The sequence below is a fragment of the Phocoena phocoena genome, chromosome 7, assembly GCF_963924675.1.
Source record: "Phocoena phocoena chromosome 7, mPhoPho1.1, whole genome shotgun sequence".
Lineage (NCBI taxonomy): Eukaryota > Metazoa > Chordata > Mammalia > Artiodactyla > Phocoenidae > Phocoena > Phocoena phocoena.
Genome location: NC_089225.1, coordinates 6244445 through 6388623, shown reverse-complemented (window position 1 = coordinate 6388623; position 144179 = coordinate 6244445). Strand labels below are relative to the sequence as shown.

Below are 144179 nucleotides of genomic sequence, written 5' to 3'. Positions count from 1 at the left end.
ATCACCATAACTTTACTATTCCAGGAAACTCTTTCCCAGGAAGACAAAAGTTGCAAATAACTTTATTGTTCACTCCAGGAACTTCCTGAAAGACCATCAACTCTTCAAAAAAAATCAGCAGTAACAAATTACACCCTAACACTCTGTGAAGCCTTTGCCCAAAACTCCTCTCCTTGCAATGCCCACCAATTCTAAATTATTGTATCATGACCCTGACCCAAACCTAACCAAGTCCCTGATTGAGACACTCCTTAAACCAGACTTCAAATCACAATAAGTATCCCAACTTCACCCTTTCTCTTCTGAGACACTGAGACTCAACTGTCAAAGTAGGATTTTCCCTTAACACAATAAGTAATAAGCTCATTTGTCTTACAAACAAGTTGTTTTGGGGACATTTCAGGGAGCCCTTATTCAATATTTGAATGGGAAAAATGCTGTCCATCTCACAGGACCATTGGAAGGATTAAATTTTTTTAAAAAGAGAGAATGTTAAATGCTCCATTTATGCTATAGTCTCAATAAACACAGTACTTGCCACACAGTAGGTACTATCAATATAATTAATTGATAAAACTGATTAATAATAAGCAAGGTATTAAGACTTTTCCTTCCCCGAGCATCAGATCTGAGAAGGAAAAGGAGGAAGTTGGAGGGGTAGATGCAAGGGAAGAGAGATGAAGAGAGAAAGTGAGAAACAGAGTTTTCACACCTTTCAGCAATGTGTCAGTGTGTAAATACATCACCAGAAGACATGGGTATCTGAGGAAGCAAAAGGCAGCTGCCCATCAAAAGTTCATGTTTGGGCTTCCCTGGTGGCGCAGTGGTTGAGAGTCTGCCTGCCAAGGCAGGGGACACAGGTTCAAGCCCTGGTCTGGGAAGATCCCACGTGCCACGGAGCAGCTGGGCCCGTGAGCTATAAATACTGAGCTCTGCGCGTCTGGAGCCTGTGCTCCGCAGCAAGAGAGGCCGCGACAGTGAGAGGCCCGCGCACCGCGATGAAGAGTGGCCCCCGCTTGCCACAACTAGAGAAAGCCCTCACACAGAAACGAAGACCCAACACAGCCAAAAATAAATAAATGAATAAATAAATTTATTTAAAAAAAAAAAAAAAAAAAAGTACATGTTCCCCCTTCCATAGATTCTGAGACATGACTAGAGAAAATCACCCAGCCAGGACCACATAACTCAGACTCATGCATCTAGGTGGGACATTTGTCTCCTTCCAGTTGTAAGGGTGGAAGCATAATTTCCCTCTCCCCTTCTAAGTTCTCAGCTGTATATGCCACAGCCACTGGCATCTTTGCTGCATGGTCCGCAGGCACACCCAAGCCTGAGTCACCACCTTTCCTTCTGTTGCAAACCCAGCTCCAGGGAAAGGCATCGTCATCCACATGGGCCCAGAAGCCAGCCATGCTGGGGGGACTCCTCTCCCTCAACACCGGAACTGGGTTCTGTCACCCATCATGTTGACTATCCCCCCCCCCCCCAGGTCTGGATCGTTCCTGCCACACTTCTTACCCTCATGACTCCTCCTCTGACCAGGTGCCCACTTCCTCCCTCCAAAGCTCCATTGTATGCAATTCTGTTACTGCACATCCCCTTTCACCGCGACTACCTGCTCATAGGCAGCATAAGCAGTCCACCATCAATGTCCAGTCCAAAGATTCAACACACAGAAACACCACTGGGGCTGTGTCAGGGATGCTCACACAAACTGGCCTAAGAAAGAAAAAGAGAAATAAAGACTAAGCACAGTCCAGCGGTTCCACTTGACCAGGAACTTCTTATCAGAGGGAGGAAGAATTCAAAGTCCCAAAAGCCAGACACAGCCTGTCGTATAAAATCATACCTACGTCCATACATAACTGTATGAATTTTTTCTCATTCTGAGTGAATCCATTTACTGTGTGTTTAAAGTCCTGAACTAACCAAAATCCTCAGTAAACAGTGCAGGTAAATCCACCTACCTACCAGGGTGGGATTCTGAGGTCCAACTAAACTACCCAGGATGTGGGAAACTGACTGAACAAGAAGGGTTTGTTTTCTTTCTCCTCTTAGCTTTATCGTTTTTTTTTTTTTTAACAACTGTATTTGTATAAATAGCATATGCTTACTCTAAAAAAAAAAAAAAAGAGCCAAACAGGACAGAAAAGCATAAGGGGAAGAAGTAAGAATTGCCTGAAATCCATCCACCCTTTCATACATTTTCTATGCAAGTTTCGTGCTTAAACATAGTCCTCAGATGTTCATGTTTAAGTTTACAGTAAATGGAGATTTTTGCTGAGTTGAGCCAGTGAAGTGAAGAGGTTAAGAGTATGGTCTCTGGGCCAGACGGCCTGGGTTCCAGCCCTCACTCAGCCACTTACTAGATTTGCCACCGTAAGCAGGTTGTTTGAGTTATCTGTGCCTGTTTCCTCATCTGTAAGGTAGAATTAATAGTGTGTACCTACCTCATAGTGTTGTTGAGAGGATTAAATGAGTGCCCATGGAGACAGATACCATCATCCCATTTTACATTTACATTTTCCTTTTAAATACAATATCTGCTACCTGGGCGAGCTCACCTGCACATGCAGGCCAGTGCTTGTGTGCTGATCCTGTTGTGTGTTGTTTTCTGTAACAGCAGGGAAACTGAGCAGAACCTTTGGTGCTCCTGGGTACGGAAGCCTTTCTGTCTCCCATTTCTTGTTTGTAGGGAACAGACTCCAGCCTCCAAGACCTTCCCTATTGGCTATTGACCTAGCTATTGGCTAGGAAAGCCTGGGGCCATTCACTGGGGTCTGCACTACTCTGAAAGCCCCCGCAGACACTTCCCTGACTGGAGCCAAATGCAGGCTGGACCAGCCCTTGTGGTTCTTATGACTGCAGGATGCACCTCAGCAACAACCAGCAAGAAACTGAAGAAACAAGGTTTGTTACTCTCAGGTCCTGGAAGTGTACAGGGCCCACATATCTGGGTTCTGCCCTTACTGGTGTCGAGGGTGGGATGCCTAGGCTTATGCAGGTTCACTCTTTATTGGTGAATTTAAAACATAAGAGTAGCAATTAGGGCATGGGAAAAGAAAAGCTGGGTCCCTCAAGAAGTCAGTTATCTAGGTCACCAGGGGCTTTCTATCAATAAAAGGAGAAGACAACCGGCAGTCAAGTGAGTGGGCCGCATCGGGAGCACAGGGCCGTGGGGACGTGATGACAGACCCGATCCTCCTGGTGTGCATTTCTCCACTCAGGGATGGTCGTGGACAGGGCACAGGGGACCCAGGGGACCTGTGGGACCTGGGACCTGGGACCCGGCAGCATTTTTCTCCAACATCCCTGGATGAGGTACAACTGCTGGGGAGGGGACGGATTCCTCACTCCCCATGCCAGGCCGGTTCTGGGCACCGGAATGCAATTCCACCAAAGGTTGACAACTGGCCGTTGTCAGCTGGCGTGAGTACGTTGAGAAATAAAGTTTCCTTCTGCTGTTGTTGTTGTTTTCCCCTCCTCTTTCCCCTCGCTGTTGCCACAACGAAGGGACATCCGTCAATGAGACGAATAAAAATACGGTAATATTTTACATTTTAAAATAATTAATCAATTTAATTAATTAAATAAAAGGAGAAGTCTATGGGTGGGGCAGCCTGGCTCTTTACCAAGTTGTGTAGCTAACAATATGCTTAATCCAGATGGATGCTTTTGAAATGGATGCTTCAGCAATGAAAAGCTTAATGTCAGGCACTTATCTTACAATTTAAAAAGCTAACTGTCAGGCACTTACACTACAACAGGTGTTAGCCCCCTCTTTATGATTAGTCTATAAGCAAAGACCTAGGTGTCTGGACATCCACCTACTAGCTGATCACAGCACCCTTTAAACCTCCACATCCTGTCCTGTTACGTGGGGATAGAAGCTCCCACCCCCTTCTCAGACTCATTAAACAATTTTTTTCCAGCTTTATTCAGATATAATTGACATATATCATTGTGTAAGTTTTCAGGTGTACACTGTAATGATTTGATACATGTACATGTTGCAAAATGATTACCATAAAAGATTAGTAACACACCTATCACCTAACATAGTTACAGTTTTCTTTGTGCTGTGAGAACTTTTAAGATTTACTTTCTTAGCAACTTTCAAATATATAATCCAGTGTGTTAACTATAGTCACCGGGCTGTACATTACATCCCAAAAACTATGCAGCTTAAAATGGAAGTTTGTACCCTTTGGTCACCTTTGCCCACCCCAACACCCTTACCCACCTCCAATCCCACCCCTGGCAACCACCAATTTGTTCTCTGTTTCCTTGAGTTTATTTTTTTTAGATTCCACATATAAATGAGGTCATACAGTATTTGCCGTTCTCTGTCTGACATTTCACTTAGCATAATGCCCTCAAGATTCATCTATGTTGTTTCCAATGGCATGATTTCCTTCTAAGGCTAAATAATATATCATGGACGACCTTCAAGATGGCAGAGGAGTAAGACATGGAGATTACCTTCCTCCCCACAAATACATCAAAAATACATCTACATGTGGAGCAGCTCCTACAGATCACCTACTGAATGCTGGCAGAAGACCTCAGACTTCCCCAAAGACAAGAAACTCCTCACATACCTGGGTAGGGCAAAAGAAAAAACAGAAACAAAAGAATAAGGACAGGACCTGCACCAGTGGGAGGGAGCTGTGAAGGAGGAAAAGTTTCCACTCACTAGGAAGCCCCTTCACTGGTGGAGACGGGGGTGGGCGGGGGGCAGGTTTCGGAGCCACAGAGGAGAGCACAGCAACAGGGGTGCAGAGGGCAAAGCAGAGATTCCTGCACAGAGGATCAGTGCCGACCAGCACTCACCAGCCTGAGAGGCTTGTCTGATCACCCACCAGGGCAGAGGGTGCAGCTGGGAGCTGAGGCTCAGGCTTCAGAGTTCAGATCCCAGGGAGAGGATTGGGGTTGGCTGTGTGAACACAGTCTGAAGGGGGATAGTGCACCACAGCTAATGAGGAGGGAATCTGGGAAAAAGTATGGACTTGCCTAAGAGTCAAGAGACCATTGTTTCGGGGTGTGCGAGGAGAAAAGATTCAGAACACCACCTAAACGAGCTTCAGAGATGGGCGTGAACTGCGGCTATCAGCGCAGACAACAGAGACGGGCATGAAACGCTAACGCTGCTGCTGCAGCCACCAAGAATCCTGTGTGCAAGCACAGGTCACTAGCCACACCACCCCTCCTGGGAGCCTGTGCAGTCCTGCCACTGCCAGGGTCCAGTGATCCAGGGATAACTTCCCCAGGAGAACACACGGCGTGCCTCAGGCTGGTGCAATGTCAAGCGTGCCTCTGCCACCCCAAGATCGTCCCGCATTCCATACCCCTCTCTCCCCCAGGCCTGCATGAGCCATAGCCCCCTAATTAGCCGCTCCTTTAACCCCCTCCTATCTGGGTACAGAACAGACACCAGAGGGCAACCTAAATACAGAGGTGAGGCCAAATCCAAAGCTGAACCCCAGGAGCTGTGCAAACAAAGAAGAGAAAGGGAAATTTCTCTGTGAGCTCAGGAGCAGAAGATTAAATCTCCACAATCAACCTGATGTACCCTACAACTGTGGAATACCTGAATAGATGACGAATTATCCCAAAATTGAGGCAGTGGACTTTGGGAGCGACTGTAGACTTGGGAGCTGTGTGGCTGACAGGGTCTTCAAGCTCTGTCTGGGTGTCAGGCCTGTGCCTCTGAGGTGGGAGAGCCAAATTCAGGACATTGGTCCACCAGAGACCTCCAAACTCCACATAATATCAAACGGGGAAAGCTCTCCCAGAGATCTCCATGTCAACGCTAAGACCCAGCTCCACTCAACGACCAGCAAGCTACAGTGCTGGACATCCTATGCCAAACAACTAACAAGACAGGAACACAACACTACCCATTAGCAGAGAGGCTGCCTCAAATCATAATAAGGTCACAGACACCCCACAGACACACCACCGGACATGGTCCTGTCGACTAGAAAGACAACATCCAGCCTCATCCACCAGAACACTGGCACCAGTCCCCCGACCCCAGGAAGCCTACACAACCCACTGAACCAATCGTTAGTCACTGGGAAGAGACACCAAAAACAATGGGAACTACGAACCTGCAGCCTGTGAAAAGGAGACCCCAAAAACAGTAAGTTAAGCAAAATGAGAAGACAGAGAAACACATGAGATGAAGGAACAAGGTAAAAACTCACCAGACCAAACAAATGAAGAGGAAATAGGCAGTCTACCTGAAAAAGAATTCAGAGTAATGATAGTAATGATGATCCAAAATCTTGGAAATAGAAGGGAGAAAGTACAAAAAACACATAACAAGGACCTAGAAGAACTAAAGAGCAAACAAACAATGATGAACAACACAAGAAATGAAATTAAAAATTCTCTAGGAGGAATCAATAGCAGAATAACTGAGGCAGAAGAACAGATAAGTGACCTGGAAGATAAAATAGTGGAAATAACTACCACAGAGCAGAATAAAGAAAAAAGAATGAAAAGAACTGAGGACAGTCTTAGAGACTTCTGGGACAACTTTGAATGCACAAACATTTGAATTATAGGGGTCCCAGAAGAAGAAGAGAAAAAGAAAGGGACTGAGAAAATATTTGAAGAGATTATAGTTGAAAACTTCCCTAATATGACAAAGGAAAGAGTCAATCAAGTCCAGGAAGCACAGAGAATCCCATACAGGATGAATCCAAGGAGAAACACGTCAAGATACATATTAATCAAACTACCAAAAATTAAATACAAAGAAAAAATGTTAAAAGCAGCAGGGGAAAAGCAACAAATTACATACAAGGAAATCCCCATAAGCTTAACAGCTGATCTTTCAGCAGACACTCTGTAAGGCAGAAGGGAGTAGCAGTGATACTTAAAGTGATAAAAGGGAAAAACCTACAGCCACAATTACTCTACTCAGCAAAGATCTCACTCAGATTTGATGGAGAAATTAAAACCTTTACAGACAAGCAAAAGCTAAGACAATTTGGCACCACCAAACCAGCTATACAACAAATGCTAAAGGAACTTCTCTAGGCAGGAAACACAAGATAAGGAAAAGACCTACAAAAACAAACCCAAAACATTTAAGAAAATGGTAATAGTAACATACATATTGAAAATTACCTTTAATGTAAATGGATTAAATGCTCCAACCAAAAGACATAGACTGACTGAATGGATACAAAAACAAGACCCATATATATGCTGTCTACAAGAGACCCACTTCAGACCTAGGGACACATACAGACTGAAAGTGAGGGGATGGAAAAAGATATTCCATGTAAATGGAAACCAAAAGAAAGCTAGAGTAGCAATTCTCATATCAGACAAAATAGATTTTAAAATAAAGACTATTACAAGAGACAAAGAGGACACTACATAATGATCAGGGATCAATGCAAGAAGAAGATATAACAATTGTAAATATTTATGCATCCAACATAGGAGCACCTCAATACATAAGGCAATGATAACAGGCATAAAGGGGGAAATCAACAGTAACACAATAATAGTATTGGGGACTTTAACACCCCACTTTCACCAATGGACAGATAATCCAAAATGAAAATAAATAAGGAAACACAAGCTTTAAATGATACATTAAACAAGATGGACTTAATTGATATTTATAGGAGATTCCATCCAAAAACAGCAGATTACACTTTCTTCTCAAGTGCTCATGGGACATTCTCTGGGATAGATCATATCTTGGGTCACAAATCAAGCCTTGGCAATTTTAAGTCAATTGAAATCATATCAAGTATCTTTTCCAACCACAACGCTCTGAGACTAGATATCAATTACAGGAAAAAATTTGTAAAAAACACAAACACATGGAGGGTAAATAATACACTACTAAATAACCAAGAGATCACTGAAGAAATCAAAGAGGAAATCAAAAAATACCTAGAAACAAGTGGCAATGAAAACATGACAACCCAAAACCTATGGGATGCAGCAAAAGCAGTTCTAACAGGGAAGTTTATAGCAATAAAATCCTACCTCAGGAAACAAGAAACATCTCAAATAAACAACCTAACCTTACACCTAAAGCAATTAGAGAAAGAAGAATAACAACAACAAAAAAAAACCCCGAAGTTAGCAGAAAGAAACAAATCATAATGATCAGATCAGAAATAAATGAAAAAGAAATGAAGGAAACAATAGCAAAGATCAATAAAACTAAAATCTGGTTCTTTGAGAAGATAAACAAAATTGATAAACCATTAGCCAGAGTCATCAAGAAGAAAAGGGTGAAGACTCTAATCAATAGAATTAGAAATGAAAAAGGAGAAGAAACAATTGACACTGCAGAAACACAAAGGATCATGAGAGATTACTACAAGCAAATATATGCCAAGAAAATGGACAACCTGGAAGAAATGGACACATTCTTAGAAAAGCACAACCTTCCGAGACTGAACCAGGAAGAAGTAGAAAATATGAACAGACCAATCACAAGCACTGAAATTGAAAGTGTAATTAAAGATCTTCCAGCAAACCAAAGCTCAGGACAAGATGGCTTCACAGGCGAATTCTATCAAACTTTTAGAGAGGAGCTAACACCTATCCTTCTCAAACTCTTGCAAATTATAGCAGAGGGAGGAACACTCCCAAACTCATTCTATGAGGTCACCATCACCCTGATACCAAAACCAGACAACGATGCCACAAAAAAAGAAAACTGCAGGCCAATATCACTGATGAACATAGATGCAAAAATCCTCAACAAAATACTAGCAAACAGAATCCAACAGCACATTAAAAGGATCATACACCATGATCAAGTGCAGGTTATCCCAGGAATGCAAGGATTTTTCAATCTATGCAAATCAATCAATGTAATAAACCATATTAACAAATCGAAGCATAAAAACCATATGATAATCTCAATAGATGCAGAAAAAGCTTTCAATAAAATTCAACACCCATTTATGATAAAAAAAACTCTCCAGAAAGTAGGCATAGAGGGAATCTACCTCAACATAATAAAGGCCATATATGGCAAACCCACAGCCAACATCGTTCTCAATGGTGAAAAACTGAAACCATTTCCACTAAGATCAGGAGCAAGACAAGGTTGCCCACTCTCACCACTCTTATTCAACATAGTTTTGGAAGTTTTAGCCACCGCAATCAGAGAAGAAAAAGAAATAAAAGGAATCCAAATCAGAAAAGAAGAAGTAAAGCTGTCACTGTTTGCAAATGACATGATACTATACATAGAGAAACCTAAAGATGCTACCAGAAAACTACTAGAGCTAATCAATGAATCTGGTAAAGTAGCAAGATACAAAATTAATGCACAGAAATCTCTTGCATTCCTATACATTAACAATGAAAATTCTGAAAGAGAAATTAAGGGAACACTCCCATCTACCATTGCAGCAAAAAGAATAAAATACCTAGGGATTTTATTCTCCTAAGTAAGGAGACAAAATACCTGTATACAGAAAACTATAAGACACTGATAAGAGAAATTAAAGATGATACAAACAGATGGAGAGACATCCCATGTTCTTGTATGGGAAGAATCAACATTGTGAAAATGACTCTACTACCCAAAGCAATCTACAGATTCAGTGCAATCCTTATCAAACTACCAATGGCATTTTTCACAGAACTGGAACCAAAAAATTCACAATTTGTGTGGAAACACAAAAGACCCCTAATAGACAAAGCAACCTTGAGAAAGAAAAACAGAGCTGGAGGCAACAGACCCCCTGACTTCAGACTATACTACAAAGCTACAGTAATCAAGACAGCACGGTACTGGCACAAAAACAGAAATGTAGATCAATGGAACAGGATAGAAAGCCCAGAGATAAACCCACACACATATGGTCAACTTGCCTCTGATAAAGGAGGCAAGAATATACAATGGAAAAAAGATAGTCTCTTCAATAAGTGGCGCTGGGATAACTGGACAATTACATGTAAAAGAATGAAATTAGGACACTCCCTAACACCACACACAAAAGTAAACTCAAAATCGATTAAAGAACTAAGTGTAAGGCCTGACACTATACAACTCTTAGGGGAAAACATAGGCAAAACACTCTATGACATAAATCACAGCAAGATCCTTTTTGACCCACCTCCTAGAGAAATGGAAATAAAAATAAATTTTAAGGTTGTTTTTCTACTCCTGTGGGGGGCAAATGCCATTGGAATCTTGATAGGGATTGCATTGAATCTACAGATGACTTTGGGGAGTATGGACATTTTAACAATACACATTATTCCAATCCATGATCATGGATATCTTGCCATTTATTTTTTTCTTCTTCAATTTCTTTCATCAGTGTCATAGTTTTCAGTTATATATCTTTCACCTCCTTGTAAATTTATTCCTAAGTATTTTATTGTTTTGATACTACTGTAAATGCAACTGTTTAATATTTTTCTATTTCAGCTAATTCATTGCTAGAGTATAGAAATGCAATTTAAAGAGGCAGTCCATGTGCCCCTGCTTTCTAAAGGTGCAGCATTAATAGAATGGATTCAGCAATCTAGCAAGGTGAACTCACCCTTGTATTGTAGTGTGCTTTGTTGAAAGCTCCCTCCAGAAGGGGGAGCTCTCATATCCTGTGACCATAGCAGAGCCCAAGAGGAAGAGGAAAGACTTCTCTTCTTTCCTGGCAAGGACCAGCCAATGAAAAGTGATGGACTCTTTGTTTGCTATAGTCCTCCCAACTTCCTTTTCCCCTCTATAAAAGTATCCTCCTTCTCTTGCCATGCAGGGACTTGTATGTGGCTCATCTTGGTTGCAAACCTCAGATTGCAATTCTCTGCTAATCCTGAATAAATCCACCTTTCCTGGAGAAATATCTGGCAGTCTATATGTTTCAGGTCAACAAAACTGTCTTAATTTCTGCAGCTTCACTGTAAGTCAAAAGATACATGTACCCCGAATCTCATAGCAGCACATTTGCATCTGGCATTTACAATAGCCAAGACATGGAAGCAATCCGATTGCCCACCAACAAACAATTGGATCAAGAAGATTGTTTGTTAGGCACTCTGTTTGAGATTGATCATTTGGTTTTTTCTTTCCTTTTTCTTCTTATTCTTCAGTTTGTGTAATTTCTATTGACTTGTCTTTTAATTCATTGATCTTTTCTTCAACTATGTCCAGTATAGTGCTAAGTCAACCCAGTGGGTTCTTAATTTCAAAAACATTTTTCAGTCCTAGAATCTACGTTTTTTAATTTCTTTTTTAGGTCCCCATTCCTTTGATTGAACTTTATATATGTTCACCTATTTTGCTCACCTTTTCAATAAATTCTTTAAACGATTTATGACAGTTATTTTGTATCCTTGTCTGCTAATTCTAACCTCTGTGGGATCTGTGAGTCTACTTCTATTAACTTTATTATCATTATAGGTCATATTTTTCTCCTTCTTCACATTTTTGGTTATTATTGTATGCTGGACATTTTCAATGACACTGTATAGAGATACTTTGTTATATTAGCTACTTCTAAATTGTGCTATGTTTTGTTCTGTTAGGCAGTTAAATTCCTGGCAAGAAGGGTCTATTTCAGGTTTATTCTTAATCTTAGAGTATTGCCCTCCGTGGACACAGACTTTTCATTTTAAAGGTGGTCTTCCTAAGGGTTTATATTAAATGTCCAATGTGCTCAACAAGGTCATTCTGCATGAGACAGAATTCCAATGTCTCCCCAGCACATAGCAGAGAACTGCTCAACTGCAATTCCATGTTCTGGTAACTGTTTCTGTTTAACAAATCATCCCCAACTGTAGCAACTTAAAATAATCTATTTTATTATGCTCTTTAATCCTGTGGGTAGGGAAATCAAGCTGGGTAGAGTAATATTGACTTGTCTCTGTTCTACAATGCCTCAAGCCTCAGCTGGCAAGATTCAAGTGAGTGATGAGTCTACCTGGACAGTTCAAGCTGGAATTATCTGACCTCTCTGGCACCTGGCTTCAGAGGACTTGAAGTCCAGGACTGCTGACCAGACTGTCTGTCTAGATGTAGCCTCTCTGTATGGCTTGGGGTAGGCAGAATGCTTACATAACCACCCAGGACTCTATGAACAAGAATTCTAGTAAAGAAGATGGAAGCCGAATAGTCTTTTGTTGCCCAGCTTTATAAATCACAGAGCATAATTTCCCTGTGCTTTAGTGGTTAAAGCAATCACAGCCCATCCAGACTGCAGCGTATAGAAACAGACTCCGTCTCTTTATGAGATCATTCCAGAGTCACGTTTTAGAAGAGCATGTGGCATAGGAGATATTGCTGTGACCATCTTTACAAAATACAATCTGCCGTAGTACCCCCAGCAGCTGTTACTGTCTTCTCAGAGTCTTTCTCTAAATGTGAACAAACTGGGACTTGGCCAAGTTCCTAGGGAATTTGGGGGACTTCTCCTCTGTGGTTTCCTCCTCTCTGGTGCCCTACGCCTCCAATTCCAGCCACTTAGCAGCCCTAAATTCCAATCTCTGCTTCCTCTGCTCAAAAAGACTTCCAACTTCTACCTGAGTTCTGTTTTCCTGTACCACGGCTTGAAAATTGACCCCAGGCTGAAAGCCAGGGTAAATGCCAAACTTATCTCCCATGCATATTTCTAGGCCCACAGTCCAGTTCTGTGTTCTGTTCAATTTCTGAAAATAGTTGTTTCAAATATTCTGTTCCATTTTATAGTCGTTTGCTGTGAGATGGTGTGGCAGACTCTAAAATGGCCTCCAGTTATCCCTGTCTCTTGATGTTCACATCCTTATGTGGTCCCATTCCCTTGAGTATACAGAGGGTCTGTAACCTGCTTCTAACCATAAAGAATACGTCAAAGGTGATGGAATTTACACCATCATGTATACGTGATTACTGTACATGATGGTGTGATACACAATCGTAGGGCTGTTTTACCGCAGTTTCTCCCTTTCCTTTGCTGCCTATGAAGAAGCAAGCTGCCATGTTATGAGCTGTACGTGGAGAGGGCCACATGGCAGGGAACTGGTGTTGGTCTCTGGCCAACAGCCAGTGCAAACCTGCGGCCCTTAGTTTAACAACCAGTAAAGGAACAGATGAGATCCCAGCCATGCCCAATACCTTGATTGCAACCTTGCAGCAGTTCCAGCTAAGGGGTGCCCAGAATCCTGACCCACAGAAACTATGAGATAACTAATGTGTGTTGTTTTAACCTTAAAAGTTTGTGGTAATATTGTTATGCAGCAAAATAACTAATACAGAGAGTAAGTCTGATACCACCAGCTCCTTTTGGACAAAAATGAGAAGTCATCTGTGTTGTGAGTCACAGAGAAGGTACATGATATGAGACCTGGGAGAGGGCAAGAGATGATACCTTATACATCTCTTGCCAGTCCACTAAAAGAGACCTCCCAGCCTCTAAGCATCCCCTCCTACCACAGGGCCTGCTAGTCCACCCTTAGAGCTTTACTCTTTGAATGAAGCATTCATCCATTCAACAAAGTTGTATTAAGTCTCCTGCATGACAGTCCCTGTGCTTTAGCACCCAGGCGCCAAAGATGAGTTACACACTGTCCCTGCCTTCAAGAACGCACAATGCCATTTATCCACTCATACACATTATGTCATTTAACACCCACAGTAAACCATAAGGTGGGTGCCATGCTTGTCTGCATTTTACACGTTAGGAATTAACACTCAGAAAGGCTTAATCACTCATCATAGACATACAACTAAAGAGTGTTAGAGTCGGAATTTGAACTCAGGATTTATTTTTTATTCCAAAATCTTCCCACTACATGCTAAATTACTGTGAGAGACAGACAATTAGTGTGAGAGACAGACAAATTTAAAAAAAAAAACATAATTGTGACTCAATGTAATAAATACTGTATTGCAGAGAGCAAGGATTTACTGGGGAGCATGGACAAGGAATTTTCGGGCTCAGAAAAGGCTACGATGAGGAGCAGACGATTAAGCTGGGTTCTCCTGGTGATTAAGGAGAGGGGCAGTGCTGTAGAGATGCATGCCAGAATTAGGCAGGGCAGTGGGATGGCAGAGCCACATACACGGCAAGTGTGGAGGGCTAGTACCTTCTCAGTCATGGAAGGAGTGTGGGAAGAGTGGCAGGTAGGATCAGATCCCGCTGCTAGGACAAGTGCTGGGTTAGCAACTACATAGTGAAGCAGGAAGAAGCATGGCAGAATGATTTGGGCCACTGGAGGCCATGGGACCTCTGGCCATGCAGGGTTACTGGGAGAAGAGACAGGGGTCCAATATCCCAATCTCAATGTCAGCCACCCAACACCAGCTGTGCCATGGCTGCCTCCCTATCCCACCCCTGGAGAGGAACTGCTCCACCCACAGTCCCTGATGACAGGGTTGCATAATTATATCCACTGACCTCATGCTTCCAGCCACAGATGACTGGCCCAGAAGTGAACACATGTTTTTGCTTTCTTCCCAGGCCATGTTAGTATCAATACATCACCTCAGAAGACAGATGGCTGAGGTGCAAAGTCACATAGGTCAGGGCCAGAGTGGGCACAGGGCTGGCCAAAGCCACAGGTGAGCTTAGGTGTAGGAGGGGGTCTAACAAGTCACAGAGGAAACTAGTCTACAGAGGGAAACAGAAGACTGGAACAGAGAAACCCAGAAGGAATCAGAGTTGAGGCCATGAGACCCCAGAGGGAGAGAGAAGGAAAGATCACTAGAGGAGTTGCCCCATGATCTCATGGACCTACAAGGTTTAGTTGTACACCACTCCTCTCAATTCCAATATATGTCCCCAAGTTGTCACGATAAACTCCCTGTATACATAAGTTAGTCTGACTAGGTCTCTGTTTATTACAAGTGATCCCTATACTGGTCAGGACTCTTGATTGCAAGTGACAAAATCCCTGCAATAGCTGGCCCCATCATAAATGGAATGTGCTCACTCATATAACTGAGAAGGATGGGTGGAGGCAGGGATAGCTAACACCCCACACAGCTGAATCCAGGATGCAAGTCGTGACTTTGGGGAGCTCTCTTGCCACCTCCTGGCCCTCTATTTTTGAGCTTCCTCTTCTCTTATGAATGGGCTTCCTCCATAAGGTGGGAAGACGTTCTGGCAGCCCAGAGCCACATGTTTCCAGCACTGTGACCCCAACATAAAAGATTGTCTTGCCGCCATCAGTAGAAGAAAATCAAGGGGAAAGACTCTAATTGGCCAGGTGGATCACATTAATATTCCTGAACATATCACCAAGGCCAGGGAAATCGGGATGCCCTGATTGACCAGGTATAGGTCACATGTCAACCCCTGTGACCTGGAGGAGACCTGAGGACCATGTATGTTAACTGAAGTAAGAGGAAAAGGGAGAAACCTGCTGGGCAGCCCAACAGAATAACTGCCACATCCCCAAGTTAAGTTGGGACCAAAGGAACAGGCACACTGTTTGCCACAAACCACTCGAGATACATAGATAATTTTGTTGATAGATCACTCAGTGTGTTATAACTGAACTGGGCCAGTCTAATGGTAGCCATAAAGGTCTCTGGACCACCTGTCTTACTAGTCTGTTATGGTCCAAGGAATCATTTACCCTTGTTGCTTCTTTCCATATCTAGAGTTCATACTATTACAACGAATCCTAAACTTATATGGAATTATGTAGCTGGTCGATCATTTCAAGTCACTTAGCCATCATTATTTTGGGTGAAGACACAGTTGCATAGTGGGTAATATAAGAAAATAAACAGAATACAAGTAATATAGCTAATAGCAAAAATAAAAGGATACACAGAGAATCTAATCAGTATGCGGTCCACGCATCTCCAGCTGACGATCACAAAGAGAACCCCTGAGAGTCCAAAGCTCTATCCATCTGCCTCCAAACACCAAACTGATGGAGGTGCCTCGATTCTCACATGAAGCGGTTCAGCAGACCAGAAGGAGTTCAGGCCTGGCATCAGAGACCTCGATTTGAGTCTCAGTTCTGCTGTTCACTGGCTGTGGGATCTTGGAGGGTCTATATAACCTCCTTGAGACTCAATTTTTCATCAAAAGAAACGGAAGAACTATTATCTACATCACAAAGCAAATGTGAGGATTACACGATGACAAAAAAATCCCATAATACTGTACAAAGGGAAAAGAAGAGTAAGAGGCGATATTGTACATCCAGGTAGTCCCATGAAAAAATATCTGCAAGTGAAAACATTGGGAACCACGAAATGCTTCTGATCACACTTCTTCCTATGTGTCATCTCAGACCTGAGAATTTGAATTTTGAGTTCTGCAATTCTGTTATGGCAAAATATCCTGCCCCCTTGCTCCAGGCAGTGGTCCAGACAGGGAACAACTTTAGTGCAATGGACATTACCAAGGATAAACCAGCTTTATTACAATATCAAACGAGTCTGTGTTATATATGCTCCAGTATAATAAAAGTATCTTTTCTTTTTTTACATCAAGATGAGAAAAACTTTTTCTTCAACTTCTGTCTTAAGATGAACCAAGATCCTTCACGCTGCACATTCAGGGCTGTCTTCCTCATGTCTGATCCTCCCTGGAGAAAGAGCTGTCAGACACTTTCTCTGAGATGTCACAGGCGTGGCCTCAGCCACAGTTCCCCAAGTGCACAGTCTCCGAAGTTAGAACAGTCAGACCACTCGCATCCTTAAGAAAGGGCTGGAAGGGCTTCCCTGGTGGTGCAGTGGTTGGGGGTCCGCCTGCCAATGCGGGGGACACGGGTTCATGCCCCGGTCCGAGAAGATCCCACATGCCGTGGAGCGGCAGGGCCCGTGAGCCATGGCCGCTGAGCCTGCGCATCCGGAGCCTGTGCTCTGCGGCGGGAGAGGCCCGCGTACCACACACACACAAAAAAGAAAGGGCTGGAAGACCCCAGGCCTTACCTTGGAGTCCTGCCACTGCAGGGGAACATACATCCTCCGCAGACACAGCGGCTCTTCTCAGGCCCAGAGGCTGAGCCCTTGGGCCCAAGGCCCACCCTTTCCAGAATCAGGCCCAGCTACACCCTGGCACCCCTGCCTTCCACACTGGGTCTCTGGTTTTCAGAGTCTTCTGTCCTTCCTCTGGTCTCCCATAGCTGCTCCCCCTGCACTCCGCATCTCAGTACCAACACAATAATGCCGTCACCTGGTTACAGATCTACCTGCCCTAGGGTAATCTGAATTCCCCAAGGCCTGGGGCTGCATCTTAATCATATATGCAAAACAGGGTCAGACACATCGTAGAAACTCAGATGTTGAAAGCAGTTAATGAGTTCATAAGTGTATGGATGAATGGATGGGTGAATTCATGGAAGGATGGACAGATAGGTGAAAGGATGGATAGCCTTTATCTGCTGTTCCCAGGTTCCAGCCCTACAACCCAGAAGTTCCTTCAATTTGTTCCTAGCATCCTCTCTCTGCCTCCTGCCTCCTGATAAAGTATCCCTCTTCCTCTGTTGCCTGGTAGGACCCAGAGTTGCCCATAGTTTCAGGTTCTCCCTGTGGCTCCCAGGAGCTTCTTTCCAGCTGGGGCTGCCCCAGCCAAGACATGCTGTGAGCTTGACCCTTTCTGAACCCTCCTGAGCAGTCAGCTCCCTGCTCCCCCTACCATAAATGGCTCTGAAGGGCCCTTTGGATGTTAAGGTCAACCTGGTCCTTCTGCTCTGAAGATTCCTGAGCTGCAGACAAAGCATGGCTTTGCGTCCTGGGGACCACAGTGCAGTGGAAGAGGCACAGCTTTCCAGAGAGAGACACCCTTGGATTCGGAGCCCACCTTTCTGCCTCTCTAGCTTGGCGAATCCTGCAAGCCATTACCAGGATTTCAATTTCTTTATCTATAAAAGGGGGCCGATTTTACCCATCTCACAGGATTACTTGGAGGATTAGGGAAAATGAAAGTAGAGTCCACCATCTGGTACAGAGTAAGTCTGCAATTTGTGGGCTTCCTTCCCTGGCAAAGATCGGTCCTTTCTAGCCAACTACCAGCCCACTGAGCAAGAGCCCCCCACCCCCCGCCGGCTTGCTCGGCCCTCCCACCCTCAACCACACCATCAGCCTGCGCTCTGCTCCTGAGACTCTCTATGGTGTTTTAAAGGTTTGTTAAAGTCTTGTGAAACACAACGTGGCTCCATTTGACAAGGGGAAGCTGAGGCCTGGGGCCATCAAGGACTAGGGTGGATTCAAGCTGGCCATGAATTCTCTGGCACTCTCTTGGTTTCCCCACTCCTTGAATTTAGGCTGGCCCTGGGGCTGCTAAATCAGAAGTCCTCGGCATTAATGCAGTGCCTGCCTGGGAAGTGGAAACTTTTGCTTTGTCCCCCTTGGAACACTTCCTCTTGGGATGCTCCCTCCGGAAATGCAGCCACCTGGAGCGGCCACGTCTGGGCACTGACTACAGCTGGCAGCCCCAGCTGCCCTCCCAGTCCACAGCCACGTGGGTGCATCATCTTGGACGTCCCAGCCAGCCAAGCCCTCGGAGGACAGCAGTCCCAGCCAACACCATGTGAGTCAGAACTCACGGAACTGTGAGATAATCAAATGGCTGTTTAAAGCCACTGAGGGCTGGGGTGGTTTGTTACGTAACCAATAGGTACCCAGAACGAATGCCTTGACAGCAGGGGTGGCACACAGCTCAGGTCTGGACCCCAGCCCCATCCATCCGAGCTGTGTGGGGACTGGTGGGGCTTTAACAGGACCGGCGTGCCCCTATCCCACACCACACACCAGAAGCACTTTGATGGGCAGCTCTCTTAGGCCACAGAACCAAACGTGGGGCTCTATCTCCCCCTTGCTGAGTAGAGTGGACACTGCACAGAGCTCCCTGCCAGCCCTGCATCCCTGCCACCACCTGCCTCCCTAGTGCTGGATGGGCAGCCAGCCCCAGAAGCCCCCAGCTGCCAGGAATGCTTGACTGTGAGGCCAGGGCCTGCAGCTGTACCAGCCCCGGCTGCCAGGGCCAATATCAGAGCAGCCAGCCCCCGACGCTCACCAGGGCTGCCAACGGGATTTCAGAGAACAGCAGGAGACATCTTCCGAATGAATCAGGGGCTTCTAGAGGGGAGAGGGAAAGCAGGGCTGGCAGAAGAGGGGCAGCGCTCAATCTAAAAGTCTGTGACAAGTGGGGCTGCGAACAGAAAGTGGTCTTTCCCTCAACAGGAGGATGGGGACACCTGGGAAAAAGAAGTAGAGCTCAGGAGGCCGAGGGAGTCAGCCAGACCCTTCCCATCCACCCACATCGAATGTCACCCCAAGTGTAAACTCTGGATTCTTTTCTATTGTGGTAAAATATACATATCATAAAATGTACCATTTTAACCATTTTTAAAGAGTGTGTATCAGTGGTATGAAGTACAGTCATAATGTTGTGTAACCGTCATCACCATCCATCTCCATAACCCTCTTCATCTTCCCAAACAGCAGCTATGTACTTATTAAATAACAATTCCCCTTCTCCCCCTCCCCCAGCCCCTGGCAACCACCCTTCTCCTTTCTGTCTCTATGGATTTGACTCATCCAGGGACCTTATGTAAATGGAATCTTGCGGTGTTTACCCTTTTGGGACTGACTTGTTTCACTCAGTGAAATACCTTCAAGGTTCAGCCATGTGGTACATGTATCCAAATTTATCCATTTATCTATCAGTGGACACTTGGGTTGCTTCCAGCCTTTGGCTATTACGAATAATGAGTACACACTCACCTGAGTCCATGCCTTCACTTCTTCCTGGATGCTTTTAAAAGTACTCTTTTTCTCTCTGTTGACTATAAAATTTAGAGATGTAATTATTCCTACCTGTCCCCTCAGCTGACTTGAGATTCAGAGGCCTCGCACCTATGCCTCTTGCCCTGACCCATCAAGTTAGTAATGGTAAACATTTATAAAGCAGGTATCACGTGTCACTACTTTAGAAATGCTTCCATTCCTACAACCACCCGTGAGGTAGGTATTATCTTCTCGCTTTATAAATAAGGAAACTGAGGCTCAGAGAGGGCATGAGTCTTACTGAGGTCACCAGCTAGTGAGTAGCAGAGTCAGGACTCGAAGTCAGGGCCGTGTGAATCCCAACTTCACATCCTTATGACAGCACACTCTGCCTTGTCCCAGCCCCTAACCTGAAAACGCTTGTCTCTGGGGATCATTCTTGCCTCTCAAACCTGAATCTTTTTATTGAAGTGTAGTTGATTTACAATGTTGTGTTAATGTCTGCTGTACAGAAATTATACATTTAAATACATTCTTTTTCGTATTCTTTTCCATTATGGTTTATCACAGGATATTGAATATAGCTCCCTGTATTATATAGTAGGACTTTGTTGTTTATCCATTCTATATATAAAAGTTTGTAACTGATAATCCCAAATTCCCGATCCATCCCTCCCCCTTTGCAACCACAGGTCTGTTCTCTACATCTGCAAGTCTGTTTCTGTTTCATAGATAAGTTTGTCTGTGTCATATTTTAGATTCCACATATAAGCGACATCATATGATATGTGTCTTTCTCTGTCTGACTTACTTCACTTAGTGTGATCATCTCTAGGTCCATCCATGTTGCTACAAATGGCATTATTTTATTCTTTTTTATGGCTTTATTATGGCTGAGTAATATTCCACTGTATATATATATACCATATCTTCTTTAGCCAGTCATCTGTCGATGGACATTTAGGTTGCTTCCACGTCTTGGCTATTGTAAATAGTGCTGCTATGAATATTGGGGTGCATGTATCTTTTTGAATTATAGTTTTCTCTGAATACATGCCAAGGAGTGAGATTGCTAGATCATATCATTTTATTTTTTTGAGGAACCTCCCTACTGTTCTCCATAGTGGCTGTATCAATTTACATTCCCACCAACAGTGCAGGAGGGTTCCCTTCTCTCCACACCCTCTCCAGCATTTATGGTTTGTAGATTTTTTGATGATGGCCGTTCTGACCGGTGCGAGATGGCACCTCATTATAGTCAAACTCGAATCTTAATACTGTTTCTCTGCCATCTCTGATCTGTTTCCTTCTCTCCTGGACCAAAACTCAAGCAGTTCATCCCCCTGCAAGGGGCTGTGTGGTATGCGTGGCCCATCTCACCCTCGTAGGCACAGCCATGCCCCACGCAGCTCTCCTTGACCCAAGCTCATGATAGCAGTGGAGACACTGGCCCTGGCAGTGGCTTCCAGGGGAAAGGAGAACAGCTCCTATTTATTCTCACCTCTCCAGCAGAACAGTCTCTCTTGACAGGTCCCCTTTGCCAAGAGGCAGAGCCCCTGCAGTGACCTGCAGGCAAGCCAAGCCCCGGCCCCTGCCTGTGCTCCTGGGGTGGGCAGGACGGGGTCAGGTGGTCCCAAGGTCCAGCTTCAGGGAGTCAGAAGCAAGAGCTGTCTTCCAGACCGGCTTTTAGCAGAGAGTCCCTGGTGACACAGGCACTTTGCCCCACTTGGCTTGGCTCTTTACGTTCAGTTTCACTCAGCCAGAACCCTGGCGGGAAGAGGGTGAGAGATGAAGTGGGTGGTGCAGGGCTCCAAGCAGATCTGAACCCCACCAGGGAGGAGAAATTTCACTTGGGAGAATGGCGGCACCTCGTACTGCAGGGAGGGACTCCTTGAGATTGACCCCAGACCCCACCATCAGGTCACCCAACCACGCCCCGTGGCAGAGCCAGAATTCCCACTCCCAGGGAGGTATTTATTGCCTGGAGCTGGGGGAGGAGGACGGTTGGTGTGAGAGGTGTCCTGAGACAAAGGGCTTGTGTGTTCTCTGCTCTGTCCTAAGCATCCACCCCCAGTCTTGGCCTCAGGAGAATCACAGAACCTCAGAGCCACGAAGACCATCTAGTCACAGGCTTTTAGCTGGATGATTTCAGGGATTCTGTGAGGTACTGTGCGGATTTTTCTGGGCAGAGTCTGTAGCTCTCCTCATGAACCACCAAAGTGAGTGACCATGCAGAAAATGTCCAACACCCGCCCTCCCCTACTGATGTAAGAAGCCGGGCACTCACAGCAGAGGCGGGCCCTGCGCCCACGTGGCCTGTCTTTGGGATAGGTTCTGGGGGCTCGCCACAGCCCAGGAGGGAGAGGGAGAGGAAACCGGAAGCCAAGGAGGAGACATGAGGGATGGGGGAGAGGGGAACCCCACAATTTCCATATCCAACGAGGATGCAGCGAGAGGGAAAGAAGCCATTTCCCTGCTGGAAGGAGACCATTAAAAGTGAAAGAGAAGGGCTTCCCTGGTGGCGTACTGGTTGAGAGTCCACCTGCTGATGCAGGGGACACGGGTTCGTGCCCTAGTCCAGGAAGATCCCACATGCTGCGGAGCAGCTGGGCCAGCGAGCCATGGCCACTGAGCCTGCGCGTCCAGAACCTGTGCTCCGCAATGGGAGGGGCCACAACAGTGAGAGGCCCGTTTACCACAAAAAAAAAAAAAAAAAAGTGAAAGGAAAACTGAAAAATGGGGACAGCTACCCAGTCATGAAGAGAACTGTGTATTGCTCCCAAACGGCTCTGAGGAGGGCAGAGGAGGACACGACCTCAGCCATAGGGGGCATCAGGGCGAGAGTGCTGGTCTACCCTTGACCTGAGACCAGCCACAGGTGCACCCTGCTCCACCCGCACTGGGAGAGGGTGCCCAGTCCCTCTTCAGTAACTTCTGTCCCTAATACTGCCCGGCTCACCGAGAGCCCGTGAAGCCCCTCCTGCTGCTAGGGACAGAAAGTGACCTGGCCGTGCCTGGTCATAAAAACACATTTTTAGGGAGCAAAAAATATAAGGTGTGATTTTAAAAGACTGCCAGATTGAAGGTCTCATCCCCGGCCTCTCCAGCCAAGGTGCCAGCTCCTCCTGACCCAGCCAGCCTTCCAGGACCAGCCCGATGTTGGGCATAATGGCCAATCCTGGGGGCACTTCTCCCCCTCATCCCCTCCCTTCTGCCTCCATCACACTCAAAGCATTGTTTGCTTTAAAGGAGATTTGCAGGGTGATTTGCTAGCTAAAACCTTTGCGGGATGATTTGCTAGAGAACAGAGAGAGAGGGCAGCCCGGGATCTCCCTCGGGGTGCACGAGTCCCGGCAAGCCCAGCTGATCGGAAACCAGTCGGTGCCCCACGGCTGCACCTCCACCTGCTTTCCTCCACGCCTCTCTTAGCCAGAATGGCTGGTGGAGGGAGCATCCCCCGTTAGCTGGGGATCCCGACAGCAGTAGCCACTTTAATTCTGCTGAGGGCCCCCTGTGAGCCCCCTCAGGACTTTGGGCGGCCTGCTGGACCCACTGAGCAGGGACCCACGGAGGCCGAGGGGTGGGAGACTGAGACCACTCCAGGGGGAGGGAAAGGAGAGGCCTCTCGTCTAGAGGAAGGGGAGCCTGCCCTCCCCCTGCACCACTGTGCCACGTTTGACTGAAATTTAATTAGAGTGCAATGTAAGCAAGAACAAGCAAAGACTCCTAATTGAAAACTGCATTTCCAGCTCCTTCACAGCTCACAGCGCTGATGCTATTAGAGCATCTGTAAACACGCCAGCACCCTGCAGAGAGGGCTCCCCTGTGCCTGTCCTAGTGCGTGAGCACCTGGGCTGCAGGGCCAGCCAGGCAAGCCTGGAGGGGACATTACTGTCTAGGGAAAAGCTTGAGGGCAACTCTCCCAGCTCCCCCGAGGTCACGCTGCCTCTTCATCACAGCAGGCAAATCGGATCCCAACAGAGGAGGAAATGCACACATGGGGAGCCCTCCCCACACATCCCCTAAATGGATCCTCTCAGATGGTTTCTGCTTTTCAATATCCATTTCATAGGTGAGAAAAGTGAGGCACAGAAGCTAGACAACCCGTCTGCCTCGGTCACCCAGCTAGTCAGTAGAGGAGCTGGGCTTGAAACATGGGAAGAACTACCTTTGACGCAGCTGTGATCTTCACTCCCAAATGCCCCCCATGCTGCGTCCTCCATAGGACACACTCCTTGGGGCAGGGTGAGGGGAGGACACCACCTCCAATAAGACAGCTCCCCATCCATGGCAGATGGATCCTTCAGACACCGGACCCAAACGGTGCTCGACAAGGCTCTCTCCCTGGAATATAAATGTTGAAAGTTCAAATCCAGAGACTGGAATCATTGCTGGAAGTGCCCTGGGTTCCACCACCTCCAGCTGCCAAAAGAGGATTTGGCCCTTCATTCCCAACTTTGCTTCTAGAGAATACTCCCCCATCACTGGGACTGCCCTGGTGGCACAGTGGTTTAGAATCCACCTGCCAATGTAGGGGACACAGGGACACAGGTTTGATCCCTGGTCCGGGAAGATCCCACATGCCGCGGTGCAACTAAGTCTGTGCACCACAACTACTGAGCCTGTGCTCCAGAGCCCACGAGCCACAACTGCTGAGCCCACATGCTACAACTACTGAAGCCCACAAGCCTAGAACAGAGCACAAGCACTAAATTGCTTGTGAGGATGGCCTGGAAGAGAATATTAACACTTGATCAAAAACTGTTTCATTTTTAGCTACACCACCCATCCCAGACCCTCTCCGTTTAAGCACGGCCATGTGACTGTGTTCTAGCCAATGGAATGTGAGCAGAAATATGATTCGCTTCCACCTGAGTGTGCCCACCCACACCCTCCTTCCCCTCCTTGGGCTACATGCAGACAGTCACAAGGTCCTAAGTTCTAAGCCACTGTGTGGAGGACATCTCTTGCCAACCAAGAACACCTGCTGCAGACAATTACGTAAATGAGGAAGAAACTTGGAGCCATCATATATTCTGTGGTCCATTTGTTAGAGCGGCTAGTCCTACCCACCTATTACAGATGGGGGGCAGTGACGCTGAAGGAGGTCACGGTGTTTGTATTGGTGATGACTGTGGAGGTGGCCAGCGGTCACAGGGCCTCAGTAACAGTAGGGATGGCAGGGATGGAGACAGAGATGGTGACAGTGACCATCTTAATGATGCTGATGATGATGTGGCTGGTATTGCCCATGACTGTGATACTAACGACAGCAAGAATCATATAATGGGCTACTGATAAAGACCACCTGTCACCACTGAATTGGCAACCAGGACCCAAAGCCGAAGAAAAAGAGTCCCTAAGTTCTCCCTGTTTAAACAGGGCCACCCATGTGTGGGCAGCAGGCGCTCGCTCAGAGGTAGGTAAGAGTTGGCAATCCCCTTCCCCATCCCCCCACTTCTACGTAAGCAAAGAACTGGGGACGAGGACAAGGGAGAGCCACGTTGCTGAGGATACAGTGTCTGTGGAGACAGGTTACTGCCTCCCAAGCCTTTCCCAGCCCTAAGCCAAGATGGGGAGGGGGCGGGGATCACTGAGGTGGCCTGCAACGGGTAAGGACCTACAGTTCCGTGTCCCACTGAATATCAGCCTGCTGACCTGGCCCGCGTGTACTACAGGTGTCTGGTTCCTACCTGGGTCGGGTGAGCGGAGTTGATCCTACAAAGGTGCGCTCCACACAGGGGCAGGAGGATACCCTGCTCATGATGGGGGGTGGGGGGCATGGGAGTCAATCCTCACCCAGACCTGCCCTGCCTGTGTCATTTCCCTCACATTCCACTGGGCCGGACCTGGTCACAGGCCACACCCACTACCAGGGAGGTTGGAGTGTCGTCCTTACCTGGGTGACCACGTGACCAGTGAGAAATTCCATTACTACGTAAAGATAGTAAAGATGGATATTCGGGAAGAGCTGGCAGCCTCTGCCACACAGTGGTGGCTCCACTGGCCACAGCGATCTTTTAAAAAATATCAATATAAATTGGATCTTGTCACCCGCCCCCAACTTAAAATATTCCTATTCTCTTAGGATAAACTCTAATTCCCCAGAAAGCCCTGTCAGATCTGGTACTCGCCCTCACTCAAACCTCATCTGGTACCTCGCTTCCCCTTGCATGTGATTCTCTGCCCACATTGACTGGAGTCTGTGAGATTCCTATGACATCCAAGTCCCTTGCCATGTTCTCTCCGCTCTCCTCTAAATTATGCTCAGGGCTGGCTCTTCCCCATCTTTCAGGTCCAGATTAAGTGGAAGCTCCTCAGACAGGCCCTCCCTAGCCATCAGGTATAAGCTAGACCCCCAGCCAACCACCAAATTCCTCTCTACTGTGTCACTTTCTGTATTTCTTTCAGGGGTCTTATCACCACTTCTGACACCTTGCTTATTTTTTTCTTTTCTTATTTACTCACTTTTCCCCACTGAAATGTTAGCTTCCTGAGGGCAGGAACCCTATCTAGTATATTCACTGTAGCATTCCCTGTGTAAAGACTCTATAAATATTTGTTAAATAACACTTAGATTCTAAGACCTCCTCTTTCCAAGAGTAACTATTGATCCATATTCCCAATCATGCCTGAAGATTGTTAAGTAGGTAATTTGGCCCCAAGAAGACCCCTGAATCACCTACCCAACCAGCCACTTGGTAGAGAATGTCTACTTCTAGCTTTTACCCAGTGAAGGGACCACACAGAGCAAAAGAGAGAAAAATTGCACATGGTTCTTGATATTAAGGCCTGGAAATTACATCACAAATAATCCATGGCTCAATTAATTGTCAGTCTCTTCCCCTGGGTAAGGATGTAAGGGGACAAAGGAAGTGGGTCCACTGTGAGGAGAAGCAGGAGCACCACTCCCTAAGTTTAGTCGTTTGGGTAGATTAGTGAACATGAAACTAAAGACCTAAAGTGAAGTAAGGGAGACACCCTTCAGCCGCAGAAAGCAATCAGCTGTGGTTGTCAGAAGACTGAGCTGCTAGTCTTAGCCCCACCTTCACCCACTGCATGAACTGGATAAATTGTGCCACCTCTCTGGGCAGTAGTCTGTCCACCTGTTTAATAAGAGGGTTGGACCAAGTTATGTCCAAGGTCCCTTACAGTTTTGATGGTCCATAAGGAGGAAGGGCTTTCTTCATTCGTTTTAGAGCCCACCAAGCTACTGCACTGAATGGGTTCCCCTCCAAGCACATCCTTTCTCCACGACTACGTGGCTCCTTTTCAAATCAAACTTGTTTAGTGCGTCTCTGTGTCATCAAATATTGGCAAAGAAGGCTGGAGAGGGTCCCACTGCTGGTCTAGCAAGCTGGCATCTGTGAAGCAGCCAAGAGTGGCTTCTTGTGTTCTTTGGCTCCTTCTCCATAGGAAAGCAAACACACTGAGGCTCTGCTCCCTGAGCCACAGGCCCACAAGGGAGAGAGGAATTGCTTGCTCAATAGCCAAGAAGTTCTTAACATGTTTGGAGACCTTTGACATTAAGATCCCTTACAAATGCCAAGTTAACATGTGTAGCATCCTTTCTGAGTCAAAAGAAAACAAAACTCCAAATTATTTACAGAGCTTCCCTGTAAAGGCCAACCAATAGCACAAAAAGAGATTCCAGCAAGAGTTGGGAACAAAAAGGAAAACAGAAAAATCAATAACGAAATATTGAGTATCTATTTTATTGAGTATCTATTTTAAATCTATCCTTACACTAGATGCCGTGAGTGATGATATCCAGGATGGAGTGACAGCTTTAAGATAATATCTTTACATTTCCTAGCCTTTAGGAAATAGGAACCTGATGCAGAGTGGGAGGAGCCCTGAGGGGATGACGTGGAAGTAATTCTCTTTTAGAAATTAGTTATAAAAAAAAAACCAAAAAAATCTATAATAGCACAACAGGCACAAGAAGAAGTAGAAAATCTGAATAATTCTGTAATGATTAAAAAACTAAAACTGTAAGCTAAACAAAAATATATCCACAAACAAAACTTCAGGCCAAGGCGGCTACCCAAGAAAACTGTAACAAACACTTAAAGAAATAAAGTCTTTATCGCATACGCTCTTCCATAGGTATAAGAAGAAACATTGCCCTGGTCATTTACTATACAAGCAACACCTAGTTCTAATATCTGACAAGGAGAATGAGAGAAAAGAAAATTACTGGACAAACTCATTCCTAAACAGAGTGCAAAAATAATTTTTAAAATGAGCAAAATAAATCTAGTGATATATAAAAAAGATAATATATCATGAAATACAAGACTAGTTTAACATTAAAAAATCAAATGATGTAATTCACCACATTAACAGAATAAAGAGGAAAAAACATGTGATTACTTCAAGAGATATCGAAAAAGAGGCATGAGAGAAATTTCAGGACCTGTTTAGTATAATAGAACTCTCAGCAAACTGAAAATGAAAGGGAACTTCCTAAATCTGATAAAGAATGCAACTAACATCACTCTTAATGGTGACAGAATGAACATTCTTCACCCCCAGAGTTAGGAAAAACATAAGGGTGGCCACTTTCACCCCTTCTATCCAACCTTGTGCTGGCAGCCCTAGCCAGGCAAAGAAAAAAAAGTAAAAGGCATAAAGACTAGAAAGTAAAAAAACAGAACTCTCTTTATACACAAATGGCATAATATATGTGTTGACAATACCAAAAGAATCTAACAATTGAATTTTTCAGGAATGCAAGATTTGATGTCAATATAAAAAAATTAATTGTATTGCTGTACACTAGCAATGGACACTTAGAAATGAAATTTGAGATAATATTATTTTACACGAAAAGATGCCCAACATCACTAGTCTTAGGGAAATGCAAATTAAAACAACAATGAGAAGTCTTTGTTGCAAGAGTATAGGAAGACCCTGATCTCACCTCCTCTCATGGGCACACCATGATTACAACTATTGATGGGAAAGACAGGAATCTGGCAGAAAAGATCTTCTACAGCTAAAGGTATAAAGAAGGAATCATAATGAGAAGGGTAGGAGGGGCAGAGTCACAGTACAGTCAAGACCCATACTCTCAGGGGAAGACCCACAAATGGAAGAATAACTACAATTGCAGAGGTTCTCCCCAAGGAGCAAGGGGTCTTAGCCTCACATTGAGCTCCCCAGCCCAGGGTTGCTGTGCTGGGAAGATGAGCACCCAGAACGTTTGGTTTTGAAGGCCAGTGGGACTTACTTTTGAAAGACCTAGAGGGCTGTGGGAAATAGAGACTCCACTCTTAAAGGGTGCACACAAAATCTCACACACTCCAGGACCCAAGGCAAAAGCAGTAATTTGAAAGGAGCCTGGGTCAGACCTACCTGCTGATCTTGGAGAGTCTCCTGAAGAGGCAGGAGGCAACTACAGCTCACCCTGGGGACATAGACACTGGCAGCAGACATTTTGGGAACTTGTTCTACCACGTGGACATTGGTGCTGTCAGGTGCCATTGTGGAATCCTCCCTCCAGCCCATTAGCACCAAGAACTGGCCCCACCCACAGCCTGTTGGTGCCAGTGCTGGGACGTCTCAGGCCAAGCAACTACTAGGAGGGGACACAGCTCCACGCACCAACAGGAGGCTGCCTAAAAACCGTCTGAGCCCAAAGCCACCCTGTGACACAGGCCTATCCACCAGAGAGTGCAGGACCCAGCCTCACACACCAGTGCACAGGAATTAGCCCTGAGACCCCCAGGGCCCTGCAGCCAGAGACCCTGGGACCCAGATCTGCCCTCCAGTGGACAGTCATGAGCTGCAAGACTTCCTGGGCCCTGGCTTCATCCACCAGTGAGCTGGCTGTAGCCTAAGGACCAGCCTCACCCACCAGTGGGCAGGCACCAGTCCAGAGACCCACTGGGCCTCAGCTCCGCCCACCAGGAGGCCAGTTCCAGCTGTGAGACACCTTGTGCCTCTCAGCCAGGTGCCCCAGGATCTTGTCTGACCCACCAGCAGGCTGACACAAGCTTCAGGATAGCCAGCTGTGTCAGGAACCAATCCTGCTCACCAGTGGGACAGTACCAGCTCCAGGACCCCCAGGGTCCTGTAGCCAGAGATTCCACAGCCTGGCTTCACCCACCAGTGAGCCAGCATTAGCTCCAGGACTCCCTGGACCTTGACCCAAATGACCAGTGGTCCAACCTCAGCTCTGGGACACTTCAGCCCTGCAGTCGGTGACCCTAGGACCTGGCTCTGCCTGCCAGTGGGCAGGCACTAGCCCCAGGATATGGCTTTACCCACTGATGGGCAAGCACTAGCCCTGGGATGACCTGGACCCCAACACCACCCACCAGCAAGCCAACATGGTCTCTGAGATATCTTAGACTCTTCAGCCAGCCACCCAGGGATCCAGCCCCATTCACCAATGGACCAGCACCAGCTTTGGGACACGCCAGAACCCACAGCCAGCCATGTCAGGAGCCAGCCCTACCCACCAGCAGGCTGACAGTATAACTGGGGACCCAGCTCCACAACCACCCACCCAAGAACACAACTGTGACCACCAGTGAGCCAGCACTAGCCCTGGAACATCCACGGTTCCACAGACAGCCACCTCGTGACTCAGACCCATTAACCAGTGGCCAGCAGCCTCCACACAAGGCAGGGCATGGTAAGCAACTGGACCAGGAGCCATCTACACCTACCAGACCACCCTCAGTAGTCAGCCCATCACAACAGAAGGATCCTTGCAGCCCACATAGGGAGCATCCCTAGAGCATATAGCTCTAGTGACCAGAGGGGAGTGTGCTGCTGGGGTGCACAGGATGTCTCTTACAAAAGGCCACTTCTCTAAGGTCAGGAAATGTAACCACCCTCCTAGATACATGGAATAAAAACATCGAATTAGACAAAATGAGGTGACAGAGAAACATGTTCTAAACAGAAGAACAAGATAAAATCCCAGAAAAAGAACTAACTGAAGTGGAGATTAACAATCTATCTGAGAAAGAGTTCAAGGTAATGATCATAAAGATGATCAAAGAACTTTGGAAAAGAATGTATGAACAGATTGAGATGTTAGCAATTTTTAACAAAGAGGTAGGAAATATAAAGAAGAACCAAATAGAGATGAATAATACAGTAACTGAAATGAAAAACACACTAGAAAGAGTTAATAATAGACTAAATGATACAGAGGAACAAATCAGCAAGCTGGAAGACAGAGTAGTAGAAATCACTGCACCTGAACAGAAAAGAGTAACAAGAATAAAGAGAAATGAGGACAGTTTAAGAGACCTCTGGGACAACATCAAGTGTACAAACATTCACATTATAGGAGTCCCAGAAGGAGAAGAGAGAGAGAAAGGAAAAGAAAATATCTTTGAATATATAATAGCTGAAAAGTTCCCTAACCTGGGAAAGGAAATAGAAATCCAGGCCCAGAAAGCACAGAGAGCCCCAAACAGGATCAACCCAAAGAAGACCACACCAAGACACATTGTCATTAAAATGGCAAAAATTAAAGATAAATAGAGAATATTAAAAGCAGCAAGGGGAAAGCAACAATGTATATACAAGGGAACTCCCATAAGTCTATCAGCTGACTTTTCAGCAAAAAAACTCTATAGGCCAGAAGGGAGTGACATGATATATTTAAAATGATGAAAGAGGAAAATCTATAACCAAGAGTACTCTACCCAGCAAGGCTTTTGAGAAATCAAAAGTTTTACAGACAAACAAAATCTAAAAAGAGTTCAGCACCACCAAACCATCTTTACAAGAAATGTTAAAGGAACTTCTCTAAGCAAAAAAGAAAAGGCCACAACTAGAAACATGAAAATTATGAAAGGAAAAATCTCATTGAAAGGCAAATATACAGTAAATCTAGTAAATTAACTCCATATAATGCTAGTAGAAAGGTTAAAAGACAAAAGTACTAAAATCATCTATATCCACAATAAGAAGTTAAGGGATACATAAAACAGAGAGATTCAAAATATGACATCAAAAACAGTAAATGTGGGGAGAGGAGTAAAAATACCAGGTTGTTAAAATACATTTGAAATTAAGAGATCAGCAACCTAAAATAAATACTTATAGATTGCTGTATATAAACCTCATGGTAGCCACAAACCAAAAATCTATAATAGATACATGCCAAAAAAAAAGAGAAAGGGATCCAAATATAACACTAAAGATAGTCATGAAATCACAAGGGAAGAGAACAAAAGAAGAAAGGAGCAAGAAAAACTACAAAAACACCCAAAGACAAGTAACAAAATGGTGATACAAACATACTTGTCAATAACTACTTTAAATGTAAATGAAATGAGTGCTCCGATCAAAAGACACAGAGTGGCTGGATGGATACGAAAACAAAACCTGAATAGATGCTGCCTACAGGAAACTCACTTCAGATCTAAAGACACACACACACACACACACACACACACACACACACACACTGAATGTGAGGGAATGGAAAAAGGTATTCCATGCAAATGGAAATCAAAAGAAAGCCAGAGTAACAATATTTATATCAGACAAGATAGACTTTAAAACAAAGATGTAACAGACAAAGAAGGACAATACATGATGATACAGGAACTAATCCAAGAAGAAGATATAACAATTGTAAATATATATACACCCAACATAAAAGCATTTGAATACATAAAGCAAATATTAACAGACATAAAGGAAGAAATTGAGAGTAACACAATAATAGAAGGGGACTTTAAAACCCTACTTATATCAATGGACATATCATCCAGAAAGAAAATCAATAAGGAAACACTGGCCTTAAACTACACATTATACTAAATAGACTTAATAGATATGTACAGAATATTTCATCCAAAAGCAGCAGAATACACATTCTTTTCAAGTGCACATGGAACATTATCCAGGATAAATCACACGCTAGTCCACAAAACAAGTCTGGAAATGGCAGCCCAAACAAGTCTCAGTAAATTTTAAAATATTTAAATTGTATGAAGCATGTTTTCTTATTACAACGATATGAAACTAGAAATCAACTAAGAAAAAAACTGCAAAAACCACAAACAAGTGGAGGCTAAAAAACATGCTTCTAAACAACCAATGGATCACTGAAGAAATCAAAGAAGAAATCAAAAAATATCTGGAGACAAATGAAAACGAAAACATAACAATAAAAAATTTATGGGACACAGCAAAAGCAGTTCTAAGAGAGAATTCTATAGTGATGCAAGCCTACCTCAGGAAACAAGAAAAATCTCAGATCAACAACCTAACCTTACCTAAAGGAGCTAGAAAAAGAAGAGCAAACAAAACTCAAAGTCAGAGAAGGAAAACAATTCATGAAAATCAGAGCATAAGTAAATGAAATAGAGACTAAAAAACAATAGAAAAGATTAATGAAACTAAGAGTTGGTTCTATGAAAAAATAAACAAAATTGATAAACTTTTAGCCAGACTCATCAAGAAAAAAAGAGAGAGGGCCCAAATCAATAAAATCAGAAAGAAAAAGGGAGAAATTAAAACCAATGCCACAGAAATACAATGGATCATAAAAGATTATTATGAACAATTATATGTCAATAAAAGGAGAAACCTAGAATAGACCAGTCCCTAGAATGGTACAATTTCCCACAGCTTAACCAGGAAGAAATAGAAAATATGAACAGATCAATTACCAGTGATGAAATTGAAACAGTAATTTTAAAACTCCCAAAAAACTAAAGTCTGAGACCAGACGGCTTCACAGGTGAATTTTATCAAATATTTAGAGAAGAATCAATACCCATCCTTCTCAAACTATTCCAAAAAATTACAGAGGAAAGAATGCTTCCAAACTCATTCTACCAGGCCAACATCACCCTGATACCAAAACTAGACAAAGATATCACCAAAACAAAGAAAAAGAAAATTATAGGTGAATAACATTGATAGACATAGCTGCAAAAATCCTCAATGAAATATTAGCAAACTGAATTCAACAATACATTAAAAGGATCATACACCATTATCAAGTGGAATTTATCCCAGGGATGCAAGGATAGTTCAATACCCACAAATCAATCAAAGTGATACACTACATTAACAAACTTAAGAATAAAAATTATATAATCATCTAAATAGATGCAAAAAAAAGTTTCTGACAAAATTCAATTTATCCATTTATGATAAAAACTCTCAACGAAGTGGGTATAGAGGGAATATACCTCAACATATAAAGGCCATATATGCTAAGCCCACAGCTAACATCATACTCAACAGTGAAAATTTGAAAGCATCTCCTCTAAGATCAAGAACAATACAAGGATGCTCAGTCTCACCACTTTTATTCAACATAGTATTGAAAGTCCTAGCCAAAGCAATCAGACAAGAAAAAGAAATAAAAGGAATTCAGTTTGGAAAGGAAGAAATAAAATTGTAATTCCTTGCAGAGGACATGAGACTATACATTAGAAAATCCTCAGAATGCCACCAATAAACAACTAGAGCTCATCAGTGTATTTGGTAAAGATGCAGAATACAAAATTAATACACAGAAATCTGTTGCATTTTTATACACTAAAAATGAACTATTAGAAAGGGAAAGTAAGAAAACATTTACAACTGCATCACAAGGAATAAAATACCCAGGAATAAATATAATCAAGGAGGTAAGGGACTTCCCTGGCAGTTCAGTGGCTAAGAGTTTGTCTTCCAATGCAAGGGATGAGGTCCAATCCCTGGTCAGGGAGCTAAGATCCCACTTGCCTCGCATCCAAAAAACCAAAACATAAAACAGAAGCAATATTTTAACAGATTCAATAAAGACTTTTAAAATGGTCCACATCAAAAAAATCTTTAAGATGTAAAATACCTGTACTCAGAAATCTGTGAGACACTGATGAAAGAAACTGAAGATGACACAAACAGATGGAAAGATATGTCATGTTCATGGATTGAAAGAATTAATATTGTTAAAATGACCACGTGACCCAAGGCAATCTACAGATTCAATGTAATCCCTATCAAAATACCAATGGCATTCTTCACAGGACTAGAAGAAATAATTCTAAAATTATTTGTATGCAAATATAAAAGGCCCCAAATAGCCAAAACAGCCTTGAGGGAAAAAAGAACAAAGCTGGAGTTATCACACTCCCTGGTTTTAAACTATACTATAAAGCTACTGTCCTTAAAACAGTATGGTACCAGCACAAAAATAGACATGTAGCTCAATGGAACAGAACAGAGAGTCCAGAAATAAACCCACACTTACATAGGCAAATAATCTATCACAAAGGAGGCAAGAATATACAATGGGAAAAAAGAACACCTCTTCAATAAATGGTGTTGGGAAAACTTGACAGCTACTTGCAAATGAATCAAACTGGACTATTCTCTCACACCATGCACAAAAATAATTTCAAAATGGATTAAAAACTTAAATGTAAGACCTGAAACCAAAAGTTCTATTGAAAAAAATAAAACAGGCAGTACTTTCTTCAACATCAGTCTTAGTCATATTTTTTGGAGAAGTCATCCCAGGCAAGGAAAACAAAAGCAAAAATGAACAAATAGGACTAGATCAAACTGAAAAGCTTTTTTCGCAACAAATAAACCTCTAAAAATGAAAAGGCTGCCTACTGAATGGGAGAAGATATTTGCAAACAATATATCTAACAAGGGGTTAATATCCAAAATAGACAACTCATGATAAAAACAAACAAACAATCCAATTAAAAAGGAGCAAAGGATCTGAATAGACATTTTTCTAAAGAAGACATGTAGCTGGCCAACAGGCCCATGAAAATGTGCTCAACATCACTAATCATCAGGAAAATGTAAATCAAAACCACAACAAGATATCACCTCACACCTGTCAGGATGGCTATCACCAAAAAGACAAGTGTTAGCAAGGATGTGGAGAAAAGAGAACCTGTGTGTACTGTTGGAGGGAGTGTAAATTGGTGCAGTCAGTATGGAAAACATTATGGAGTTTTCTCAAAAAATTAAGAATAGAACTACCATATGATCCTGCAATTCCACTTCTGGTTATTTATGCACAGAAAACAAAAACATTAATTAGAAAAGATATATGTACCCTGTTGTTCATTGCAGCATTATTTACAATAACAACGATTTTGGGAAACAACCCAAGTGCCCATCAACAGATGAATGAAAAAAGATGATGGAATATATATTATATTCCATATACATATATGGAGTAGAATATTACTCAGCCATAAAAAAGAATGAAATCCTGCCATTTGCAACAACATGGATGGACCTAAAGGGTATTATGGTAAATGAAATAAGTCAGACAGAGAAAGAAAAATACTGTGTGATGTCACTTATATGTAGAATCTAAAAAGCAAGCAAACCAAATGAACAAAACAGCAACACAGCTATAAGTACAAAGAACAAATAGGTCATTTGCCAAGGATGAGAAAGTGGAGGGAGGAAAGAAATAGGTGAGGGAGATTAAGAGGTACAACTTCCAGGTGCAAAATGAATGAGTCATGGGTATGAAGTGTACAGGGTGGGGAATATAGTCAATAACTAAGTAATATCTTTAGGGTGGGATTACATATTATAACTAGACTTACCATGGTGATAATTTTGTAATGTATAGAAAAAAATCACTATACTGTGTAACAGGGACTAACATAGTGTTATAGGTCAACTATACTTCAAAAACAAACATACAAACTCATAGAAAAAAAGATCAGATTTGCAATTACCAGAGGAAGGCTTGGTGGGGGGAGGGGGAATTGGTTGAAGGCAGTCAAAAGTTATGAACTTCCAGTTATAAGATAAATAAGTACTCGGGATGTGATGTACAAGCATAATTAACACAGCTGTGTGCTATATATTAAAGCTGTTAAGAGAGTAAGTAAACTCTAAGAGTTCTCATCACAAGAAAAAAAACTTTTTTTCTATTTCTTTAATTTTGTACCCACATGAGATGATGGATGTTCACTAAACTTCTTGTGATAATCATTTCTTAATGTATGTAAGTCACATCATTAGGCTATACACCTTAAACGTATACAGCGCTGTATGTCAATTATATCTCAAAAAAACATGAAGAAAAAATTAATTTTTAAAAATAAGTAATAAAAAAGTGAAATATGATATTTGCAATCTAATTTTAAATAATTCTTGTGAGTGTGTGCATATGTGTGTGCAAGGCAAATACTAAGATCATCTATTATTTCTGTTACCAGAAAAAATATAAGAAAGCTATTTCCATTTTGGAAAAAAATGGGAAAGAAGTTCAGTTTTCTTATAAAAGTACAGTATAAGCACTTTATTTTGGAACAATGGGATAAAGGGAAAGGGAAAGGTTGATATATATGACTGTATTAAAAGTAAGAACTTCTTCCATCAAAAGATGTAATAAAGAGAGAGAGAGGATAAGCCACACAATGGCAGAAGATAGTCATGAGCATTCACTTTACAATAATTCATTAGGCTGCATATTTATATCTTTTATGTACTTCTCTGTATGTTTTTGTATCCACAGAAGCAAATAAAAAGATTAAAGTAGACATTGGATTATAGAGGACCAAGTGCATTAGACTCAGCCAGGAGTGACTCCAAGGAAGATTTTACTGTACTTGTTAAATGGCTCATTTAGCTGCAAAGAGGGGTAGCATTGTTGCCTGTGGAAGTGTTAAAAACAAACACACAAACAATAAAACTAACAAGTAATCTTCTCCAAAGTGCTAGGGAAGAAGAACCTGAGGCAGGGAAGAGGTGGGGGACCCCGCCTAGAAAATATGAAACATCATGAAGCCAATTAATGTTCCCTGATTGGCATGAAAATTAATTTGCCTAGAATTATTCCTGCTGGAGGGTTCTAATTATTCACCTCCATCAAGATGCAAATTGAGTTTTGCACAAAGAGAACAAGAGGGGGGCCAGAGGGAAATGGTGGTGTGTAGTAGGCAGGCCTGGACTGAAGGAGAGGCTGAGACCCAGGTGTTGCGGAAACCACAGGAATTCTGAGCTACAGCTTTGGTAGGGGAGCCGCGGGGCCAGCTTGCCTTCTACCTTTAGTCATTCGCCTCTGGGAAGAGACACTGAGATCCAGGAGAAGCACACCTGAAGGGCCCATCCTCCTGATGCTGGAAACAGCAGAGAGATGCCTGGTGCTGGGGAGACCCCAGAGGTGCTCTCTCAGCTGGCACTAGTGCTGGTAGCAGTTACATAACAAAATAAAAGGGATGTGCTCTGAATGTATCCTTGCCTGTGATGGGTGTTCAATAAATGTTTAATGACTCACTACTGCATTATTAATCTTTTGACACACCACTAAAATAATGTCAATGTCTGTATGAATAATAAAATTCATTAATTATGCAAGAAATATTTGTTACACAGCTACTCAGGGCAAAGTCCACAGGCTTGGTGCAAAAGATGGGAGGGGAAAAGTCAGCACTTACACCCTCAGGGAGCTCACAGTCTAGTGCTGAGACTACAACAGACCATCAGAGTGGCTAGGGATGTTCTTAGGGAGGAAAGATGTGTGAGACCTCTACCAATAAAAAACACAAAACATCACTGGGAAAAGATGAAGAAGACCTAAATATATGGAAATGCAAAGGACCCAGATTAACCAGCACATTCTTTTTTTTTTTCAGTGAATTGATTTGCTCTGCCGGTTATCAAAATATTATAAAAAGATAGTACAGTAGTCAGGGTTCTCCGGACAGAGCCAACAGGATGTGTATATGTAGAGAGAGATTTACTTTAAGGAATTGGCTCATGTGATTAAGGAGGCTTGGCAAATCTAAAATCTGCAGAATAGACCAGCAGACTGGAAACCCAGGGGACAAGTGCAGTCTGAATCCAGAGACAGCCTGCCGGCTGAATTCCTTCTTGCTCGGAGAAGACCAGTCTTTGTTCTATTAAGGTCTTCAACTGATTGGATGAGAACCACCCAATGGGGGAGGGCAATCTGCTTTACCCAAATCTGTCCACCAATTTAAAAGTTAATCTCATCCAAAAAACACCTTCATAGAAACATCCAGAATAATGTGGGCAAATATCTGGGCACCGTGGCACAGATGAGTTGACACATAAAAGTAACCATCACAGACAGCAGTTAAGAAAGCATGGTATAGGCACAAGGATAGACAAATAAGCCAATGGAAAGATTTAGAAAGAAATTCCAGAAACAAAGTCATAAATATAAAGACATGTGATTTATGGTGCTTCCCTGGTGGCGCAGTTGTTGAGACTCCGCCTCCCGTTGCAGGGGATGTGGGTTCATGCCCCGGTCCGGGAAGATCTCATATGCCGCGGAGCGCCTGGGCCAGTGAGCCATGGCCGCTGAGCCTGTGCTCTGCAATGGGAGAGGCCACAACAGTGAGAGGCCCACGTACCACAAAAAAAAAAACAACAACCGTGATTTATGATAAACGTGATACTGCCAAGTGCTGGCAAAAGGCCAGCTTTGTTTCAAATGGTACTAGGACAATGGGATATCATATAAAAAAAATAAATTTGGATCTTTAACTCACCCCATTCCCAAAAATCAATATTGGCCGATCATAAACCTTAAAGTGAAAAGCAAAACAGCAAATATTTAAGATGATCTAAGAATGTCTTCCATAACTTCAAGGTAGAGAAAGATCTCTTAAATAGGACACAGTAGGCACTAGACATAGGAGAAAAGGACCCGTGAATTTAGCCACGTTAAAATTAAGAAATTTTGCTTACAAAAAGACACTATTAAGAGTGTGAAAAGCAAGCCATTGAGTGGAAGAAGATGATAAATGACAAAAATCCTGTTACCAGGATATGTAAAGAGTTGCCCCGAGTCAATAAGAAAAAGGCAAAGAACCAAGCAGAAAAATGGGCAGAACACCTGAACAGGTACCACGTGAAAAATAATATCCAACTGGTCAATAAATATATGAATATGGACTCACACTCACTGGTAATCAGGGAAATGAAAATTAAGATCACAATGAATCATACTACACACCTACCTGATTGGCAAAAATTTTTAATTCTGACAATACCAAGCATTGGTTAGGAGCAACAAGGTCTTGTACACATTGCAGTGGGAGTGTAAAATGGTACAGCCACACTGGAAAAGTGTTTCCAATATCCAGTAAATCTGACATGTTTACCCCTAGATATATACCCTACAGAAACACTTTCTCATGTACATTTTGAAAAATGTCAAGATAGCTAAAGTGGCAACAACTCAAACGTCCATCCATGGTAGAAATGATAAACAAACAAGTATATTCATGCAAAGGAATACTATACAGCAATGAAAATGAATGAAACACAGACAGATATACAACATGCATTAATCTTCGAAACATTATATTAAGAAAAAAGAAATCAGATGCAGCAGAATACCACAGTGTAATTCCATTATGTAAAGTGTAAAAAAATAGCAATATTAAATTATATGTTTCGGGATACATAACAAACAAAAAACACTATAAAAAAAGTACCATAGAAGTCGAGATTTTGGTTACTGCTAAGGGGAGGAAAAGAGTATGATTGGGAGGGTCATGCAGAGGCTGCTAAAGTGCTGGCAGTCTATTTCCTCACTTGGTGCAATTACACAAGTGTTTGCCACAATTTGTTAAGCTAATGTGCTTGTTTTTTACATATATTTCTGTATGTTTACTATAATTAACAATAAAAATGTAAACATTTAGCACAGGGAACTATATTCAATATCTTGCAATAATCTATAATGGAAAAGAATCTGAAAAGGGGGACTTCCCTGGTGGTCCAGCGGTAAAGAATCCACCTTACAATGCAGGGGACGCGGGTTCGATCCCTAGCCAGGGAACTAAGATCCCACACACCACGGGGCAACTAAGCCCACGCACCACAACTACTGAGCTCGCGGGCCTCAACTAAAGCCCATGTGCCGCAAACTACAGAGCCCATGCGCCCTGGAGTCTGCATGCCACAACTAGAGAAGAGAAAACCGCATAACCCGCCTGCCACAACTAGAGAGAAGCGTATGCGCTGCAACAAAGAGCCCATGTGCCGCAATGAAAGATCCCACATGCCTCAATGAAGATTCCACTTTCCGCAACTAAGACCCAATGCAGCCAAAAATAAATTAAATAAACTAAATAAATAATAAATCTTTAAGAAAAAAGAACCTGAAAAGGAATGTGTATTAGTATATAAAACAAATCACTTTGCTGTACGCCTAAAACTAGCACAGCATTGTAAATTAATTATACATCAATTAAAAAATGGTTTTAAAAAATCCAAACATTTAAACTTCTTCGTTGTGCCATTAAAAACAAAACACTCAGTGGGTAGGTTATATAGCATATTATACACAAATAAAGAGAGAATTGTGATGAAATAAAATTTATATTTTTAAGGCAGGACAAGAAAATTTAAACATAAAATTCTCTTTCTGTCCCTTTGGGCCTCCTCCCTCCCTCCCTCCCTCCCTAATGTGCAGTGTGTGTCTGCATTACAGGTTAACCAGAGCACCTCAAGGATGGGAGTGCCTGCCCTACCAGAAAGATCTTTTTTTTTCTTTCTTCTGATGCTAACAATGTAACTTTGCAAAATCTCAGTATGTCTATTTGATGTACCACCCTTTGTCTCATAAAGGTATACCACTGTGCCTTTGACTTCCAACAGGTGGAACAGTTCTCAGAGCTTCTGAGACTTTGTCTCCCAGGTTATAATCTTCAGTTTAGTTTGAATAAAATACCCTTTTTTTCTTCTTAACTTGATTGTTAATTGAATTTCCATAAGCAATTGGTAAATTGGAAGACAGGTTTGAAGCACAGCCTGAGAAACAAAGAGATGGGAAAATATGAAAGAGTGATTAAGATAGAGATTAGAGTAAAAAGGGCTACTTTACATCTAATCAGGTTTTCAAAATGAGGTAGTAGAGTTTAATAAAGAATATTCAAAAAGATAATGGCTTAGAAATTTCCAGAATTGATGACAGACACACATCCTCAGATTCAGAAATCCAGTATGTCCCGAACAGAATAAATAAAAAGAAATCCAAACCCAGGCATTTCATAGCGAAAGTGCAGGTAGCTAGAAACAAAGAGATCTTAAAATTAGTCAAGAAGGGAAGAGAAATTGGTTACAGACAGCAGTTAGATCAATAGTTAACTTCTCAAGAAGAACAAAGATGGATGGACCCAGAGATTATCATATTAAGTGAAGTAAGGTAGACAGAGAAAGACAAATATCATATGATATCACTTATATGTGGAACCTTAAAAAAATGATACAAATGAACTTATTTACAAAACAGAAACAGACTCACAGACATAGAAAACAGACATATGGTTACCAAAGGGGATAACAAGGGGGGTGATAAATTAGGAGTTTGGGATTAACAGATACACACTACTATATATAAAATAGGTAAACAACAATGAACTACGGTATAGCACAGGGAACTATACTCAATATCTTGTAATAACTTATAATGGAAAAGAATCTGAAAATATATATATACATATGTATAACTGAATCACTTTGCTGTACACTTGAAACTAACACAAAATTGTAAATTAACTATACTTCAATAAAAAAAAAGAAGAAAAAAGAAAATCAGAAAGACTGTGGATTGACATCCTCATTATATGAAGAACAAAATAACTGTCAACATAGAATCATATAATTAGTGTATTAGTTTCCTAGAGTTGCTATAACAAATGAACACAAACTGCATGGCTTAAAGTAACAGAAAGTTATTCTTTCACAGTTCTGGAGGTCCAAAGCTGAAGTGCTGACAGGGCCATGCTCCCTCTGAAGGCTCTAAAAACAAATCTTTCCTTGCTTCTTTTTTTTTTTTTTACATCTTTATTGGAGTATAATTGCTTTAAAGTGGTGTGTTAGTTTCTGCTTTATAACAAAGTGAATCAGTTATACATATACATATGTCCTCATATCTTTTGCGTCTCCCTCCCTCCCACCCTCCCTATCCCACCCCTCCAGGTGGTCACAAAGCACTGAGCTGATCTCCCTGTGCTATGCGGCTGCTTCCCACTGACTATCTATTTTACGTTTGGTAGTGTATATATGTCCTTCTTTGTAGCTTCTGGTGATTGCCAGCAATCGTTGGTGTTCCTTGTCTTGCAGCTGCAACACTCCAGTCTCCACCTCCATCATCATCTGGCCCTATTCCCTGTGTCTCAGTGCCAAATTTCCTTCTTCTTAAAAGGATACCCTCATTGAAATAGGAACCATCCTAATCCAGTGTGACCGCATCTTAACTTGATTACATCTGCAAAAATCCTATTTCCCAATAAGGTCACATTCACATGTACAAAGGGTTTGGACTTAAATATATCCTTTTTAGGAGGGGGGACACAATTCAACTCACAGGACCCAATAAAACTATCTTTCAAGACTGAGAGAGAAATTCAGAAGTTTTCAGACCAAAAGCTGAGAAAGTTTGCCCTCACAGAAAGAAATCTACAGAATATATTTTGGATATAAGGTGGGAGACACTAGAAAGAATACTGAGCAAATAATTTTTTAAATGTGGATAAATCAAACAATTAACTTACAAAGCCATAACAACAGTGTCTTATTTGTATCTACCCAAGAGAAAAGAAAATATACGTCCACAAAAAAAAAAGAAAATTTCACAGCAGTATTATTTGTAACAGCAAAAATATGCAAACAACTCAAATGTCCATCGACTGATGAATGGATAAATGAAATGTGGTCTATCCACACAACAGAATATTATATGGCAATGAAAAGGAATGAAGTACTGATACATGCTGCAACGTGGATGAACTTTGGAAATATTATGTTTAGTGAAAGAAGGCAGTCACAAAAGACCATATGTTATATGATTCCATTTATATAAAATGTCCATAATAGGCAAATCTACAGAGACAGGAAGTAGATTAGTGGTTTCCAGGGACTAGGAGAAGGAAAGAGTTATTAGTGACTACTAATGGGTATGGGGTTTCTTTGGAGGATGGTGAAAATGTTGTAAAATTAGATTATGCACTACTCCATAAATATACAAAAAGTTATAGAATTACACATTTTAAATGAATGAACTTTATGGTATGTAAATTATATCTTGATAAAGCTGTTTTTTAAACATGAGAGGGAAAAATATTGCAAAATAATGGCATATAGCTGCTCCAGCTTCAGCTATCACACATCTCTTCCCAGGGGCTGGATGGAGCAAAGAAAGGAAAGAGAGCACGGCCTTACTTTTAAAGAGATTTCCTGAAAGGACCACAAAACTTCCTTTTACATCCTGTTACCCAGGACTTACCTGAGCTGTCACACAGTGAGCAAGGAAGGTTGAGAAATGGAGTTTATGAAATGGTGTTTATAACTGGACACATTATGCCCCCAAATTACTTGGGGCTCAGTTACAAAAGAGGAGTAGAAGGATGTTGGGGAAGACGAGTAGCCAGGCTTCCAAGTCTTCTTAGCTTTGTCTGATGTGTTCTCATCCCCTTAGCCGTGAAGCGACCCAACAGACGGCGCTGAGAGGGAGCTGTCTCTGATCTGCTCTGCCTCGTGTGCTCACGCTGCCAGAGCAAACTGAATCTGACCGGTGTGAGAAAGCCTGGTCCACTTTCTGCCGAGGCTGCTTCTTATCACCACTTCTGTTTGAACTTTTCAACCTTGCAACGCTGCAACTTGGCCAATTGACATTTGAGGCTGTGGGCAGAGAAGCATCCTCTCAGTCCAGCATCTTCACATCTGCTTGCAGACTGGCTGTCTCTAGTTTGAGTTTATCCTTTTTCTAGACATTGCTGAAAGCAGTCATAAAAGCCGCACACACCAAATGCTAAATCGTTCCTACCATTTCAAAACACAGGGCTTGCATTCTAAGGCTGTCAGCAGACGGTCTGCCCCAGTGTTCCCACTGCTCCAGAGCAAGGGCATTCGCTCTCCAGCCTGTGATGTCTGTGTGCTCAGTGCCAGAAACCAGACTCCCTCCACTTTTAGGTTCTGCTTCTTACAGCACCCCACCTTCAAATTCAGTTAAGAAAAGATCTGGGGACTTCCCTGGTGGTCCGGTGGTAAAGAATCTGCCTTCCAATGCAGGGGACGTGGGTTCGATCCTTGGTCAGGGAACTAAGCTCCCACATGCCGTGGGGCAACTAAGCCCGCCCAACACAGTTACTGAGCCCACGCGCCTCAGCTAGAGAGCCCACATGCCGCAAACTACAGAGCCCACACACTCTGGATCCTGTGTGCCACAGCTAGAGAGAGCACATGCCACAACTAGAGAGAAGCCCGTACACCATAATGAAGAGACCACACACCACAACTAACACACGGCACAGCCAAAAAATAAAATAAATAAAATGTTTTAAAAAAAGAATAGATTTGGAAGGTCATTTCATAATAATTCACCATAAGAAAGAACAACATAACAATGTAGTTTTAACTATACAAAGCAAAAGCTGGCGGAATTATAAGGGAAAATGAACAAAGTCACAATCATAATGAGAGGCATTAACAGGCCTCGACTGGCAAAAAAAAAAAAGTCTAGCCGATGTGGGGATAAAAAGCAAGGACGGAGAATAATTGAATATAATAAATGATTTTGATTTAATGGATATACTCATATAAATCCCTTTACCTCAAAACCTGCACATTCATGTTCTTTTCAAAACTTGATCATTGAAGAGACTGATAAAATAGACAAATTCCTGACAAGAAGGATAAAGGGAAAAAAGAGCTGGTCCAGAATAAGCAACATTGGGTTGGGAAGGGGGAAGGAACCTAATAACAAATATGATAGAGATAATATTTAAATCATAAGAGATTACAAAAACTTCATGTCAAGAAATTTGAAATTTAAATATGAATGGGCAATTCTCCAGAAAAATGTAAATTACCAAACTTGGCTCAAGAAGAAAATTAAAAACCTGAATGCGATCCTACAATTTCACTTCTGGGTATATACCCAAAGGAAATGAAAACAGGATATTGAAAAGGTGTCTGCACCCACATGTTCATTGCAGCAGTATTCACAATAGCCAACATAAGGAACCAAACTAAGTCTCTGTCAATGGATGACTGGATAAAGAAAATGTTGTACATATATATAAAGCAATGTTATAGCCATGAGAAAGGAGGAAATTCTGCCATTTGTGACAACATGGATGGACCTTGAGGACATATTGTAAGTGAGATGAGTCAGAAAGAGAAAGACAAATACTGTATATAATTTATATGTAGCATCTAAAAAATCTAGATTCATGTAGAGTGGTGGTTACCAGGAGCTGGTGGGTGAGAGGATAGAAGAGACGTTTGTGGGTATAAACTTCCAGCCAGTAGGTAAATAAGTCCTGGATCTTTAATACACAGTATAGTCGATGCAGACAACAACATTGAATTATTGTTGAAATATTGAATTATTGCTAAGAGACTAGATCTCAGTTATTCTCACCACAAAAATGAAACAATAATTATGTGACATGATAGAGATGGTAACCCTTGCTACAATGACAATCATATTACCATGTATAAATGTATTAAATCAGTATGTTTTGCACCTTAAATTTACACAATGTTGTACGTCAAATATATTTCAATTTAAAAAAACCTGTATGGGTTTTTTGCTCTTAAAGGCATTGAGTTTGTATTTTAAATTCAGTCTGCAAAATAAAGTCCAGACAGTTTTACCAGTGAATTCTGCTAGACTCATTTAGTAAAACCTTGAATACAAGACAGGGAGGTAACAGTATAAGAAAGGAAAAGTATAGCCAATCTTACCTTGGAACGTGAATACAAAAATGCAAAAAAAACCATATAAATCCAGGAATAAATACTATAAACATTCAAATTTAGACATATACACACATGCATCATATGTGATAAAGGAGAAAAACAGCAAAATAACATCCGTAAATGCAGAAAATCATTTTATAAAAAATCATGTATGATTTAAGGAAAAAAAATTCTTACAAAACTAGAAATAAAAAGCAACTTTCTAAATGTGGTAAAGCACAGTTCAAAAACCTACCACAGCAAATGTTACTGGTACTATAGCAGGTTCATCCCTTTAGAAGCCTGGAACAGCCCAAAGAAGCCTGTTATCTTAGCTGTGTGCTCAAAGCCATTATCACTTCTATTTACCATTGTCCTGGAACTCCTGGCTGCCAAAATTATAAAAGAGAAATAAGTAAGTATAAGGATTTTTTAAAAGTTTTTTAAAATCATCATTTGCAGATGATGACTTACAGATATCAGAAAGAGATGTACAGAAAAAATATTGGAATAAGCAAGAACACCTTGCAGGTTACTGGAGCAGCAACAATCATTTAGAAGATGAAGTTGTAAGAACAACAGAGTTTATAAAGGCAACACAACAATCAGGTACCTGGGAATTAATCTAACAATATATGTGCAAGGCCTGTACAGGTAAAAAATTTCAAAAACTTTATTAAAAGAAAAAGAAGGCTTAAATAAATGGAGAAACAAAACACATTCAAGTATGGGAAGACAATAGCATAAAGACGGCAATTTTCCTCTAAGTTAATCTATCAATCACTGTGGTTCTAGCTAAAATCCCAAATAACTGTAGATACAAAATAATATGCCATTTAGTTAATTATTTTGTTCTCCCGTTTCTTTTCTATTTTGTAAGTTATGGTCTCCTGGCCTGATTTTCTTTCCCTCCTTGTGTGCTAACTAAGGAAGTTCTAATACTTAGTCTTAGAATGATAGGATCTTATAAAATGTTGGTGAAAGCAATCTCAAGATAAAAAGGAAATATTGCCTCTTTCCCAAAAGAGGCATAAAAGTGTCATTAAATGCACTTAATTTTTCTTATTTTTAATAAAATGATCTTGAAAATACCTGGACTTCAGAAATTATCACTATGACCTACGAAAATAATTTTTAACTCCTAAAAATGTGATTCTGACCCCTTTTCTTTCTTTATAGTTTATTTGCCCTGGTATTAATATTTAAATTGATATCTTTGTTTCTAAAAGATAACTGCTGGGGTTTTTTAAATTTTGGCAGAAGATGAGCATTTCTAGTTTCCTTTTCTCTTGCTTGCATACAACTTTAAAAAAATAAAAATCTATTAGTCTGTGGAATTTCTCACCTATACAAAAAACATTGTGAAAGTCTCTCATTTAAATTATTGGACTTGGTCACGGAATTTGACAAACTAATCCTAAAATTCATATGGAAAAGTAAAGGAACAATGTAGCCAGACCATGTTTAAATAAGAGGAATAAAGACGTCTCTGTTTATCATACATGAAGATTCCACAAGCCACACAAATTAGGACAGCATAATATTTGCTCAGAACGATAGGCTAGAAACAGACCAGACTGTATTTGCCCAGACATTCCCTTCCCTGACCACTCCTTTAAACAATCCCTTCCTTCCATACAGCTCCATCCCCTACCCTGTTTTAATTTCCTCATAGCACATTCATCAGATACTTATGTGTCCATACAGTTTTTTTTTTGTTTTTTTTTTTACCCACCCCCCACCCCCATACAGTTTTTTATACATGATTCCTATTGAAAGTAATGGTATTACCATAATAAGTGTATTTCATAATAATAAAAAAGCCAGTTCATCAAGAAAGCATAACAATCTGAATAACAAAACATCTAATCACAAAGCATCAACTACATGAAACAAAAACTGACAGAATAAATGGAGATATAGACAAATTCACAATTACAGGTGTAGATTTTAACAGTCTTTTCTCTATAATTGATCAAACTATTAGACAAAATATCAATAAGCATATAGAGATTTAAATAACTTTTAAGCAGCTTAACCCAGCGTTTCTCAATGTCAGCACTATTGACACTTTGAGCCAGATAATTCTTTGTCGTGGAGGGTGGAGCTGTCCTGTACATGGTAGGATGTTTAGCAGCATCCTTGACTTCAACCCGCTAGATACCGGTAGTACCCTCATCCCAGGTGTGACACCAAAAATGTCTCCAGACCCTGCCAAATGTCTGCCTGTTGAGAATCACTGGTGTACCTAGTTGACTTGTAGAGAACACTACAACCAAGGCACTGCATTTTCAAGTATACATGGAACTTTCACCAATACAAGCCATATGTCTCAAAAGATTTAAATCATATTAAGTAAGTTCTCTGACCAAAATGGAATTTAATTAGAAATCAATAAAATATCTGGAAAATCTCAAAATAAGCTGAATGATAATTTTTTAAAAATATCAATATTTATGGACCACAACTAAAGATGTACTTACCCTAGGGAAAAAAATGAGTTTCCTCAAAAATATTATGATCAAGCAATTCCATTTCTGGGTATTTATCCAAAGAAAACAAAAACACTAGCTCAAAAAGATACATGCACCCCCATGTTCATTGCAGCATTATTTACAATAGTCAAGATATGGAAACAACCTAAATGTCCACTGACAGATGAATGGACACAGAAAAATGAGAAATGTGAAAAACACAATGGAATATTATTCAGCCATAAAAAAGGAATAAAATCTTGCCATTTGCGTCTACATGGATGGAGCTTGAGGGCATTATGCTAAATGAATTAAGTCAGACGGAGAAAGACAAATACCATGTCATCTCACTTATATGTGGAATCTAAAACAAAAAGCAAACAGAAAATAATCTTACAGAAACAGAAGACAGATTGGTGGTTGCCAGAGGTGAGGGGTGGAGAGTGGGCAAAATGAAGGGAGTCAAAATGTACAAACGTCCAGTTATAAAATAAGTAAGTCAGGGGGATGTAATGCACAACATGGTGACTTTAGCTAATAATACTGTGTTGAAAGTTGCTAGGAGAGTAAATCTTAAAAGTTCTCTTCACAAGAAAAAGAAATTTGTAGCTAATACATAGTTACAGTGACAGACGTTAGCTAAACTTATTATGGTGATCACTTCACAATACATACAAATATTGAATCGTTACATTGCACACCTGAAACTAATATAATGTTCTGTGTCAATGATACTGAAAAAAAGAAAAATAATAAATGTAAAAGTGAGATCAAAATTTAAAAATTTAAATTTAAAATGTACCATCTTAACCATCTTTAAGTATACAGTTTGGTGACATTTTAAATCTCACCACCATTCATCCCAAGAACTCTTTACATCTTGCAAAACTAAAACTCTATACCCATTCAACAGTAACTCCTTCTCTCCTGCCCCCAGTCTCTTGCAACCATCATCCTACTTTCTGTCTCTATGATTTTCACTACTCTAGGTCTTCAGATAAGTAAAATCATACAGCATTTGTCTTTTTGTGACTAGCTTATTTCACTTAGCATACTGTTCATCCATGTTGTGACATATGTCAAAATTTCCTTCCTTCTTGAGGCTGAATAATGTTGCATTGTATATAAGTGCTAAGTTTTATTTATGCATTCATCTCAGTGGACACTTGGGTTGCCACATTTTGGCTATTGTGAATAATGCTGCTACGGACGTGTGTGTACAAATCTGAGACCCCTGCTTTTTTGGGTATATGTGGAATTTCTGAATCATAGGGTAATTCTATTTTTAATTTTTTGAGGAACTGCCATACAGTTTTCCATGGCATCTGCACCATTTTACATTCCCACCAACAATGCACCAGTGTTCCTATTTCTCCACATCCTCTCCAACACTGGTCCTTCTGTGTTGTTTTTCTGTTTGTTTGTTTTATAGTAGCCATCCTAATGGATGTAGGACTCTATCTTATAGTGACTTTTATTTGCACTTCCCTAATGATTGGTGATGTTGAGCGTCTTTTCATGTGTTTATTTGCCATTTGTATATCTACCTTGGAAAAAACTCTATCCAAGTCCTTTGGCCATTTTATAATTGCATCATTTGTCTTTTTGTTGTTCAGTTGTAGGAGTTCCCTATATTTTCTGGATATTAACCCCTTACTAGATATATGATTTAAAGTATTTTCTGCCATTCTGTGGGTTGCCTTTCTACTCTGTTCATAATGTCCTTTGATGCACAAAAGTTTTTAATTTTGTTGAAGCTCAATTCGTCTATTTTTTGTTTTGTTGCTGCCTGTGTCTTTGGTGTCATATCCAAGAAATCATTGCTAAATTCAATGAAGATTTTGCCCTATGTTTTCTTCTCAGGCTTTTATGGTTTTAACCCTTACATCCAGATCTTTAATGTTTAAGTTAATTTTTGTTTATATTGTTAGTTAAGGGTCCAACTTCCTTTTTTTTCTTTTTTTTTTTTTGTATCTGAACATACAGTTTTCCCTACATCATTTGTTGAAAAGACTGTCTTTCCCCATTGAATGGTCTTTGCACTCTTGTCAAAAATTATTTGATCATACATGCCAGGGTTTATTTCTGGGTTCTTCATTCCATTGGTTTATATGTCTCTCTTTCATACCAATACCACAGTTTCGATTATTGTAAATTTGTAGTAAGTTTTGAAATCAAGAAGTGTGAGAACTCCAACTTTGTTCCACTTTTTCAAGATTGTTTTGGCTCTTTGTGTTCCCTTGAGATTCTATATGAATTTTAAGATGGACTTTTCCATTTCTACAAAGACATTATTGGGATTTTGATAGAGATTGCATCAAGTCTGTAGATTGCTTTGGATATTATTATCATCTTAACTTAACATTAAGTCTTCAAATCTGTGACCATAGAACGTTTTTTCATTTAGTTATGTCTTCTTTAGTTTCTTTCAGCAATGTTTTATAGTTTTCATTGTACAAGTCTTTTGCCTCATTGGTTATATTCTTTTTGGTGCTATTGTAAATGGAATTGTTTTCCTAATTTCCTTTTAGAATTGTTCACTTTTAGTGTATACAAATGCAACTGATTTTTGCATGTTGATCTTGTATCCTGCTACTTTGCTGAATTTGTTAATTATTTCTAATAGTTTTCTGTAGAATCTTGGGAGTTTGCCACAGTAAGATCATATCATCTCGGAACAGAAACAATTTTACTTCTTCCTTTCCAATTTGAACGCCTTCTGTTTCTTTTTCTTGTTTAATTGCTCTGGCTAGAACTTCTGGTAGTATGTTGAATAGAAGTGGTAAAAGTGGGCATCCTTGCCTTGTTCCTGATCTTCAAGGAAAAGCTTTCAGAGTTTTACCATTGAATACGATGTTAGCTATGGGTTTTTTTGTATGTGGCTTTTATTATGTTAAGGTAGTTTCTTTCTATTCCTAGTTTGTTGAGTGTTTTCATCATGAATGTATGTTGGATTTTGTTAAATGCTTTCTCTGCATTAATTGAGATAGCACGTGTTTTTCTTTCCTTTATACTGTTAATGTGGTATATTACATTGATCTATTTCATATGTTGAACCATCCTTGCATTCCAGGCATAAATCTCATTTGATCATAGTGTATAATCCTTTTAATATGTTGCTGAATTCAGCCTGATGGTATTTTATTGAGGATCTTCGCATCAATTTTCAGAGAGATATTAGTCTGCAGTTTTCTCTTCTCCTAATGACTTTGTCAGCTTTGATATCGGAGCAGTGCTGGCCTCAGAATGAGCTAGGAAGTGTTTCCTCTTTTTCAGCTTGTGGACAAAGGTTGAGAAAGAATGGTATTAGTTCTTTAAATGTCTTGGAGAATTCACCAGTAAAGCCATTAGATCCAGGGCTTTTCTTTTCTGGGAGGTTTTTAATTATTGATTCAATCTCCATACTAATTATAGATCTATTCAGATGTTCTATTTCTTCATGATTCAGTCTTGGTAGGTTCTGGGTTTCTAGAAATTTGTCCACTTCATCTAGCTTATCCAATTTTTTGGCAGGCCATTGTTCATAGTATGCTCATAATCCTTTTTATTTCTGTGGAATTGGTAGTAATGATGCCACTTTCATTTCTGATTTTAGTAATTTTAGTCTTCTCTTTTTTTCTTCATCAATCTTATAAACTTATTTTTAAAGTGAGAGTTTTCCAAAACTACCTCCTTCAGTGGGGTAAGTGAGTAAGTGGGTGACTGAATGAAAGTATCATATAACTCGCCTCTTACTATCCACATGCCTCCAACCTACCAGGCATGGATGTTGGAAAAGAGAATCAAGGCTCAAAAAAGAATACAATCCTAAAAGTCAGTTTTCCTTAGAGACCCATCCAGAATGTTTCACAACAACCTCCAGGACCCAGTCCATTCTCAGCTTTATCCTTTTCTTTCTAGCTCTTTGAAAGTTGTTGACAGTTCTGAGCTGGTTTTCTTCTAGGTAGAGGAAAAGCAAGCACTTCCAGTCCAGCACAGACTGGACAGCTGACTTGGGAAGAAAGTAACTTTCCTCCACATTCCTGCTCTCCCTGCAGTGGGGCTCACACCTGCCTCAATGTGACCAGGCCCGTCATCTTTTACTCCAGTGCAGTGTCATGCTGCAATGTTCCCTTCTCCCCTCCAAGCATGGGCTTCTGTGTCCCAGGCTGGGACATTGCTCAGGGGCTGACTAATCCAATGAAGTTATCCAGGCTAAGACCCTAATGAGCCATACAGCTTAATGGATTCTGCCTTCCATAAAACACTTGAATTTTAATTCAGTCTGAATGCATTAAGCCAAAGGAGGAAATAATTGAGTTTCATGTGCAGTGGCAGGTCAGTGGAAAAAGAGATTTGGGGATGTGGGGAAGACCTTCTTAGTAATGGCCCCCATACTGAGTGAAAGCTAAGAAACTGGAAGCATTGGAGAATCCAAGGAACATCAGTGTCCAGCAAGGGTCAGGGAGACTGGGAGGGAAGAGGGATGATGAAGCAAAATCTTGGAGCAACCTTGGACACATCACAAAATATTTTCAAAACTACCTCACCCATTTTTTCACTCTCCTTCCAAAGATTTCAAGAAAGTGTCATAATATACATTATGCCAGGTACATTGGTCTCATCTGGGAGTTACTGAAATCAGTTCAGACTTATAGGATGACCAATCTTCTGGGCTTGTCTGGGACATTCCTTTTTTTTTAATTTATATTTTTTATTGAAGTATAGTTGAGTTGATTTACAATGCTGTGTTCATTTCTGCTGTACAGCAAAGTGACCCAGTTATACACATACATACATTCTTTTTATACTCTTTTCCATTATGTTTTATCTCAGGATATTGAATATAGTTCCCTGTGCCATACAATAGGACCTTGTTTTTTATCCATTCTATATGTAACAGTTTGCATCTACTAACCCCAAACTCCCAGTGCCTCCCTCCCCCACCTATATGATATGATCTAGCAATCCCACTCCTGGGCATATATCCAGATAAAACTATAATTCAAAAAGACACATGCACCCCTATGTTCATAGCAGCACTATTCACAATAGCCAAGACATGGAAACAACCTAAATGTCCATCGACAGATGCCTGGGACATTCTTAATTTCAGCACTGAAAGTCTCATTTCTTAGGAAACCTCTCAGTTTCAGACAAACTGGGATGGTTGGTCACCTTAAATCTGAGAGACACCTTTGGGATGCCTACCCAACCTACTCCCATCTTTCCAGAGGTGCACCAGTCTCCCAACTCCACTCTCATCCTCATAGATGGCGTCCAGGAGAGCAGGCTTCTACACAGCCAACTGGACAAATTATACCAAACATGCAGCCTGACACAAGCTGGACCAGTCAGAGTCTGATTCCCAGAAAATGACACCGGAATTCAGAGACAGCAAAAACAATGGCAAAAAGATGAAGATTTATTAACATTATCCGGGTACTTTCCACATGCCAGGTTTCTGTTCTAAAGGCTCTACTTGTAGCAATTTCTTTAATCATCACCCTAACCCTGTGATGTAAGTGCTACTCTTCCTCACCATTCTGTTGGAGAAGTGAGGGAATATGCCTGAGGTGGTACAGCTAGTAATAGCAAACCTGGGGCTGAAATCCAAGCAGTGTGTGTCCAGAATTTTCTCAGTGTATCCAGCTTGACCCCTCTACACTGTTGCTATGAGAGGCACTCCTAAGAAAGGAATCAAATCTGGGCTGAGCAACCATGTTCCTCTGTGTGTCTGGAGGAGCTGAGAAGGCTGGTGTGTTTATGGGAGAGAGACAGACTGGGAGGGAGAACGTGACCCAGGGCTGGGCAGCCAGCCAGCCCCTGACCACTGACCACATCTAGACTTGGTTCCATGTGCTCCTAGGTGTGGGAACACCTACTGCCCCAAACACCCCTGAACCCTTACATTTGTGTGGAAACGGGCTGGACTAGGTTTCTGGTTCTGCAAACCAAGTGGTCTAGTCTAATCAGCCTAAGAGTTGGTAAGGTATGGTGGTGAAGGGCAGACTGAAAATATATAAATAAATTCAGCTCTCCACTGCCCAGCTGAATGTCCCTGAACAAGTTTTGTGACTTGGAGCTTGAGTTTGCCTCTCTATAAGGCACAAACACAAATCCACTCTCATACTGGTCCTCGGGAAGACTGAGTGGGATTAAACTCTGCTGAAGAGATCGACAACTAACTCCTTGTGAGGCTGTGGCTGGGACCCCTTTCTTCCCTGGGGCTTCCCTGCAGCCATCTCTGAATCTCTGAATCTAGGATTCATCTGGTATTGGTCATCACCTCTGCCTGACATCCATAAGGGAGAGTAGATGTCCCAGGGGCAGGGTGGAACCAGGAGTTGGTAATTTGAAGCCTTGGAAAAACTGGATTCGTTGACCCAAGAGGAAGTGCCAGCAGAGGACAGGAGGAAACATATTAGCAGGAGGCCACTGGGGCAATGACCAGCTTGAGCCCCTACCCCTCCATGCACCCTCAGTGAGCACGGCCTGCCCAGTCACAGGGACAGCTGTGCTCACTAGAAAGCACTAGGACCCCCTTCAATTGTCCCTGGGATGCAGCAGTGGAGCATAGGGGACACACACACACACACACACACACACACTCACACTCACACACACACAGAACCTAGAGACCGAGGTGAAGGTAGAAGCCTTTAAAGTTAGATCTAGGGCAGTACATCTCAAAGTGTGTCCCCAGCAGCAACAGCCCACCTAGAAATGTATTAGAAATGCACAGCCTCGGGTTCCCACACCAGAACTGCTGGATCAGAAACCTGGGGGTAGAGAGCCAGTTCTCTGTGTTCTCATCTTCTCTATGATTATAACCAGACAAGAGCTCTAACTGTGAGAACAGCCCTGAGCAAAGAGGTGAGAGGCCCAGCCTGGCTGTGACCACTCCAGCCTGACATAATATCCAAGCCAGCAGGAAGTGGGCAGCACTGCAGACAGAACCCCCACCCCCACCCCTACCACCCCTGGAACCAGGATCTGGGACTTGACAGACGACAGTGGTCACAGAGACTCACAGGGGCCCTACAGGGGCTGCTAGATGGGCTGGCCTGGGAAAGGGCCCTGGCTCACCCTCTCCACTCCTGTGTGTGCTGGAGACCTGTGACCCTGTGAGCGTATCACAAGGTTCTTCTCCTACAGGTAGAGTTTTTGTTCTTACCAGCTCTCCTGTTCCCACTCCACCATTGCACAGCGGGTGTACCAGGGCTGACGAGCAAGGCTTTCAGCCAGAGGCTCCACCAGAAGGCGATCCACCTCGACATAATTGACCAGTATCCAGACACAGAGGTCGTGGAGCAGGTGCAGGAGGCGATGACATTTCAGCATTGTCTCCCTTTGGAGAGCGTCCCATGTGTGTGAACATCTTTGAAGGCAGAGGTCTGGGGGATGTTGGTAGCCAGGGATAGACCCTAGTGGACACTGACAGCTGAGTCCTCTGTATCCATTTTATCCTTCTTGACTGACTTTCACTCAGATCTCCACTGTCCCCATCCCCCACCCTATGCTTCAAGGGAGCCCGGCCTGCTCCCCAGTTCCTGGAGTGGAGTGGGGTGGCCCATGGACGTAAAGGTAATCCAACCACCCTCTTCAGTAACTTGTTCCAGAATATGGTCCTAACCAAACACAGCCTCCACACCACCGGGAATAGGCATATGGCCCAACTCTGAGAGAGGGTCAGCTAGAGCTGGAATTAGCTTTCTAGGCTAGTTTTCTTACTTACACATAAGAAATAACCAAAGGAATTCTCCTTTCTCTCTCTTACATCAAAATTTTCCCCCTCTCTGGATTAATCCCATCACCAAAGAAACTATTATTCATCTCACCTTTAAAAAAATATTCTCTTGATCCCTTTCCTCTGTAAGCAGCTTTTCACAGGAAAGAGGTCTCTGCAGGGGGACCCTTTGTCTCTGACACACTATCCTTAAACCAGCAGCTCCCATGCGCTACTCAGCTCCCATGCTCTACTCATCTCCGGCCCTAGCACACCTTTCAAATCTTTTGATCACACCATACCGTGCCTAATGTGTTGGTACTTTCCATAGATCAAAGAAGTAGAAATGAAGAATAATTAATTAACAGATGACCAAATCTCTTCCCTAGCTTCCCCTTCAGTAATCCCCTAAACAAACTGTGTGAACAAGACAGCATTTAAAGAAAAATCAAGAGGAGTCAGCAAGCCTGCACGCAGTGGGGGACGGCGGTGACTCTGACTCCCATCTCAATGATTAACTGAGATAACTTCCCTTTTTCCCTTTAAAAGCTTTCATGGCTGAGCAGAATCTTCAGAGATGGTTTTGGAGGACACAGAGTCCACCTTCTCCCCAGATTGCTGGTATTCTGATTAAGAGCAAATTTCCTTTCTACCAACATTTGTTTCTCTCTCGAGTATGTATTTTTTGAGCAGTGAGCACCCAGACCTGCGTTGGGTAACACCTCTACTAGTTATCCCCACTTTTAACCCCATTTCTCTGCTCCCTTTGCAGCAAAACTCAAAATCACCCACACTCACTGTCCCCAATGCCTTTCCTCCCATTTCCTCTTAACCCCCCTCATTGGGATTTCTGTCCCAACCACTCCCCTTTCGCTGCCCTGTCAAGCTCACAATACCTGATGTGGCTAAACCTTGTCTCAATCCTCCCCCGCCCTGTCCTCTGGGCAGCGCTGGACACAGCAGATAGGCCCCCTCTCTCATGCCCTCTCTTCATTGGCTTCCAAAACATCTAAGATTCTAGCACCACCTCCGACGTGCGGGGTTTTCTCCCTCATACCAACAAGGAATTCTCGGACACCAGCTGAGTGTGCTACCATTTAAGTCAGTTCTGACACCATCAACCTGGAGATAGTGTCAGATCCTTCAGGTTAAGGGCTCTGTCCTACAAGACTCCCCCCCCCCCCCCACTTCAGATGCCAATCACAAGTCCAGGCTGTTACCTGTGCTTCTGACCAACTGGCTATAGATTGGAGGTTCCTATGACCCCCTCCTCGGGTTTGATTAACTTATAGATTGGCTCATAGAACTCAGAGAAACATTTTACTTACTAGGTCACTGGTTTATTACAAGGGATATAACTCAGGAACAGTCAGATGGACGAGAAGTCTAGGGCAAGGCGTTTGGGAAGGAGGACGAGCTTCCATGCTATCACTGAGAATGCCACTCTGCCCAGATCTTCACATGTGCACCAACCCAGATGCTCTCTGAACCTTGTCGTTTTGGGTTTCTAATGGAGGCTTCATTACATAGCATACATAGGATGATTAAATTATTGGCCATGGTGATTGATTCAACTCTGGCCCCTCTCCCTTCCCTGGAGGTCAGGGGGCATGGGACTTAAAGTTCCAATTCTCTCATCACATGGTTGTTTCCCCTGGCCACCAGCCCCTATCCTTAAGTCTTTCCAAAATTCACCTCATTAACATAACAAGTTCCAAGGGTTTTAGGAGCTCTGTGCCAGAAAAGGGGAAAAAAACCAAATATATATTTCTTATTATTAATCACAATATCACAGCCTCACACTCTCCTGACTTTCCTCCTTCCCCACTGCTGCACCATATCTGTCTCCATACCCATTTCCTCTGCTGGGTCCTCTTCTCTCTGACTTCCCGGTGGGGGCCCTGGGTCCAGCACCAGTGCCCTTCTCTTTCCACACCCACCCCTTAGTTTCATTCAGGCCATAACCAGAGACCACCCATTTGCCCACAGCTCTCGAATTTAGATCTCCACCCTAGACATCTCCCCCACACTCCAGGCCCACTCAGACACCTGCCTTTTCCACATCTCCACCCAGTGCCTCATGGGCAAATCATCCCTAACAGGTCCAACAGGAGCTCTCCTCCAGTGGTCAAACCAAAAACCCGGAGTCAGCCTCCCCTACATTCTTCCTCAGGAAATTCTGTTGGCCTTGACTTCAAAATGTGTCCAGAACCTGACCGCGCCCACCACCTCCATTGTTGTCACTCTGGTCCAAGCCTACATGACTGTCATAGCCTCTTAATTGGTCCCCCTGTTGCCATGGCAGCCAAGGGGAGCCTTGAGTGATGCAAGTTACATTATGTCACTCCTCTGCTCAGAACCCTGCCATGACCCCCGTTTCATTCAAAGTCCTAAGAGTGGCCACCATCTGGTCCCATCGCCCCCACCAGCATCTCTTACTGCCTCCCCTCCTCCCCAACCTTCACTGCAGCCACACTGACCCCCGCGCTGCTCCCGGGACACCCAGGCACACACCCACCTTCACGTCTCTGCACCAGCTGCTCTCGGTCTGGAGCACTCTTCCTCCAGAAAACTTCTCAGTGAGGCCCGCCCTGATTGCCCTGTTGGATCCTGCACCCTGTCATCCCCTTCACTCTCCTTATTCTTATCACGTTTAATACCTATGGAATAGATTGACTACAGTTACTGTCTACCGCCCCCTGCTGGAACATGGGCTCCTGGGCAAGGCATCTCCACCGCTTTTGTTCACTGATTTAACTCCAGCACCTAGAACAGTATAACACATGCAGTAGGCACCCAGTAAATATTTGTTGGATGAGTGAATGAATGAGATGGTTTCTCTTCCTCTGGACATTGTGAGGCACAGACGCGAAGGCTGAAACTTGCCCCCAGCCTGAGGGCTGCTCCCAGACCTGGCAGAAGGCAGAGAGGAGAGAACAGCACAGGATGGAGCTGAGCCTGACTCCTGCACCAGTCACCCCCTGCACTGGGGAAGCTACTGGGCTTGGGAGCTTTACTGCTAGCAGCTAAGACCCTTCTGCGACCGGAGGTGACGGCAGTTGTCTATGAGGACTTCAAGAAATCGCTCCACGGTGGTATGTAATTAAAGCGGTGACTGACAGCTGGTGGGCGGGGCTCAGCGTTGCCCATCACATCCGCCAGCGGGGGGCCCCCAAAGGTGTGCTTTCTTCCTGCTGACTTCTCCCAACAGCCACACTGCGAGCTCCCACCCGGGATTTATTCTGATGTCATCCGATGTAAACAAGAGCCCTCATTAGCATCCATCCCAATGAACAATTAGACAGGCAGCTGAAAGTAACCCCCGCACGTGTAGTTCAGGAAGTACCAGCCCAGAGGACGCAGCTCCCTCGCAGATGAGGGCACAGACAGGCAAGGCCCTGGGGCCAGGGGCACGTGTGCGAGGACGTGGTAAAATCATCAGGGTCCTCGGAAAGCCCTCCCCGCGGCTTCTCTCCTCTTCATCCCACATCCCCAGTAGGTGACCCTTCAACGCGCCTCTCCAGCCTCTCAGCCTACACACTGCCCCTGCCCAGCCGCTGGCAGAGGCCTCCTCAGCCTATTGTGACCTCGCATCAACACCCTCACACCGGGTGGGTCATCCTGATCTCACACGCCCCCACCCGCAGCTCAGTGCTCGGAGAGTCTGGTCCCCAGTTCTGGCTCCCTCCTCTCCTCCTGGGTGATCTGGGGTAAGCCCAAGCACTTCTCTCACCCTCGTTTCTCCACTGTGAACTGAGATTACCTCTGCAGTCTGTCAGCTCCCGGTCTGAGCACGGCAGACCTAGGACCACTTGGACTGTTCTGGTATCACTCTGCTGCTCTGCAGCCTCTGGGTCCACACACACACCCTCGCCCCACCCTCCACTGCCCACATGCTATCTCCCCTCAACCAGGGCCCCCCAGGATGCTCATCCCCTCCTTTTTTCCTACCCAAACACCAATGATGTTTCTCCTTTCAGGGTTCTCCTCACGCTCTGCTTCCTCCAGGAAGCTCTCTTGGATCAGCTCAGCCTGAGCTCTCCTTTCTCTTGGTCTCTACGGGTCTTGGGCCCATCCGCCGTATTTAGATCATTGTGGATGATATTAGAATAAACCTTCCACTTACCTCCACCAGTTTCATGCCTGCAGCTTGTAGAAGTTTGCCAGTAAGACAGAGCAGTGATGTGACCAGAACAGAGATTGTGTCTCGCGGAGGAGGGTGCCCTCGGCCTGTGAGGTCTGCGCTAAGTCCAGGTGGTTAGTGTCAGGACTGCCTCACACTTTCATCTAATCGGTCAAAAGCAGATCCTGTGGGTCTGGTGTGGGCCAGGCTGAAGGCCAGACCATGGACCTACAGTGGAGCCAAGAGGACGATGAGAGGGAGTCCTATGGTCCTGCCCACAGGTGCTCAGTCAGGTACGAAATCAATCCTCAGTCAGGATGCTGCAAGTGCAGAGTTGGTGCCAGGCCCAAGCCTACAGGGTGAGCAGGAATTGCTGCGTGTCTGTCCCCCTTTGCCCAGGTCCTTAATGGTCCCCAGAACCACCCCAGCAGGTGGGGGACAAGAGCAGTAAATGCTCCAACTCCAGACCTCCCAATGGACAGTCTTTGGGAGTGACCCCACTGCCCACAAAATCCTACCTGATATGGGCTTTGTCTGCTTCCCAATCTTGGTTTGCCTCATTCCCTCTCTCCTGCTTCCCTTTGGGGTCACCTCCCAAGTAAACTTCCGGCAGAGTCTGTTTCCAGAACAGCACACACCACAGCTGCGGACGACTCTGAAGCGCTGTGCTCAGTAACGTGGCTGGGTGGCCCGAAGCCCAGCCCCGCCTCCATGCCGTGAGAGAATGGAGGGACAGAGAAGGGCAGTGTGGCACTCCTGGGGACAAGGTGGTCCTGGGCAGGGAGAGGGGGCTCCTGGGGCCAACAAGGGAGTTCTGAGGACCTGCAGGGCAGCTTCAGAGGGGGCCACAAACACAATAGGAGGAGCCTCCATCCCTCCTGGCGCACAGCCAGGGCTGGACAACGGGACCCTGCGGGACTGCCGCGGGGAAGGACGCAGAGACACGCAGGCCCTACTCCCCACCCACACCCCGGCAGGCTGCTCTGTCCAGGGGCACATTGGGCTGGACGCCACCCCAGGCTGAAGCCCCAGTGACCTAATGACCTGGGACCCTTACCAGACCCATCTGCAGGGCAGCGTCCAGCCCACGTCAGGACAGACCACACTCTGCCCCAAGGTGCTGTTACCCGAAAACTGAGTTCGCCTCTTGGTGGGTGTCGAACCAATAGGTACAACCAAGCCAAAGCTCTGGAGAAGGAAGTATTTATGATTACTTGCAGCAAGTGAGGAGAGCACCGGGAATCTTTCCCAAAGCAGGGTCTCCCCAGACAGCAAAATTGCGGAAGTTTTAAGCTAAGGGTACATGCATATTCATGAAGGGGCTTGAGCAGAGGAGAATTCAGCATAGAATTGGGGCAAAGGCCGACAGAGTCCAAGCTTTAGTTGACTGAAGTCAGGAGGGCCACATCATCTTTCCATCCTCCACCTGGGTGGGGACCTTGGTTCCTGAAGAACTCAAAGATTTACTATTATGTATAGTCCTTGAGGAGGAACTAGGACTCTGCTTTACCACTGCACGATGGTTTGACTGCCTTTTCTCTGTTCCTGCATTCCTTTGTCCCCTTAAGATCATTAATTACTGAGACCTGTTCAAGGGCAAGCTTTGTGGCCAGGCTTAGATCCAAAAATGGCTTAAGCCAAAATGGCTTCTCTTACATCAAGAAAGCCATGCGGGGTTCTCTTTCTCCAGGGACCCCCTAACCTGTCTGCTTACGGTGCTTTCTGAGGGGCGGGGGGCAGGCACCACTCTGCTCACATCAGCCACCGTGCAGGGGGCCTTCCCCTGCCCTCCGCCTCAGGGAATCTCATTCTAATTCACAGAACAACTGTGCCAGCAGAGGCTCTGAGTCCCTCCAGAGTCCCTCTTTCCCCCAGAGGGAAAGACCCCAAGAGGAGTGGCCCTGGATCTCCAGAATTCACCACAGCCTCGGCCTGGGGAAAGTTCTAGCACAGATTTTAGCGCTTGAGGGAGTGTAAGTGAGAGGACAGCTCCGTATCCCCACAAAGGGGGCTGTGGAGTGGATGTCTCTCCAGACCCTACTGCCCCAGCTGGCCTGGGGGCTCCTGACCGGCCAGCGTGTCCTGTTCTCTGAGGGCAGGCGTTCCTGAGTGTAGGCAACCCAATGCCTGAAGGCCTTCAGTCTCCAAGCTCACGCTCACGGCATGAAATCCAAGTCTCTTCACAAATAGCCTGCAGTTCCTCTTCTTACGCAGCCCAGGGGGAGCGCTGGGCCCTCGCATGCCTGCAGCTGCCCTGTCCCCTGCCTCCAGCTTAAAGGACAGGCCTTCCCCCTCCACCGCCCCAGCGGGAACTCTGTCTCGTTCCTATGCTCCCTCTGCACTTTGTGGCACGAAGTGGGTGGTTCACTCCTGGGCCCAGCCCTTCTACTGAGACACCCTGAAGAGTAACGGGGTGAGGGAGTGCCTGTGGAGTTTCAGCTGTAGAGCCCCCTCTCCCCGTGACAGAGTTAATGCAAAAAACAACAAAAAACTCCATGACACACAAAATATCAAATTTTCCATTAAAGACAGCATCCATATTACTGATTTTTCTTTTTGCCTTAAGCTCCAATATGATTTGGCACCGATCCTGTCTTTATTTAAAACTTGGTTATTTTGGGTTCATCTTGAAAATTTGACCCTAATTTTTTTTAAGTTTTTTTTTCTAATTTTTTTTTATATTATTATTATTTTGGCTGTGTTGGGTCTTTGCTGATGTGCACGGGCTTTCTCCAGCTGTGGCGAGTGGGGGCCACTCTTCGTTGCAGTGTGTGGGCCTCTCATTGCAGTCACTTCTCCCGCTGTGGAGCACGGGCTTCAGCAGTTGCAGCATGCAGGCTCAGTAGTTGTGGGTCACAGGCTCAGCTACTCCATGGCATGTGGGCTCCTCCTGGACCAGGGCTCAAAACCACGTCCCCTCCACTGGCAGGCAGACTCCCAACAACCATGCCACCTGGGAAGTGCCTTAAATTTTTTTTAACATTGCATTAATATAATATGTATCTTGATTCCTGAGTTTTTTGGGTGCCATTTTAAAATTTGCACCCGAGACAACTCCCTCATTCCCTGACCCTAGTGCCAGCCCTGCCCCCAAAGTAATGTTCTTGGACCTTCCAATGGAGGGGGCTCTAGACCAAGCCATTCCCTGCCATGTTTTGTACAAGAGGGATGACAAATCAACCTGAACCATGAACAGTTAAGACAGTCTTGGAAGAGGAGAGGAGAGGAGACCAGAGAGAAAGAAGAGAGACATAGAGACAGAGGCAGAGAGAGAGAGAGAGAGAGAGAGAGAGAGAGAGAGAGAAGTGGAGAAGATGCAAAGATTAAAGAGAAGAGAAAGGACTGGGTCCAAGCCAGTGATTGCAGGAGCTCATGCAAGGACTCCCCGCTCGCGGATGCAGTACTTGTCCTGATGTGAAGGCTTTCCCTTCAGAGAGCTAATGTTTGTAATCAGCCAGACACAGTAGCAGAATCATAGTAAGTAATTTAGTAGCTTCCAAAAACAAATCCACTGTTTCTCTTGGATTCCCTGAAGAGTGGAAATAATCTCCGTGGGGACCTAAAGCACATGTCAATTTACAAACTCATTCCAAGCATGGCAGCCCTACTCACCTGCCCCGCTGTCAACATCTGGCAGAGCAAAGGCCGAAGTGTACAGAAAGGTCACCCTCCATACTCAGGGTCACCAGGAGTCCCAATTTGCTCAGCATTGTCCCATTTGTACCTACTGTCCCTCTGTAGTTATGAATAACACACCCTGCCCCTCTCAAATCTGGCCCAGCTTGGACCAATAACCTATGTGGGTCACCTTATCCATACACAATGTCTGCATGGGTTCTTTGAGCCTCAAAGCAACTCTTTGGGGCAAACAGAACATGGAAGCAACCCACATGTCCATCGACAGAGGAATGGATAAAGAAGATGTGGTACATATGTACAATGGAATATTACTCAGCCATAAAAAAGAATGAAATAATGCCATTTGCAGCTACATGGATGGACCTAGAGATTATCATAGTAAGTGAAGTAAGTGAGAAAGTGAAAGACAAATATCATATGAGATCTCTTATATGTGGGATCTAAAATAGGACACAAATGAACTTATCTATAAAACAGAAACAGACTCACAGACATAGAGAACAGACTTGTGGTTGCCAAGGGGGGCAGGGGGAGGGGTGGATTGGGAGTTTGGGATTAGCAGATGCAAGCTATTATATACAAGATGGATAAACAACAAGGTCCTACTGTACAGCACAGGGAACTATATTCAATATCCTGTGACAAACCATAACAGAAAAGAGTAAGAGAAAGAATGTATATGTGTATAACTGAGTCACTTTGCTGTACAGCAGAAATTAACACAACATTGTAAATCAAGTATACTTCAATAAAATTAATTTAAAAAAATTTATCCACCAAAACAACCTCTTCAAATACCCTCTCTTTGCTCAGACCATTTAGTCTTTCTGGGCTATAGTGACCATCGCTGTGGCCCTTCCCACAGCTGTCCAGACCCCTGCAGCCCTGGTTCATCTGCTTTGGAAATTCCTCCAGTGGGATTTGTTTGCTAGAGGAAGCCCTGGAAGAATGGTATACCCAGCATGTCTTATTTGGGGAGCTGGCTTCACCCAGGGCCTCTCAGGGCCAGCCCACAGCTGCTCTGGGTTGGCAGCACCAGCTCATTTAATCCTCACTACCGCCTGGGAGACCAGTGTTACCCCCATTTGACAGACAGGAAGCCAAGGCACTGCCCAGGAACACAGCTGGCAAGAGCAGAGCTCACACTGGAACCACGCACCCGGGAGAGGAGATGCATGAGTCATGGGGGAAATGGCCCAGCATGGCCACTTTGCCGTGACCAAGGAGCAAAAAAATTTAGGGCTTTGGCTTCGCTTTCAAAAGGAATTTTTCTACTTTCGTTTTCAAAGGGAATTTTTTAGAATTCTTACTTGTAAAAGTGTGAGCACTCAGGCTGTTACTCAAAAATACTGGCACCGCCTTATGTTATTTCATTTTTATATTTATTTATTTTCAATTAATTCAGATAGCTGCATGGGACCAGTGCCTACCATTTTGGACAGTGCAATATCTAGATTACAAGATACCTAGAAGTCTAGGTATACTGGACTTCTAGGTATACTGCAGCTGCATGCAATGAGTGGTTCTTGATCGGATCTTTGTTTGAATAACCAACTGTAAGATATTTGGGGGGCTATAAATGGGGGGCATTTAAACATGTTTTGGGTATAAGATGATATTAGGAAATTTTTGTTGATTTTCTTAGGTGTGATGATAGTTTTGTGTCTGTGTAGGTAGATGTCATTTTTAAAAAAGATTCACATTGAAATGTCACAATATCTGTAATTGACTTTAAAATACTTGTGCCAAAAAAAGTAAATATAAAAAAATGTTCACAACGATTCAGTCTAGGTAATGGACACATGGAGTTTTGTTATACCATTCTGTTTCTTGTTCTGCTTGAAATTTTTCATAATAAAGAGTGGAAAAAAATCACTCTGCTGTACACCAGAAAATAACACAACACTGTAAAGCAACTATACTTCAATTTAAAAAGAAGAACAAACAAATGAATACAAAAAAGAAAGCAAGGGAGCTGTCAAAGACCAATGAGGTCATGTTAAAGTAAAACAGAGGAGCACAGGGCCACCTGCAGCAGCTACTCCATAATGGAAAGACTGATCAGTCATTGCAAGACTCATGGGGGAGGGGTGGGGACTGCAGGGTGAAGGAAGCGGGGAGAAGGAGGCTCCCAGCACCAGCAGGGCAGGCCTGGATGCACACAGCATGGAGGGTGGGATTTAAACCCCAGCCTTGCATGCAGAGCCTCCTGCACAGAGACCAGAACAAGACTGAGAATGCAAGAACCCAAGTAGCCCAGAGGGCCCCACCATCCCCAGGCTGAGGGTAGGGAACAGCACCAAGGGCTGGAAACACATGTTGAAAGAACAGGTCCCCACCCCGGGAGGAACCGGTGTCGGGAGAGTGTTGGGGGAGCAAAAACGTATTCTGAGGAAATAAATACGGATGTAAACAGAGAATATGTTACGGACGTGAAGTTTGTTAGAGTCCAACAGCGGGAGAGAACTTTAGGGAATGATACTAGATCCACACAGCCTATAGGTAATCATCAGACTTAAGAAGGGTGTTTCACATATGCATGTAGCTGATTGATTTTAACTGCAATATAACAGATACTGTCAATCATACTTAAAAGTATAGATGTAGTAAAATATAGATAAATGTGTGAATGAAAAGATGTGACCTGCCATATCAGTAAACAAAAGATGTTGCAGCCATCAAGCCATCACATTACAGCCACCCCCAATGGTGAGCCCTGAGGGAACTCAGGATAGAAACAGATGCGCGCCATCCAGCAGTCAGCCACTGCAGCCACCCGCAACGGTGCACCCTGGGGAGACTCAGGATGAGAAGCACAGGATCCTGGCCCCAGAGAGCCGAGGTGCGTATCAAAGGAATGATTTCAACGAGCCCAGACTCTTGCATCTTCCCATACATAGAAAAACGCTAAATGCCTTAACTTGAGATGTCTGGTTTTCTTTAATTAACAGTAGTCATTTGATGTTCTGACTACCTGGTCTTTGTTGCGAAAACTCCTATATATCCTGGCTCGCCCGCTTACCTCTTCAGAGCAGTCCCTCAGAGCATCTGAGAGGCTGTGTCCCTGGCTTGAAGTCCTCAGAATGTCTGCTGAATAAAACATAATTCTCAAATTTTAGGTTGTGCATTTTTCTTTCAGTCGACAAATAGACCTCGAATTATATACACAAAATATTAACTGAGGCTGGGTTGCTTTGGGGCATTTTCTGACTTTTCTGTCATGAACAGGCTGAAACTCACAGGAAGGAATTGGTCTGACCAAACCGAACTATTGTTTTTGCAGCTCACATCCATTCTCATTGGTCAGCACAGGGGCTCATTGGTCACTGTTATGCCATTTTGGTTGTTAAAAACTTTTCAGCTCAATTCTGTAAGAAGAAAACTAGTATATGCATTTTTTAATTATTACAGTATTCAGTCCTGTGCAGACTCTTCCAACACAGTTAAGATAAAATTTTATTTGTGAATATTCTGTGCAACTTTCCAGAAAAATTGGGGGAACAGAGGCGATAGCTACACATCCCTGCAGGAAGCCAGCAAGCCCAGGTCCTTAGCTGGTGTCCGCCTAGTCAACTTTAATAATATAAGAGTCAGTTATCTCACCAGCAAAGGCGAGTTTATCCAGGAATAGCCAGAGGAATTGCAATTAAGGACATGCCAACTATGATGGAGAATAGGCAAATCCAGAGAACAAGGAAGGGGATCTTGCTTTTATAGGGAAAGGAGGGGAGTTGGGAGGGGCTGAAATAACCAGAGTCTGTAACTGAGCAGGACCCTAGGGGCCTTCCTGGAACAGACCCCTCCCACCCATGTCCTCCACCTGCCTCTTGTGTGTAAAAATAACGTTAGCCTCCTAAGCTTTCCCCAAGTTCCAAAGACTAAATTTAATCAGAGAAGTGAGAAAATGCAGAAAGGAAAACAGTCAAGCAAGACAAAACAATAATACTTTAGCCATTAAACAAAGTCAAAGACCTTTAGTTCCTCCTCAAGGGCTATAGATAATATTCTGAGCCATGTCCTTTGAGCTGTTTTGCAGATACTGAAACCCTCATCAGGTGGAAGAAGTTAATTTTATGATTGACGCCTACAAGCATGTAGACTCCAGAAAGTTGATGATGTTGACTCCCAATTACCTCACCATCAACCAGTCAGAAGAAGGTCCATGAGCTGATCACGCACCCCACAATCCCCCTCCCTCACCCTGTCTTTAAAAACCTTTCCCTGAAAGCCATCAGGGAGTCCAGGTATTTTGAGCACCACCTCTCTGGACTCCTTGCTGGACACCCTGCAATAAACACCGCACCTTCCTTCACTACAGCCCAGTGTCAGTAGATTGGCTTTACTTTACACAGCCCAGTGTCAGTAGATTGGCGCACAGGCAAGGGGACCCAAGTTTGGTTTGATACCAAGTCCACTGGAGGAAGCTGGGAGTCCAAAGGATGAAGGCTTCTCATTGTTCGGGATGCTACAGTCTCTGATTGGCTGAGCCGTCGTAGGGTGGACAGAAGTTTTCTTCTTCCTGCCGGATAGTAAACTAGGCAACACCTTTCTGCCCAAGATGTAAGGCATAGGTCTCATCCTGTTTGGAAACAATTGAGGATGCAAGGCAGGGTGTGAGAGCTCCCCCTTCAGGCCTGTCCAGACTTTGATTTTCAACTGAGGTTTGTTTAATTAATTCCACTGCCTCCACTTTCACCCTCTCCTAGACCAACCCTCAATCCCTTTCCCCCGGAAGAAAGGAGTCAACTCAGAGGAGCCAAGGCAGAAGCCAAGTATGTACAACATCCCGGGGCCATAGCTCCTTCCTTGCTTGAGAATATCTCTAAGCACCTGGTGACTCTTGATCACTGGACTGACCAGTAGTTGCCATTTAGCTGGCCTCTCCTCTGTGACAGGTGCACTTCCTGCATCCTTCTGTCACGCAAAAGACTCTGGAATGGGAAAAAAAGATTCCAAGGTATCCTTACAATGGAATTCTGGTTGGTGGCTAGCGGACCCTCCAGGAGCTCTCTGATTCTATGGTAATGCACGCCTTGGGCTGTCTTTTTTTTTTTTTTTTTTTTTTGCGGGGAGGAGGCGTCTATTTGGCAACTCTGAAGAGACAGAAGTTAACTTGCAGAGGGTTGATGGTGATGTGGGTGTTTTCTGTCCTAGTAATGCCAAAGATGTTCACAGCCACGCAAATGGGTTTTATCCAATGGAGAATATAAATCTCTGTAAATCCATGTATCATTTGAACTGGCTCTCATTAATTTGTAGTTAAATAAAATCCTTGACAGGTATTCATTTTATATTTGTGTGAGAGTCATGATTTCACCTCTTGGGAAATTATCCTTTAGCAGTCTCAGAGGTCCCACTGAGATACATGGTGGATTCACCGAACAGAGCCAGGTAAACTGTATGCTGGAGAGGGGCACTTCCTGGGTTGCTGAGCTAAGACACAGTTATTCTAGCCCCGGGGTGAGTCCCAATCAGCAACAGACCTTTGACTTGATCCATTCTTTGTTCCTCTACTTCTATTTTTATAATCCTTACTGAATCTGTGTTTATGTTTTTGTTTCTGGTTCACGCATGACTGATAAGTTATTCTCCATTCTTGGCAACAGTGGTTGGGAATTTGGTTTTATGGTCTGAGCATTTGGTGATCTCTGTAGATGGATGATAGAGATCTAGTCCCTTCTGGTGAGAGACAACAGAAAATCCACCTTGTTAGTGCTTTTTTATTTAACTTTTTTTTAATTGAATGAATGATTCTTTAAATTCTAGAGTGCTTTACAATTTTCAAAAGTTTCACACGTATGACTTTGTATACTCCCATAATAACCCTTTTTTCCCTCCAGTCTTATATTGCCCCTCCCCATTGGTAACCCACTAGTTCGTTCTCTATGAGTCTACTTCTTTTTGCTGTATTCACTACTTTGTTGTATTTTTTAGATTCCACATATAAGTGATATCAGACAGCATTTGCCTTTCTCTGATTTAAGTATTTCATTTAGCACAATGCCCTCCAAGTCCATCCATATTGCTGCAAATGGCAAGATGTTATTCTTTTTTATGGCTGAGTAGTATTCCATTGTGTATATATACCACATCTTCCCCATCCATTCTGCTGTTGCTTCCATACCTTGGCAATTGTAAATAATGCTGCTATGAACATTGGGGTGCATGTATCTTTAATACATTTTTAGTCCTTTTTTGTTTGCTTGTTTGTCTATTTTGAGCTCAAGTCAATTAAGAATTTAGTGCCTACTAGAAAGATCAGCTCTTTGAGATCTGGGATTCGTCAGATTTTGTCTTTACTTTTGGCCTGTGACTGAACTTGTAAAACTGAAGACAAATCTCTCTATGTATCTATGTATTCATGTGTCTGTGGATCTATTGTGGAAAAAGACCTTGACCTCTTGGTGTGTGAGCATAAAATACGTTAATAGATTATATTAGATTATCATATCTTAAAGAAACTCTGTTCTGATTTGTTTATAGAAAAAAATAAAGCAATATATAAATCTAATATTCCTAAGTGGTGATACTTTCAATGTATTTGAATAAAATATCCTTCATAAATAAATGGCTATCCTAGAAACATTTTATAAATCCAAGTTCACATAAATAAGGTAAATCAGGTTAGCTTAATCATTTTGGCTTTAAAAAACAGGTAGGTCTTTTCCTTGATTTGTCAGTGTTCGGTATAATGCAAGTGTACATTTTATTTGGTTTGATTTCTCATGGAAAGAATAATTCACTGAACTTCTTAAATAGCTTACCGACCAAAAGGCTAACATTACTCTTATGTAATATTCCAATTATGAAAACTGTAAATTGGTGTTACTCGAAATTGAATCATTATTCAGACAAACTTACATGTTTTGTAGTGAATCAGATGAGGTCAAGTTCCAAGATCTTCACATCTTGGAAACTTTAAACTGATACTGAATGGAGACAATTAATGGATAATCATTGGCTACCTACGTAATTTCTAAGGTAGAATACTGAAAAACATTACTAAGCATAATTATAACTCTATGTACTTTTGCTTCTTATTTTTACACGCTACAGAAACACTCTGTGTGGGAGTCATGTTAACAAATGTATTCATATTTTCCACTTGAAGAAGGAGTAACGCAGCCATAAAAAAGAACAAAATAATGCCATTTGCAGTAACATCAGTGGGCCTAGAGATTCTCATAATTAGTGAAGTAAGTCAGACAAAGAGAGACAAATATCATATGATATCGCTTATAAGTGGAATCTAAAATATGACACAAATGAACTTATCTACAAAACCAAAACAGTTAGAGATGTAGAAAATAAACTATGGTTACTGCGGGGGTAAGGGACGGGAGGGATAAATTGGAAGATTGGGACTGACATATACACACTACTGTATATAAAATAGATAACTCATAAGGACCTACTGTATAGCACAGGGGACTCTACTCAATACTCTGTAATAACCTATGTGAGAAAAGAATCTAAAAAAGAGTGGGTATATGTATTTGTATAACAGAGTCACTTGGCTGTACACCTGAACCTAACACAACATTGTAAATCAACTATACCCCAGTAAAAAAACTAAAAAAAAAAAAAGAAGAAGGAGTAAGGGAGGTGTGTGCCCGTGAACTCATGTGCCCTGCTGGTCAGCTCACAGGCTTGTGCAGGAAAGTTCTCAGTTTTCCACCCACCTCCCCAGTTTTTTCTGTAAAATACAAGCTAGTTACTTTGGATAAAAGTTATCACTAATATGGGTGGTTGATGTTCTACACAAAGCAATTGTAACAAAGAAATAACAACTGTGGACGTGCTTTTGTTTTGTGAGGCAGTGAAGGGCAGTTTTCTTCCACAATGTGAAAGAGTACAGTGAGGGACAAAACTGAAAAAGTAAATTTTATTTGTCTTGGTTTAGAATACCTGATTCTGAAAAGAAATCATGAAACATATTTAAAATAGAACTACCATATGATCCAACAATCCCACCCCTGGACATATAGCCAGAGAAAACCATAATTCGAAAAGATACGTGCACCCCAGTGTTCACAGCGGCACTATTTACAATAGCCAGGATGTGGAAGCAACCTAAATGTCCATTGACAGAGGAATGGATAAAGATGTGATACGTATATACAATGGGATATTACTCAATCATAAAAAAGAATTAAATCGTGCCATTTGCAGCAACATGGATAGACCTAGAGATGATCATACTAAGTGAAGTAAGTCAGACAAAGACAAATATCATATGATATCACATATGTGGAATTTTTAAAAATGATACAAATGAACTTATTTACAAAAGAGAAACAGACTCACAGACATAGGAAACAAGCTTATGGTTACCAAAGGGGAAAGGTGGTAGGGAGGGATAAATTAGGAGTCAGGGATTAACATGTACACACTGCTATATATAAAATAGATAATCAGCAAGAACCAACTGTGTAGCACAGGGAACTCTGCTCAATACTCTGTAGTAACCTATATGGGAAAAGAATCTGAAAAAGAATGGATATATGTATATGTATAACTGAATCACTTTGCTGTACACCTGAAACTAACACAACATTGTAACTCAACTATACTCCAATATAAAATGAAAATTAAATTTTAAAAACATTGGCCAAGCTCACTCACTATGGACGAGCTTGCTGCCTTTGTTTACTGACTAGCGCCTTTGTCTACAATATGAAAGGTGACTCTTTACCTTGCATGTAACCTGCCCAGATGACAGATAGTCTGGGTCTTACCATAAAAATTACTGTGCTTTATGTCGACTTTATGATGTCCTTGATTATGAACAAACAAAACACACACAAAGCCTCACTTGGGAAAGAGATGCAGCTCTTCAGGATCATCCCACCTTCTATGTTGGCTTCACAATTTTGTATTATTCCCAAGTAGGAGAGCAAGAATTGTTTCTCAGTGCCTGATATTCTCTTAATCACATGTCCAGATCCTCTCTGACAACTCTTTTGATTTCTCCATCCCAAGATCAGATCCTAAATACAGAAACAGTAAAATAAAACTTTCAGATATCTTTAAAACATTCTTTGAAACTTCTCAGAGGGGCCCTAGAAACTCACAAAGATTTGTTCTTTCATCTTATGAAACAAGAGAGTGAGATGCCAGAAGGAATTGTGTGTTTAATGAGTTCCACATTCCTTCATCAGAGCTTCACTGGAGGAGCTGAAACATCAGAGGAGCCCCTCAGCCTTCCGCAGGTTAAGTTGGTATCGGTAAATGTCATCGATATAAATATTCTCGACATTGCACGCCTTATGGGAAGGCCCTGAAGGTTTGTCAGTGACCTTGCTTTTCATAATTCATTTTACCTTCAGGGAAACACTGATCAAAACTCTTATGAAATAGTTGTTTCCCAATAGAGATTTTTACTCTTCTCCATTTTTGCATTGCTAGTTGCTGTCATAAATGAACCACAGCTTTTGTCATCGACAAAATTAGTCTTTAGTTTGCTGTTGGTCTGGAAGTTCTGCTCTCAGCTACAGACCGGATGCTTTGTCTTCGGCAGTGAAGTGCAGCCTGAGAGTCCCGTGAAAAGACCACTGACGCCTCATGGAACCACCTCCTGGGGACAGACTGGTGAGCTGACCTCCCCTGCACAGCCATCAGACCACACCAACCCGCAGATCAGGATTTCTAGGACTCTATGTTCAGAGGAGACCGTTCTTGAAAGCAGACTGTTGACCCAGGGTGCAAGGATCGAGAATTAATTACTTAGGATTGAATGAGGCCATTTTATTGTGGGTAATTTTTTTCTTTTTTTGGAAAATTCCTGACGTTGCTTCCGCCTTTTTCATTTACAGATTCTATGACAAAGGCCTTTCTCTTCCTCCTTAAACTACAGTTTAATTCACTTTGCTTTTGTAAATTGAAAAGAGACATTTTTTTTTTCCAGAGATGACTTAAGTCCCTGGATAACCCCTCCCCACCTTCCTCCCTCCTCAGCGGTACTTATTCATCTAAATTTGATATATGTTACTCCCATGCATTTTTATACACTTTGTTATATATGGATATCCATTAGCGATATATGGCATAGCTTTTTGCAAGCTTTCAATCTTCCTAAAATTGGAATCATAACTCTCCTCTTGCAGTTTACTTTTTTGGGGAGAGGGTGGTGGACATTGTTTTTGAGATGACTCCGTATTGGTCTATATCGTTCTTGCTTATTCTTTTTCCTGTCTGTATATTCCATCGTGTGACGACACTTTAATCATTCTTTGTTGGTAGACATTTAGGTTGTTTCCAGTTTTTACCCATATATGGTACACTAAACATCTTGTACAGGTCTGATGACCTATGTACTGAGTAGAACCACGTCAGATGGAAAACGGGCATTGTTTTCAGCCGCTGGACAGTTCATAGCTGGGCATGGAAAGAAACATTTTCATCCAATTATCTCTGACCCCCTCAACTCCAGGATTCAGCGACTCTTGCTTAGTTCCCTGAACTTTGCATGGAAATGTAGTTATTGTCATATGTTCAATGAGAAACTGTCCCCCTTTTTCCTGGAATATAATTGGACTGTGTATTTGGGATGTCATACTTGGGGACGATTCTCATTTCGTCAGGTGTGATGAGCCACTTTATAGACACAATCAATGCCACAAAGCCCATCCCAGCCTCACAGGTGGTGAAGAAGGTCGCTTCCTGCAGATCGGGAGGATTCCCCAATCGGAGAAGCTTTGAGAAAAGAGGAAATATATCCGATCATCCAGTGGCAACAGTTCCTTGGGGTCTGTTTCCCAGCAAATAATAGAGGCTTTGAAAAACCCAACCTGAATCATATTCCAATATGACCCAGCAATATAGCCAGACAAAACTGTAATTCAAAAAGATACATGCACCCTTATGTTCATAGCAGCACTATTCACAATAGCCAAGACATGGAAGCAACCTAAGTGTCCATCGACAGATGAATGGATAAAGAAGATGTGGTCTATATATACAACGGAGTATTACTCAGCCATAAAAAATGCAATAATGCAATTTGTAGGAACATGGATGGACCTAGAGATTATCATACTAAGCGAAGTAAGTCAGACAGAGAAAGACAAATACCATGTGATATCATTTATAGGTGGAAACTAAAATATGACACAAATGAAACAAACAATCTCACAGACATAGAGAACAGACTTGTGGTTGCCAAGGGGGAAGGGGGTGGGGGAGGGATGGATTGGGAGTTTGGGATTAGCAGATGCAATCTATTAGATATAGAATGTAGAATGGATAAACAACAAGGTCCTACTGTATAGCACAGGGAACTATATTTAATATCCTGTGATACACTCTAATGGAAAATAATATAAAAAAGCAAGTATTTGTATGTATAACAATCACTTTGCTGTACAACAGAAATTAACACAACATTGGAAATCGACTATACTTCAATAAAAAAAAAAATCCAGGCTGAGACTCATTATGAAAACTTCCCACAAAGGCTAATTCCAGGGCCTTGGCAGTTACTCGATGGCTCACAGAAAATTTAAGGAGGTCCGTAAGTTAATGAACATTCTTACTGCCTCTAAGTAAATAATCAGGCCAGACCTAATGAGACCATAGTTTTGTGACCAAGAGGAATTGAAGGTGAAGCTTATGGTCCTAAAAATTGTGAGAAACTATTGCGCAGAAAAAAAAAAATTACTGAGTGTCCCTTCATGGCATTCTGGGTGTCACCCAGTGAGACGGTTGTCTGATTGTAAGAGGTGCGTGCCTGCAACCAACCTGGTGTTCCCGTTCTCGGGAGACTGAGTTAGTTCACGCAGGACTGACAGAATACATGTGATTCCTGGTCACAGGGCACGTGAATTTTGTCCAGGAGAGACCGTGAATCTCTGTGAATCTAGTGCCCATTGAAACTACCTTGTAGCATCTCGCTGGTTCCTCATTAATTAATTACATAAAATGTGTTGCTTTTTTATTTGTATGATATGTATGTATATATGTATGTATGATTTTACCTTTTAAAAAATATTCTTTAATACTTCTTAGTTCATGCAACAACCCTGCGACTTAAGCGTTGTCACCACTATTTCGTAGAAAACAATCTGAGGCCCAAGGCAACGTCCCACCATCAAGGCCACATGCTTGGAGCCCAGAGGCAGGCTGCAAACCAGCCCATCACCAGCTTCCGGGGGGCCTGAATGCAGCCCAAACATCTGCCCTCTCATTGCCCAGGGCCCCTGCCCCTTTGGGAACCACCCTTTCCTTTGCTCCCAAGTGGAATGGCCCTCTGTCCTGTCCTACAGCTTTTGAACATTTCAGACCCTGCCCCCACCGTCTCCTAGGGCCTCTGCGGGGCGGAGGGCTGGGGGGAGATGGTGCTCTTCTCCACACTCTGCTCTCGGGACTTCCTGCTCCTTGATTTCCTCAAAGCAGATTTGACACATAAAAGGTTCAGGGTCGAAGGTGGGATTTTTCAGCCCAGCACAGAATTAGAAACAAATTGAATATTCGTCTTCAGTGCCCTACAGACTTAAGGGTTCACTGCCGGGGATGTTCTGGTCGCTGGGTCCTTGGGCCTGGCTTCTCCCCATTCTCAGGCCCCTTTCCCTCTAGACTCCTCCTCTCCTTCTCTTTCCATGACCCCACCACCACCCCCACCACCCCACCCCCCACACCCCCACACCCCCCACACCCCCCTCACCCACACACCCACACACCCACCACCCCACCACCCACACCCCCACACCCCACACACACACCCACACCCCCACACACCCCTCACCCCACACCCCCACACCCCCCACACCCCCCTCACCCACACACCCACCACCCCACCCCCCACACCCCCACACCCCCTACACCCCCCACACCCCCCTCACCCACACACCCACACACCCACCACCCCACCACCCACACCCCCACACCCCCACACACCCCTCACCCCACACCCCCACACCCCACACACACCCCCACACCCCCCTCACCCACACACCCACCACCCCACCCCCCACACCCCCACACCCCCCACACCCCCCTCACCCACACCCCCACACACCCCCACACCCCCACACACCCCTCACCCCACACCTCCACACCCCACACACCCAACGCACACCCCCACACCCCCACACACCCCCGTCCTCCCTGACAGGCAGAGGGAAAAACAGGAAAACAGGCAAAAATGAAACAGGTGACCAGGCTGTGGTGATAGGAGTATGACTCATTTATTCCGGTTTTACTAAACAACACCCTCTGGCTTCTGCAACAAGCAGAAGTGGTAGTCGCTTGGCAGGGACTGTGCAGAGTGTGGAGGACTGCAGCACCCTGAACCCCCCGCCTGGACCCCGAGCGGGAGCCAGGGCGGAGGAGCGGGCAGCTCCATCCCCTACACGCAGTGCTAGCACCAAGCACCCCTGACAGACAGATGGACAGGGCGTGGGGGAGAGCCAGAGGAGGCAGCCAACACCTAGGTCTGAGCACGCGGGTCCTACAGGGAGCAGGGACAGCGGAGGGGAGAGCGCATCTCTGCAGGGCGCTGGGCCATAGCAGGGCAGAGAAGTCACAGCGGGAGAGGTCAGGCAGCTCGGTTGTGTTCCAGGGACAGTAGATTCAAGGCAGGGAGTGGAAGAAGATGGGGTAGAGAGACGGTCAGGATGGGGGATTTCAACCAGAGAGCAATTTAATCAGAAATGAGTTTCTGGGGCTTCCCTGGAGGTCCGGTGGTCAGGACTCTGCGCTTCCACTGCAGGGGGCATGGGTTCAAGCCCTGGTCCAGGAAGATCCCACGTGCTGCAGAACAACTAAGCCTGTGCGCCACAGCTACTGAGCCTGCGCTCTAGAGCCCGCGAGCCACAACTACTGAGCCCACGTACCACAACTACTGAAGCCCGAGCGCCGGAGAGCCCGTGCTCCGCGGTAAGAGAAGCCACCGCAACGGGAAGCCCGCGCACCGCAGCAGAGTAGCCCCCGCTCGCCGCAACTAGAGAAAGCCCACGCGCGGCAACGAAGACCCAATGCAGCCAAAAAATAATTTTAAAATAAAAAATAAAAATAAATAAAATGGGTCCTTGAAATAATGAGACTTGCCACTATAATCAATAAACTGATAAAAAAAAAAAAAAGGAAGGAAGGGAGGGAGGGAGGGAGGGAGGGAGGGAGGGAGGGAGGGAGGAAGGGAAGGAAAGAAAGAAATGAGTCTCTGAAAAATTGCCCTGGCAGCCCTGGTCCACTCCAGGCATTGACTAAAGGGAGACACCACAGACAGGCCAGGACACTGTCACATTCCTGCAGGAAGAGGTGACAGGCCTGACCTGGGAGGAGAGGGAGATAAAAGGATTTAGAGCTCTTTAAGAGGCCGGTCAGAGGACTTGGTGACAGACACCAGAGCACGGAACAACCAGGACCCTTCTGGTAACAGAAACCCCACCAACGTGACGGGCTTGTTTCATTCCAGGCAAGGAAGGAGGCGAGGGCCCTGCTCTTTTTTTTTTTTTTTTTTTTTTTCCGGTTGACCGAGTCGCACGGCTTGCAGTATCTTAATTCCCAACCAGGGTTGGAGTCCAGTGAGAGCACCAAGTCCTAACCACTGGACCGCCAGGGAATTCCCAGGGCCCTTGTCTTAAGAAGGCTTTGACTCTGCAGGGAGAGGATGCCCTCCCTCTTCTCGTTGGCCAGGATTGTGTCAAAGGGTCACCCATAGCTGCATGGAAGTCTGGGTGATTTCAGTGGAATTGATTGGTACCCTGGACAAAATCAGAGTTCAGTTAGGGGGCAGGGGCAGGTGAGTACCAGGTGAGCACGAAGTGGCATCAGGGGGACGCCCCGGGTTTGACAAGCCCATCTGAGAGGTGCCGTGGCCATCGGGGAAGACGGGCAGTTAGACACCTCCACCTGAAGCTTGGGTGAGGTCACTGGCCTGAAGCCATGAATTCAGGGTTGCCAGCTCATAATGAAGGATGACCTTCTACAAACTTCCCAGCCCATTCTGTGACTCTGCCCCACAGACCTCCCAAAGTAAGAATGGGGCGTCATATCAGGCTTCCAAAGGAGGAATCCCACTGCCTCCACGCTGGGATGGTCTCTATGTGCAAACCTTGGCCCACCACGAGCTTATCGCCTCTTTGGGGGAAGAGCTGGGCCTCCTTCCTGGTCACCCCGGCAGTTCACACAAGGCAGGGCACTGTGGGGACGTGAGATGAGCCTCTGCCCACCCTGGGATTCCAAGACGTGGCATCCATCTCTGTCCACTGTGCATTGACCTTGGCGGGCTGGGAGGCCAGGAAGGTCTCTTCCCCCCTCCCCCATCAGCAGTCGGGATCCTCATCTGTAATCAGGGGCTGGCTTCCTGCCTCATTGTTAATTATCCTTCTTTATTATACCGAGAAGGGTCTTCCTCAGTGATTTGCTTGTCCGCACAACCAGAGCCGGGCCTGGAACGTTGTTGGCAGTGGCCTGCCCGTGTTCTCTGGCAGGCCCACGGCAGCCTCTCCCCGGAGCCCCGGGGACCCAAGAGCAGCCCAGGCAAGGCTGTCTTGACTGCCCTTCACGTCCTCTCTGGCCTCACTGGCCACAGTGGCTTTCTTTTTTTCTTTTTTTTTCTTTTTTTTTTTTTTTTTGCGGTACGCGGGCCTCTCACTGTTGTGGCCTCTCCCGCTGCGGAGCACAGGCTCCGACGCACAGGCTCAGCGGCCATGGCTCACGGGCTCAGCCGCTCCACGGCATGTGGGATCTTCCCGAACCGGGGCACGAACCCGTGTCCCCTGCATCGGCAGGCGGACTCTCAACCACTGCGCCACCAGGAAAGCCCCACAGTGGCTTTCTTGACCAGGGAACTCTTCTTAAAGGAAGGCATTTCGCAACTCGGTAGCATTCTGTGCCCGCAAAACCTCCTCTTCCTCCCTCCTCTTGAGGCTGTGCTCAGGCCGCACCCCCAGGGCCCTCCCCCTCCCAGGTGCCCTCGTTTCTCCCCCGGGCCATCTCCACCTCGCTGCCCCTCAGCCCAGACCTCTCTCCTGAGCTCCAGGCCCCCTGCAAGAGCCTGAGCCCTCACAGGCCCCTCCAACTCCACTGACCTCGCCCCCAGACTCACCTACTCTTCTGCCCGCTTCTCTCTGCCTGAGATAGGCCCCCCAGACGTCAGCTCCTGGGGACCCCCGTTAACTCTAAAGGCTCAGCGCAGACACCCCCTCCCGTGTGAAGCCAGGTGGTGGCGCTTTTCTGTCTCCAGAACCTTGGACTCACCACCACGAGAGCACCTGTTGTGGTCTTGACTGTTCCTGTCTGCTTCTCCCCAGACTGAGCACAGCGGGGTAGGAGCTGCACTAAATGATCTCTGTAATCTCCTGTGGGAGATGCGAGGAACGAAGCGGGGAACGGATGAACAGTGAATGAATGGTCAGGAGACTGGATCTATGCAGACACAGGCCCATCCCCAGCCACACGTCTCCAAGTGGCTGGGGAAGGTCACAGTCTACACGGGTCTCCAGTAGTGGGACAGGTCCTATCTCCAGCGGGAGAGGGGGGGACAGTCAGTGAACATTACTCCTGGAACATGGAGGAACAGCCCTGCGTGGGTTGTGTTCACCGGTCACACACTGACCTTGAGATAGATTGGATGTGGTGAATAAAGCCAGGGTCTCCCAAAGGTCACACACATACACTTATGGTCTCCATCAGGCACGTTCCCTGGTCTCTCGGCCCTTTCTGGAAGCCACCATGGTGTGCACAGTCACTGGTTCCAGTTCCTAGAATCCAGCCCTCTTCTCCTTGGAAGCTATATCCAAATTTTTGTTCAGGTGTCCTCTCTCCCCAGCCCCCCAGGCCAACCCCGCCTCCATCTCAAGGCCTTGTAAGTTTGGGGCCAATCCTGAGGTCCCACCCCTGGCCACACGGCTGATTCAGCACTGGGGACCTGACCCAGTTCTGGCCAATGAGACAAAGGAGCTTTGCTGGGGGGCTTCTGGGAAGGAAGTCCCCCGCCGCTCTGGGTGGGGTGTGCAGACATCAAACCTGAAACCGTTGAGGACGCAGCCCAAAGATGAAGCTGACGCTCAGGGCACAGGGGAGCCGGGAGCATCTCGGAGGGCCTGAGCTGCAGCCCAACTGCCCACCCACCTCAGGCGCTGAAGACTCTACCAGCTGAGGTTTGCTGAGCCAACAAACCCAACGTTCGGTCACAGAGTCCCTGCACAGAGCCTGGTGTTTGGGGTGGTGAGGCTAGAGGTGTGAACACTTGAACTCCCAGAGGCAGAGCCGAGGGTCTGCAGGCCAGTGGAACCAAGAGAAGCAATGGCAGCCTGGTTCCCAAATCCAACCGAGGAGGAAAAAGAGGAGGCCAGCCGGCAGGCTGGACAGCGTCCGAGTCACTGTGAAAGGCCTGGGGAGCCGGCCGGAAGGAGGGGAGGCCAGGGGAGTCCATGAGACGAGCCAGCGGCGTCTGTGGCCTCGAGGATGGGGAGGGGAGGCCGACAAGGTGTGAGCTGACTGGCTCTGAGCTCTCTTGGACTGACGCACACCTGGAGATGTCCCAGCTCCCAGACACTCGGCACAGCCCAGGCCTCGAGCTAGCTACTTATTCGCTTGGGCTGGAGCTGTCCCTGCAGGGCCGGCTCCCTCCCCACTCCCACAAGGAGCTCCCTGCAGACCGCACCCGACACAAAGCAGGGCTCTTCCTGCCAAAGTGCCCCAGCTGCAAGGGAGGGGACCCCCGTGAGGGTCAGCCACCAGCTGATACCTCTCTGAATCTCACCTTGTGAGAAACCTAACGCACATACTTTCTCCTGAATAATGTCTTTAAATTTCTCATCATGAAATAAAAGTGAAGCCTCTCGTGTTGGCACCGTGGCTGCAGGCCTCCACATACCCCAGGGCACACACACCCCAGGTTTGGAAGCTCAGTGGAGCTTGTCTGGTCTGGGCTTCAAGCTTGGCTCCAACAACAGTGATCTGAGTGGCTTTGGGCAAGAGAATTAACCTGTCAACCTGGAAGGGAGGGAGGGAGGGAAGGAGGAAATGCTAAAGCTTGCGAAGCGGGGCAATAGAAATCAACTTCCTGTGCCCCACTCTCATAATTTCCTTGCTCGTAGAAATTTTGGTTGACAGAGCAGACACTGTCAGCCACAGGACAAGGCAGAACCACGGCAGTGACAATCCCGCCACCTGAAACAAAGCTCAGGAGGTATATCCAAAAATAAAGCTAAGACTCCAACATTCATCCCTTTCACCTGCTTTTTCTGCAGAAGAGGTTTATGCAGAGATAAATCCTTGCCACCTGCAAGTCCAGGCTGGTCCCTGGGCCCAAGAGCACAACTCCAGCGGCCCCCGGGAAGGACCCAGGCCACTGCTGCATGTGCTACATGCCACTCAGAGCAGCCCGTGTCCACTGACGGAGCTGGAGACCCGGGCTGCGTGCAGTGGGGGCCTTGATGCCAGAAGGAGAGGCAGGTGGGGAGCGGGGCGGAGCCAGTCCGTCAGGCCTTCCCGCGCCCGGGGGCCAACTCCTCTGGTTCAGCCCCTGCCCCTACTCCCGCCCCTGTCCCACCACTCACCAGCAAACCCCCCATATCCCTCGAGCCTGACTCCTCACCTGTGCAATGCTGCCCTGGTACCGCCCCCGTGTTCTCACACGCACTAAATAGAGTCACTGAGGGCGGCACCCAGCAGACCTCCTGGGCACAGAGCTGGCTCTTCGGGCCCCTTGTCTGCCCTTCCCGTCACCTGGCCCCCATCTCCTGCATCCCCACCAACAGCCAGTGAAAACATCACGGAACAGGGCCGAAGCCCCTGCCAGGTCCGGGCCCAGATGAGCCCCAAAGGACGCGGAGGTCACGCACGGGCAGGGGTGCTGGTCAGGGCAGAGGGCCTGCTGGGTGGGCTGTCTCAGGACAAAAGCACAGATAATCGCGGCTGCACTGCATAGCAGACAGAAATGGAGGGACACACACACACACTTTGAGTACTTTTGTCATTTTTGTTTCATTTTGTTTTGAACACTAAGATTTATTTTCAAACAGCACACAGACGTCTGCGGGGCAGGGCCAGGCCAGGCTGGTGTCTGGGCCCGAGGTCTCAGGGGACGCTGGACGCCACCCGCGACAGCTGCCAGGAAAGGAGGGCCCCGGCCCGGGCGGCCGGCCCAAGCTTCAGGCAAGCGCGGTGCGCGGCGGCCCCCAGGACCCGCCCCGCGGCCGGGCACCCAGGCGGCGGCAGTGGCGCCACCCAGCGGGCGCGGGCCGGGGAGGCGGCCGGGAACTCAACTAGGGGATACAGCAGCTTCAGGAACACTGGCGATTCCGCCGGACTCGCCGAAACCAGGCTCTTTGGAAAACCACCTCATCTTTGGGAAGACACCTCCTGGCTTAGGTCTCTCCCCTCAATTTCCCTTTGCTTTTCAAAAGTTTAAAAACAAAAACGGAAAAAAAAAAAAAAAAGAAACACACATTTTTCGGGAAAAGGTGCTGCTGTTCACGCATCCGCAGCACCACCAGCCGCTCTGCTCTCACTGCACCCTCGCGGTGAAGTTCTCGGGGAAGACGCCCCGGCACTTCTCCAGTTCCTTGTGCAGATTCCAGTCGCTCTCCTTCACACCCATGAGCCAGCCTTCATCCTGAGGGGAAGCCAGAGCGTTGCATGGGGCTGGGGGAGGACGACGTCCACCCCGACAGGGTGAACCCTCCTTCTGGCCGCTCATTTCCTCTAGACCGTCACACCCGCCTTAAAGGACGCCTCCTCCAGGCAGCATTCCCTGCTCTTCTCTTGAGACCCAAACCGGGCCCCCCAGCCCAGGAGCCATCCCTCCCTGCAGTAGGTGCATTTAACTCTTTATTGTTTGGTGAGTCCTCAGGCGGGAAGGCAGCCTGACTGCTGCACTGGTCCAAACGCCTCTAAACGACTCCTTCAATCCCCCACCAAAGAACTTCCCAGCAGCTGGTGCCCACAGAGGCCACATCACCGAGGAGGACATCAACTGCTCTTCCGGCCTTCCACAAACAATGCCAGAAAGTTCTACTGAGCACTGACCACTTGAAAGCTTCTAGAGTGACCTGAGGCCATCCCACCAAGCCCTCCGAGTCGAACCTGACCTTTGCTTTAATAGTGACCCCTCAGAGGGATCATCTACCCAAGCCGTGACAAGCCCTGACCCCTGGGCCTGCAGTGACCACACACCCCCTGCCATTGCTGCCCCTGCAGCGGGGCTATGCCTGGGACCCACCTGCAGGATTACCTGCCTTGTCCTAGACCCTGTGTGTGTCCTACCTGAGCCACTTCCACCCATCCCAGATGGCTCCCACTGTGGGCTGGGAGGCCAGGGGTCTGCTCCTAAAAACCCCACCTAGCCCAGGGCCGGCCCACCGGGGAGATCGGCGGGGACCTGGGGCTTTAGGAAAATGGGCTGATTCAGCGCCAGGCCCAGGAAATCCTTGTTACTCAAACCTCCCAGCCCACGGTGGCCTCAGTAAGTACCTACTGTCCTCAAGCCCCAGCCCAGGACGCCCCAGCCAGGTTGGCCTCACCCAAATCCAGCCCTCCTCCCACCCCCCGCCACTCTGACAATTACACCACAGGGACATGTTGGTGACTGAACGGACTAGAGTCCCACTAGGTCCCCTCTGCACTGTGGCTGCCACCTGGATACACATGTGGGCAGCCCCACTGGACCACCAGCACCCCACAAACAGGGGCTCCTGCTGACGGGCCACAGCGACCTGAATAAAGCAGCCCGTCCAGACCTGGGGGGGGAGGAGAGGGGGCAGTTCTGCCCCACTCTGAGGCCCCCCAGGGCTCAGCAAAGCCCACTCTGAGCACCTTCACAACAAGGAGAGGCCACAGCAGGAGAAGGGTCTGCGAGGCACAGGGTGAGGACCAGCTGGGGACAGGGCTGTGGACCCGGGGGTCTGTCACCTGGGCAGGGAAGGGCGTGCCCTTGTGGACAGGGCGGGGCCAGCCTGGAGGGTGGCACCTGGGCCCAACAGGAGGCTGCAGAGCCGCGGGTGAGGGGTGTGGTCCATGGAGGGGCAGCCTGGGATGCGGTCCTGGATGAGGGGGGTGCGGGTTGGGGGGGCCTGTAAGGGAGAAGGGGCCCAAGGAACTAGGATGCAGAGAATCGAGAGGAAGGCAGACAGAGGCTGAGGAAAGGAGGAAGCAAGAAGCAGGAAGTGAGAAACTAGGGGGGCAGACAGGATGAGAACAGAAAAGGGGAACTGTGCCGGCCGCAGGGAAGGGAGAGGCCGTGGGGAGAGGCCGCGGGTCGGCTGGCGTGGCTCTGCTGCCCCCTGCTGGCCGCGCCGCCTCCCTGCAGACTGGGCCTCACCTGCTCCTCTGGGTTCTGGAAGGGGATCACCAGCACCACGTCCCCAGCTTTGAGCTGCAGCTCGTCCGTGTCAGTGGCCGTGTAGTCGTGCTGGGCCTGCACCTGCAGAGAGTGGGGAGAGCTGACACCCCTTTCCTCGGCAGCCTCTGTCGCACCTGCAGCCCCGTGGGCGCCGGGAGAAGGTGAAAGTAGCAGGAGCGGGGCTCGGAAGCCACCTCGTGGATTGGGGAGCAGAGGACGGGTAGTCCGGGAGGGACGGCTTTGGGCCCCCCACATAGCCTCGGGCCCAGCGTCCTCCCCACCCCATGGAGGCAGCCGAAGGCTGCGGGTCAGCAGGCCAGGCTCACCTTGAACATGAACCCCGGGGGCAGGTCCAGGCGCCCTGCCCCGCTGCCGCCCTCCACAGTGCCGTTCACAGCTGCCGAGAAGGTCTCCACAACCACCGCGGGGAGAGAGCTCTGGCGGGAGGGGGCGCAGGTTAGCGAGGGCGGGGAGTGGGTCCCAGAGGGCGGGGCCGCGCGGGCAGAGAAGGGGGTGTCTGTGCCCAATGCCAGACCAGCCTGCCTCCAGGTTCCTCACCACCAGGAACCATGACCTGGACCAGCACAGAGCAAGACACGGGGCTAGGGAGCCGCGGGCGACGGGGAGAAAAGACAGGGCCTTGGTCCCTGTCATCTTACGGAGGCTGCTTCACTTGCTGCTGTCTCCCCGGGCTCCTGGGCTCCAGCCGCAGGGTGGGTCCCACATGTCACCTCCGAGGCCTCTGCTGGCTGCAACATAAATGCCGGCATGGGGTCAGACACAGGATGGGGCGCCGAGACCGGGACAAGGAGAGGGGCCACGGAGAGCCAGTGCCTCTGCCTGGTACAGGGAGCCCGTCAAAGAAAGGCTCCGGGCACGGAAGCGGCTGGAGAAGGTGCTGGCAGACACACGGACCCCGAGTGACATGCTGCTGAGAAGCCCGGCGCAGGCCCCTGGGTGCCACCCCTGAGCCTCCCTCACAGGCCCTGCCCTCTAAGCCCAAGCCCTGGCCGAGCCTCGGCTTCCTGCCACCCGCCTGGTCCTGCTGGACCCTCACAGGTGGCTCCCGTGGCGAGGGCCCAGGCAGAGCACCCCGGACGCTGCCTGGCTGCAGTCAGGCTGCGCTGGGCCTGCACTGAAACTCAGCCACTTCTGAGCTCTGGGAGCAATCACTCGGCCCTCCTAGCCCCCACCTCCTCATCTGCAGGAGGAGGAAATGTCTAGGTCAGGCTGCAGGTTAAAGGAGAATTCTGGGGAGTGCCCACCATGGACCTGGAGGTGCTTGAGACATGCCTCCCTCCCACAGTGGGAGGCCTGAGCTGGGAAGCTGGGGCGGGGGTCGGCGAGTGGGTGAGGGGCTGACCTGACTGAGCCACAGCGCTGCCCCGGGGCCTCCTGGCTCAGGGCCCTAGCCTCACCCTCAGTCCCACGGTGGCCTTGTCCGTCCTGTGCCCCCTCCTCCGGGCTCTTCCTCCATGCTACACCCCCAGAGGCCGGGGGCGGGTGAGGGGCTGGCGGGGGCACTTACTTGGGCAGGCCCCGGCTCGGCCGTCTGGCTGGGCCAGGCCACAGCAAAGGTGCCCTCGGCAGCGCTGGGCTCCCTGGAAGGCAGGCTGCCAGCTGGACTCTCTGTGGGCTAGTGATGGGCCACCAGGGAGAATAGGGTGGGAGGGGCGGGGGGCGGGGGGGGGGGGGGGCGGGAGACAAGAGAAGAAGGTCGTGAGCAGCCCAGCGTGGGCCCACGGGAGCAGATGGGCACCTGCAGCCTGGCCGGAGCCCCACGGGGCACAGACAGAGACTCCCCAGAGGGACACCTCCTCCCACCACTGCCCAGGGGACAGGAAGGTGCGAACGTGCCACACGCAGCTCAGCACGTGGCTCTCTCTGGCGCCAGGCTCTCTCTGGCCTCCTCCAGTGAAATACCCTGGAGCTTGCGAGCCCTGGAGCCTGGGCTGCAAGCACTTTCTCGCCAGCCCCTCCTGGTCCTGCGGGAGCCGCGTCACCAGCTGTGGGGTATCCCGTGTCCTCCCTGAGGACGTGGATGTCTGTCGGGCAGGCGCCTGGCCTCACTCTGTCTGTCCTGTTTCTCGAATCATCTCTCCCCCCTCCTCTGTCCCAGCAGCTCCCTGGTGCCACTGCCCTGCGGGGCCCCTGCTGACAGAAAGCTCCTCGGGGGCAAGGACCCTCCACCTCAAGGCCCCCTTACCCAGCAGGCCTTGGCCCAGCACGGGGACACCCCATCCACCCTCGGGGACCAGTTGGTCACTGTCTACGCCACTCACAGGCCCTGACAACGGGGCTGCACCACGGGGCACTCTTCAGAGGCTAAGCTGACGAGCCTTTTCCCACAGGGCCTGGCTGAAGGCCCAGTGTCTCCATGGGGGGGTGGGGGCGGGGGGGAAGCAGAACAGCTGGAGGCGCGACAGTTCCCTGTGCGCGTGGGCACGGCCAGGCGTGCGTGTGCGTGTGCACCTGTGAACCAGCCAGGTGCAAGACGAGGCGGGGTGGGCACAGAGCAAACACAGCTTACCTCCCAGAGGTCCCACGGAATGGACTGAGCACAGCAGAGGGGAGAAGGACAGAGTTAGCACGGAGGTTAGAGGCGGCGGCAGGCAAGCAGTCCCCAGGGACCCCCACCCCGCACCCGTCCCAGGGCCCTCGAGCCCAGCAGGCACAGGGCAGGCAGAACAGAGCCGGGCTCTGCGGTCCCCAGAGCACCGAGTCCTGGACACCTTCCAGGCTACTGAGACCCCCAGGCCAGGGAGTGCCCAAACCCGGGGCTGCCACCATGAGAGGGGCAGGAGGGTGCTGAGATGGACCGTGTAAGTTGCCAGGTGAGTGTTCAGCTGGCCTCGTCCCGAAGGTCCTCTTGCTGACCTGTGTCTGCCCTCTTCCCTTTCCCATGGTCAGGACCAGGGGAGGTGACAAGAGCTGGGGACCAGGGCTCCAGGGGAAGGGCAGTGAGTGGGCGGAGAGCCTGGTGACCCCAGGACCCCCAAAGGCCTGGGCCCAGATGGGCCCACATGGCCGGAGGGCAGACATGAACCCAGGCCCCGGGGCCCAGAGGCCGGTGGGCCCGTGGGCAGTGGTGGGCTCACACCAACCTGACCAGAGGGCGTGGGTGCCTTCACAGGGCTTGCCACAGGTGGGAGGGGGTCAAAGTCCAGGTCCAGCAGACTGGCCTGCTCCGAGAAAGGCCCCGGGGCCTCAAACTTGGCAACAGCGGCAGAGAAGGAAGGCAGTTAGTGCCAGGCTGTGAGCACTTGGCCAGGGCGGCACAGCAGGCTCCGCTCCCAGACACACCCACCAACACGAGGGCACGCCCCACACCACACCCCCGGCACAGGCTCCGCCCACACGAGGACACACCTGGGGCGGGGCCAGCCGCCAGGCAGCCACCCACCAGACCAAGGCCGAGCCCCCAACTGTCTCAAGTCTGTCCCATCCTGCAGGCCGAGGAGGCCTCCCCGGGCCTGCGCCCCCCAGCAGCAGCCCAGGCCAAGGCACGGGCTGGACAAGACCACACTCAGTCCCCCGGCTCAGAGAGCCCCTGGACGGGTACAGGCCTCCCCTTGCTGCCGCAGACTGAGAGGCAGTCCTGTGGTGACACCCACCCCCAGCCAGCTCAGGGCCGAGCCAGCACACAGAGCCCAGGAGCCCCGTCGTAACGGAGCGGGCGGGTGGGGGGGGGGTCCCCAACACCTGAGCACCCGTGTTCACACTGCACGTCCCTCCCCAGCCCCCCCAAGTTTCCCATTCAGCGGGGCTGAGTGCAGCCCTGGGATGTGCATGTAACAGGAATGGCCCCAGGAGACGGGCCGCAGTGGCCCCGTCCACACTGTGAGAAGCCAGTCCCTCGGTAAGCTGGGCCAGACGATCATGGAAGAAAACAGTCTTTCCCAGAGCCACCCTGGAGGACAAGCGGCCTGGTACCAGTGCCCAGCAGACACGCTGCCTTCCTAGGAGGAGGGCTTGCTCCCCTGTGGCCCCATCTCACACAAGGGGCTTCCCCGGGGACAGGGAGGGCTATGCCTGCCCTGGCTCAGCCCAGGGTCCTCCCCTCAGGCAGGGCTGGGAGGGCCACAGCCCCGCAAGCCCAGGCCAGCCAGCTTCCCTCCCCACCCCCTTGATGGGGCCCAGAACTGACGGAACACACTCTCCAGCCCAAAGCACCTGAGGTCCTCCATTTAGAAGGACCCGAGACCTGGAAGCATGGGCAGAGGTTCCCGGGGCGGGGGGCCTTCCCACCTGAGCTGCGGCCTGTGTGGGGAGACCCAACAGCCGCAGTCCTGAGAAAGGCTGGTGCCGCCAGCGCACAGCTCAGGGGATAAGGCGCAGAGCGCAGAGGGCCCAGGCCCAAGCTCAGGGGACTCACTCCCGCCCCACACTCATCCCCAGCCACAGACTCTCCTTCAAGTCAAGCCCTGTCCAACGAGCCTGGGAGGAAGGTCACTGCCATCTCTAGGGGACCGAGTGTCCAGGAGGCCGCGCAGGCTGGGCCTGGGTGCCCTCACCGGCTGCGGGCAGCATTTCTCTGCCCCTCACGGCCCCACCACCCACCCCTCTAAGAAGCCAGCCAGGCCCAGGCAGCCGCCGCCCCACCCACCAGACTCCAAGGGTACGGGGTCACCAGGCCAAGGGCAGACCGCGCACTCTCTGCTCACCTCCCAGCAGGCCAGCCTCCCACCATGCAGGCCCGGAACCGGCCTCGGGGGCAGGCACGCAGGCTACTCACCACAGCCCAGCAGAGCAGCGCTGTCGGCACAGCATCCTGGGGGGACCAGCCCACCCCAGCCCCATGCAAAGCACCCCGGCGAGCGCTCTCCAACCCTGCTGGGCGGGGCCCCGGCTCCGAGGAGTGGGCGGAAGGACAGACGGGAGACATGCAGAGAGCATGGCGGGGCGCAAGGGCCACGCTCAGCGGGCAGCCTGGCTGCAGGTGAGGCCCTCAATTCCTTACCTGTGAAGTGGGGACAGCCCCTCCCAGAGGGGACTGAAAACCAAACCAGGCCCCGTAGGTCAGCGGCTGGCTCCACCCCCTGCACAGTGTCTACTAGCCCTCGAGTGCACCCCAAGGCGGAGGTAGGCTCCAGGCAGCAAGCGACCCAGCCACAAGCTGCCCTGAGGCCGCGGTTCCCCAAGGCCCTGGGAGTGCCCGGGGCCAGCCTCAGCCAGGCTCTCCAGAAAGGCTCCCTCCCGGTCCCCCGAGGCAGGGCAACCCCCGCCCTCCCCCAGCCTCCCTGCACTGAAAGTTCCTAGCTCCGACCCGAAGTCCTCCCATGGGGGCTTGAAGCCCACTCACCCCACAGTCCCTCATCGCGGAGAGCACGGTCCTCCGCTCCTAACTGCCTCTCCCCCAATGTGCCACCCCCCAGCCCTGCCCCTCCCTGCAGGCCTCTGAGCTTGTGCAAAGGAGCCTGCACAAGGCAGAACCCAGAGACCCGGGCAGGACAAGCCCACAGCAGTGCTGCAACGTGGGCCCAGCACAGCCTGGGACTAGCCAGCCTGCACGAATAGTGAGGCCCGGCGGGGACAGGGCGGCCCGGCTGTGAGGCCCGGAGGCCAGGTTTGGAGTGGTCGGCGCACTGCGGCCTCTGTGAGCTGACCCGACCATGTGCGGCCCACCCCCCTGCCACCACAGTGACCTCCCCTGCTCCACCCTCCCTCCGTCCCCCTGGGGATGGGCATTACGTGCCTCCTAGGGCATGGACAGCAGGAGCCGGGCTCTGCGGCCCAGCCACAGCCCCGGCTCCAGTGGGGTCAGCAGCTCTGGGAGCTAAAGTCGCAGCGCCTTGCAGGTGTTCCCAACCCTGCGAGTCACCTCCTCACCGCCGCCCAAGCAGTGCTCTTCTGACGCGCACGGAACTCCCGGCAGATCCTGAGCCTGTCCCTCACCCGTCCCGACCTACACGCTCGCACGCTACCACCTCTGGCCAACGCACGGTGTCTGCTCGTAGGCAAACGTCACCTGCTCCAGGAAGCCTTCCCTGATTGGCCCAGCTCCTCCGTGCTCCCTGCCCCTTTTGGCCACAGCATCAATGGAACGGAGAGGCCACTGCGCAGCTGACGGTCTCTACTAGGACTGTTTGCCCGTGTCCCTAGGTGTGGCCACGTGCTCAGAGATGAGGGATGACGGGTGGAGGGACGGAGGGACGTGCGAGAGAGAGGCCCAGAGCCGACCCCTGCTCCTGAGGCGGAGGCACCGGGGGTGGGAGGGGGGGAAGGCCATGCGCACCCTGAAAGAGCGAGAGAAGGGAAAGAGAGCTGGGCCGCGGCGGCCGCGGCTGACCTGGGAGGGGGTGGTCACGCTGATCTCAGGGACAGTTGTGTCCTCAAACAGGCTGAGGGTCTGCTGCTGCTTGACCTCCGTGCACGGGGTGTGTTTGGGAGGCGGAGGGACCGGTGGGCCTTTCCGGAGCTGGGGGTCGGCAGCAGTTGGGGGGCCGCACAGCAGAGCATGGGGGCCAGGGAGACAGACAGAGACAAAGCCACGTTAGTCACACCCCCAGCCGCCGAGGAGGACGAAACAAGGAGAGCCACTGCTCCCCGAGACATGGACACCGAGACCACAGGGGCTCCTGGGAGGGGCCGAAGCAGGCGGTCGGAAACCCTGCGCAGAGAGAGGGGAGGGCGGAGGGCGAGGGAGCGAAAGAAGAGAGAAGAGGAGAGAACGGGACAGAAAAGAAGGAAAGAAGGGCCTGCGGGGCCGCCAGGGGCTGGCATCAGAGGATCTGGCTCCCACTGCCCTCGGGGGAGGCTGAGGAGAGAAACAGGAGCTGAGAGAGAGCCGGGCGTCCAGCCCCCTGCCTCTGCTCCGGCACCGCCCGGGCCCTCTGCCCACTCCAACCCCTGGAGGAGCTGCAGCCCAGCCTCTGGCCGTCACCCCCGAGGCCAGCACACAGCCAGGGCCCCGCAGAGGGCCACACACCTGCCCACTCGGGGACCACAGCAAGTCACCCCCCCCCCCGCCCAAGCCTGGGTTTCATCACTTGTCGTTGGGGTGATAACAGCATCTGCCTTACAGGCTGGTTGTGAGGACAGTGAATGAAAATACAGAAAGGCTGGCGCGGGGTCCGGCCCCGAGCAAGTGCTCGAGTCAAGTGCAGGCTCTCAACACCCTCTTAGCATCGCTCTCCTAATCAGCTGTCGAGCGGGCCAGGAGGCGAAGGGCCAGGGGACAGCCTAGCAGGGCTCAGATGGTCCTGCCTGGTGGACCCCACCCCTCCTTTCTCCCTTTGCAGCTCCCAGGGACGCTGCAGAAACCTGGAGAAAACTGACGGGGGGAGCGGGCTTCCCCCTCCCTCTCCCTTCACTGAGCCCCTCCTCGCGATGCCCCTTTCAGGGTCCCGCATGGCCCCCCGCAAGGAAGAAGGCAAGGAAGAGGGGGAGGCAGCCCCCTGCGCAGAACTGGATGCAGTCTCCCCTGGAGACTGTGTCTCGGGAGGAAAGGAAGACGGAGAAGGTCAAGCAGCCCAAAGGCCAGGGGAGAGGAGAGAAGGGGACGCTACAGCAGGTGGGGATGGGGGGACACTTAAGGAGGAGACAGACGGTCACAGAAGCTCCTGTGACCCTGGGAGGGGCCGGGGCCACGGAGAGGAGCCAGGGCTGGCAGGGACAGGGGACAGGGATGGAGGGGAACGGCGGCAGAGCAGGAGGCAGAGGAAGGCAGGGAGGGGACAGGCCACCGAGACACGTTCCTACCTGAGACGGGGATTTGGGGAGGGCGGCCCCGGGGGTGGCCGCAGCAGCCGGCTCGGGCTCGTGGTTGACTCTGATCTCGGGGGTGGCGGCAGGGGAGCCATCAGGCGGAGGAGAGGGGCTCTTGTTCCCTTTCGCAGGGGCGTTGTCACTGCGGAGGTGAGACAAGAGAGGGGCCCGGATGCAGGGAGGCCGCGGCGTCCAGGAAGGAGTGTGCGTGTGACAGGGCGTGTGCACGTGCCAATGCCCCGGGGACCCGTGTGTGAAAATGTGCGCGCACGCGTGTGTGTCCACGTAGATCCTGGGAAACTGAGGGTGCACGTGTGTGTCCAGACTCACTGGAAAAACGTGACGCCCACGTGTGCACAAGTGTGTGTCCCCGTGCACCCACGTGTGAAACTGCACGTTCGTGGGCAGGAGGACGGGTGGAAACGAGGCGACACAGGCGTGAGCACTGGGAACAGGCAGGTGTCCGCAGCAGGGCCTGCCCTGGACACAGTGACAGTCACACCCGGAGCTGAGGTCTGCGGGGCCCCGGGGGTGGGGGTGGGGGGGACCAGGGCGGGAGCCGGAAGCCGCTGCCAGGGGCCGGCCAGCCTCCCTCAGGCCTCCACCAGGTGCAGGGGCGCCGAGCCCCACAGCAGGAGAAAGCCACGCATCCTAGAAGCAAAGTGAGTCTCACCCCCACGCGTCACGCAGCAGCCTCTGCGCTCAGGGCGGCCCCGCTCCTCAGCCTGAGCCCACGGGCCTCCGGGCCAGCTTGCCTGCCGTCCACCCCTCACGCCAGCGCACAGCCAGCCCCGCTCCCCAGGCCCCGAGCCTTTGCTCCCACGGGTCCTCCCGGGGAACCCGGGGAACCGGCAGAGGCAACGGGCAGAGGGGTAAATAAACGGGGTCGGGGGGGTGGTCTTCACAGCGGGGACGAGAGGGTGAGGCCCTCAAGTCGAGTCTCAGTACCAACAAGGACACACGGTGCGCACGGCCCGCTACCGGGTGCAAAATAAGAATCTATGCTGTACTTGCCTAAAGAAACTCTAGCACAGTGCTGACTGAGACCAGCCACCAGCTACAGATGGCTGTTTAAATTAAATAAATTAAAAATTCAGCTCCTCGGTCACACTGACTACGTTTTCAGTGTTCACCAGCCACGTGAGGCAGGCGGCCGCTGTGCTGGACCGGGCAGGTCTAGAAGGACAGACAGAAACTAGTGACCCCATCACCTGCCCGAGCATGGCGGGGGGCCAGACAATGGCACAGATGCGTGGGAGACTCGCTGGTTCCTTCTCACCTTTACTGAATGTGTTTTATGGGAACGTCTTTGCCTCCTTGAAGAATACACATACATCCAGCATATGTACACACGCACACACACACAGAATTCCTACAAACCGCGGGGCTACGGCAGCCCTCTCCCTGAGCCTCCGGACCTCCCTTCTGGCTGCATCCTCCACTCCTGGTCAGGCCGCAGCCCAAGAGGAACGTGCTAAGGCGGTCTGCTCGCCCTCCGTTCCCACCGACACCCCTCTGCCCTCTGCCCCCCAACACGCACACCACACACAGGAAGGCAAGTTAGGGGTTAGTGGCGCCCTTGGCAGGGCCAGGCGCATGCACAGGGGCCGGGGTGCTGGCCTCCGAGGCCCCCACCACACAGCACTCACTGCCGGTACCTGTTCTTCTTTCTGCGCAGCCGCGAGAACAGTTTAGTTTTCTTTCTGTGGGGACGGGCGGGACGTTGAGGCCTTCGTTTGGGGGAAATGCAGATGTGGGCCCGGCCTGTTCCCTTCCCTCATCGGCAGCCCCTCTGCTCAGAGGAGGGCTAAGAGCAGAAGCCCTCCTAACTCCCGGAGGCCTGGAAGAGGGCCCAGTCCTGCCCACGGCCCCGGCTGTCCAGTCCTGGGGCCCCCGCTGGCCTCCGTGTCCTGCCGGGCACGCTGAGGTGGTGCCCACGGAACAAGCAAAAAGAGGACGCTGCCCTGAAGCAGGACCTGGCGGGCGGCAGGCGGCTCAGGCCGGGACAGCGCTGGCCACCCGCCCTGCCCGGGGTCCAGCCACAGGAGCTCTGGGGCCCAAGAAGGACCGGGGTCAGCGGGCCAGCGGGGGACCCTGGGAGAGGTGGCAACCTGGCTGCCCGCTTTGCTGCAAAGGAGGCTCACGAGCCTCCAAGGCCCTTCCTCTCCCCTCAGACCAGCCCTTTCCCAAGGCGGCCTGGCCCCCGCTGCCTGCACTGCCCGGGTGGGCGGCGCCCTCCACCCTCCTCACCCATCCTGGACGCGCCACCATGACCTCCAGGCCAGGCGGTGACCTGGGAAACACGTTTTGGCCTTTATTGCCCCCAGGGCACCCTGTGGGCCTCCCCCTCCCTCACACATACTGTGTTTGCAGGGGACAAGAGGGACAGTGACGTTCACTGAATACTGACTGCCTTCCTCCTCCTAGGGGACACCCTAATTACCCCAAGAACCAGATGCAATCACCCCGCCTTGTAGCCGAGGAGGGCACGGTGCATCGCTGCTCTCCACACTGTGGTGCGATGCTCACGGACGGAAAGGAAGGGAAATCTCAGACTTGCTGTGGTTTCCCACGGGCCACAGCCGAGGCCCAGGTGTTTCCCCTCCTCCCTGGAGCTCTCGCCCCAGGGAGCAGGGCTCCCCTCTGGGCAGAGGGCAGGAACAAGGGCACCCCCCCTCCCCGCCATCCGGGGCCTCGGATAAGGTTGGGACCAGGCCCCCGCTCTACGAGGAGGCTCCCTTCCCATTGGGCTGAATCATTTAGTCCCCGGGCCCACCTGCAAAGCTGCACAGATAGGGAAGCCAGGCCCAGGCAGGGGAGCTGCAGGCTGCCCGGGTAGCTCCTTCCCAGAGGGGACACGGGGTGGAGGAGGAGGGGGGCCCTCACCTGCTCCCCTGAGCACAGGGAGGCCCAGCCAGAAAGGACCTCAGCAAACAGCCCAGCCCCAGACCTCACCTCCCTGAGCCCCCAGCGGCCCTCGGCAGGGGAGAGGGGGCATCACACACCTGGGCTGGGCCTTGATCGGGAAGGTGTTGCTCCCATGCTGCTTCTCCAGGCTGACCAGCACATCGTTGAGGTTCTGGTTGAGCTGCAGGAGGGACAGCAAGCCGGTTGGCTGGGGGCCACCCAACAGCCCCCCTCTCCCTGACAACATCCCTGATTCTCTTCCTCCCCACCAGCCCCTCCCCTGCGCCCCTGCCCCAACCAGGAGCAAGCTCTTCTCTTCCCATCACTGGGGGCAGGGAACCAGCACACCTGTCCCAGAAAACCCACAGGAAAAAAGGAGGAGGCAGTGGGCTGCCCTGCGAACAGCTACCGTTTCTGGGACCCCCTTTTTCTTCTTCCTACTTACGGGGCGTTTCTTAAAATGCCCCATAGAGCTTGTACTGTTTTTAAGTTTTTTCAATTGTTTTGGCAAATTAACTGTTGATCCTCATTGCTGAAGTCACTTGCCAAGATGCTTTCAGGCCACGTTACCACTGCCAGAGGTTTCACCAAAAGCCCAGGCAAGACGAGGGGCTTACCCCACGCACCTCGTGATTCTCTTTACTGAGTATACTTCCCCCTGCTTTAGCCACTAGGAAGCCCAGAACTGAATTTTCCTCCCACTTGACATAAATGTTTTCTTCCCAAAACACCTCTCTCTTGTTTTTTAAATTTTTTTTACAAGTTGTCTCAAATCTTTGAAGGGAAGAAGAAAAAGTAGGAAGGAAAGGGAAAGGCCTACCAGGCAAGAAACCATACTGAGGGTGGTCACTCAGGACAGGCCCCAAGCTGGCAAAAGCCCTCCTCCTGCCCTGGGCCTGGAATGCCCCACAATCACTTCATTCCTCTGGGCCCAGGAGACAAAGTCAGGTCCACCCAGGGCACAGGGAGGGAGGGAGCTGCCAACGCCACGTTTCTCCAACGCAGCTTTGCAGCTTAACTGCCAGTTAAGCTGCAACATATAGGAATTTAAGCTAATCAGACCCCTTCTTGAGCCAGATTCTGTAGGTAGAGCAAACTTAAAACATTTTTTTAATTGGGAAAATTTTAGTAATTTATTTCTTATCTGCCTACAAATTGGAAAACTGCCACCATTTTCTGACACTGAGCTCCCTGGGCCAAGGCTGCCTGAGAGCACGTTTCCAGTTTGAGGGTGGTGGGCTCCACCCAGGCAAGGAGAATAGAACTGGGAGCTGGGACGGGGCCGGGGCTGGACCCCTGGGGCCCACTCGCAGCCTCCCCAGAGCACCCAGCAGCTCCCACTGGGCCCTGACACTCTGTTCCTTGAGGACTGGGCCCTGACACTGTTTCTCAGGGGCCCAGAGGGTCCCCCTGTGGTCACCAGCATGTGTCCAACCCCAGCAAGGAAGAAGCAGCTCGGCCCACCCATGCCTCTGACCCTGGCCCTTGGCAGGTGGAGCACAGCCCAGGGTCACTACCTTACTCATCTCCTTGTGGAAGTTCTCCTCCAGGCCTGCGATGCTCTGAAATGTGTTGACATAGAAACCCACACGGCTGCAGGGGGGAGGGAAGAAGGGCCAGGTGAACTGCAGACCAGGGCGGGCAGCCCAGGAGAGCCACACGGGCTGCTTCGCCTCCACCCTCACCGGATCCAGCCCTGGGAGGGCACGGAGCAGGGCACGCAGAATGGCCATGCCGCCTCAGGAGTGGAGGGCGGCCGAGGCTCGGCCCGCCACCCCCCCCCCACCCTCCTCACCTGTTCCACAGGGAAGGCAGCTCCTCCTGCAGATCCACATTCATCTCCTCAAACACCTTCTGGGCTTTGATGAGCTCCTCCTCGGCCTGGAGGGCGGGACGGGTCATTCCCCTCTGCCAGGCCTCCGTCCCAGCCCACCCAGGCTAGGCCACGCCCATTCCCAAGACCCGCCCCCCCCGCCCCAGTGCACGGGGACCAGGGCTCGGGCAAGATGGAGGTTGAAGTGGATGTGGACGCCCGGGCAGACCTCCCCATGCAGCCCCTCGGGCCCTTACAGCCAGGCCCGTCGGGGGCATTCCGGGCACAGCAGCCACGGCCAAAGGGAGAACCCGCCCCGCCCCCCAGCATCTGGCCCAGATGCGCCAAGATGGAGGTGAGAGGAGCACAGCAAGAAAGCATGAGACCAGGGACAAAGGGGGCTGAGGCACAGGAAGGGCAGAGGCCCCAGACCCAGCCAGGTGGGACCCTGCTCACTTCCAGGGGAGCCTCTCTCAGGCGAGGAGTCCGCATGCCGCCAGCTCTCGTGCCGGCCCCTCTGACTCTTCCTTCTCTCCTCTCCCAGGTCTGGCCCCTACTCAGCCTCAACCACCAGCCTGACTTGGCCTCCCTGGGAGAGTCTTTCCCACCCTCTCCCGACCCCTCTCTCCTCTGTGACCCTTCCCCACCAGACTGAGGCCAGAGGCAGCAGATCGGGCACATCCACGAGAGGCAGGGGAGAGGCAGGGGAGGAGGGAGCCGGGCTGCTGGGCAGGGGGCCTGCACCCACTCCCGACGCCTGGGGACCGGGCGCCGGCCGGGCGCCCTCCAGGCCTGCCCACACCCACCAGGCGGTGGCGCTAAGACCCCATCACAGAGCCCAAGAAAAGAGCTTGGCGAGGGCTGAGCCGAGGGTAGGGGGTGAGTCACAGACCCCGGCCCCAGAAAGGGCTCGGCTAACACATTCCGGAGGGCGCTGCAGGAAACAGTGACTCAGGGGGGGTGACTTGGCTTCAGGCTCTGAGTCACAGCCCAGGAACGAACGTGGAGGCCCCGTCCAGGAGAAAACTCCCCTCCGGCAGCCTCACGTTCGCAGGCCAACTGGCCGGAACCGCCAGCTGCCACAGAGCATACCCAAGCTGTCCCATCCAACCTGAGCGCCCCCCCCCCCCCCCCGCGCTGTCCCATCCAGCTTCAGGCACCAGCATCAGCCCGAGTCAGGGCCTACCCCCCGCTGTGCCAGGGCCGAGCCGTGTTGAATGTGGGGGTGGGGTTTGGAGGGAAGAAGGGCCACCATGCCCCTGACTACTTGGCCTTCAGGTTGCTGGAACTTGCTAGAGTGAGCAAGGGCTCCTCACCTCACTTTTTAAAATCTCATTTAAAAATTAAAGGGAATCCACAGAATACTAATAAAAACAAATATTATCAAAAAAAATTAAAGGGCGAATAGGAAATAAAAGAAACGTCTCTAAGCATGCATGCCTCAGGCCACTCCTGGAATGGGTCAGATCTGCGGTGCCCTCCAGGCCATGGGCCGCATCATCCCTGCTTTAGTCCTCTGAGAATCCCAGTGCCTGATGGGGGGCCACTACCCACACTTCCAGCCTCCAGCACCTCGCACTGTCACGTGGGCCTCCCACCCAAGTACCCACAGGCCAGCTCAAGTCCCACATCCTCCAGGACCACCTTGACCGCCCCGGCTCCTGCAGCCACAGAGACCACCACTCTGGTCCCCACGATGCTCGTCCTAACTCCCCAAATGGACAAGCGTAGCCAAGACGGTGGCGGACAGCACAGCAGCTCGTAGCCGTGCACCAAGCGCTGTTCACACACCCAGCAATGCTGCAAAGGACAAGGTGGCTTCGTTTTAGAGTTCCTAGAAGTCAGGGCCTGTGTCTTTTATTCCCTTTGAATCACATTCCTCATATCCTGGCTCTTTCAGAAACACTAGGGGTGGCCGGAGGTCGGGGGAGAGCTGTCCATTGTTGGGGAGACCCTGCAGCCCTGGTGGCTCCACTACACGCCGCTGGCGGACATGGAGAGCAGTGGGAAAGCTCGCCATGCAGCAGGGCCCCGGGGCCCTGCAGGCAAGTTTGGGGAGGCCCCAGCACACATGGAGAGCAGCTCAGAAGCAGCCCAGGGGACATCCGGAGCTGGCCGGCTCAGGAGAGCACAGCCTCAGGAGGTGGCACTGTCTCCCCAAAGTCAAGTCAGCCAGCAGGGCAGCCCCGGGACCCCAAGTGCCACTGCCAGCCAAAGGCCTGAAGGCTCCCCAGCCTCCAGCCAGGTTGGGGCAGAAGGAGGAGAAGCTCAAATGAAGACGATCCAAATGGGAATGTCAATTTGGCCGAAAGGCGAAACATCTGCAATCCAACATGCAAAGATGAGATCCCAGTGCCTCGGCCTCCCCCGGCCATCCTCCAGGATCCATCCTCCAGGGCGGGGGTTCGGGGGCCCTCCAGCAGGATCCCCAACCACACCCATCCCGGGAGCCCCAAAGCGGCCAAGGCCACCACCCCAAGCCCCACAGTCTTCCAGGGGCTTCTCCCACAGAACAAAAATGTTCACCTGGCAACTGTGCCAAACCCGTCTCAGGGAAAATTATGCAGAAATCCTGGCTCTGGGTGAGTGGCCCCATTCCCCCTCCAGCCAGAAGTCCTGAACTCTACAGGCAGGACAGGCCACTCCAGCCCCTCGGCCCTCCTCCACCTCCTGCAGCAGGGGAGGACACGGGCTTGTTCCAAGATTCCCCCAGCCATTTACCGCAGACCCTGGAGAGGTAAGGCTGTCAACAGCTCAGTACCTCCAAAGTCGGCCCACAGCTTTGGCCTAAAAGACATCAGGCAACAGGTAGCCACAAGCCCACGCGGAGCCCAGAGTTCTCCATATCACAGGCATTCAATACGTGTGGGCTGAAGGTGAGGAAATCAGAAGGTGGCCCAGATAAAAGGGGGCAGCTGCCCAGAGCGAAACCCCACCTCCTGGGTGGGGCCTCTGTCACCTGCCCCCACCCCAGGACCACGAAGGGGTGCTACAGCCTGGTCAGTTTCACTGGACTGAGAACCACGAGGCCACCTCTCCCAGGGCACTGCATCGTGGTCCTCGGCCACACTGTGTTCACCCAGGGCCCGGCCCATTCCAAGGTATTGCCAGGATAGGAGTCATCACTCATGACTTTAGCACAAAGAGCCTCCTCCAGGAAGCCCTCAGGGACCACTGTGACGCGGACTGTTTGCCCTCCATGAAATTCACAAAGAGCCAAGCCTCTCGGCCCCAGGTCTCAGCATCCCAGCCAGACTGAAGAGCCTTCCCGGCGTCCCCTCCAGGGGCACCACGGGGCCTACAGGTCCACTTACAAGGGTCACCATGACTGGTCAGCTGTGGCAGGACCACCCACATGGAGCCCCGGACCAGGGAGCCAGGATAATGACCCAGAGCTTGAGTCGGGTGAGCCCCAACTCAGACACTAAGCGGCTCTGAGACCTTGGGCAGGAGATTCTGCCTCTCTGGGCAGGTTTGTCTCCTCTGTAAATTCAGGGCAACCCCACAGTTCTTATGAAGCTTGAAGGACAATGCATTAACGACACCACACCCCTCCCCGCAAGAGCCCTCACAGAGGACAAAGGTTCCGAGGCTTTCCTGGGCTCCTGGAGGCTAGGATTTCAGAGTCGGTCCCAGGATGACCAGAGCCCCGGGCACCACGCAACAGAGGTGGGCCCATCCCAGGTCAAGCAGAGCCCCCAGCCTCTATCCACTTCCTGCATTGGACCTCAGATCTCAGAAGCAGGAGCTCTCGCAGCAGAGACATAATGAAAACAGCCCTGCCTCCCAACCCGGGAGGAGCCCTCCCCCGCCCCCGCCCCCCCCCAGGGCATCTGGGCAGATGGGCACCCAGCACCACCCAGCACCAAGGACAGGACGACAAACCAGAAGGCGCCAGCACGTGCAAGGTTAGAAGCCAGTGTCACCTGATTTCGGAGCAGGTTAGTTTGAGCTACGAGATGAGCCTGCAGTTTGCCTTGGCACCACTGGGGGGCGGCTTTCTCAAGCAGCGAGACAGGCTGGGGGTGGGGAGGGGAGGTCAAGGTCAAGGCCAAGGAGTAGAGAAACAGGAGGGAGGTGGGGAGAAAGAAACAGAGGACACAGACATTAAACACCACGTCCAAACAGTCTCCAGTGCAGTGACAGACACCTGCCACCCTCCAGAGGGCCGGCCCCCCAGAGCAGGTAAAGGCCCCGAGGCTGAGAATTAAGGGGTGCCCCGAGCAGGGCAGAGAAGGGGGTGAACTCCAACTGCAAAGCAAAATGTGAGAATCGTTAGCAGGGGCAGAGGGGCTCAGCAAGCGTAGTCCTGCCCCGGTCTGGGCGGAGGCGGGGGGGGGGGGGGGGGGGGGGGGGGGCGGGGCTCCGCCCCCAGACCCTCACCTGGAGAGTGTGTGTGTAAACTCCGCCCCACCCCCACCCGGCTTGTTCCAGCTGTGGCAGGGTCGCTTGGGATCCGGTGAAGGAATTCCAGCCGGAGCGCGCCAGGCCGGGAGGGGCCAGGCCAGTGAAACCCAAGCCAGGCCTGTTCTCATCTTGGAAAGCAGCCTCAGAGCAGGCGGAGGGGCCAGGGGACAGGACGGCACTACAGGATGGGCCAGGAGGGGGGCCTCACCCAGGGGCCCACAAGAGCCTCTCACTCAGGCCCTGGGCCCAGCGCCGTCCCCACCCCAGCTCTTCGGCCAGACCTACCGGGACTAGTCCCCAGCCATGAAGCCATCTGGCAAGGGGGTTGAGGATGCCCGCGGGCCAGGGCGCAGTGACAAACAAGCCTGCCAAGGGTGCGGTGAACGCAGCACAGGAAGAAGGCTCCCCGGGGGAGGGCTTGGGACCCCTGCGGCCCTGCTGCCTGCCACTCCCTGAAGACTCCCCGGCAGCACCCAACACCCCCAGCCTTACCTTAGCAATTTTGGCTTCATCCTTCTTCTTGGCGGTTTGGAGGGACTCGTAATGGTGCCGGGCACTGTCGTAGTCAACCAGCTTCCGCCCACGCTTGGCGATGCGTGACTGGGGGACAGAAGGAGGAGGGGGCTGAACAGGGCCTGGCGCCCACGCTGAGATGCTGACCCGGGGAAACTGGGTCACGGGCACGGTGACCTAGATGCACCCGGAGGGCTCAGGGCAGCCGACTCCAGGCTCAAGTGCGTCTAAGACGTGCCTGCGACTCTCTCGGACATTTCTGGTGGCAAAGAGCTCACCCTTCGAGGCAGTCCGTGCCCTCTGCGGTCCTTTCTTCTATGGAGGTCCTCGCAACAGTGAACCATTTTTGTCAGCTCCTGCCAGCCGCGTCCGATGAGCCCCCTCCCTTGGCCCTCAGCTCCTTAAAGAGGCCTCCTGGGCCTCGGGCTTCTCTCCCCCCGGGCCACCGCCACCGGCCTCCCTCCTACTCTCCCCATAAGGCACCTTCGGGAGCCTGAGGCATCTGCACTGGGAGGCCGAGGTGGCCAGCGTGGACCGGGACCCCCGCACCCACCCACCCAGGGGATCGGGTCCAGCACGACGGTCACCACCTGAGCTCCAGACAACTCTGCTTGCATGTCTGGAGCACCTGGGGTCCCAGTCACCTCGGCGGCGATCCTGGCACACTGATGGGTCCTAACTCACCCAGGCCCAGCAAAGGCAGCTGGCTTTTTGAACACGCGACGTCGCACAAACACACCCAGGTAAGAGGCGACACGCACAACTATACACACCTTCCCTTCCAAGCACACAGAGCCTCACACAGGGCACACACACCCGGGCCTTCCAGCCCCCTGATACACCTCGTCAGCCCTGCAGGCACTCCAGCCCCCTGATACACCTCGTCAGCCCTGCAGGCACTCCAGCCCCCTGATACACCTCGTCAGCCCTGCAGGCACTCCACAGGGACACGGCCACACACTTACATGCCCCATGAGGTCTCTTTCCATAGTCTGTAGACCCAAAGGGACAGGCCTTCCAGCTCAGAAAGGCCCAGGTCTGGGGGCTGGCAGGCTGGTCTCAGAGGGCGCAGCCCTGGAGGACGAAGTGCCAGGCGAGTGGGGGAGGCCTGCCTTCAGCCCGGGGCTGCCCTCTGCCCCGCCCCGGCACCCCCGTCCCTCTCTCCCTCTCCAGCTCCCCGACACAGGCTGCCAGGCCGCAGCAGGGTGGACAGACCAAGCACCTCTCTCACCTTGATGTCAGGGAACTGGCCCAGGTACGTGTCCATGGTCAGCAGCGCCTGGTCCACCAGCTTCTGGTGGTAATCCATCCAGAGCAGGTCATTGTTCTGCGGGAGACAAGAACACAGCAGCGCGCACCAGGGGAGCCGGCCCACAGCCGGTCCGGCTCTCACCTCCCAGGGACCCGGGGCCAGCTCTGCCCCATCGCTTCACGGCTGGGCGGCTCCTCAGAACCTCAGCCTCCTTATCTATAAAATGCGGTCACACCTCCTGCCTTTTCAAAACGTGACCCTGAGGATCAGATAGGCCCAGGGCTGGTGGGGCCAGGGAGGGAGGCTTCCCGAGCCAGGAGACACAGCACAGAGACCAGAGGTGCCTCAGGAGGACCGCATCAGGAAACCCATCTCAGCGCGAGGGCTGTCAGAGAGGGAGGTGGACTTGCCCAAGAGCACACAGCACGTGAGGACCAGAAGGGCTGGTCCCAGAGGGCGCCGCAGGGTGCGACGGGCGGCCAGCCGAGGTCAGAAGGGCCCTTGGGGAAGGGCCCAGGCCACCGGTCCCACACTCACCTCAGCGATCTTGTTCGCTTCATCCCTGCCAGGCCAGTCAGGCTCGTACACCTCCTGCAGACACTCGTTCAGCTTCTTGGAGGCCTCATGCATGGCTGTGGGGCAGAAGGGCCATGCTGCAGCCAGGGCCATGGGGACCCCTGATTGGGGGGGTGGGGGGGTTACCCTTGCCCCACCCCTTAAGTCCCAGGAGGTAGGTGGACATCCCTGACAGCCCTGCTGCCCCTTCCCAGCTCTGCGCCCATCAGCTCCATATGGGGAGGGCCCCCTCTCTGCATCCCATCCAGGCCAGGTCTGCCCCTTACCTTTGACTGAGGCCAGGTAGGTCCGGAGGTCCTTCTGCAGCCGGGTGCCCTCGGTCTGCAAAGAGGCAGACGAGAAGAAGGTGAGGACCTGGGGCACAGCCCACACCTTCCCTCTGCCTCCTGCACCTCCCGGACACCCGCCATGGATGGGCTGTCCACGGCAAGGCACTGGGGGCCTACAGGATACCGCGCCGGGGCACGGCAGCTATCGCCTCTCTGGCCACTGACACACTGAGCTCCCTCTCGGGAGCCCTGTGCCCGAAGGAACATTCACCCAAGGATGTCAGCACCTTCTCTCTCAGACACTATTCTCAGCCCTGTAAGGAAGGCAAGAAGACAGAGACCCCTCCACCCTGGACGAGACACTGGAGCACGGTTGAAGGACACACACACGCACAGCCCAGGTGTAGGATGGGACCAGCGTGTGGCAGGCCTGCCCTCGGGTAACCATGAACCAGGCGACCAACAAGCCCAGGAACACGATCGAGGGTACAGGAACCACCCAGCACCTTGTCCTGAAAGCTTAGGTGGTTGGTGCCTGAGGCCAGCGGACTCCCACTGCATCCCACCAGGGTCAGGAGGGTTCTGATGGGGAGAGGAGAGGTCCGGAAGGGAAGGCCTTTGGAAGGAGCGCAGAGAAGTATAGGGGTCATGTCCAGGCCTCTCGGGACACTGGCCCAGCTGAGAGGGAAGATGTAGGAGGAAAGGGTGATGAGGGAGAATGGGCCAGGGAGTGAAGCACCCTGAGCTGGGAGGGCAGCTCCCGGGACTTCCTGGAACAGCAGGCAGGGCCAGCAGAGAGGGTGGAACCACAGGCACAGCCTCAACTCCCTCTGGCCATCAGCACCGCAGAAGGCAGGAGCAGGACAGCTGAGCTCCAGGTGCGAGGAGGGGCGAGCAGGCTGAGGCCAGCGGGGAAAGTCTGAGACCACCGCCAGGGAGATGCTGAAGTTTTCAGAAGCCGCGTGGAAAGTGGGAGAAAGCACACATAGGCTTTGGGGCCGTGAAGACACAGCTCTGTCCCTTACTAGACACGTAGCCTCTCTAAGCCTCGGTCTCCTTGCCTGCCAACTGGGTCGAATGACCCCAGCCTGGGAGACCACAAGCAAATGTGCGTGGAGTGCCTGCAGGGGCGCCTGGCACATCACAGGCCTTCAGGGAAATGGCTTAAGCGAGCTGGGCCGGGCCCGAGGTCGTGAAGGCCAGCCTCAGGAAGTGGGCTGTACACTGAGAACAATGATGGGGGACCTAGGGGGACACAGGAGACCGGGGCCTCTGGAGGGCCGTGACGGCAGACCTCCTGGGCTCTCCCTACCCTGACACCAGCCTACGCCTCAGTGACACCTTGTTTTGAAGTCCCTCCCCCTGGTGGAGGGTTAGATAGATGACAGCATAGAGCCACAGTCCCAGGAGATGTGAGCCCCTACAGAGCTCCACCCGGCCAGCCTGGAGCTCCCGTAGGAGACGGAAGGTGGTGGTCCACCCCTGCAGGTCAAGGCTCCAGCCGAGGGCAGGCAGGGACCCAGCCCCCCTGCACAGGCTCACCCCCAGCACCCTCAAACCTCTCCTGTCCCCCTGCAAACAGGCCCCCCTCTTTACAGTCAGAGCCCTTTCCTCCTGCCCTGGTGTCCTCAGAGCTCCGGGCAGCAGCTCCTCACTGGGGCCGGCACTTTCCACACACCAGCTCTCAACACCACTGTTTCCACCTAATGAAGAGGAAACTGAGAGGTTGCATGACTTGCCCAGGGTCACACGGGCACTGGGAGAGCCGGCGAGAACCTCCAATACCTGGCCACTCAGGCCCCAGTTTGCCGAATGGGTCACGAAGGGGCCGGAACAGGCAGCTGCCTATTCGTTATGACGAATGCCTCCATGGGACAGCAGAGACCCTGTGCAAGGAGGGTTTCAGCACATCGCATTTAAAAGAAGGAAACCCTGGCCACATATCATTCTTAGGAACATCCAAGTTTGAGGTGTGCTGATTAAAGTACGAAACAAAAGGCCAATCCACAAGCATTCAAACCTCTCTGGAATTCCCTCAGGGATCGGGGAACCAGGAAGGGTCCACCCCATTCCTGATGCAGCCTTGATGCAGCCTCCCCAGTCTTCACAACTCAGTGCTTTGGTGGTAGAGATGAAGACTCAAATATGTTTGTGATGTGATGTTATTGTGCTCATCTGATGTCACAGAATCTTCCAGACCCAGCTTAGCCTCCATCACCTCGCTCCCCTCCCCAGAGTCCCCCAGCGTCTGTCTCCAATGCACCCTGAGAAGGGGGTCGCCCGTGGCGGGGTGGGGGGGGGGTTGCCACGCTTGCCCAGGCTTCAGGCCGTACCAGGGCCCCTTGTGCTTCCCAAACAAGGCCACGCTGTGAGCAGGCACGCTGGGTACAGATGTGCAAGGCCCGCCCTGTGCCAACTGCAGCTGGGCCCAGGGTCGACGCCCCCCACCCCAGGGCCCCCAGCCAGCTGTCGCCTCAGGCGGGCGCCCAAGCCACCTCCCCTCCACACTGGCTCTGACAAACAACTCGGCGGAGGCTCCTGGGCTCTAACAAACGCCTTGCAGAGCAGCTGGGGAAGGATAAAGTTCTGGAGCCCCTGCCCCTCAGCCTGCTCTCCCGGCTCCGGACTTGGGAGTCTTGGAAGGGCACCACAGCCTGGGACTGACGGCAGGTGCGGCTCCATGGGGTGGCCAGCAGGCAGCCCATGTCCCCCGAACCTCCCTCCAAAGGCTCTCCCTGCCTCCCTGATGTCAGCCCCCATCTTCCCAGGGAATCCAGGGGGCAGGGAAGTCCTCCCCTGCACGGACCTCTCTGGCTCCAGCTGACCCTTGCCCCTCTGCAAGCAATGCCGTAGGAGCTTCAAACGACAGCCAGCAGTGCCCCCTTGGAGCAGAGGCCTGGGTGGATCCTGGGGGATGAGAAGGAATCAGACCTGCCCCACCTCAGTGACAGATAAACAGCAACGATGAGCCCTGGGGTGCAAGGTCCAGGTGGCTCCTAGGAGGAAGAGCTTGGGCCACCTGGAGGACCCAGGATGGCTTCCGGGAGGGCCTGAGCTGGGTTTGAAGCACTCAGGTGGGCGGGAGTGTGAGTGGGCCCTCCAGGGTTTCACAGTGCAGGGACGGGACGCAGGGGCAGGGATGTCGCAACTAACACTGAGCAGGCCCAGAAGAGCTATGTAAACCGGGTCCCTGTGAGAGCAGGTGACAGCAAGGTGACCGACACCCTCTCCTAGGACCCACCCCCATAGGAAGGGGTGGGAGATTCACTTCCTTGAAGCCCAAACTCCCTGCCATCCTGAACTCAGCTAGGGCTGACCCACTAGGCCTGGTGTTCCCAGGTGAAAAGCAGGGCTCCCTGTGCTCAAGCTTCACTTGGCCTTTCCCAAGCTGCCCCCCCCGCCCCCCACCAAGCCCTGCAGCTCCCTGAATTCACTCCCCTGAGAATAGTGACCCTCACACCTTTGTAAATCCTGAACCCCACCCACCCCCAGGTCCTAGTCATCTCCACACACCAATCAAATCCAGAACTGCCCAGCTGCCCTAACTCCTAAGGGAGGGTTACCCCAAGCCTCAAACGAGACCTTAAATTTGCCCACCCTGCTTCCACCCTTGGCCCCTCAGACGCCGACCACCCCACCCAGCCTGAGGGCAGAGCACCAGCTCAAATGACCGCCCATGTCCACAGCCAGGGAGCCACCAGCACTGGCTATCTTTAGCCCTGGCCTCCCTCCCCAGCCCCTCTGGGCAAAGATCAGTGGGTGACTCCTTGCCCAGAGCCAGCGACCCAGAGGGAACTTCAGGGTTCTTGTTCAAACCTCTATTTTGCAAGTGAGAAATGTGAGGCCCAAGGGGCAAGGGCTCACACAGAGCCACACAGCCAGCAATGTCTCTGTTCTGGGCCTTGAAACATTCCTGGCCTGGGGGACAAGCAGCCATGGAGGCTCCCAGCCCTGTTCTGGGGAACCCCTCAGTTCAGCTTCTCTGGCAGGTGAGGGTAGACTTGGTCCTGGGCCCGTTCCCAGCTGGCACCCGGCCCTCTCCCAGCAGGCTCCCCGGCCCTCTCCCAGCTGCTCCCCTGCCCTCTCCCAGCATGCATCCCTGCCCTCTCCCAGCTGTTCCCTCGCCCTCTCCCAGCTGCTCCCCTGCCCTCTCCCAGCATGCACCCCTGCCCTCTCCCAGCAGGCTCCCCGACCCTCTCCCAGCTCCTCCCCTGCCCTCTCCCAGCATACATCCCTGCCCTCTCCCAGCATGCTCTTTGGCCCTCTCCCAGCATGCACCCCTGCCCTCTCCCAGCATGCTCTTCAGCCCTCTCCCAGCTGCTCCGAGCCCCTGGCCAGCGGGCTGTCAGAGTTTTCCAAAGGAGGCCCCTTCCGCCAGAGGTTCCATTCCAGCCGCAGAGGCCGTGGTGGGTACCTTCCGTGCTTTCTGAGGCGTCAGGTGTGGACAAGCAGGAGAGGCCTGGGCCCTCCCAGCCCCTGTCTAGGCCCACCTGGCCCCTTTCCTAGCAGAGCTGAGACCCTGACCTCACTCCCCACAGCCATGCCCATTCCTGTGGCCTCCTCTGGCCCCCATCCCCATCTGTCACTCACTGGGGCTGGTCTGCAGAAGCCACAGAGCCGTGGCCCAGCTCTCTCTCCCTGCCTCCTTGGCCCTGCCCAGTGAGGGGACACTTGCCAGGGTCATTTCATTCTCCTCTTCTACTACACTCAGACACAGCCACCAAAGTAGCTTATTCTAGACTTAGCCAACCTGAGCGGGGAAGGTCTCAGGTACAACCCAGTCAGGGTATTTAGAGCCCTTTGGTCAGGAAGTCCTCCCTTGGATCTAACCACTGCCCCCAGGCTGCCAACATAATTAAGGCCCTCCTGTCACCGGCCCCTGGCCTGTAAAAGGAATTGCTAAGGATGCCCTTCAAGTCCCTTGCAGTTTTTGGAATCAGACAAGTATGGGTCTGAATCCACTCCCAAAGCTGGGTGGCCTTGGGCAAATCACCCAACTTCTCTGAGCCTCAACTGCTTCATCTGTGAAAGGGGCACAGTGATACCAGCTGCCTTACAGGGTTGTTACAGGCACCCACAAGCCATCTACAAATGGCCAGGCCTGGAGCTTGCCACTCAGCCAGGCACGGTCGACACTTTGATCGAGGTGCCCAAATCAAAGCCAGTCTGCTCTGCTCCCACATTAAACCCTGCAGATACCACTCTCCTCACAAGAAGCTTCTAGAGATCCCACTTGCCTTGACATTCAAGGTTTCCCAGAGCCTGGGCACAATCTAATGACAGCTCCCACCCCAACCTTAAGTGTTACCAAGGACCTAAGGTGTACCCCTGCCCCTCCTTCCTCTCCCCCACGGTCCACACCCAGGGCCGATGCTCCCTCTTCCAAGAAGCCTTCCGTGACCTCGCCAGCCCACACTGATGCTCTTCTCAGGTTCCCCTTGCCCACAAATTCAGCTCTTGACATTTTCCACCTGGCAGCCACAGTTCCATTTTCACAAGCTCCCGAAGGCCAAGGGCCACCCACACTCACCAGCTGCTTGTTGAAATTCTGGACACACTGTTCAAACTGCTCATCCTTTGTCTCATCCGCCTTCCCCAGTTTCTGGAGGACCTGCCAAGGCAGAGGGAGAAAGAAAGTGTGTTACTCTGAGAAGGGAAGTAGCCAAACCAAGAGGGCCCTGTCACCAATACCACAGACCCCTCCCCACCCCAGCCAGGGTCGGGTCTGGGAGGCCCATGGCCAATATCACCCAGCCAGCCCAGAGCACCGGGACCATCAGAGGTCTTGTGGCTGCTGTGACCCCCAAGGGCAGGACTGAGACCCTCTTCATCCTCTACACAGGGCTCACCCATCAGTCAAGAGGAGGAACTTAGGACAGACTTGCTGTAGTAACCGAAACAGCAGTATGAGGGGTCGGGCGCCCCTCCTAGCTGACCTTACACTGCACCCCTGGGTGCTCCGCCCCCACCCTGGCAGCTGAACATGAGGGGGCCAGTAGGGGCAGCCCCACCTCCCCACATGACTCCTTTTCCTGGGCCCAAGGCTCATAAATACCAGGCGGAGGGGCAGGGAAGTGACCGCCCCAGGACCAGGAGGGCAGGGAGGGTGGCTGGGCGTCAGGCTCTTGCAGTCCCTGAAAGTCAGCTCCCAATCTGACCAGAGTTTCAGTTGTGACCCATTCTAGCCCATATCTAGACTCCCTCCCACCCCTGGCACTCACACTGGCACACGTGCATTCACACACACAGGCACACAAGGGCACACACACGTGGGCTCACGGCCACACACTCTACTCCCCAAATCCCAGAGGCAGACTCGCCCCTCTGTGAGTCACAGCTGTCCCTTCTCAGCTGTGTCAGCAGAGAGGGCACTGAGGACACAGATGGGGAGGTGGGTGGGTAAAGGCAGAGAGAGAGACCCAAGGCCGGGAGAGGGGGAAAGATCTAGAAAAAGAGGGAGCCAGACCAGGAGCCTGAGAGGAAGCCCTGGCCCACCAGGCTCTCCCAGACTCCCCTCTCCCAGCTTCTGTCCCTCCAATCCCAGAGTTCTCTATGGGCAGAGAGAGAGAGCGACAATAAAGAAGCAAGGAAGGGTGAGGGCAATGGGAAGACAGCAGAGGAAAACATGAGATGGGGGTACAGGAAGGGGATACTGAGGGAGACAGGAGGTGGGGTGTGCAGGGGTAGAGGGAGGCAAAGATGCCCCTCCACAGGCCTGGGCAGGCAAGCAAAAAGGACAACACCGAGATGATGGTCGGCAGAGACGGCGGCCAAGACCCAACAAGAATAACAAGTAAGCAGGTGGTAATGGGTGAGGGTGGCAGGTGGAGTAGACAAACAAGTGGGCCCCTGGCAGGGATGAGTACCAGATGGGGCTGGAATGCCAGGCCAGTGTCCTAGACCGAGGGATGCCCAGTCCCAGAACACAGCCTGGACCCTTCCCACCCCTGACTGACCCTAAGATGGCCTGTGCTGCCCCGCTCCCCCTCCCCCAGCTGCCCAGGAGCCAGGGCGAGGCCAGTCAGCTCTCAGACCCTCTCTCTCATCATGCAATGCATTCGGCCATCTCTTGCCAAACTCCCGCTCTGTGCCCAGCCCTGATCATCTCTGCTGGGTCAGCAAATCATTCAGACGTGTGTCCAGTCCCAAGAGAGGGGGAGGTACAAGAGCCTGCGGGAGCCCAGGATGGAGATCCTATCCAGGCCGGGCAATCAAGGAAGACTTCAAGGGGGAAGTGGCAGCTCAGACGGAGGGGAGAGCTTGCAGCAAAGGCGAGGAGGACCAGAAAGATGAGGTCCGTTACCAGGGAATTTCAAGTCGCTCAAGATGACTAGAGGTCGTAAAGGATGGAGAGGAAAGGTGAGAGTGGCGGGTGCGGGGGCAGCGGTGCACACTGGGGAGCAGCCCGCCAACAACTTTGTGCTACGACAGTCAGGACACTCCATGGGCGAAGTGCAGCTGGATGCCAAGGGCCAACACGGGACTGAGAGGAGAAAAGCAAAACCACGAGCAGGAAAACGGGCACTTTGGGACTCCCCTGGCAGTCCCGTGGTTAAGACTCCGCGCTTCCAATGCATGGCGGGAGCGCAGGTTCGATCCCTGGTCAGGGAACTAAGATCCCACATGCCGCACAGCGTGGCCAAGAAAAGAGTTCTAAAAAGAAGAAGAAAGTAAAAGAAAGAAAACGGGCAGTTCCCTCAATCCACAGGCTCCCCATTCCCCTGGCAGCCACATCCGGCTGGCCCCATGGGAACAGGGTGGAGCTGTGGGGATGCCCAGCCCACTCGACACTGAGCACAAGTAGGTGACTCACCCCATCAACGCCCACCCCACAGCCCCACCACCTCCAGAGAGAGAAATGGACCACCAGGTGGGAAAGAACCTGCAGAAGTCAGCAGGGGCCACTGGAGCAAACCATCAGGCAGGAGAACTGGAAAGGGAGCCTGTCCACCCCCTGCCTCTCCTTCTCCCTGAGGAGATGCCCTCCATCAGTGGAGTCACCAGTGCCCGCCCGGCTATCAGGGCTCCTGAGAACACCAAGGCCCCGATGTATACACAGACATGCACACCTGGCCCCAGGCATCCAACACAGCTGTGGGTTTCCCCCAGCCAGCGGAAGCCACCAGAGAGAGCTTCAGGCCTCGAGAAAGAGGCCAGCCATGGTGAGACTACGCCAGGTGGTGAGAAGAACCCTGAGAAAAGGGACTCTGACCATCTCTCTCAACCTCAAGTGCCTTGTCGGAAAATAAAAAGGATGTTAGCGGGCTTCCCTGGTGGCGCTGTTGTTAAGAATCCATCTGCCAATGCAGGGGACACGGGTTCGAGCCCTGGTCCGGGAAGATCCCACATGCCGCGGAGCAACTAAGCCCGCAAGCCACAACTACTGAAGCCCGTGCGCCTAGAGCCCGTGCTTCGCAACAAAAGAAGCCACCGCAATGAGAAGCCCACGCACCTCAACGAAGAGTAGCCCCCGCTCGCCACAACTAGAGAAAGCCCGTGTGCAGCAACAGAGACCCAATGCAACCAAGTAATTAATTAATTTTTTTTTAATAAAGGACATTGGCGCCCACCTTAAGGCTCATGTCTGTAAAACGTCTCTGTACCTGGCCCATAGGAGGTACCCAAGTACAGGTGATCCCCTAAAAGACTTTCAGAACAGCCTTCACACAGTTGATGGCTGGACCTGACACGAACCCACCCTCCCAATCCAGACAGATGGCATCCCAAGATATCAGACACTTGCACACACTCTGTACCTGAATGCAAGGGCATGCATGTGCACACAGAAGACTCCTATTCATCCTCCAAAACCCTGCTCAGGCGACACCTCCTCTGTGAAGCTGCCCCTGCCCTTTCCCTCCTCCACCCCACTCTGTACCACTTAGGGCCTGTACCAACTCTCCTCATTGCCTGAGTGTCTGCCTCTGCTCTTGCCCAAGCCTGCACAGCCTGAGATCGAGGACAGTGTCCAGCCCTCTCTGTGTCCCCAGCTCCGTTACAGGGCTGGGCACAGGGTGGACACACAACTCGTTCTCATCTGAGCTTTGAACTTTGAGATCAGAGTCTTGACCTTGAACTAAACAGTCCACCTCTCAGTTTCCTGTTATGCAAAATGAGAGGGTCGTGTATGGAAAGTCCTCAGCCTGACACGCAGAGAGCTCACCATGAAGGTGGCTGTTAGGATCAGGGTGAGATCTGGCATTCACACGAATTTGAGGTCTGGTCTTGGGTAACGTGTGTTGGTTCCAGTAGGTCCCAGCCCTGCAAAGTCAGTGTGGAAGGCGGTGACCAGCACGGCTCCATGTGACCTCAGCCTAACTGCTTAACTCGCTACACCTCAATGCCTGCCTCTGACACAGGAGTAACTGCACCCACGGCACCGTCGAGGCTCAGGGCACCGCCCAGTGAGTGTGTGCTGGCCTTGGCCTTGTTTATTGCTCACTTTACAGACAAGGGGAGGAGGGCACACAGCCTGGGTCCTCGTCCTCAGGGGGAGCTCCCAGTGTGGCTACTGGGGGAAAAACAAGCTGGGCACCACCTGCCCCAGGCCAGGGACCAGGACAAAATTTGTTGCAGTAAAGCCCCACAGCACCGATGGCTATCCTGTTTGCCACCCTCCATAGCTGGGCCTCCTGCCACGCCCCAGACACTGGGGAAGAGGCCTTTCTGACCAGCCTCTGGGGTGCCCAGACTGCACCCGATCACCCTGCCACCTAAAAGCCGCTGGGCCATGCCCAATCTGTCCCCACCCCCACAGAGGCCCCAGGGTGGCTCTGTCCAGCCCTCACACACACAAGCTCACAGCCCTCTCCTCGCCGAGAGGGGAGCCCCAGACTCTCCTGTGTCACGCTAAGCACACGCTCATCATGCATGTCTCCCCTGTAATAAACAAAGGGGAGCCTTTTTGACGATGCGACAGATGACACCAAGGTCGCAGTTGCTCAGCCCAAGCCCAGCGGTCCAGGAAGCCTTATCGGTGCCACCCCGTCTGCTCTCACCACATCCTCAGTGCAGCTAGATAGCAGAGGGTATGGAGAGCCTCGGAAGGACCAGCCCCGGGCAGGGCAGAAAAAGGGGAGCTGGTGGCAGAACGAACCTCCCCGACAGCGTCCATGGGTCAGCCTGTCCGGGCTGGGCTGTGACCCAGGGCCAGTGGCCCCTCTCTGGGTGGGGCAGGAGGTTCACAGGACACGGCTGAGTGCCTCTAAGTGCCAGGGCTCAGCGACAGCTTCCTGTGGCCGGGGTGCTGCAGGGGGAGGGGGGTGCCCCTTCCCCAGCCCCTCTCACGGCCCAGAGGCCTCGTCCGGGCCATCTTGCCAGGCCCCCTCCTCTCCTCCTGGATGGCCAGTGGCCCCAGGGGACAGACCAGCTGTGCCACACACCCGGCCACCAAACCCAGAAGAACAGAAAGGGCCCCCGGGGCCAGTCTCGTTCGAACTAGGGACAAATTATCGCTCACTGCCCACCAAGCACAGCACTTTACAGACACCACGGGCCCCCTCCTCACAGGTAAGTGTCCTTGGCTCCACGTGACATATGGCAGGCAAATCAGGACACACAGCCTAGGGCCTCACAGTCAGGAGTGAGCACAGGGCTGCTCCCAAGCTCCAGACTGGAGAAGGGGCACCCAGCACACCTGGCCCCCTGCAAGCCACCCCAGCCCAGCCAACACAGCGCAGGGGAGCAGGCGTGCAGGCACTCACCCCTCGGCTGACCCCAGGGGCCCCGCTTGGACCCCTCCCTCCTCCCAGAGCGTGGCCCGCCCCCTGCATGTGTGGGACACATGCCCACATCTGAACATGTAGCACAGGGCTGGCAAGAAAAGCCCAGCCCAGGGGCCCAGGACAGAAGCCCTGGTCCCCAGGCTCTGGACCAGGCTAGAAAAGCCCTTCTAGAGACCAGCAGAGATGGAGACCTCCTCCCGCCTCCCCCAGCACCCGGAGCCCTCACGCTCACACACACAGAGGAGCGTTCAGCTCCCCCGGGCACCCACCACCCAGCCGCTGAGACCCCAGCAGGCCTTCACCTTCCTCATCATCTCCTCCGGCACCTCCACGGCCACGGCCTCGGCTGAGGTTGGTCACGGAATGAGCTGCGCCCGGGCGGCTGGGCGTCACCACTGCACTTCCTCCTCTGGGCAGGGCCTGCGGTCCGGGGACCACAGCGACAGGATGCACGTCCTTGCAGCCTCACAGAGGCTCCCAGGCAGGCAGGGGCACACAGACAGACAAGCAGATGGGCAGGTGGAAGGCCAGGCTTTCCCCAGGGGTCACACCGCAGGGACCCATTCGGATGGAGACACGCCAAGAGGCAAAAACGAAGAGGTGGCCATCAGAATTGGACCAAAGGCCACCTGGTGGCTGGAGCTGCCCCCTCCCAGGATATTCTGCCCCAACTTTCCACAGCCTCAGGGTCTCTGGCTCATTCCCCGACACCCTGGGGTGACCCCCTGACTCCTGCCCGACGGCTCCATCCTCTGTTCCAAACAGCGGGATGGGCCGGCTTCATGGTCCTCGAGCCCAGATGCTGCCCAGGCCCCCCGGGGCCCCCTGTGATGGACGCCTGTCCCCACACTCCTCCCAACCCTCTAGTAACCTAGGAGCCAGGTGGGCAGGGCCTCAGCAGAGCAAGGAGGGAGAGGGGAGAGGTAAGCCCCAGCCCACCAGGCACGGCCACATTGCATAGGCCCCCTCCTGACTTCTAGTTTGAAATATAACCCACATAAATGGCAAAACAAGTTGAAAGAAGAGACTGCTCTCTGCCCTTCCCCAAACTCACCAATTGTTACCACAGGCCACAATTTTTCTCTCTTTCTCTCTATTGAAACAGTTTAGTTCGCTTGTTTGTATGTTAGCCCAACCACTGGAAAGTAGGCTGCAAACATCATGACCCTGTACCCCAAGTCCTTCACCCCTAATGACGTCGGCACATTTATGTCGGCACATTTCCAAGAATAAGAATGTTCTCCTAAATCCCCGTGGTACCATGGCACCCCCGATGTTTACTCTTTACTTATTACTATTACCCAATATACGTCCATATACAAACATGCCTAGTTGTCCCCCAAATCTTCCTTAGGTCTGGGTTATTTGTTTTTTGATCTGGGATCCAAACACAGTTCATAGTTCACACATTGCTTTTTTTTTTTAATTGAAGTATAGTTGACTTACAATGCTGTGTTAATTTCTGCTGTACAGCAAAGTGATTCAGTTATACCAAAGTGGGGTCCACGGACCAGCAGCATCACAGCCCTTTGGGAGCCTGGCAGAAATACAGAATTTCAGGCTCCACCCCAGACCTGCTGGATTCGAGGACGCATTTTAACAAGTCCCCTAGGGCTCTGTGTGCATTAAAGTCTGAAAAGCTCTGTGCCTCTCATCTTTGCCCGAACCAACTGTTATCGCGGGCTTCTATCACCTCCTCTATATTACCTGGCGTGCTATAAAGAAGTCCTTCCCCTGGTCTTGCCTTTATGGGGATATTGTTATGGACTCTTGCCTCCGTTTTGCATTCAATGTGCTATAGTCTATTACCATCATTATTCTTTTTCACGCTCAAACTGTCCTAAATTCTGCCAGTGGGAGCCTGTGGACACGCCTCCACTAGTCTTTGAGCACTTCCTTGCTTCCTGACACTACGAGATGCTCCAGGCTCAGCGGGTCCCTGCCCCGGCCCTAGAATCAGCCATTCCTCCAAGAAGCCCAGGGTCCCTTTAGGGGACAGGTGTGCTCACTGCTCCTGGGTGTCCGGTTCCTAGGTCTTTCTTTTCATCTTATGCCAGGCCTAGAGCTATGTATTCTCACCACCACTTTAGAGATGAGAAAAGGAAGGAATTTGGCCACAGGGCCAAGAAGGAGCAGAGCCAGGACCCCGTGGCTGAGCAAGTGTGGCCCAGATCTCGTCTGCTGTGGAAAGTGAGCTAGACTCAAGGCCCTGCAGCTGCCCACTGGGTCCGTCCCTGCCGAGGCCGAGGCCACACCACCCGGTGACTGAGCCCTGGGGATGCAGAGGTGATGGGCTCCTCCGACAGTCGACCCTAGCCCAGGGATGCCCTGCTGGCCTGGCCGAACCCTTCTTGGCACTGTGCAGCCGTCTGGACCCCTTGGGCCTCTTCTTCCAGTGGGCCTTGGCACCCCCATTTCATGAATGAGAATGAGACAGCCTGGGACCTGGGACCCTTTGCTGCAATGCTTGCACCTGGACATACCTCTCCACGAGCAACAAAATATAAAGAAACTCTATGGGACTAAAAGTAACTGCGTGCATGCACAGTTGGGGCAAAATTATGGACAAAAGATACAAAGAGACCAAAAAACCCAGCTGCCACTTTTGAAGAGCCCGGAGCAAAAGCAGGGGGTCGGGAGCAAAAACAGGGTACCGCGCATGCCCCCTGCACACAGCACCACCAAGGGGGTGGACAAAGCACCTCAGCCACCCCTCCGGCCAGACCCCTGGACACACCTCTACCCTCACCCCATATAAGGAACAAGCTCTCCCCCCTCAGCGAGCAAGGGAAGCTGTTGTGTGTTCTCGCTCCCACCAGCTGCAGCGGAGGGGCGGGGGGGAGGGCCCGTAAAGCCTTGCCTGAATTTCTGGTCTGGCCCCTAGTCAGTTTCTATTGCTTGCGGAAGGCCAAGAACCCCGGTCTGTATCAAGGAGACTGGGCCGGCCAGGACTGGACCCAGGGCTCCTGACTCCTGGGTCCTTTTCCCCGGCTGCCGCTCCTGGGCTGCAGCCCCTGCCCCCGGCTGGGTGGTGACTACACCGAGGCTGCCTCGCCCGCCGAGGGCCCGTGAACTCACGCAGACGCATCAGGTACCTCTGCCTCCAGAACCACAGTGCTCACGCCCAAGGCTGGCGATCTGCTGGCCAATGTGACACGGCTACAGCCCCAGAGCGGCCGCTGCACCCTGGCATTGGGTGGGCACCAGGCAGAGAGCGGCTAGAACAAGGGGTCTGGCCTCGCTGGCCCGGCTGTGACCGGCAGCGGTGGGGAGCGGCTCAGGCTCCTGCCTGGGAGCAGAGCCCAGGCCCCGGAAAGCCGGTCCAGAGCACAGGGCTTCCAGAACGCATGGCAAGGGGCCCTCTAACAGCACTCCTCAGCCCTCCTGCGGTGCCAGGCTGGCCATACACCAGGCTCAGCCTGACGACTTCTCCAACAGGCAATGACTTTTTAAGAAAGATAAATGTTAAAACGCCAGCCTTGGGCAAGAGCCAGGAACAGCATTCCAACCCCAGCAGGCAAGAACGCCCCCCAATGCAGGCCCGTGTGCACACTCGCGTGTCCGCGTGCCGGTGCTCGCCCACGTGTCTGCACACAGCCCCACACACGCTCCCGGACACGGCTCCTGCCCCGGCCCTTCAGTCGCCTCCGGACACAGGAGGAAGGTGGCAGGAGGAACCACACGGAGGCCACAGAGCCAGGCAAGAAGCAGAGTGGAGGCCAGGAGACGGTGTGGAAGAAGAATCCGGAATGCAGAAGGGAGCTGGGGAGAAAACCAGAGAAAGGGAAAGCAACAGTCTCCCAGGGGGGCAAGCCAGGCTCCAGGCCCGGGAAGGGCCACCTCTGGGCCGGCGGGTCTCAGGAGAGGGCGTCCCAACTCCAGCTCCCTCTCCCCAGCCCGGCACACACGCAGGGCTGCCCCCAAGAGACAGCCCCCTTCCCTGGTTCCTCTGTGCCCCCATCTTTGCTCGGCACCTCCGTCTCCCCAGGCTGGCTGGAGGAGGTGACAGGAGAGGTTGCCACCCGCCTTCCTTTCAGGGGAAGTCTGTGAGCTCAGCTCACACCCGGGGCGGGGGGTACCCCTCACCATCGGATGTCATCTCTCAGCCATGCACCCGCCCAGCCAAGCTCCCCATGGACTGCATCTGCCCCTCCTTCGAAGCTCCACAAAGATCATAGTGCAAGGCATGACCCCAGGGAGCCCTGGCCAAGGACCCAGCTTGAGGGGGTCCCACCACCCCTGACACTGCCTTACAGGTGGGCTCATATCACGAGGACATCCCAAGGTGTGACTGTTGGTCCCATGTTACAGATGAAGAAACAGGCTCAGAGAGGTCACTCAGCTAATGAGTGGCAGAGCCAGGATCCCGAACCTGATGGATTTCAAAACCGAAACCCAACTTGTGATTCTTTTTTTTTTTTCTTTTGGCCGCACCACTGGGCTTGCAGGATCTTAGTTCCCCAACCAGTGATTGAACCCGGGTCCCCCAGAGCAGTGAAAGCTCGGAGTCCTAACCACTGGACCGCCAGGGAAATCCCACAACTTGTGATCCATGAACAGGGATACAGAGCCGCCTGGGGGTAACAGGAAGCGTGTCCGTTTACTACAAAAGATTCCTGCTCCACCCTGCAGCGTTCCAAAGATTTGACTGGTAAAGAAACCACTTTTGTGACATAAGCGGCACAGATTGTGTATTAGAATGCAAAGTTTGCAAACATTTTTGCAATGAAATACAAAACTGAAAAACATTTCCCGGTTCCCCTCCCAAGCCTCCCTGAAGCGCCAGGGCCTCACCCCACTTGGTGATCTATTTTTCTTCCCAAGTCCTCATGTTCTGGAAGTCGCTATCCCCTGACACCAGTCCACAGAGACTCATCATCCTTTCCTGTGGGCCCTGGTAAGAACGGCTGACCAACTAAAGAAGCCAATGGGCCTTTCTTGGGAAACTGTCACTCTAAAATTATCTCCTTCCTCTTTTAGTGATTCTTCCTTTCCTTTAGAAATACTGGCGAGAGTGAAAAGTGATGTTTGGTTTTCTTTTTTTACGTCCTTAACTGGTACACAAACACTTGGCCGCCATGTATGTCAGACCCACAACAGCGCCTTGAAATACGACAGTCTGGTCGAAACCAGTTTACTTACTCCCAGGTAAGGAGTTTCCAGGTGATTCCAGCCAAGAAACCCTGCCCTCCTCTGCTCTCTCCCCTCCCCTCCCTGGAAGCCTGAAATTCCAGCCTGTTCAGCAGATAAGCCAGTGGCCAGAAGCCAGAGCAGGGCCACCCTGACCCCAGAGGAAGCTAGGGTGGGCTGCGGTGGGTGCAGGAGGCTGGAACAGCCCAGAACAGAGCACCGGGGAGCAGAGGCAGCAGGGGCCAAAGTTGGGATGGGGAAGGGGTTGGGGGGTGCTGGGAGGGGTGGGGCTGGGCTGGGCCTGTGCAGGGCGGAGGCAGCCACAGATCAGACGCAGCCGCTAATCCAAAGGCGTCTGGAGAAGCTTACAAGCATTCGCTAAATCCCATGAGAGGGAGGTATTCAGATGAGGAAACTTGAGGCCTGGGACTTCCCTGGCGGTCCAGTGGTTAGGGCTCCACGCTTCCACTGCAGGGGCCCTGGGTTCCATCCTTAGTCGGGGAGCTAAGATCCCTCATGCCACGCGGTGTGGCCAAATAAAAAAAAAGGTATTATAGAGAACTATCAGGCAGTAAATTAATAAAAATATGTTGTAGAAAGAAAAAAACAAAAACTTGAGGCCTAATGCCCCTGGTCTCAGGGCTAAGTAAACAGGAGCTAGAATCTGAACCTGGCCATTGGTTCCCAAACAAAATGGCTCTAAAGGAGCCCCTTTCCTCTCAGGGAGGACCTGGGAGGGGTTCAGCCCACATGGGGTGCCCTGGAGCCCCAAGGGGGCACAGGAGGGGGCCCAGGCTTGGTCATGACTGGCTCCCCTCTCCTCAGGAACCACCCGCCAGTCTGAGCCCATTCCTGGATGTCCACAGAACCAGAACCAGAAGCAGGCCTCCATGTGGGTAGGAGGGCTTCTGGAAGGGCCGGTGCTCCAAGGGGGAGGCGTGTCCAGTGGCGATGGAAGTCTCTGAACAAACACACAGCAGGGCACAGAGAGGGCAGGGCTCAGGGACGTGACCTCTGTGACCTGATGAAGGAGCGAGACCACGCCAGGCAGAGGGCACAGCAAGTGCAAAGGCCCTGGGGTGGGAAGAGCAGGCCAGAGTGTGAAAGAGGGCAAGAGGGCAGGCGTAGGAGGAAGATGCCCTGCACACAGGTGCTGAGCCCTTCGCATGGAAGGAAGCACTATTATTATCCCCACTTTGCAGACATGGAAACTGAGGCACTGCCTTAAAAACTCCCCAGGGTCACACAGCCAGCCAGCGGGGTGGTTAGGATCCAAAGCCCGAGCCTGGCTCCAGAGGCTAGACCCTCCAACCACTGCACAAACTGCCTTGGCAGCCAGGGCCAGGCCACAGGGCTTTGAAACTCCAGCGGGGGGTAGGAGGCTCTGGAGAGCTGTGATCTGACCCACAGATCTGAGCCCAGGCGGCTGTGTGGGAACAGACTGCAGAGCAGGTTGGAGCAGGGAGCCCACTTGGGTGACTACAGTGACCCAGGTGAGAGGCAATGATGGTTTAGGGCCAAGACAGGAAATGGCGAGAAGTGCTCAAGGATGGGGGGACAGGGAGAAAACTGAGGGGGACGCCAGGTTTGAGCGACAAGAGGGAAGGAGCCTGAATCACCCGAGGTGGGGACCCCTGGGGGTCACAGTGAGCCTGAGGTCCCCAGAGGTGTCGGAAGGCAGGTAGGCGGGGCCCGGGGGCCAGGGCTCACCTTTCTGAGCCCTGAGCCCCATCAGCAAACCCAGCCAAGACCTCAAGGGTGTATAAGGATGAAGTGGGGCTGTGTAGCCAAGAGGGTCCAGCACAGAGCAGGGGCTGGCTTCCCCCTGTCCCTTTACCCCTATGTCGACCTGGGATTCCTCCCACCCAAGCCAGAAAGCTCTAGCAGCCGCTCCCACCTCGTTCCCTCACCTCCACCACCCCTCCGGCCCACACATCCCTTTCCTGTGCCTGGTGCCTGGCGCCCCAAGCACCTGCTCGCCATGACTCACTCGGGCTAACACACAGCATTGCACGGCAGCCAGCCCACCTCCCGTTCCTGGTCCCACCGCCCTCAGCAGCCTCCTCCCCCTGGCTCTGCAGGGGCCCTGCCAGCCCCACCACCATTACCCTGACCCCTGGTAAAAGGGTAAACTGGTAAAGGCCCCCTGGAGCCCAAACAGCGGCTCAGAGTACTGGCCTCTGACGACCCACAAGCAGCCCTGCTGGGCCTTGCTATCTGACATCCCAGCGCTGATCCCAGCATGCCGCCCACTCTACAGAGGGGTCAGGGAGGGCTCTCAGCCACAAGGTCACCCGCCGGCCACTTGCTTCCGTGCTGGGTGGGGCCAGCAGAGGACGCGCACAGCCCCGCCCTGCGCCCAGCCCTCCACACCACCTGTTCTGAGACATCAGCTCCACCCACCCCCAGCCACCGCCGGCCCACCTGTCCCCTCCATGCGAGTGTGGGTGCTATTCTCAGCCCCAGGCGCCACGATGCCGGCCATCAGCAGAGGGGTGGAATCTGCCCCTCCAGCCCAGCCACCTCCCACCAGCCCCTCATCAGCTGCTTGCTGGGCTCCCTGGGGGAACAGCCTGTGTGGAGAAGCAGCAAAGCACGAGCCCAGCCCCCAACTCAGCAGAGCACAGAGCCAGAGCCAGGCCAGGGGAGGTGAAGGTCTCACCTCCACCCACCTGCCTGGGGCCAAGCAAAGGTCTGACAGGGCAGGACCACGGCCACCTCCACGATATTCATTAGAAAACCACTTCCCTACTGACGCCAGGCCAAGCCGGCCCTTCACATCACCTCTTCCAGGCAGCCTTCCCTGACCCCCACCCCAGACTCCCACCCCAGGCACAAGGCTTCACTCATTCCTCTGAATGCCCTCGGCCCTTTGCCTATGTCTGTTTGGCCTCAATGTGCAACCAGGCTATTCATTCATTTTACCACTCGGAATCCTCCATGGCCTCCATGGCTGTGGACCTGGAACTATTAAAGAGTACCTAAAGGACATAAGACATGTGGTATTTTTTCAACATGTTAGGGCTTTTATTTTGGTTATTGTTGTTATTTTTGTCACTCAAAGAAGTTGATGCCCAGAGTCAGCTTTAAATAGCTCCACCCAGTCCTGCCAAGTGCAGATACATGCCCTGCCCACAACACAGCATGGGGGAGGGCCGGCTCCCTCCCCCCTCGCCCCACCTCTCCCCACCCCGGCCCTGTGGTCCCTCCCAGGCCCTCGGCTGCCCCGGAGCTGTCCTAAGGGCTCCCCTAACGCAGCCCTGGCCTGATTCCAAGTTGCCACTACCTGTGAGGACACCCCACTTTGCAGATGCAGAATCAAAGGCTGGGGACTCACTGGTACAGGGCCCCAGAGCAGAAGAGGGGGCCAGGGCCAGTGCCACTGCTTTCCACTAGAGCAGGGGCTGGGGGAAGGCTGCGAGGGGCCTGGGAGGGGCTGGAAGGGAGCATAGTCAGAGCAAGGGCGAAGACCAGGATGCGGGAAACAAGAGGGGCCCAGAGTGGGAGTCCGGTGGTGGCCCCGCCCCTGGCAGAGGCGCTGACTGTCAGCGGGCAAGAGGGGCTTTCCCAGGCTCCCTCCTGCTAACCCTGCACAACTGGTCTTGGGCTGCAGCGGGGTAGAGAGATACTGTGGGCAGGGAGGGGCCTGAGGGGGAGGCACTGGTCCTCCCAGCCCAGCAGATGCAGGAAATCAGCACACGGTGGACAGGAGCTGGGGCCTCCCCCTGCCAGCCCGGAGACCACAGGGGACAATGCAGGGGCCGCCAGAGGTCTGGGCAGGTCACCACCCAGGGTCCCACCTCTACCCTGAAAGGCGGGAGGTAAGGACCAAGTGAACGCAAAAGGCCCCTCCATCTCTGACTTCCCAGGCTTGGGACAGAGCATCAGCCCTGGAGTCTATCTTGCTAAGGAGGTCTTCAGGGTCTGACCCACGTCCCTCCCTGAGAAGAGCTGAGGCAGTGTGGACACGGAGGGGTAGCAGAGACTCCCCACACCCACCCACAAAAGAGGGCACTGGCCCCCAGAAATCACAGCCAGTGCCAGCTCACTGTCTGGGCCTGCTGCAGACGTTGCTCACAATCACCTGTCCCTTTCCTCCCCCAGGGCCCGCTTTCCAGGAGAAACACAGTTCAACAGTAAGGGAAAGCTGAGCTGGCAGTCAGAGTCACCCACTTCCTTTTTAAAAAAAAAACACAAAATCACAGCAATGTGCCAAAGGAGGAGAGCAGAAAAGAGCGGTGCAGGGCATGGCCTGGGGTGGACGCCCAGCCCCAGACCCCAGGAGGTCGGCTCCTGGCCAGTCCATGCTGCAGCTCTGGACACTTCTGGAGCATCTAAAAGCTGGAAGACACTCCTGCTGCTTACAGGGAGACGGAATAGGGGTTGGGGGAGGCCTAAAAGTGGTGGGAAGGGGTCCACGGTGTCACCTGGCCCCTGCCGGGCCCTCTCTGGGCAACACCTTCCCCTTCCTTCCTCCCACGAGGCCTCACCATCTGGATCCCAAGCTGAACCTGGATGGCTCCACCACTGCTGGGCCAAGGCTGGCCCGGACTTGAGCAGGATGGCCCAACTGGACACACACGGAGGGCATGGGCACAGCTGAACACCCCACGCCCACCAAGGCGCCTCAGTACCCCCACCCCACCCGAGAGCTGGAACCCCAACCTTCAGTGTCCTCGGCTGTGAAATGGAGACACCTCTTCCCCCGTTAAATTCTCACATGCGGGGAAACCGAGGCTCAGAGGGGACAGGTAACTTGCCCAAGGTCAAGCGCTTGGGAGGAGCAAGGCTGGGATTTGAACATGGGCCTTCCACCTGCCACGCTATGTAAGATGCTCCGAGAAGCCTTTTCCATCCCTCGCGCAAGGGAGCCTCACAGCCCAACGCAGCGTTAAGTGCCTACTGTGTGAGGGTGTCAGGATCACACATTCACAGCGGGACCAGCCTCCACCACTGAAGACTCGGGTCTAGCAGGGAGGACGGTCATCCCATTGTATGGAGGAGCAAATCGAAATAAGAAGGGTAGAGTAACTGGCCCAAGTCCCCAGTGGAGGGGAGGGGGCAGGAGCTCGGCTCTGGGCTGCAGGATGTGGGTGTGGCCTCTCCTGGTCTCTCGCCTCCACCCACAGCGCACACAGTAGGACAGTGTGACCCGACAGTGCACGGACTCAAAGCTGGGATGCAGGAATCAGGTTCTGTCCTGCTGCTGACCATGGGTTTCCCAGGGTGCTGACTCAGCTCTCCCAGGCGGCCCTGCAGCCCTGCACCCACGCTTCGGTGCAGCTTCCACAGTGCAGTACCAGGATGGCCCCCACCTGGTCCACCAGACCCAGGACAGCGCCGCCCCCGAGACCCACAGGAAGGGCCCAGGACCCCCCTTGGCTGTGGCCCCTGCCAAGCCCATGGTCCCCTCCACCAGGAGGCCTGGGTGGCAGGGACACACACACACACACACACACACACACACACACACACACACAACTTATAAACTAGCTCCTGGCTTAGTTCATATTTCAAACAACAATATTTTCATCCTGTCCCAGTTTCAGCAAATGCACCCAATTAATTGTGGATTCTATTTCTCCGTTTAGATCGACTCCACTTGTATTCCTGGCCATTAACTCCTCCTCAAGTCTCCCCTCCCCTCCCCCGCCGTGGGATTCCCCTCCCTCCCCAACTCTGTTTTCAATCTGCACCCAGGTTTCTCTCTACCTGAGGCTCCCCCTGGGAGTCAAGTCAGGACAGTTCCTTCCACATCCGACCCTGACCCTCTGGAGTCCCGTGATTCCTGCATGAAGCCAGGTTCCCCCACCTGCCTGGTGGAGTCATGGGGGATCCCAGGGGCCATGTGGAAAGTCCCAAGGTGGCTCTGCAGGGTCACCTTCTCCTCTAGCAGGCCAGCCCCCCTCCCCCATACACACCACACACACACACACACACACACACACACACACACACACACACACACACACACACACACCGCTCCCCAGGTGTTCGCCCCACAAAGGCAGCCCCCACCCACTGATTTTTTTTTTTTTTTTTTTTTTTTTTTGCGGTACGCGGGCCTCTCACTGCTGTGGCCTCTCCCGTCGCGGAGCACAGGCTCCGGACGCGCAGGCTCAGCGGCCACGGCTCACGGGCCCAGCCGCTCCGCGGCATGTGGGATCTTCCCGGACCGGGGCACGAACCCGTGTCCCCTGCATCGGCAGGCGGATTCTCAACCACTGCGCCACCAGGGAAGCCCCCCACCCACTGATTTTTAATGGAAAACATTTCAGCATTCACATTTGCACTACAATAATCTCTTCCAAGCATCCTCCAACCACCCTCTCCCAGCTCAGGGATGGCGGTGGCAGCTCCCAGGAAAGGCCAACCTGGGGCCAAGTCCAAGACTGGGAGGGAGGAAATCCCAGGGCTTCCCTGAGCTCCAGTGTTCTCATCTGCCAAGTGGAACCATAATCCAGTCCCGCCAACCTCATAGGTCACTGAGAGGAACAAATGAAAAACAGCGAGTGGGAGGGTTCTCAGTAAACCACAAAATGCCACGGAGATGCTAACCCTGACCTCCCCTCCAGAATCATCCAGACCCAGCTGGACCCAGCAGAACTCAGCTCCACCATTATCACTTACAGGAGTCCCGGAGTTCACCTTCCCTCACTGGGAGGGGCATCTCATGCTTCCCAGTTCCTAGGTGGGCAACTGAGGCTCGGTGGCCGAGCCAGGGTTCAACCCACATCTCTCAAGCCCCAGCTCTTTCTGCTGGGCATTGGGTTCCTCGAATGAACGAATGAATGAATGATGGGAGACCCCTCACCTATGTCCCCAGGCCCCTCCCCTCATTAGGCCCCTCAACCCAGCCCACCTGGAACTGTTTGCCCTCCCCCCACCCATTCAATCAAGCTCCGGCTCAGGGGGGCTCTGGCTTCCCTCCTGGGGGAGGCAACACCACCCCTCCCGATTTAGTGTTTTCAGCCTATGCAGGAAAGAAAGGAAGCAAAAATGCACTGCAGTTCAATTTCAAGAATCCAGTCATCAGAACACAAAAGCCAGAATGGTCCCTACCTGCGGGTTCCCAGGGGTTCCCCAAGATGCTCCCTGGAACAGAACCTGTGCGTCCTCCCCACCAGGCACTGACGGCATCACTTCCTCCACCACCACCAGGCACTGGGCACTGATCATGTTCCTTCCTGCTGGGCCCTCTCCACAAGCCCGTGGGCAGGAACTCCCATTCCCGTTTACAGAGGAGGAAATAGGGGTTCAGAGAGGGCGTGACTTGCCCAGGACCCCAGAGCAGGTGGGTGGTCACTGGGGTCATGCTCCCTTCTCTCTGTCCAGGTCTGTCTTTCTCCCGCACTCACCCCAACCTCCTTCCTCCCCTTCCCTTGTTCAATCTCTCTTTGACTCTTGCCCACCTGCCAGGGATCCGGGGCCCAGTTCAGCACCCTCATCCACTCCATCACCCACATCTGGCCCCGAGATAGTTACTGACAGGCTGGAGGACACGACTTGAGAGAGGTGATGCCGTCTCGGAGCAGAGAAGTAGGGGCGGCCACATGGGGCTGGGGTGGGAGCAGCAGAGAGACCCCTCGGGCCAGCTTTCCCTGGGCCAGGTCTGTCCTCAGTGCCCAGCGACGGGACCCGGCTCGCCAGGGCTCCAGCATGTTGGTCGCAGTCCTGGGGAGAGGCCGAGGTGACCAAAAGGTCCAAAGAAAGTAGCAGCAGCTGTCGGAAAAAGGGCTGGCAAGGCGCTCCCGTCACCCCAGCCGCCTTCCGGCCCCACGGCCCCTGCAGAGCTCCTCAAGCACAGGCCTGGGTGGAGCCCTGGACCCCTCACCAGCCAGCCACTGGCCCTGAGACTCATGCACACAATGTTACCTTACTGCCGTGCACTCCTCGCCCTGCAGTCTGCACTCCGAGCCAGCGTTCCCACCAGCTGGCATGACCCCTCGTCCTCTGAGGACCCTCCCCGGCTCTGATCCAAGACCTAGGGGATCCCCCACTTGGCCATCTGGTCTGGCCTCAAAGGGCAGAGCACACTGGGGTGCCTTGAACAGGGGTGAGCTGGCCCACTGACCCCTCCCAGCTGTCCAGCTCGACAGGCTTAGCAGTGTCATCCCCTCCGCAGTGTCACCTTGTGGCCTCAAAACAGAGAGAAGCAGGCTTGCACATACTGGGAGGAGGTACAGGACGTACAGCAGCCTTTCCAGGAAGGCTGTGACCCCAGCCCTGAAGGAGTGGACTCCAGGATGGCAGCCCTGCCCCAGACCCCCCCGTACCTTCCTGGGCACAGCTGGATTCTAACCTAACCCAGGTCACTCCCTCAAGAGGAGATGCCACTTCCTCCAAGCAGTCTTCCCTGACTGCTCAGGCCTGATGGGAGGCTCCTCAGGACCCCAGTGTCCTTCCCCTCACCTCCCCCGAGTGCTGTGATGGGCACTGGGTGTGGGGCTGGGAGCTCCTGGAGGGCAGGGGCCAGCTCTTCTCCTCCCAGTGCCTTCAGCCCTCAGACCTCAGCCCTCTGGCCCACGATGGGCAGGCCACGAAGGAGAGAATGACAAGGGGAAGAAGAGCTAATTCAGCGCCAGAAGTCCAGGCATCTAAAGCGAGGAGCCAGCTCTGACGTCCCTACAAAGGTGCCCTGGGGGCTCCAGGATGGGGGGGGGGGGCTTGCAGGGCCTCTGAGGGCCTGAGAGCCCCAGCTCCACTGGCAGTGACAACAGTGACAAGTCCCTCCCCCCAGCACTGCGGTGGCTGCTGCTGGCTGCCGCCCACTCACTCCCAGCCCCTGGGGCTCAGCCCCCGCCTTACTGCGGCCCTCGCACTGCAGAGGCAGAGATGTCTGCAAGCTCGCCCCCTGTCCACAGAGCAGGGACAGCAGCAGAGACCCAGCCGGTCACCCCAGGCACAGCATGGGGGGGACAGGGCACAAATGTCTACTCCCAGGGGCACCATGGACAGGTCTCAGCACCCAAGGCCGATGCCCACCCTCCACCAGCGCTGTGGCCCCAATCCCACCCCATCTGCCGTGGCACTGGGACCTGGGGTCAGGGACTGGGGCTGAAGGTGAGGTCCAGGAGGCAGAGGGAAGAGGCCCAGCCGAGAGCAAGCCCAAGTGGGTCTGAGGGCAGCAATGAGTCTCAGGTCTAGCAAATCACACAGACCCCCAGGTCAGGGATCCCCGGCACCCCGGTCACCTCAAAGCTTTCTCAGGTCAAAAGAGGACCCCTGCAGACGGCCCAGGCCAACCCTTCTTTGGCATTTGGCCCGAAGCCAAGGAGGGCTCTCCAGCAGGGCCCCAGCCCACTCCTGAGAACTCGAGTGTCTGGGCCCAAGCACTGCAGCCCCAGGCTCAGGGTAGCACCATCAGAGCCCTGAGACATTTTACAGCTGGAGAAGGTTCTAAGCAGCGTTGCCCAGGGGTCCCTCGGAATGGCCTGTGCCAGGGCCGGATGCGCCCCCTGCACCTGACCCCAAGACCTGGGCTCTGATGCCTCCTGTGCTCTCTGGGGGTCTGAAATCCAGCAGCCACACTGCCCTTCCCCCTCCCACCCTACACCCTGAACCCAGGGCCTCCCGGACCTCTGCCAGCCGTCAGCCTGCCTCTACCTGCCTGAAGAATCCAAGCATCCCGTCAACAAGGAAGCACTGAGCACCTACTGTGTGCAGAGCTGGGAGCACCACAGCTACTGCAGCAGGCAGGACCCACCCTTGTGGAGCAGATATTCTAGGGGGCTTGCCCCAGGCCACCACGGGCCTGCTTCAAGCCTGGACCCAGGAGAGCAGCCAACAACACCCCAGCTCCAGGCGGCCAGTCCACAGGGTGGGCAGCAAACTGCCCCAGGGCACTAGGCCCCAGACTTTTAGATTCCACACCAGGAAAATCTTCCCTGTGTGTGTGTGCGTGTGTGTGTGTGTGCACGCGTGTGTGTGTTTTTTTCAGCCAGTGTGTATGTGTGTGTGTATGTGCGTGCGTGTGTGTGTGTGTGTGTTTTGCAGGAAGGGGGGGTGCGGTCAGCATTATGACTATTTCCTCCCCCAAAACATTAAGAAACCACCAGAATTACCATCATTTCATAAAAGAAACACTGTTGCAACAATATGAACAAAAGTAGATACAATCTCAGGATAAAGGGTGTTCCTTTATATTGAGTAAAGCGGATGCAGCTTTCATATTTGGGAAAACACACACACATCACCTCATTTGTCCTCACTTGCAGGTATGAACTCCTGTCCCTAGACTTGCCTCAGGAAATCCCAGGCTGTCCCCTCACCCCAGGGCCCACCAAACACCCCCAAAACAGAAGGGCCACATCCCAAAGTATAAGCTTAGACCCCACGTGGGGACCCAGGGGCAGACAAGCAGCCCCAGATCTAATTTAATGGTGGGGAACATCTTGGGACGAAAATCTGTCAAATGACACCCCGCCGCCCCAGACAGGCCTTCCCTCCGCATCTTATTTGCGTGATCTGGGCCTTCCCCCTGGCCTGAGGGCCTACTCACCAAGGAAGAGGTAGCACCCCAGACAGTGGACCAGGACAGCCCATGGGCAAGTCACACCACTGCTCTGAGCCTCAGTTTCTTCATCTGCTGAATGGGTATCATAATGACCTCCCTGCTTGCAGTGTGGATGAGAATTTTCACCAAGCACCTGGTGCTCAGCAGGTGTGCAACAAACCAGGTTTGATTTTGTTTTGTTTTGTTTTGTTTTGTTTGTGGTACACGGGCCTCTCACTGTTGTGGCCTCTCCCATTGCAGAGCACAGGCTCCGGACGCGCAGGCCCAGCGGCCATGGCTCACGGGCCTAGCCGCTCCGCGGCATGTGGGATCTTCCCGGACCGGGACACGAACCCGCGTCCCCTGCATCGGCAGGCGGACCCTCAACCATTGCGCCACCAGGGAAGCCCCCAAACCAGATTATTCTTAAGTTAATATTTGACAAAGGCTTCCCTTGGGACAGGAAGAGCCTGCCTTTCTCTTCTCAATTCCCCAGCCCTGACCCCTGCCAGCCCTTAGCACTAAGCCAGCTTCGCTGCCCGGTCCAGAACCATGTGGCCTCTTTGGGAAGTGGCAGCCTCTTTGGGGAGGCCCCAGGAGCCCCAGATGCCAGCCAGGTCCCACGAGGCATGCCCCATCCCCGGCACAAGAACCACCAGCCCTGCCCTTCACTTGTGTCCATTTAATCCACACAGCATTCTCTGTGGCTCTCACCCCTGACTTCCGCTGAGGAAACTGAGGCTCAGGGAGGTCAATGTGACCTGCCCAAAGGTAGTAACGTGTGGGAAGGGATTCAAACCCAGCTCCCTAGAGTGTGGCTGCCACCACCCTGAGTTGCTGCTTCATGTGAAAATCTTTTAAGTGGTCCTCCCTGGGATGGGTCATCTTTGGTGTCTCCCTCCTCCTCTTTTACTGGCCCCTCCCACCTCCTATTACATCCTGGGTGAGAGCCCCCGCCCACAAAGAAGCCCTGGTCTGCACTGTCAGTGCCTTCAGCTCTGGTGTCCTTTTCTTTGCATTTTTAATCCCAAAAGGAGACTTGCCAAAAAAGGAGCTTTAGTGACTTCCCTGGTGGTCCAGTGGTTAAGACTCCATGCTTCCAATGCAGGGGGCACAGGTTCGATCCCTGGTCAGGGAGCTAAGATCCCGCATGCCACGCAAAAAAAAAAAAGGAGCTTTAGAAAACCACATAGCAGGGTGACATCAAACAGGAAGGCATCATCCCCCAGATGCCCTCTCACCTGGAGCCAGAAGCTTCTGCTCAGCCTCTCCCCAAACCAATCCCTTTCACCATGTGAGCACCCTGCCCTGGAATGCTCAGGAAAGGCTGGTCTGAGCCATCACATTCCACTGAGGAAAACGTGCCCTGCTCTTGTATCTACCTGCCACCAGACTTTTCGTTTCTTGAGTGTCTCCCCCAACGAGACGTCAGTTCCAGGCAGGCAGGGGCTTGGTTTTGCTCAGCCCTACAGAACCAAGATGGTGCCCAGCACACAGTGGGTTTTTCCAGTAAATGAAGAAGCAAACCCCGTGATCACTTTACAGATGGCCAGAGTGAAGCCCAGAGAGGGGGGAACACTTACCCAGGGCCACCGGGTTTACGTGCAAATGAGTCCAGTTCCCGCCCCAACCCCGGAACTGTGCGATTCCCTCCCCCACCACACGCCGCTCCCCTGCACACACACACACAGACACGGGGACACACACACACACACACACACACACACACACATCACCCTGGGCTGGGACAACATTACAAACCCCGATCCTTCAAGGGCTCAGCAGGGATTAGCTGTCTGCAGAGGCCTGTAACGGACACTCCAGGGAGAAGGGCTGGGACAAGGGCCTGGCAGGGAGGGAGGTCTCTGGGTCATCGTGCGGCCCTGCTCACTGAGCACTTGCTGTGTGACGGGCAACTGTCCGAGGCCCTACTCTCCACAACGGGCGTTTAAGGGGAACCAGCATTACCCCCACTTCACAAATGAAGCAACTGGGCTCAGGAGGGTCCTGCCATCTGCTCAAGGTCCCAGCTGGTCGGGGGAACCCAGGATCCCCACCTGCTGCCTGCCGAGCCCATGCCCGGGGTCTGTCTCTGACACGCCCCTGGGTAGGACCCAGGGATTCTAGAACCCCATGGCAAAAGCCCAGGCAAGGCCGGGCTAAGGCAGAAAGGGGGGGGACAGAAGCACAACTTGGTGAGGGGCGAGCTGGGCAGAGATCGCCTCATCCAGGCGCAAGGGCCTGGGCAATGCCAGAGAGCGAAGGTGAGGAGGGGACACGGCGAGGTCATCTGCGGAAGAAGGAGGGTGAAGAGTTGAGGCCTCAGCCTCTCTGAGTCCACAGGATCCACAGATCCCACCAGCATTCAAGACTTGATCACATCCAACCCAGATCGACGGCCCAGGTACCCCTCTCCGCTCCCGACACACCCCACCCCTTCCCTGGGTGACCAGCGGCTCACTCCCCCACTCCACAGGCACCCTGACCCACAGTTGTTCCCCCCCCCGCCCCCGGGGAACACCTTCCCCAGGCCCCAGATAGCCCAGTGAGCCGATCTGGGCAAAACAGCCTGCTTTGGGCCCTGCCACAAGCCAGCAGACTCGATGGAGTGGGGTGAGGCCCAGCCCACCCCGGCCCGCCGGGGCCCGGGAAGTCTGGAGGTCACGCTTGCAACCTCCCCACACCCACAGGCCTCAGCCAAACGTCCACTGAGCCCCCGGAAACACCCCACCCAGAGATGACGCCTAGCGCAGGAGCCTTCTCTCCAGTGCCGGCAAGATGAACCATCTACATAAATAACTCGGGTTTAGGGAGAAGCTGATCCGAGCCTGGAGAGGTGCAGAAACACTTGTGTAAGATCAGAGGAAAGAGACAGAGCGCAGGGAGGTACAGAGTGACAGAGGCAAAGCCAACATGGGAGGGGACGAGAGAGAGGACACTCAGGGGCGAGACAGACACCCCGATGGGGAGGACAGTGGAAAGTCGGGGCCGAGGAGAGCCACTGCTGACCAGGGCCCAGGGCCTCAGAGGCCGTCCAGCAGACCCGGCGGGCTCCCTGCCCCCTGCCTTCTGTGTGGCGTGGCTACTCTCAAGGCCACCGTGAGCATAAGAGCCGGTGGCAAAGGCCTGGCTCCTACTGAGGAGGCCTCCGTGGCTACGGCACGGGAGGCCTTGACCACCCAGATGAGCGTGGCCCCATCATGGCCATGTGTCAGGGTCCTATAGATAACTGCCACTGCACCTTCCCTCTAGGGAGCATCTGCTGTGACACGCCAGCGCTATTGCGTGCACGGACAGCCCCAGGCCCTGCCCCTCGGGGCCAGGCCTCCCCACTCCCAGCAGCGCCGGGCCAGTGGCGGGGTGACGGCGGCGGGGGGCAGACAGTGGGCAGAGCCTCCTCCCCTGCGCCCTCCGTGGGCCCGGCTCCACCAGCACAGGCCGGCCTCTCTCATGCATGCCCCGTGAGGACTACTGGGCAGTGGACCTCGGGCCAAGCAGGCCAAAGCATACCCCCACCTCACCTGTCCCTTCTCCCCAACCGTCCCATCACCCCTGGGACCCAGCCCACCAAGCCCTAATCTTCTCTGTCATCTGACCCAGGCTCCACCCCAACTTGGCTCTGCTCAGCCACCTACTGAGGCCCAAAAATGGACAGAGTCATTTATAGAGGATCCGACAAGCCAAACGCGACGGGAAGATGACCTCATGGTACCTGGGTCCGAAATCCAGGCACATGTTCTGCACCCGAGCACCCTGGGGGCATCTGGGGGCTGGGAGGTGAGCGGTGACAGTGCCATGCTTGGCTGGCAGACCCCGGGGAGCCCTCCGCTGTGGTCTCACACCCTCTCACACCCTCCTCCTCCAGAGGCCTCAAGACCTTACGACAGTAAGCTCCACGCCGGCCAGAGCCACATACACCCTGCTCCCCGCAGCACCCCGGGCTCAGCCCAGGCTCAGGCACACAGCACAGGTCCAGGCGCAGGCGGGATTCGCTGAACGAGGGAAGGCCAGGGAGCACACGTGGGACAAATCAGCTCACCCAGAGCCTGCGTCAGGGCTCCCAAGCCAAGCCCCCAAACGCCCTTGTTTTTTCGTAACAGTCACTCTGCACCTGCTGGGGCCAGGTGAATGCTGGGTGCCCACACGGATCTGCCCAAGCCCCAGGGAGCACCCAGACCGGTGGTGGATGCTGCCGGGTCAATGGGCAATGCCAGGGCCCAGCGGGGAGTCACTGAGCTGGGGGACAGGAGAGCTGGCTCCACGGGCACCAGCGGGCAAGCTGTCCCACGCCTCACCGTCCCCCTCTGAATCCTGGTGGACAACTGGACAGAGAAGACACGGGGGGAAATCGAGGGTGCAGAAAAGAAGAGGAGAGATGGGGGGGCCCTTCTTCCTATGCAGATACAACCTAGGCCCTCCACCCAAGCGCCTGCTTGTCTCTGCTCAGGAAATACCCTGCCGTGGCAACAGGACCACTGGAATTGCCCCTTTACTCATAGATTTGACCAAGGCGAGGTGGGGCTGGGTGCCTATGAGACGACTGCCATGTTACACATGGTCCTGAGGGCCACCTGAAGATGCCGAGGAGATAGCCAGGTCAGCGGCACCGAGGCGGCAACGCAGACTCTGAGCCTCCAGAGGGCAGAGGAGAGAGACTGGTGTGGGTCAAGTCATCGGGCTTCCTGGGAGGGGGCTGCAGCTGGGCTAACAGGGGAGGCTACTTTCCCAGACTCGGCCAGGATGCCCGTGGCACTGCTCTGGCTTCCGCTGGGGAAGATCTCCCAACCAGAGCCCACGGGGCAGAGAACAGCAAGAGCGCTAAGCAACTCCAGTCCCATGAGGCCCAGGCTCGGGCAGGGCCAGCCCTTGGCCAAGGCCAGCATCCACAGCTGACCAGCTGTCCACCAACTGCCCACAGCCACAGAACAGAGGCTAAGGAGGGAGGGGGGGCAGTTCAGTGGGGTCAATGATGACCTCTCGCCATGTACACGGAGGGGATACAGCCCATGCCTACTGCCCCTGAAATTACTGAAAGATGCTGCTGCAGAAACAAGGCAAGTAGGGCAACGGGGACACAGCAAAAGCAAAGGGGAGCCGGGGAAGACTAAGGCGTCACTGGATTGGGGGCAGGGAAACTGCCTCTGCCTTCCCTAGGCTTCCCATTCATCTTCCTCAGCCCCTCGGGGGCAGGAAGCAGGCTTAGACCCAGAGCTGCCTGCTCCAGGCACCTAAATGGATTACCCAGCCGTGGGAGGGGAGCAAGGGCAGAGGCATCTGCCCCTCCCCTCCCCCCAACCTGGGCGACTGAAGCCTTCCCAGCCCCCAGCCAGCTATCTGTGGTACTCTAATCCCTCGTCCCGCCCTGGGGAGGGGAGGAGGACAGCTGGGACAGGCCAGATCTGGAGTCTGGCTGAGGGCCCTTCCCTCTACGCCACCCACCCACCTCCTTAGCCCGGGACCGCAAAGATGAGCTGCAGGACTCGGAGGGAAGCGCGGGGGAAGCTCCAGAGGCCGCCGCCGCTCTCACCCCGACCCCCACCCCCACTGTCACGTGGCTGCATCCTTAGGGAGCCCGCAGGTCTCGGCTGCAAAAGTCATTGTTTATAAACAGCCACAAGCCTGGCGGGGGAAGGCCAGCCGGTCTCCGGGATCGGGCGGCAGAGGGGACAGACCCGGCCAGGGGAGCACTGGGGGGCCACCCTGGCAGCAGCACTGATTCTGTAATCTCAGATTTCAGAGTTGGAGTCGGCAGGGGAAGTGGCGTCAGCAGCTGGCGTGATCCAATTCAATAAACCAGAGGCGGCTAGGGATGGCAAGCCGGGCGGGCGCGGACCCCTGCAGCCCAATCCCGCGTTTCCTGCACAGTCCGAGGGCCACGGGAAGCCCCGGCTGCAAACAGTGGCTCTCCGCGCCGAGGGGTCGGGTTTCCTGCGGGGCCTTCCACACCCCCCGGCGGCTTGCCGCCCCTCCTCCGGGCCGGCTCCCCACCCCGGCCGTGGGCTCCCAAAGCCAGAGCCGCCACCCTCTCTCCCCGCGGCCGGAAACACGAAGCCCCTGCTCCGGCGAGGGCACCTCTCGAGGGGTGCGCAGCTCTCTGCTCCCCGGGAGCCGGGCCGGAGCTTCCAGGCCGCAGGCACCTCTCGGGAAGGGAAACCTGACCCCTCCCTCGGCCCACGGGGACAGAAGGTGGAGCGGCGGGTGGAGAGGAGGGAACGGCGAGCGCAGGAAGCGCTCAGAGGCCTGGAGTCGGCGCGCAAGCACCCGCGAGCGGAGGGGCAGCCTCGGGATTCCCGGAACTAAGCGACCCTGGGGACAAGGGGCAGACCCCCCTCGCCCCAGCGCCGGCCCCGCCCGCAGGGCTCAAGTGGTCCCGGAGGGCTAGGGGCGCCACCTCGCCTCCCAGCCTCTGGGCCTCGGCCTCCAGGGCGGGGTGAGCCTGGACCTCGCGCCCGGAGAAGAGCGGGGACCGCCGCTCCTCTGCAGAGGTGCCGCGAAGATACAAAGCGGCGGCGGTGGGGGGGGGGGGGGCGGTGAAGGGACAGCTACGCCCTCTCCTGCACCCCGCCGGGGGTGAGAGGAGACGGAGGACGCGGACGGCAAAGGGCACCCAGAGCGCCGGGGGGCGCAGCCTGTGGACCCCCGAAAGCCCTCGGCAGCGCTCGTCTGGAGGTGACAGCGCCCGGCCCGGGGTCAGGACCAGCCCCCGGCGCGGGGGTGGGGGACAGGTGTCCGGACGGCGCGGCTGCAGGGTCTCGGGCTCGCTCACCTTCTCCTGCGCGCGAGTGAGCTTCTTCTGCACGTTGCTGGCGATCTTCCCGGCCGTCACCCCCTTGCTGCCCATCTCAGCCATTGCGGCTCAGGCTTGCCCGGTGGCTGGCGCCGATCTACCCAGCCCCCAGCCCCGGCCCCCGGCCGCGCGTCCGGCCCGGGCTCCCGCTCCACGCCGCGCACTAGACCGCCGAGCCGACTGGCGGAGGCGGAGCGTGCGCCCGGCAAGCGAGCTAGCGAGCGACACAGGGACCGTGGGAGGGACGGACTGGCGGAGGGAGGGGGAGGGAGGGGGAGGGAGGAGGGGCCGGGCCTCAGGCGGCGGTCAGCGCCCCCCGCCCGCCCCCTCCGGACAAGACACGGCCTTTTAAAGGGCCACCCGGGCGCCGGAACCGCTCGGCCAGCGAGGAGGGAGCGGCGCCCACCTTCGCCGCGGCTGAGGTGGCGAGCGGGACTCCCGGGACCCTCCGATGACACCGCCCCGGGGCTGGGACGAATACGACAGGCCTAGGTCCGGCGCCGCCGCAGCCCCGGAAAGGAGGCCAGATGGAGGAGAAGGGTGCTTTCAAAAATCAAAGATAAAGTGTGTGGCGATCGGGGAGCCCGGGCTGGAGCGCGCAGCCCAACCGGATACGCCTCTCTTTCCCGGGGCTCACCTCTGGCCCCCCTACTCGACGCTCGGCCTCCTCCTGGCCTCTAGGTTCACCCTTCTCGACCTGGGCTCTCAGGGCGCCACCTGTGAACTGCTCCCCTTGCCTAGTCCCTTGCCAAACAGGCGCTCGGTTTTCTAATTTGCGGATAATTATTATAATAACAGCAGCCTAACAGTACTGAGCCTTCCTGTGTGCCTGGAACTCTGCTAAGTGCCTCATCGACAGGCATTATCTCGGTCCGTGTCCAGGACAGCCCGATGAAGTAGGTGCTAGTGTTTCTCCCATTTTGCAAACGAGGCACAGAGAGGCCTGGAGTCAGGCCTCTGACTCCACATCCCAGGCGCTCCAACCACTATACACTGAGTGGTCTCCTATGCCCTGCTGGAAGAAAAATGAGTAATTGTCATTATTCAAAGAGAAGATAAGGTTATTGCTAACCTACCGATGACAACTTTGCCAACAGACCGATGACACTTGTTCAAAATTAATAAATATGCATTGGGTTTACTGATCCCACCCACACCCCTCCCCAAAATCATGTCAGGGGTTGGAAGGATGCCACAGCACTTTGCCGTCCTGGAAGTCAGGGTGCGTCCCAGGAACTGTGGGCTGAGTTGAATGCTGAGAGGAGTCCTGGAGGCCCTGTTGAAGAGGACTGGACATGTCCAGCACCCAGGCAGGAGCCAGGGCAGGGGCCCCCTGGAGGCTTCTGGGAGGGGCAGGAAAGGCTCTTGCAGACCATACACCAAGCCTGCCATACTCATGGAGAAACCGAGGCCCAGGAAAAAAAGGTTTGGCTTGTGCTCCCCGGGAAGGCTCCTCTGCAACCTCTCTGGCTACTGCTCTGGTATTTCCCCAAGAGTGCTCAGGACCTCTGTCCTCCGGGCCTATTATTATTCCTTTCTGCAGAAAGACAGACTGAGGCTCTGCAGCTGCTGAAGGTCAAAGAGATAAGCAGAGATTCAGACCCAGGCCCTCCAGCACTAAGGCCCTCAGCTGATACACAGAACTGCATACCAGGAAAAGCACCAAGCACTGCATAAGGGGAAGGCATTTTGTCAAAATTATTATGATAATAAACTCATGCCCGATTCCTGAGTTACAAGAACAAAACCTAAACAGTGCAGTTTCTAAGGCAGCTTTCTCCTAAAAGCTCATCAAGCTTTCACCTCATGGTCCCTCTCCTCCTAATTTTATGTTTGGCATTCTTCTAACCATTCTCTAAGAGCGATTTCTTCCAGTCCTCCTCTGAGGAAAGGAGGAAATGAGCAGAAGTCAAATCATATTACAGTCAGCCTCCAGGGAACAGTGGGAGATTCTGCTTCACTGGACTTTGGTGTTTCAAAATACCACTTGACAGAAAAATTGGAGGCAACTTAAATGGTTATCAGCAGGATAGGGTTAGCTAGACAGCACAATGACCAGAGAGACCATTAGAGGATCGTTTTAAACAATTACAGAGATTGTGTAGCAACATGAAAATAATGCTTAAGTATAATTATGAGTGAAAAGGAGATGATAGGAAATCGTGCGTGCCCTCTCCTTGCAACAACATAAAAGTAAGTGCTCATGATAAAAGACTCGAAAGAACCATGCACAAGGAAATAGATGTGATACAATCAAGGCATGATGGCTGTTTTTTTCCCCTTAATTTCCTAAATATTCTGTAATATGCTATGTTGTCTTCATAACTAAAAAATACGCACAGCTCTTATCTTTAAAAAAGATAATTCTTTATCCGATCTCTAGATTGGAAAGACTTTTTAAAGCACAAAACCATCGGAGGAAGTATTGACTTAAAAAAACGCTTGTTTGAGGGTACGCAAAAATTCAATTTTTTTAAACCTCAAAAAATACCGTCAACACACAGGATAAAAGTTTGGAAGGAAATGCTCAAAAAATGTTAGTATAGGCCAAAGGGTAGGAATGTAGGCAATTTTTACTTTCTTCTTTATGGTTTTCTCTAGTGTCTTACTTTTTACCAAGATAGTCCATTGTTTTCACCATCAGGAAAAAAATTATTTCCGTTTTGAAAAGAAAGTTGACATGAAAAATTGAAGTGTAATAAGAAACTAAAGAAATATCTTTGAAAATAAAACAGAACTCACAATTCATAAGAAAAACATTAAGATTTCTACAAATAAATGGGCAAATGGACAGTTCACAAAATTGGAAATTCAAATGATCAATACATAGGTATTAAAAGTTCAGTCTTGGGCTTCCCTGGTGGCGCAGTGGTTAAGAATCTGCCTCCCAGTACAGGGGACATGGGTTCGAGCCCTGATCCGGGAAGATCCCACATGCCACGGAGCAACTCAACCTGTGTACCACAACTACTGAGCCTGTGCTCTAGGGCCCACGATCCACAACTACTGAGCCCACGTGCCACAGCTACTGAGCCTGCGCTCTAGACTCCGCGAGCCACAGCTACCGAAGCCCGGGCACCTAGAGCCCATACTCTGCAACAAGAGAAGCCACCGCAATGAGAAGCCCACGCACTGCAACGAAGAGTAGCGCCCGCTCGCCGCAACTAGAGAAAGCCCGTGTGCAGCAACGAAGACCCAACACAGCCAAAAAAAATAAATAATTTTTTTTAAAAGTTCAGTCTTACCAGAAGAAGAAGAAAGAAAAAACTGTCCATTAAATCAATGAGATACCGTTCCTGCCCTCACTTTCATCAAATCAGCCAATCGTTTTTTAAGTTATGTTACTTAAAACCAGAGAGACAGATACTCTCACATACTGCTTCTGAGAGTATAACAGATACAGAATTTCTGGAAAGCAATCTGGCAGTATATATTAAGAATCATCAAAATACCCATATTCTTTAACCCTAGAATCCCAAGTATAGGAAATATAAAATTTTAGCAAAGCTTTCATCACAAAGATATGCATCCCATTATAATAGTACAAAGTTGACAATACGTTGGCTATTATTATATTGTTCTTGTTGCTCTTCATGTTCACTCTCTCTTTCAGTCTCCAGACGTTTCTGAGCACCTACTAAGTACCAGTCTGGGCTCAGCTCTGCCAGTGGTGCAAGCAATGAAGCCCCTCCCTAGAAAGTTCACTGTCTCAGGGGCTTGATGGGGTCTGGGGGTGGTGAAAGGCTCTTTGAGGGGGTGATGTTAACAACCTGAAGTGGGCATTGACAGGAGAACAGGGAGGGGAGGCTGGTGCCCAGCAGAGCCCTCAAATATCGAGGCAGGAATGAACGAGCAGACAAGCAAATATCTGACGGATTATTGGTATACCTTTCCTTCTGTCCTTTTAGCGCAGGCCTCCCAGCCCCTGCATCCCTCCAGCTCTCCAAAGCCCAACCCCAGGCCTCTGCACAAAGGCCTATTACCAGCTGTGATTAAACTACAGTATGGCCAAACATGAAATGTTTACCAAAACAATAACACTTCTACTTTTTCGTGATGGGGAAATGCTATAATGTGTTGTTAATAGAATAATACAGTATATTAAATTCTACAACAGTACAGTCCCAACCGATATTCAAATGTGGTTGGTACACACCATGCACAAAAATAAACTCAAAATGGCTTAAAGGCTTAAACATAAGACATGACAGCATAAAACTGCTAGAAGAGAGCATAGGCAAAACATTCTCTGACATAAATTGTACCAACGTTTTCTTAGGTCAGTCTCCCAAGGCAATAGAAATAAAAATGAAAATAAACAGATTGGACCTAATCAAACTTACAAGTTTTGCACAGCAAAGGAAACCATTAAAAAAAAAAACTAAACTAAAAGACAGCTTATGGAATGGGAGAAAATAGTTGCAAAGGATACGACAGATAAAGGCTTAATCTTCAAAATATACGAACAGCTCATACAACTCAACAACAAAAAAACAAACAACCCAATTGAAAAATGGGTAGAAGACCTTAATAGAAATTTCTCCAAAGAAGACATACAGATGGCCAGTAAGCACATGAAAAGATGCTCAACATCACTAATTATTAGAGAAATGCAAATCAAAACTGCACTGAGGTACCACCTCACACCAGTCAGAATGGCCATCATTAAAAAGTCTACGGACACCAAGTGTTGGAAAGGGTGTGGAGAAAAGGGAACCCTCCTACACTATTGGTGGGAATGTAAGTCTATACAGCCACTATGGAGAACAGTATGGAGGTTCCTCAGAAGACTAAAACTAGAATTACCATATGAGCCAGCAATCCCACTCCTGGGAATATACCCAGACAAAACTATAATTCAAAAAGATACATTCACCCCTATGTTCATAGAAGCACTATTCACAATAGCCAAAACATGGAAACAGCCTAAATGTCCATCGACAGATGAATGGATAAAGAAGATGTGGTACATATATACAATGGTATACTCCTCAACCATAAAAAGGAACGAAATAATGCCATTTGCAGCAACAAGGATGGGCCTAGAGATTATCACACTAAGTGAAGTAAGTCAGAAAGAGAAAGACAAATGCCATATGATATCACTTAATATGTGGAATCTAAAATATGACAAAAATGAACTTATCTACAAAACAGAAACAGGCTCACAGACATAGAGAACAGACTTGTGGTTGCCAGGGGGAGAGGGGGAGGGATGAACTGGGAGTTTGGAGTTGGTAGATGCAAACTATTATACAGAGAATGGATAAACAATAAGGTCCTACTGTAGAGCACAGGGAACTCTATTCAGCATCCTGTTATAAACCATACTGGAAAAGAATATAAAAAACTGTATGTGGATAACTGAGTCACTTTGCTGTACTGCAGAGATGGGCACGACATTGTAACTCAACCACACTTAATTAAAATTTTTGTTTTAATTTTAAAAAAACAAATGTGGTTGCTATCTCTGGGTGGAGCAGTTCGGCATGGGTTTGGTCTTTTTTTCCCTTCCTCCTTTTTTATTTTGCAAATTTTTTTGTATACTATTTTCGTCATCAGAAAGAAATGCTATTAAAAACACAAATTGAAATGAGGAAACTGTTCCCTGGGACACTGGTTGGGAAACCACACTGTGAAAGAGTGTGTGCCGTACCTGCTGGTCTGCATGTCTGAACAGTGAGGTCTGGGGAAATGATTTTTTAAGCCATGAAGGACTCAGGTGGGCAAAGGGAAGTCCTCCTGTCCCTTGGAGATAAAAGAGCACTGCGTGATGTTTTCCCTCTATCCTTCAAGAATTGAGTAAGACGCTCTGAGATGGCACTATGACTCAGCATCACCAGCATCATTCTGTCTTACAAAGCAAGATTTTTGCTTTATACTCTTTTGACAGTCAGAGTAATCCTGTGTTCAGTAGCAGTAGAACTTTGTGCCATTCTCTTACAGGTGGAGACTTGAAGAAGACAGGTTTACCCGAAGGCTGCTAGGTCCTGTGCTGGGATCACC

At 50.9% G+C, this 144179-nt stretch overlaps 1 protein-coding gene across 2 annotated transcripts; it reads right to left on the bottom strand.

The window, feature by feature from the left end:
- Positions 1 to 83760: 83760 nt before the first annotated feature.
- BIN1 (bridging integrator 1) lies at positions 83761 to 138348 on the bottom strand. 2 transcript variants are annotated; one of them, XM_065881118.1, is made up of 15 exons: positions 138153 to 138348; positions 110568 to 110648; positions 105035 to 105089; positions 104730 to 104824; positions 104172 to 104267; positions 102920 to 103027; positions 98003 to 98088; positions 97725 to 97800; positions 96306 to 96388; positions 93295 to 93442; positions 91883 to 92011; positions 86253 to 86342; positions 85920 to 86030; positions 85573 to 85674; positions 83761 to 83868 (listed from the first exon to the last, which is right to left on the bottom strand). In XM_065881118.1, exons 1-15 carry the CDS (start codon positions 138234 to 138236, stop codon positions 83761 to 83763), a joined length of 1452 nt encoding a protein of 483 aa, XP_065737190.1. In that variant the 5' UTR covers positions 138237 to 138348. The 2 variants fall into 2 exon arrangements, with proteins under 2 accessions (XP_065737190.1, XP_065737191.1); XM_065881119.1 differs by lacking the exon at positions 91883 to 92011.
- Positions 138349 to 144179: the final 5831 nt, after the last annotated feature.

Bases quoted from the DNA above. Each gene is read 5' to 3' on its own strand.
- BIN1 (XM_065881118.1), bottom strand. From the start codon at position 138,236: ATGGCTGAGATGGGCAGCAAGGGGGTGACGGCCGGGAAGATCGCCAGC. The intron at 110,649-138,152 runs GTGAGCGAGCCC...CTGCCTTGGCAG, and splicing joins TCACTCGCGCGCAGGAGAAG to GTCCTCCAGAAACTGGGGAA. The intron at 83,869-85,572 runs GTGAGGCCCAGT...GCTTCCCCTCAG, and splicing joins TCCAGAACCCAGAGGAGCAG to GATGAAGGCTGGCTCATGGG.